At 40.1% G+C, this 144179-nt stretch overlaps 1 gene segment (V, D, J or C); it reads right to left on the bottom strand.

Moving 5' to 3' along the window:
* Nucleotides 1-44733: 44733 nt before the first annotated feature.
* LOC308684653 (immunoglobulin lambda constant 7-like) lies at nt 44734-46661 on the bottom strand. The segment is given in 2 exons: nt 46616-46661; nt 44734-45050 (listed from the first exon to the last, which is right to left on the bottom strand).
* Between the last annotated feature and the right edge of the window lie 97518 nt (nt 46662-144179).

Raw genomic sequence — 144179 nt, 5'->3', positions numbered from 1 at the left:
AATGAAACATTTTAATTGTTTATTAATAAACGTTGACGATAGGCTAGCCTACTAACTCGCGATCTTCGCAGTGAATGCGCCGGAGAAAAATGCACATTTCGGATTACATAGTTTTATTTTGTTTTGAATGGTTCTGTTTAAAAGTAGAGATTTCTGTAGATAATATATATATATATATTTCTATTTTTTTTTTAGGTGTGTGAGGCGAGTAGGCTACCTTACACACTGAGTTTCGGTTCATGGATGATAGCTTAAGCTCCAGGCAGGCGCTTGCGCCTCCGTATAGCATATCTCTGTTATATTTTTATTTATTACTGTAAATCCAGGAAATTGGATAATGAAACACTGATTAAAATTAAGATACAATTAATACAAAACGAAATTCGTTTTAAAGAAAGGCTTTGTGCTTTCTGTTTGAGGTCTCTGTTAAAGTTTTAAAGCAGTCTTTTAGTGCCGCTTTCAGTGCGGTCGCGTGCGTAATGGAGAACTGTCATGTAACATTGTTGTTTCCTCATAAATGCATAACACTTCCCTACTATTCGACTATGAGGTTCATAGTCGAATCAGACCTCTCCGAATCGAATCCTCGAATCCTCGACTATTAGAAGTCAGCCCTAAAGAGGAGTATGGCTTTGTTGTAGTTGATAGGTTTTATTTTGGACTTTATGCATTGGTGGATGAACATATGAGCTTGGAGATGGTTGTATGGGAGTAGACATAGGAGGAACAAGGGATTTTAACTTGTTGTCAAGTTGTATATCTCGTCTCTTTAAACAGTCCACCATTGACTTCCCCAAATCTCTGATGCCAAGTTTAAGTCTTTGTTGAATCCTTTCACACTATCTTTCAATGTGGTAAGTCAACTTTTCTTCCACTTTCCGACATTTATTTTCTATTTCAGACTGGGAAAAACTGTCACTCACTTTTTTAACACAGTCTTCCAATCGTATCTCGAGGGTTGTAACTTGTTCTATCAATTGTCTCACTTGTTCTGCACTGGAAGCATCTGGTTAGAGCTCGGGTCTTTCTTCCATTTCAGGCGGTGGTGTTGGAAAAGGATCACCATCATCAGCATCCTCAACTGCTGCATTTTCCTCTTCAGAATCAATGTATAATTCACTAAATGTATTAATGAGTTCTCTGATCGGCTCTCTTCTGGTTACAAAGGCTTCACTGTTAAAGTCCTCACTGGGCTCATACTCATCCCCTGAATCAGTGTGTTGGCTTGCCATATCCTCACCTACTTAAGCAGACAATAAAGGCAAAACATGTTCCCCGTACGGGCCACCAAACTATAACCGTCTCGTATTTTTAAATGCAAAACAAAGTTATATAACGCATTAATGGGGGATTCAGTTTGCCTAATAGCTGCTCAAGAAAGAAAGATGTTCCTCAAATGACAAAACAATATATTCCTTTTTTTATCTTTTTTATATCCTTATGCAAATAAAAATAATTGTCAATGACAAAAAAAAAAAAACAAATACAAGAAAAAGCAGTTACACAAGAAATGATTAATAGGTTGCACAATTCCAATAAAGTGAAAATCAATCTGTGTAAGCCTTGTATCAGACAAGGCATAGTTAATCAAACAATGTCCAAAGTTGAAGCAGTCCTTAGAAATAGTAGATGAATAATCCAACCAGCTGCAATGAATTTACTCCAAAAGACAACAGTTCTCATGCATCAGACTCTTCCAAATCAGGAGCAGTCATGAGTAAGCCAAACTCTCAAGCCTACATTCCTCTGGACTTCAAATCCACATTCAAAGTGCATCATGGAGGGTTAAAGTCACTGATAAAGAGTCCCTCTAAAATACATACAAGATAAACTGTATCAAACTTCTTAGCAATAAACATCAACAATATCATCATCATCATCAAGGAATACTTTTTAAATAACAGGAAAGAAAACAAATCCTTACTTTAAGTTGAGCTTAAAATGTAACATTTCCCAACCAGGACATATCACAAATGCAGTTAAGCCATGCTTTCTTCTGTTGCTTTTCTACTCTCTTCCTCTACAAACCCACCTTTACTTAAGAGAACATTCAGGCACAATAGCAAACCTAGTGGTGTGGAAGAAAGACTACAGTAAAAGACTTGTCTGTTACAATGCAATGCAATAAATACAAAAGGGTGAAAAAAACAAAAACATTTATGATTTATCAGTCAAATTTGTAACTGAGACCAGATGATTTCCTTTAATGAAAAAAAAGGGATTTCCAGAAAATATTCATCCCAGAATGACCTTAAGTTATTTTTTTCTACATTAGCCCATCTCGTAGGCCTATCTAACCATCCAAGAGCACATGCAGCGTTAAGAGCTGGCTTCTCTGGAGAGACTGGATATTTAGGCTACATGCACAACTTTTGTTTCAGTCGGACTGAATTCATTCCGATTGATGAATCTGAATGTATTGTAGTTTACATGAACGCTAAACATCGTGATGTGATACATGATCGGGTTGATGTGCGTGTTTATAAGTCAATAGATTCAAATCGGAATATGAACATATGAACCGTTGTGCCGTGCTGTTTGTATTTATCACGCAGTAAAAATGCCCTAAACCAGTCGTCTGTATGATAATCTGAAACAAGGACTGGTGAGCCGTTGTCCTGCTTCACTTCACAGATGCTGAGTGAAAGGAGAATTATAGAATGGGAGGATACTCATTTATATGGCACTTTTATCAGGAGAACAGCGCGTTCAGCGCGTCATACGTCGTCCTTTCGGTTTTCAATCGATCAAGTTTTTTCACGTTCTCTCAATAAACCAACCCTTTCAATCCGATCGAAATTATTTGTAATAGAGCTGACACTTTTAGTTTTTAACGGGTTATGTTAAAGCCCTACTTGTTATTAAAGTTTTTATGAAATGTCTCTAGTGAATGCATTAACATATACATAGTTCCCACATGACGTCACAACATACGGGCATTTGCCGAACCGGCGCCATTTCTGAGGGCAGAACACAACAATCTTACAATGCAGAACATGAGAAGAAGAAGCTGAAACGGAAATTTTGTGATTAAAAAGTGAAAATGGTCATCTCCTGCTGGGTCAATGGATGTTCCAATCGTGCCGGAGGTTCAGTTAAATTTAGTTTTTTAGCATTGCCGACCCGGCGCCATTTCTGTGGGCAGAACAATAGTAGAAGAAGCTGAAGCGAGTTAATTTCGTGATAAAAAGTGAAAATGGTGATCTCCTGCTGGGTCAATGGATGTTTAAATCGTGTCGGAGGTTCAGTTAAATTTGGATTTTACAGTATACCCGTCATTAGACTTCATGAATGTGAGAAGACTAAGCTTTTGTCAGAACAACGACGGAGGTTATGGCTGGCGAGGATAAACAGGAAAGAAACTCCCTCAAAACACGCAAGAATTTGTTGTTTTTTATTGCGAGTGTACACAAATATAAGTTAACACTTTGCAGTTTGAATTATGTCCTGTATGAAAAAAATTACGAGATATTAAAAACATACAAAAACAACATTGTTTCCACTGTTCGATCGCGCCCGCGACTCTCTCACTCTCACTGTCACACACACACATTCCAGCACGGCAATTTCAGATAATGTCCCTAAAGAACCCGCGTATAAAGTAGTTCCGCATTACATTAATTAATTTGCACACGAGTTTTATTTATTTTCATACCGTGTATATTCATATTCATGCACATATTTCCAGGCTCGGAATTGCTCACATGTATTAAAACTCCTAGCCAATACCAGATTATGATACACATGATAATACTGTATCTGAGGCAAAGCTGCATAATCAGTGCTCAGTGCTTCCTTTGTTAGCGCATATGGATCCACAACATTTATGACTGAAATTTTCGCATTGTACCTCTCTCTGTCTTGTGTTAATAGAGTCTCTTTATAATCTCTGTCACTTTGTCTCTTCATGATTTTCGTAACATTATAAATGGAAAGAAATATTCGAAATTTGCTTGTAAAACTCATAGACAGTATGGTAAAACATTGTAAACACAGCAGCTTTTGCCCTCAAAGATGGCGTCTCCGGGGAGGTCACGTGACATTAATTGGCCTGTGGGAACTATGTATTATATTTACCGCCATGCGAGCCACAAATTAAAGCTTGGCGAGCCGCATGAGGCTCGCGAGCCGCGCAATGAGTAACACTGATCTAGGATATAATGGATTTTTAATCATTGAACTAACATACTACAGTTATACACGGAATATACGTATATCCAGAAACATTAAGACAAAACTAGACAAAACACATTACAAGAAGATGAATAACGCATTACGATATAGGATGAGAGAGTGAGGATGAGCGAGGGAAAGTGAAAGCAAAATGAACGATTAGAGTGAGAGAGAGAGATCGGAGAGAGAGAGAGAGAGAGAGAGAGAGAGAGAGAGAGAGAGAGAGAGAGAGAGAGAGAGAGAGAGAGAATTGAAGAAGAGCCTGGCAACTTATTACAAACAAATAACCCTTTTGATAGACACCTAGATTCAGCTTTAAAATATGTCAGATACTTGCAGTTTGAGGCACTCTTTTGTGGAGCTGAGAAAAAGGGATCAGTGGGCTTTTTAGAGCTGAACTGCGTGTCCTTCCGGAGTTCTGTAGCGCGAAGATTTGAAGGTTCACTTGAACGTAACGTTACCGAGAATGATTCAGGCTAAGTTCATTCAGCTTGTGAATGAACAGAGGCGAATAGGAAAACGAAACTAGACTATAGAAAACATACAAAGAAATAAAAGAGAAGCAGGCCGAAGCCGGTCCGGACTTGGGTTTCCAAAGTTTTCATAGGAGTCGAGGGAGGGAGAAGAGAGAGAGCATAAAACTTAGTAAAGAAAATAAAAGAAAACGGAGAAAACTCCCTATTAAGGAGTTCTGGAGCCGGGAAGCTCTCACATGACGAAGTGCACCATGTGTCTTCATGGATCGATCTTTTATGGAAAGATGGGTTAACGCCTCTGGTTGCGCGGACAACCAATGAACGTCCAACGGTCTGAAGCGGAAAGGTTCCTTTGTCTCTGGGGAGACGCCCACTCGAATAAGTCATGAGTGAGATCGAATTTGAGCCTTTATACTCTAGTAAGACGATTCAAATAGTTATAATCATATCATTGCAATCTAAAATGATATAAAACATGTCATATGAAAGATTAAGGAATACAGAGTTACAATCAAATGCACGATTATATGCATTTAAAGTTCAAATGACACATGATAAAATCATAGCTACTCAATATGACATGGTCATATAAAATGCAACACAGAAATATATCGTAAACATTTGGAAAATGTCTTTATATGAGGAAGTCCATAGAAAGTCCATGTGTGTGTGTGTATGAAATGCTCTGTGTGTCTATGTGTGATTGTGTGTGTGTGTCTGTTGCATCCCGTGGTGCGCATACCACGTGAAGGGTTGGGGGTTTGATTTGAAAATGGCACTCAGCAAAGACAAAGGTAGTTCTGTGGGCAACTTCACTTAAAGGAGAACTCCGGTCAATTTTAACATTGAGCTCATTTGTTTGTAAATTTGGAGTGCTGTCAATACAGAGAAAAACGACAAAAATCGGTGTTGCCTACACCGTGTTATCCTCTTTTTAAAATTTGCACCCTGTTGACTTCAATAGGGCAAGTTTTAAACCTGCTTTTAGCCTCTTAAACACACATTTAGGAAACGTCTCTGTTGCATTTGGTTATGAGTGAATCTGCACTTTTTTTAAAACAAACGTTTATCAGATGTTTGTACACAGTTAAAGCAATGTTGTCAAGAAAACAATGTTTAACAAATCAAAAAGAAGTGTGTGTGCTTAATGAAGCATGACTGGTAGCTATATTAAAATTCAACATTTTACACCTTAATATAATTAATATATCAATATTTAATATTAATGTCTTCAAATCAATAGTTTCCTCGTCGGTTAAATAAGTGCAATTTAAAAATTAATAATGACTAAATCAATATGTATGATTCTGTCAATAGACTCTTCAGAAATGTGTGTATAATAGCTTAGGGACCGTTCGGTATTTATGGAAGGGGCCACCGGAGGAAAATAGGGGAGGGTCATGTCTTTTTATTCTTTGTTGAGGGGAGGGTCATCCAACTTTTTTTAGTCTAGGGGGAGGGTCATCCAACTTTTTTTAGTCTAGGGGGAGGGTCATCCAACTTTTTTTAGTCTAGGGGGAGGGTCACCCAACTTTTATATTCATGAAAAAAGCAACATTTCAAAGTGGCTTGTTTGGTGCTATTTTTTTCCATTTAGCTCCATGTTGATCTCGCGTTATCAGCCCCCCTTCGATATCAGATGGGTCTGACCCAACAAAAATCCAGTTTGGCGCTGTTTGACAGTGCGCGCTCAGAAGAAGTGCATCATGTCAGAACAGAATGCCAAAGAAATGTTTACCCGCGGCAAAGCTTTAAAGCTTTAAAGCACGAGCAAATAATGCATTTTTGTGATTGGAATAAGTGCACAGTGTCCTGTGAGTGTAACTCTACCGCTGCATTAACATGTGATGTGAACGTACGTCGAGTTTTACAGTATTGGGACTGAGGCGCCAGAACTGCAGCTGATAGAATGTGCGCTAGCGCGATACTACCAGTTTCCATTCTTATTTTGTTTCCACGATGTGTAAGATGTAGGGCCACATCTTTAAATTACTATTAGTATTATTTAAGTTAAAATAATAAAATACGTAGACCTACACCACAAAAACTAGTTGAGGATAAATTCGTTAAAATTGGGCGATTCCAGTGTTATGGACGTGACATTAGCAGTCAAAACTTGAAATATAAATTCTCAGAAAATGCATTTAATACCAATATTTTGAAACGTCTGAAAGGAGTCAAGACATTAGAAAAATATCAGTCTACACATGCGTTTTATATTTAATATGAGGGAAATACACATGTGACGTGACACAAAAAATCTTTAACTTTTAGGTGGCAAAATATTTTTTAGTAGCCTAATTCTATGAATTACACTGTGCAAACCAAAAGATATATACCCACCGAATAAATAAAGATCGGCCTCCACAGAACATAAAATATTATTTTTATTTTATTTTTCGCGTTCGCATTTATGTGAAAGAAAAAAAAAATGTTACGGGCGTGACAGTTCTCCATTACGACTGCTCTGAAAGCGACTTTAAAAATTTCACAGAGACCTCAAACAGAAAGCACAAAGCCTTTCTTTAAAGTGAATTTCGTTTTTTATTAATTGTATCTTAATTTTAATCAATGTTTCATCTGGATTTAATAAATAAAAAGTAAATATAATAGAAAACAGATAATCATGACACGGAGGCGCGGGCGAGTGAACTGGACCCTTGTCTCAAATGAACCGAAACTCAGCGTAAGGTAGGCTATGCTACTTGCCTCACAGACCTGAGAAATATATAGAAAGCTTGAAATGTCTACTTTTAAACAGAACAATTCAAAACGAAGGAAAACAGACTGCTCTCTGCTTATGAAATGTGGATTTCTCTCTGGCTCGTTCTGAGAAGATCGCGACGCATGGTCAACTTCATCTTTGCAGTCGACACAGAAAACAATTGTTTATTAATAAACAATTAAAATGTCTCCTTGCTATATTTGACATATTAATAATCATTACTTTTGCCGGTTCTTTGTGACAGCTTTTAGATGCTTTATTCGCAAATCGCAACGCCACCCACATGTTGAACGAGTCACACCGCATCAGCACCGAAAACATGATTTTTTTCAAATCTAAAATCAAAAATCGTGATACGAACCGAATCGTAGGTTTGGTCTATCGTTACAGCCTTAGTAAGACGAGAAAGCAAGAGTTTATGGTTTAAAAAAACAAAAACAATGGCTATCTGAACATCTTTGCCAAGCGCAAACCAGTACAGAAGTAGGCTAATCAATAAATTATCGGGGAGGGTCATGCCTTTTTTCACAATCATTTTGAAGGGTCATGGAAAAATTTATTGCTGGCGAAGGGAGGGTCATGTCTTTTTTGACAACAGATCTCAAAACTCCTCCGGTGACCCCTTAAATAAAAAACGAACAGTCCCTTAGCATTTCCCAACATGAGGAAGTTGTTTGATAATGTGTTTGTGACCGATCTACAGTCTTCAGGATAATGATTTAAATAGAGTCACTTTGCATTGTCAGCACATGCTTCAGTGCTCTGAGAGTGTTTATAGTGCTGTGAGTTTAACACTTCATGACTGAGAGCAGAACAGAACACACTCTTCATCATCACACAAGACTAAACTACAGCAATGAACAAAATCAACATCTTTGTCTGGACCATTTCACTGTTTATTCAAGGTAAGATGTAAAAACTGAGTCTGGTTTTGGTGTTTTTGTAAAAGTATATGATGATAATAGTTTAAAACACTAATAATTTTTCTTTTCTCTTCTTCAGAATCCAGAGGAGTGACTCTGACTCAACCTGAAGTTAAAACTGTCCAACAGAGTCAAAGAGCAACAATAGAGTGTAATATAGATGTAGGAATAGACAGAATCTACTTACACTGGTATCAGCAGAAACCTGGAGAAGCTCCTAAACTCCTGATTTATGACATAAACAGCCGTAATACTGGAACTCCATCTAGATTCAGTGGCAGTGGAACAGCAAACACTGGACGAGATTTTACTCTGACCATCAGTGGAGTCCAGACTGAAGATACAGGAGATTATTACTGTCAGAGTTATCACTGGATCAACAGTAAAAATGTGTTCACACAGTGATAAAGAGTCGTACAAAAACCTCTGTCAGTCAGACGTCACAGTGACTGCACTGATACAGCTGAGAGAAACTGCAGCTGCTGATGGAGGATCACAAACTACACAATATCAAACCTTTCACAGACTTTATTCATTTATTATGATGCAAGTAAACATGTAACACAATCTTATATCACTTACTAAACCTGTACAAAAGGCCCGGATGCCCTTAAATGGCTTGGATGATTCTGACCAATCACAGCGTACGAGGTTACTATAGCGTCACCTGGGCTGAAGCGGAAACGGCGTTAGAGAGAAGATGCAACGCATGTGAGAGTGTTAAGTTCGAGCAGCTTCATTGTAGTTCATCTATGATAGTTCATTACGATTCAATGAAGTTTATATGGAGTTGCTGTGTGCGTGCATGTCAAGTAAGTTTATATTTCCAAATATTTCCTGTTGATACCAAGAAACTAGTAGTTTATATTCAATAGTCTAAACAGTAGTTGATAAGTATCATTCTGACAGAATTATTCTTTCTATTTAGTATGTTTATAGTTTCTATGTGTTATTTGAGGTAAACGTTTATGTATTGGACATTATTTTATTGTTGGATACTTTAATTTGGAAATGATTATTATCACATGGTGATCAGCTGTTTATCACATGCATATGTCATGCCCAGTCGCAGTATTTACACGCTTCTAGCGCCGCCTTGTGGCGATATTCAGAAAAAGTATTTAACATTGTCCAATAGTACTTTATTAATGTGAATGTTGTATGCAGCATGCATACTGTTAATTATTTTAAATTTATGTTGTAGAATATATATATGTGTATATTAATGTTTATTTTTCTTGTATAATTTGATATAGAACCACACATGTAAACTCAACCAGCTCTTCAGTAAACAAGTTAAAGTTGGACCCTGTTTGGTGTGTCTCTTCAATTAATTCGACTTACACAGTTCTGACCGACTGCCTGCTGTGTTTCACATCCATCTAAATTAATCTACATTCGAACCTCTCTTCATTTTAAATGGTCCTTTGAGCCGGATAGTGAATTACAGCAGAGAGATGACATCCCATTCTGAACCAGATCCTCCTGTTGTCCGACCTAGACGACAAATAAGACTACCTGCACATCTAGCAGATTACCAAGTTTCTGATTCAGCACATATGAAGAGAGCACTACCTTTGTTTCTGCCCACGGCTGAGAGCGTCTCACGATCATCTTCTCCAGAGAGTCAGTCACCGTACGCAGATGATCTACTACTACGAGATGAATGGCCAGATCCAACTGGATATGCGTCGCGAGAGTATGATCAGCTCCGCCTCCAAGACCAGCAGCTGTTTGATATTAATTCTATGTGGACTGAGATGAAAAGAGACAGCAATGAGCTACGCAATCACATTTTACCTGAGATTCTGTCCACGATGCGAGGGCTTCAGGCAGAGAATGCTACGCTAAAGCGGGAGATTCAGCAGATAGCCACAGGAAGAGAGACTCCTCGTCGACCAGTAACCCCAGTTCCAGCCCCTCGCACTCATGTGCCACCGCCCGTCCATAGAAAGAGAGATTATGCAGTGTATGCTGGTGAGCTTCCTCTAGACCGATTGATCCAGTGTGAGCAGCTGACAAATGAGATGGAAGACTTAATGTTTTCATCCAGGCCAGAGCACCCATATGCTGAAGAGAGTCGTCGTGCCCCCCCACAGATGTCCTACACCAACACAGCCCAGCCGGTAACAGCTGTAAAATATGAGGATGAGACGCTTAGTCTCAGACACGGTCGTCGCCAGAGTGGTAGAGACTTCTGTCTGGACTCTTCACGGACTCTTCACGGTCCTACGCATGAGATTCGCCACGAGATTAACACGCACCAGTGTTTCTTCACCTCTGTCCTCCCCAACGCAGACCTGTTTGCTCACGTTGAGAGATTATGGCAGATGGATGTGATTCCCTACCGCAGCGAAAAGGTAGTGATGAGATCCAATCTAGACCAAGAAGCCATCAGACTCTTGCAGGAGAAGACGGTCCGAGTGGAGGTAGAAGGAACGATGCGGTATGCTACACCACTGCTTCGGAGGCAGAGCATGCCACAGCTGACCATGACCAAAGAAGCTGTTCTCCCTCAGCTCAGGAGTGTTGAAAGGAGACTGTTTAAGAACCCAGACCAGGCTTTGGCCTACCAGGCAGAGATAACTAGGCTGAAGGAGGCAGGTTACATAGCCAAGCTGGAACCGAGAGAAGTCGTGAGCTCTACAGAGTCATGATACATCCCCCACCATATGGTGCAGCATAATAACAAGAACCGGGTCGTCTATAACTGCTCCTTCCAATATGAAGGTCACAGCCTAAATGAGTTTCTTCTTCCAGGTCCTACGCTAAGCTCATCACTGTTAGCAGTTCTACTCCGCTTCCGAGAGCATCAGGTAGCCATAAGCAGTGATATTCGAGGTATGTTTCACCAGGTGAGGCTGCTCCCTGATGACATGCCCTTACTCAGATTCCTGTGGCGTGACCTGAAGCCGGAGCAACCCCCTGATGTGTACCAGTGGCAAGTTCTCCCCTTTGGTACCACATGCAGTCCCTGCTGTGCCACTTATGCCCTTCAGAGGCACGTCATAGACCACAGCCAGTCTGGAGAACCAGTCAGAGAGGTAATTAAAAAATCATTCTATGTTGATAATTGTTTACATAGTCTTCACTCCCCTCGAGAGGCCCGAGACCTAGTTGATCTACTATGTTCTCTCTTAACCGCCGGAGGCTTTGAGCTTTGACAATGGGCCAGCAATTGCCCGTCAGTGGTTACTCACCTCCCTTCTGAGTCGAGATCCGATACCTGTGACCTCTGGCTTAGTCAAGGCCAGCAAGACGTCCAGGAGTCTACGTTCGGATTACATTGGCACTGTCAGTCCGACACCCTACATTACAAGCACAGAGCTAGCCACTGCTCCACTGTGACAATGCGCAACATCTACCATGTACTGGCCAGCCAATATGACCCCCTCGGTTTTATTATCCCTTACACCACCCGTGCGAAGATATTGGTACAGCGATTATGGGATAAAAGGTGCGACTGGGATGATCCGCAATTACCTGAGGAACTCCTTACTTCATGATCTGAGTGGGAGAAGGAGTTGAGTGGATTAGAGAAGATATCTCTACCCCGCTGCTATGCCAGCTCACAGATGGATCACTCGTTATGTAGATACGACGTCCATGTTTTCTGTGACGCATCGGAGCAGGTATACGGTTCAGTGGCTTATCTACGTATAGAAGACAAAAAAGGTCAGGTAGAAGTCATCTTTATAGCCGCCAGATCCCGCGTTGCGCCCCGCAAGCAACAATCTATACCCCGCTTAGAGCTGTGTGCCGCGCTTACTGGAGCGCAACTCTCCCAACTCCTAGTCTCAGCCTCAGACGTCACGCCCACGGAACGTTGGCTAAACGTCTGATGCATATGGCACACTTTTCTGGAAACATTTCAGGAGTTTTGAAGTCGCGATCTGATTGGTTGAATTCTACAGGATGTCCGGGAGACGTGTGTGTCACGTGCTTTAACGGCCCTCCAGGAAACAAATGACGTGATGCCAAAACCCCTCCTGGAAGAAGAAAGCCATTGTGTTTACAACTGTGACAATGAGCGCTTACCAGGCTCAACTAAATGCTGGATTTTCAAAAGTTTGTGAAGTTCGCGGCTCCATTGTTGCAGTAAACTTGCATAACATTCTTGAATGAATCACTTATTAGATGCACACCGGTCTGTTATTTTAGGGACATCGACATTATATTGTCACACCCCTAAACATGACGCGGAACAAAACGAACTGTGATTGGTTGCGTTACATGTCAGTCAAACGTCCTCTTGGGGGGTCCTTGGCCAAGAAAAGCTGCGATAGAGTCCAGACCTTCAGCCGTCAGTCTGAAGGTCTGGCTACGCGAGACTACCCAACTTCTGACTACAGAGCTTACAATTCCTGTTCACTTCACCACGCTCTGGTCAGACTCTACCACCGTGCTCGCATGGCTAACATCCAGCTCCTGTCGTTACAAGGTGTTCGTAGGAACACGGGTGGCAGAGATACAAGAGATAACAGCTTCGGCCACCTGGTGCTATGTCAGATCCGCAGACAATCCAGCGGATGACATCACCCGAGGCAAGCCTCTTTGTGACCTTGCTACAGGGAGCCGGTGGAGCTAGGGACCAGCCTTCCTCAAGCTGCCACCAGATAGTTGGCCTAGACAGCCCCCTCTATCGTTTGAAGAGCCAAACAGTGAATTAAGACAGTAAGCCTTCTCCGGGTTAGTGACCACAACTGCACCCCCACTTCAGCCACCGCACTACAACACACTGTCAGAGTACCTGAAAGCCTATGGGCAGAAGCTTCATGGGGCGGCCTACACCTCCAGTTCTGACCTCCAAAGAGACATTCAACAAGCGGTCCTTCGCCAATCTCAATCAGAGTCCTTCCCCGATGAGCTGAAGCTTCTGAAGTCAGGCAAACCAGTGTTAGCCACAAGCAGATTGGTCTCACTCTCCCCTGAGCTCGACGCTGCTGCTGGACTGATTCGTGTAGGAGGCCGTCTTCGTCACTGTCTGGTACTAGAAGCGGAGGCTGTTCATCTAGTTGTCCTCGACCCTAGACATCCGACCACAGAGCTAATCATCAAGGATTATGATGAGAGGCTGCATCACCCCGGTGCAGAGAGACTGTTCGCCGAGATCAGAAGGACATACTGGATTATTAGAGGCCGTGAAGCTGTCCGCCGACACCAGCGCCAGTGTGTAGAGTGTAGAAAATGGAGAGGCCACCCAGAAGTCCCCTTCATGGCCGACCTACCCCTTACCAGGCAGAGATCCTTTCGTCCAGCCTTCTACTCAACCGGCATGGACTGTTTCGGCCCCTTCTTAATTAAAATCGGCCGCCGTAATGAGAAGAGGTGGGGCATAGTCTTTAAGTGTATGACCACCAGGGCAGTCCATCTCGACCTTCTAACCAGTATTGATTCTGATTCGTTCCTGATGTCCCTACGACGGTTCATTGCACGACGAGGGAAACCGTATGAGTTATTGAGCGACCAAGGCACCAACTTTAAAGGAGGAGAACGTGAATTAAATGAGTCTTTCGCCAACCTCCAAGAGGAGCTACAGAGTCACCTCACCAGCCAGCAGATAAAGTTTGTTTACAACCCGCCAGGCGCCCCTCACTTCGGCGGTTGCTGGGAGAGGGAGATCCGCTCGATTAAGACAGCCTTCAGAGTGACCATCGGGGCTCAGACTGTCACTGAAGAAGTTTTAAGAACAGTTCTGGTTGAGGTTGAAGGTATTCTCAACTCAAAGCCCCTTGGGTATACCTCATCTGACATAGCTGACCCTGATCCAGTCACCCCGTACTGCTTTCTGATTGACCGTAGAGACGCATCCTTACCTCAAGTAGTCTACCAAGAGTCCGAGATTCTGAGTCGCAGACGCTGGCGCAGACGCAGACGCTGGGTGGGTCCGGACAGCCAATGTAGATGTCAAGGGTAGGACCTACACGCGAGTCGTGGCTCGCCTCATCCAGCTTCCGGCCCTACCTGAGGATGACTAGGCCCAAATATAGACCTTTGTAAGAAGATCGAATTCAGTTTTTGAATTCGGGGGCGGCTGTACAAAAGGCCCGGATGCCCTTAAATGGCTTGGATGATTCTGACCAATCACAGCGTACGAGGTTACTATAGCGTCACCTGGGCTGAAGCGGAAACGGCGTTAGAGAGAAGATGCAACGCATGTGAGAGTGTTAAGTTCGAGCAGCTTCATTGTAGTTCATCTATGATAGTTCATTACGATTCAGTGAAGTTTATATGGAGTTGCTGTGTGCGTGCATGTCAAGTAAGTTTATATTTACAAATATTTCCTGTTGATACAAAGAAACTAGTAGTTTATATTCAATAGTCTAAACAGTAGTTGATAAGTATCATTCTGACAGAATTATTCTTTCTATTTAGTATGTTTAGAGTTTCTATGTGTTATCTGAGGTAAATGTTTATGTATTGGACGTTATTTTATTGTTGGATGCTTTAATTTGGAAATGATTATTATCACATGGTGATCAACTGTTTATCACATGCATATGTCATGCCCAGTCGCAGTATTTACGCGCTTCTAGTGCCGCCTTGTGGCGATATTCAGAATAAGTATTTAACATTGTCCAATAGTACTTTATTAATGTGAATGTTGTATGCAGCATGCATACTGTTAATTATTTAAATGTTTATGTTGTAGAATATATATATGTGTATATTAATGTTTATTTTTCTTGTATAATTTGATATAGAACCACACATGTAAACTCAACCAGCTCTTCAGTAAACAAGTTAAACTTGGACCCTGTTTGGTGTGTCTCTTCAATTAATTCGACTTACGCAGTTCTGACCGACTGCCTGCTGTGTTTCACATCCATCTAAATTAATCTACCGGTACATTCGAACCTCTCTTCATTTTAAAGCCGGACTATAATGTGGAGAAAATGTGAGTGGTGCTTGTTCCTGTAAAACTTGCCACTACAATGTAATTGAACTGTAGGAAAGTCAATCTCTTTAACTGCACTTCCATCCTTCACCACTAGAGGACAGATCTTTAATATTACTGAGTTCTAAATAAAAGAGAACATTTCCTCTAAAAGACGCTTGTTTCTTCCGGTTAAGTTTGCAGATGAGTTAGGCGGTTCCCCTGCGGGTGAACTTCATTTCTAGAAATTAACAGACTTTAAAAGCCACACACACATTAAAAGACGAAAATGTGCCATTCGTGTTCAGAAAAATAACTACAATAATAATAATGAGCTTAGCTTTGTGTTGCGCTTTAACTTTAAACAGAACAAGTACATCTTTCTTGAAGTGCACATTGTAGATCATAACAGAAATTAGCACAGCCAAAACTGATGAATGATTGAAGCCTCTTCCAGCAGCGGTCGGGACGAGTAGAGCGCAGTCTGGATGGTTTAGAAGTTGCAGATGTCCTGATCAGGCCAGTGTGAACATGATGATGGACAGGAGTCATAGTCCCATACTCCATTTCAATGAAGTCATTCAACTGTGCTCTCAGAGTTACAGTTATATTCATAAAGAGCCTTCGAGTCCCACCAGGTGTAATCCATGTTTAGAGAGTTGGGTCACTCTCCTTTCGGAGCCCATAAAGGGACGTGGTGGTGGAAAAAAATGTAGGTTGGGAGAATTTTTTTTTTTTTCAAATCTTTTGCATTCCCTGAGAAACTTTGCGTTCCCTTGCAAACCTTTTGCTTTCCCTCGCAAAGATATTTGCGTTCCCACGCAAAACCTGTTTTGAGCTCGGACAGACACTTCCAGTTTAATGTCCCGCTGGCAGTGTTTCAGAGATGGATCATTTCATGGATCGTTTCATAGTGTTTGAACTTGGACTCAAATATAAAGAAATGCGGTCAGTGCTTAACTCAAGGAGTTCAGTGAAGTTGGCAATATATTCACATAGGCTATTCGAACTTCTCTATTCCTGAGCTAAACGTTGTTAAAACACAAACGACACCTATTTACAATCACAGTAACCTAGACAACGAGCTACAACCCAATTCTCATCAAAACGAGCTTTATAATATTTATTTGTCTCTAAAGACGAATGAGAGACACGTCCAAATGGGGCCGTCTGCAAAGTGCAAATCCCAAAACCCATCTGCACATTTTATATTATTAAACATATTCAATAGTTTCACTGTGACGCACTGTACTGTCACCAAATTCAGTTCACACATCACTGCTCTCCTGCTGCTTATACTACATTACTTAGTTTGATAAAAAATGCATAATTTTTTTATGATTATTATTAAATAAAATCAATAACTTCACCCTTTTTAGAAAAAATATTAAATAACTTCACACTGTTATACAGTGTAATGCCATCAAATTCAGTAAGCAAATATAATGCAAAAGCTGCGTACAGTACCAATATAATTTGTGTAAAGAATAGGCCTACTTATTTTTTATGTGCAATTACTTCCCAAACTAAGTGTTTTAGGCCTATAACCAACATTAAAGCAGTGATGTGTGAACTAAATTTGGTGTGTTACAGTGAATTTATTGAATATTTTTCATAATATAAAATGTGAAAAAAGAAGTGTAGTATGACCAGTGGGTCACCACTGATGTGTAAACTGAACTGGGTAGCACTACAGTTTGTAACATTGAAGTTAATGACTATGTTTGTATTTTTGACTATGAGTTGAGGTATAGTCGTTTTTTGGGTTATATTGCACTTTGCAGACGGTCCCTTTGAGCTTGTCTCTCAGCGCCTGCTCATAGAGATCCATTTAGCCTATAGCCTATTATAAAAACTCGTTTTGATGAGAATTGGGTTGTAGCTCGTTGTCTAGGCTGTGATTGTAAATAGGTGTCGTTTGTGTTTTATTATATTAATGATTCATATAATTCAGACCAAATGGATAAGCTGTAGGCTATCTGTACTTCCATGATAACGGCTAAATGGCTAACGTTAGCTACGTTGTTAGCCAAACCAACCAACCAGCCTCGACAATATAAAGATACTACTTTAATAGGTAACGCAACACAGACAGTGTGAATTAGACATGTAGTGTACACAAACCTTTTATTATTTATTTGCCTCGCTGGATGACCAGTCAGGTTCTCTGCTGTGACGAGCGCTCGGTATGTGGACTCTGGTGATGTGATGACGTTCGAAGCACAAACAAAACACACATGCTGGGTCAACCAATGTATGTTGGGTTGATGGATTTTGACTCAATGCATGAGTTGCACAAAATAACCCAAATCCAATATAAATAACCCATAATAACCCAGCGGTTGGGTAGATGAAATAACCCAGCTGTTTTTAGTGTGCTCTCCATAAAACAAACAAAACAAGTCCTTCAATTTAATAAACAAACACATATTATAAAGACATTTCATATTTACTGGTATTAGATGATTTGGTAATTGCATTGAATAGATTAGACTTTAAATAAAAACATTTGCATTTGGTGTGTAAAAGGTGTTTTTATGCTGAGTTTCTGCTGTTCTGACCAGCGTGTGGCGTTTCCAGAGCTTCAATACAGTGAATCATTATGCAAATCAATCGGTTCAATGGTTTCTAAAAGCTTTGTTTCTCCATCACTAGAGCAACATGATTTTGGTTCACTCTTGAGTTGATAACAGCAGGCCAGAGAGCAAACTTTGCCTGGCCCACCTCCACTTCTGGGGCCGGTTTCACAAAGCTATTTTAGACTGGTCTATAGTGTTAGACTAGTCTAAAATTTGCTCATAGACTAGTCTAATGCAAGTTAGACTGTTTCACAAAAATAAAGACTGACATAATTTAGACCAAAAAAATTAGACACCTTACCCCCAGGCTAACTTAGGTTTAAGACTCTATGTTACCTTGGCAACCAGCAGTAACAATCAGTTACATTACAAACAGCCAAAAGAAAAGGGAAAATGGCTCATAATTTAAACATTTCTTCTTGTTACTACATTCCCAAGTAAAATGTCCTTGTAACTGTAGGGCCGTTACATAGTCAACGCGAGCAACGATCGACGCGCTCCCTTTCATAGTCAAACAGTAACGTTAGACGCAAGCGCAACAGGGGGTAACTTAGTAGAGTCATAGTGGAGTCATAGCTCTGAACGCCCGTCTATTTCGCTTCAAACGCTCGCTTTATACGCGCGTCCTATTCTCCTTGGACGCGCGAATGGATTCAAAATGTTCAAGCGTCGAACTAGACGCGATAGACGCGAATTTGACGCTCTATTCGCGTTTGGTGTGAATGCTGCATAATAACAGGCTGCGATGTCAAGATTGCAATGCTGATGTGTGTGTGTGTGTGTGTGTGTGTGTGTCAGAGAGAGAGAGGCACGGGCGCGATCTAACAGTGGAAACATAAAAACATACTCCGTCATTTATACTCCTCCAACAAACACATATTTTCCGCTGGGGTAAACTGCACTGAGCGGTTGAATGCGCTTACTCGATCCGCCATGTTTTTTGTTTTGAAAAGTGTCTTATTTTACCCAGAATGCATTGCAATGTAGTCCTACTTAAGATAGTCAGAGTCTTAAGTGCTTTGTGCAACGGTCTGATTTAGATGTCTATCTGAAGTCTGACTATCTACTATATCTAAGCCATAGTCAAAGTCTATCTTTGTGAAACTGGCCCCTGGCTGGGTCCCCGGCCCAAAACTGGCCCAACACACTGAACATGGACACACAGAGCTTCCTCTGGCCCAGATGTGGCCCACACCCTGTAAAGCGACTCTTATTGACTGATATGGCCCAGGTCTGGCCCAGGCACTGTAAGACAGATCTGGCTGAGAGTCGGCTGGGCAGAAACTGGCAGTGAAACACACATTCAACCAAGGGTTTTTATTATAAAATTAACAAATACACTTTAATATAAACATGTATGAACAATGAACAAATACACTATGATATTAACATTTATTAACAACAAAAACAAAATCTCTGCAACAAGTGATCCGAAATCAAGAATCAAAAACTGTTGTAATAACTCTGGTTAAAATGACAACATTATGACAACAAATCTATGTTTTTTTACTTGTTTTTTTTTACTTAAAACCTTTGACTGCGCGCGTGTTCATCGGTCACTGTAACAACCAAACAAGATTTAATGTTAGATCTGTCATTTATGTGATCAAAAGGCTGCTAAATCATAGACAAATAAAATCTATCTAAGATGTATTTTTAAGAGTTTCATCTGCCATACTGTACATCTGTCAAATGTCCCCTGTCAAATATTAAACACACATTTAGGATACGTCTATGTTGCATTTGGTTAAGAATGAATCTGCACGTTTATCAGATGTTTGTACACAGTTAAAGCAATGCTGTCAAGAAAACGATGTTTAACCCTTGTGCATCTTATGGACATTTTTGTCTTTTTCAGTTTTTTTTTTTTTTTTTTATAATTTTGTTAATGCATACATGTTGGCACAGGTGTGTATTTGTATTGGAATTTTACTATTTCACCCCCATTTCCTTTAAACAAATCTATTTTGCACTACTGTTAAAACTATTACTTGAATAACTCAATAAAATTAAGACAACATTTTCCAACTACTTTTTGCAAGTTTAGTGAACTAACTGATATTTTGAGTAAGGACAACTTAATAATATGCATTTCAATGTATGCAAAAAGATTAAGTAGCATTTTCAGAAAAAGCCAATAAAATAAGTACAATCAATGTCAAAAATATCAGCATATTATACACAGACTTAATTAAAATAGGTAACATTTAAATGAAAAAATAGTTAATGTCCTATAATTTATTAATTTTGACCAATTTGCCCTTTCTTTGTTTTGGTAGTGTAAACGGCTTCAAATAATTAGTTGCTATTATGTCAATTTCCAACATTTATTAAATCATTGCCATATCCAAACAGTAGCAATGAGCTGGACAGTATAAACAATCAATAACAACTGTATTCATGCATTAAAGAAAGCATGCCCTCAGCTAGTAAAGTGCAGGTTAGTGGAACACCTTCACAGTACAGTTTTTCACTGTGTACATACATAATCTTACAACATTTTAAAATGAAGTTGTGATAACCCGAGTATTTAAAGATGCACGCAGACATTGCTGTTTATCGTCTTTACTAAACTCAGCAGCAAGTACAGAAAGCGGCTTGCAAAACGGCAACAACACATTCAAAACATCCGGTGCGCAACAGCTTAACTAGGACCGGGGGAAGCAAAATAACAAACAAAGGTTCCGGGTTCCACCCCGGTCTACACAGCAAATAGTCCCTCTGCAACAGAAGTCAACAGGCACTTTTGTAAAGATTCACAAGCCATATTCAAAATGAGCTGTTCACAAGTGCAGAGTGACAGTCATGTCTGAGTGCCTTGGCAAGGAGCTTGTGTTTCAGAGTCATGAACTTGGGCTTGGTTTTGGGCGCAGTGTGTCAAGTCCCACGAAAAGTCTTTGAAACACCTCAAATGTTTTGGAAAGCTTGGATGGACACTCAAGATTAAGTGCATATGTCAAACCCAAGCAGTAACAGCATGCTTTGGCCAGATTTCCAAGATTGGTAAGGACTGGTATTCCCTCAATGATGATTCCTACTGCATCTGGCTCACGGCAGACATAGATGCTCATATTCTTCATTTTCAGGTCCTCATGAACAGTGGTCTCTGCAGCCCCCTTTGAGATAAAGATAAAGTATTTAAGACAAACAATCTCATTTGTTGATGAAAACCACTTTAGCCCAATCTGTATCAGCTCCATCAACAAGTTATTGATGCGTTGACCAGTGTCTCCTCTTGGCACTCGAGAGCTCGAGGAGCTTTGGGCTGTGCTTGACCAGCTGTGACAGAAACGTCCAGGGGAACCGCAGTACATCTCCAGAACTCCTCGTTCACCTGTAGAACAGCGAATGTTTGACTGTTATTTAAGGGGGTTTAAAGATTAGCAACATTTGAACTTTATGCAAAGCAACAAAAGTGAATCTACTATCTCATGTCCAAGTCACAATTTCCATAAAGTTCTCAGAAGTGAGTAGTGTCAGGAAAAACTGAATGATGAGTCTCTTAACTGGAATGGTTGGAAGAGGGCAGGCCATCTTTCCTTAAATTCTGCCACACCAGGAGACTTGGAAACACTTCCTTCAGTGGCACATTAATCTCCAACCGGCGATAATCACTCAGCTAGCTGTGGCTTCGTGTGTGTCCGTGCGTCTGTGTGTCCGTGAGTCCACTGCCAAACTATGTCGAAGCCGAGACAATGCTTTTGAAGAAGTTACAAACACCTCTGAAACACTGAACTATCACACAAAGACAGCATTACTGACAGCACACATGCGTAGATTTATACAGTGTGTGGCTCAAGTTAACAAACTGTTTGAGATAGAGCACATTCGAAGCTGGCGGTCGCAAAAGTTTGTAGGAAACAGAGCGATACTTTTGCAGATTGCGCAACACAAACACGTTAATTAGGGTAAAATCCAACTTTTAACAATACAAAGAGTTACTTACATGAGGTACGTGAAGTATAAATTATCCGGCTCCGTGGAAAACCCTGTTGGAATAAACTTCTGGAAGCTGGAAGAGACGAGAGTGAAGGATTTGCCCGGGCTTGTTCTTCCGTTGCTGCAGGCGTGGGCCGGTCACGTCTTTTACATCAGATATAAACTTTTTAAATGAGCTTTGAAAAATCAAATTATGGTGAAGTCCAATGAAATTAATTTTATTATAGGAAATATTAAGTCACGAATATATTCACACTTTTTACTTATTGATAACTAAAAAAAAAAGAAAAAAATAATAATTTATTGGAATAAATATAGTTTTTAAAATTAAGTCATATGGACAATAGCACTGAACGACTTGGACAAAAATGTCCGGATTGCAAAGATTTTTATCCCAGGGCCATTTAACTACAAACTTATGCAATCTTTGTTAACAGGCTTTCATTCTGTTGGCGAGGCTTCAAACCAAAGGCTTTTTTACCAGATGGTGCCATTTTTTCAGGTTTGGCCTATAAAGCAAATACTCACTTTATTTCTGTTTTCTACTTCGGCATATTATTGAGCCAGTTGGATAAATTATGCAGCGATAATTGTGTGGGTGTGTTGGTATGGATGTCAGAGTGAGGTTTGTATGTGCGTAATATAAAATGTGTGTGTGTGTGTGTGTGTGTGTGTGTGTGTGTGTGTGTGTGTGTGCTTGTAATATTTGAGAGAGAAAAACTCTACTGCAAATCACAGATCCAGGACTGCGCCCGAACTAACTCTCACTGAAAGCAGATTTTTGAGATATCAACCGTAAATTTGGAAAACAACTTGTTTAGATTTATGGCTTTGAATTTCTACCAATTTTAGAGTTCAACATGTTTCATAAAATATATATTTTATATAAAGTTTTCTTAAGCCCTCAGTACATCATGTTCAGTACATGTTTCTGTAAATGATTGCACCAGTTAGAAGGGTTAAAAGAGTATCAAAGAACAGGCCAATAAGGTTTGGGAGTCGCTATCAAGCACAGTCCTTTTCTGACACATGGTCACAGGAGCACATGGTGTGAGAAGAAGGCAAGATTATTTGCTTTAATAGTCTTATATAAAATGACATGAACTGTACATAACAAATATGTGTGTGTATGAAGGTGTAGACAAGCCTTTTGGCAGGATTTATGAAGTTTTTCTTTTTGTTGTATCAGGGCAACGTTGTGCGATAAGGAGTACTTTTCAAGGATGTCTTGGACAATACCTCACAATGGCAAATAATGTGTGACAAGAAGGGAAGATTCAGGGTTCTGGGTGCACAGGAACACCCAAAGTGATGTGCAAAAAGTGTAACGTACACCTCTGTTTCACAGCAGAGAAGAAAATGATCAATAAATCAATAAAATGTTCCCAAATGAGCCAAGAAATGATGTGGAATAATTTTTATCATGTACCATCAAAATGTTTGCAGAGGGTTAATATATATGAATGTCTTCAAATCAATAGTTTCCTCGTCAGTTGTTAAATAAGTGCAATGTAAATATTAATAATGACTGAATAAATAATTCACACAAATGTGTGTATAATAGCTCAGCATTTCTCAACATGAGGAAGTTGTTTGATAATGTGTTTGTGACTGATCTACAGTCTTCAGGATAATGATTTAAATAGAGAGAGTCACTTTGCATTGTCAGCACATGCTTCAGTGCTCTGAGAGTGTTTATAGTGCTGTGAGTTTAACACTTCATGACTGAGAGCAGAACAGAACACACTCTTCATCATCACACAAGACTAAACTACAGCAATGAACACAATCAACATCTTCATCTGGACCATTGCACTGTTTATTCAAGGTTTGTGTAATACAGTTTTTATAATTATTATTAATTATCTTAAAATGTGAAATGTATATATTTATCATATACTGTATATCATCATATATATAATTTTAATTTTTGTTTGTGTTTTCTTTCAGAGTGTAGAGGACAGATCACTGTAACTCAGAGTCCATCAATAACAGCAGTTCAACCAGGAGAAGAAGTCAGAATAAACTGTAAAACCAGCAGTAATGTGTATGTGTCTAGTGGTAATCATCGTTTACACTGGTACTCACAGAAACCTGGAGAAGCTCCTAAACTCCTCATATATTATGCTACAACCCGTAATACTGGAACTCCATCTAGATTCAGTGGCAGTGGATCTGGCAGTGATTTTACTCTGACCATCAGTGGAGTCCAGACTGAAGATACAGGAGATTATTACTGTCAGAGTTTTCACTATCCAAACAGTGAGCGTGTGTACACACAGTGATAAAGAGTCGTACAAAAACCTCTGTCAGTCAGACGTCACAGTGACTGCACTGATACAGCTGAGAGAAACTGCAGCTGCTGATGGAGGATCACAAAGTCAAGTCACCTTTATTTATATAGCGCTTTTTACAATAAAGATTGTTTCAAAGCAGCTTTATAGTGATAACAGGAAAATGATGTAACAAAGTTTGTTTCTGCCGCAGTAATGCGGGAAGGGGGGTTCTGCGGGGGCTGCAGCCCCCTCGTCATAGCATCAGCACCCTCAAGTGGGGGGCTGTGGACTAACATAATATTGTACTTTAAAAACGTGAAATGAAAATAAATAAATGGACAGCGTTAACTAACTCTCTTATGCCTAATGTAGTGAGTGTTCAAGCTACAGAGAAAATGAAATAAAGTTTGAATTTGTCACGCTTTGTTCCGATCAGAGCTCGTGAGCGGAGAGCGCATTTCTGAATATTCTGCTCCGCTCGCTCATTCCACTCATGGTCGCTCCTCAACTCAGAATGGCCTGCTGCCTGGCTTGACAATATGTGGAATAAGGGCTGCCTCCGACTAAAGTTTTTTTCTAGTCGACTAGTAGTTGTTAATTTAAGCCATTAGTGGACAAATCACCCCTTTATATTAATTTTATTACTTTAATAGGCTATATACAGGATAATGAGCGTGTACATAATATAGGCGCACTCAAGCGCGCGGCCCCACGCATAAAGACTGCCACAAAGAACCGGCAAAAGTATGAATGTGTCAAAAATAGCAAGGAGACATTTAATTGTTTAATAATAAACTGGTGTTTTCTGTGTCGCTGCAAAGAAGAAGTTGGCGATGACTCGCCATGAACGCCAGAGAGAAATGCATGTGAAATGCACATTTCATATGGATTACATAATCAGAGAGTAGCCTATTTCTTTTCGTTTTGAATAGTTTCGTTTGAAAGTAGACATTTCAAGCTTTCTATAATAGATAGCCTATATTTCTCAAATCTGTGAGGCACAAGCTGAGTTTCGGCGCCCTCCAGTTCACGTGCAATGCAAGTGATCGTGCCGGCACCTTATTACATTTTCTGCTATATATTTGCTTCTTATTTATTAAATACAGGCAATTGGTTGATAAAACATTGATCAAAATTAAGATATAATTTGTACAAAACGAAAATCTTTTAAAATAGTCTTTCTACAAAACAAAACTCAATGAAGTGGTCAAAATCATGTCTTACCCACTCCATGTCTTCATTGCGCATCTCATGATGTATCTTTATCTTTCTCGTGCTGCATATGCTCACTTTCATAATCAACATTGATTAAATTAAAAAATAACATTAGCCTATAATATTTAAACATAAATATGAAACTAAATGTTTTCTTTAATGGCTACAACACATATACAGTACAGAGAAAGTTCATGTCTTGTCGTCAGCCACAACATAATGACGTCACATATTTTCCAACCCAGCCCTCAGCCCCCCTCGCATGAAACAGCTTCCAACGCGCCTGTTCTGCCGTACAGCAGATCTAGAAAAAAATATCGTCCTAGTCCAGCTGAAGTAAGTTCAGTGGTGGTTAACTTTTGTTGTAAAAACATTATTAATGTTGTTCATTTATATACAGTGCTTAGCATAAGTAAACACACCCAAGCTAAAGGTGACTAAAAAGAGGACTCAAAAATCATCTTTTGGAAATTGATCTTATTGCCTTAATAAGAAAAAAATGAGGAAAACTCCAACCTTTAAAGACAGCAGTTTTCTCTGTGAATGAATAATGTATCGTAAATAAATAAATGTTCTTTCTTAAAATACAGGGTGCATAAGTCAGGACACCCCTATGTTAAATTCTCACAGAAACAGGCAGATTTTTATTTTTAAAGGCCAGTTACTTCATGGATCCAGGATAATATGCATCCTGATAGAGTTCCCTTGGCCTTTGGAATTAAAATAGCCATTTTATCATTTTATAGCCAATTAATCACATACCCTTCACCATACCTAGAGATTGGCATGGCTTTATTTCAGTTAGTCTAATAACTGGGTTGATTTGCACTGAGAGATGATCTTATGGAAACTAAGAAAGATGAAAAAAAAAAAAAAAAAAAAAAACAGCACAACACCTTCAAACATTTAAAGACAACTTCAGCAAGGACTTCAAAACTCTTCATACAGTCTGCATTACCAACATGAATCTTGGCCAAAGTGTTAATCTCACTCAGACCAACAAAACACTTCATATATGTCTCAAAATAAGATCATTCTTCCAAAACACTGGCAACAATTCACATTCAGAAAACATACATGTCATTCATAACACACTGAACTAAAAAACCCTAACAACAGGAGCATTACACAAATGATTAACTTTTATCTTCAAAGTTTGAATGATTATTTTTTTTCACATTAATATTCATTATATGATAAGAATATGATCTTTTCATTTTATTACAGTATAAAGAATGAATGAGAAATGCAGCAATTAGTTTTTTTTCTATATCTTTACAACCCGAGCCCAGTCTCATATAAAAACGTACCCTCACTACGTTGGTCCAAAGTGCAAAACATAGAGGGGTTACAATAATGGCCCTTGAATTGCATGACTGTTAAATTTATTTTTTTTCCTATTCTTTTCCTATTGTTTTGCGTCCAAGTCACGTGACTTTCATGATTCCGGCCGTGAGAACAAAAAACATGGCGGACATTTCTCAAATTTTTTGTGAAAAAATCAATATCTATAGTTAGTTTCTGCATAAAAATAAGTTTTGATTACATTTCTAGTGAGAAAAATATATTTTATTTTCATAATATTCACTCAGTGAATGTACATAATCACTCGCTTGCTCGTTGTTGCGAAGATTTTTCAGGTCTCTCCAGAATAATGTTAAACTGAAACGTGTTGGTTGCTATGGACGCTGCTATTGCCTAGCATAGCTGTGGCCCCAGATTCCACATAAGACTCTCCCTTGCGATTTCACTCCGTCTGATGGATCAAACCCCCGCCCACTACATGCGTTGCATCTGAGATTGATTTGCTCATCAACACATTATTCCGTGGCAGCGGGAGAAACTAATGTTGACAAAGTGACGAGTTACGATCGGTCCGCTGTTTAATTTTGAAATCTACCGGATCCTCTGTGCATTTAACTTCTTGTGTGGTGCGATCTCATTGATGGGTTTTGACACGTCATGGCACCACGAAGAAGAAGAAGAAGAAGTCCTTTTAGCTTGCTTGTTGGAATCATTGTTAGTCCAAGAATATGGACTGGCATGTTATTTGTACATTTATTTACGTGTTATATAGATGGCTATCCCAAATACAACCCGTTCAGTTAAGTAGCTGAAGCAATTATGGATGTTAAATGGACTTGCACTTATATAGCGCTTTTATACTTTCTGGGACCACTCAAAGCACTTTTACAATGTTCATCACTACCACCCTTTTACACACACATTCATACAGCACTGTTTGCAGACAGGCTTTGGAGATTGGATTCCCACGTATTCACACACCCAATGACACACTGGGGGGAAAGTGTGGGTTCAGTGTCTTGCCCAAGGACACTTTGACACACTGAGCCACAGCCGCCCACAAATACAAGCCAAGGCTATTACTTTAAGTTTTGAAGTGCTAAGAATTAGGCTATTCCAATCAAAACTCTGATAAATTGTACATACCAGAGTGAACAGGGCTCCCATTCCACCAACTTCATTTGGATCCCCTGAAAAAACATCAAAGTTGGGGGGTTAAGGGGTTTCCAGTTGGGGTGCTGCAATTCCACCGAGTACATCTAAGACTTTTAATTATTGTAAAGCTAACCTTCTGCATTTTGCAGCCGATCACCCTCTTCACTGGGTAGTAAGGTTCCCCTTCTAGGATCCCATGGTTACATTCTGAAAGAGCAAAAAACGTACATGAGTTTGACCTCATACATCTTCATCAATGTATTAAAAAATGATTTTGACAGGTAACACATTATATATTTATGACTTAAGTATATCTGGCTAAGGCAAAAGAATCACTGTATTTGCAGGGCACTCATTGAAATACATGGAAATTGTTTAACCACATGCTGTATGGTCACTTCTTCGCTCTACCAAGGGTTATAGACTACAAGATGTACAAACAGGTGACCAATTGAAGGAAAAGCCTGGAAGATGAGGGGAAAACAATGAATGTAGTTCCTCCTACACATATTACCTTTATCCTATAATCTCAATATTGATGGGAGATGTGTCTTCCAGACTGATAATGCTTCAATTCACAGGGCACAGGGTCTCACAGAATGATTTACTAAGTATGAAGATTCTGTCAATCTGATTCAATGGGTTTTACAAACCCCAATTCCAATGAAGCTGGGTCAACTGTAAAACGAAAATAAAAACATAATACAACGATTTGCAAATCATTTTCAACCTATATTAAATTGAATACTATACAAAGACAAGACATTTACTCTTCAAACTGAAAAACTTTATTGTTTTTTTAGCTAATATTTACTCATTTTGAATTTGAAGCCTGCAACATACTCCTTAAAAACCTGGGACAGGAACAAGACTGGGAATGTCTGGAACATCCACACGCCACACCATGTTCTCACACACTTAACACACATCGCGGAGCAGAGAGGACATTGTTAACACACTGAGACAGGACAGACCAGGTTACTTTTGATATGAAACAAAGTCTCACCTTTCAAATTTAGTAATTTTGTAAAGAAATTTAAACAATAAATACCGTATTGTGTCTCTTTAATGTGTCTGACAGATCTCTGTAGAGCCTCAGTTAAAGCTGCTCATGAACCGATCATCTCTTCCTTCTAGTTCATTTATAGCATCAAATAAACATCAATGAACATCAGAAGGAATGTTGTTTTAACTGTGGAAAGACGTCGGTACACTTCGTTTTTCAAGTTTAAATCCTCCAATGTTAATCTACTAACTCTCCTGACTGCTTTGTCAGACAAAATGCGGATTATGATTGGTCAGATCGCCTGTCAATCAAACTCCCTGCGAAGGGCTGATGACGCGAAAAATAATAACGGTAACTCCACTGAAATTATTTGAAACTAAAGTAACAAGCCAATTTTGTAAAATGTAAGGAGTAGAAAGTACAAAAATAAATAGTAAAATAAAAATCTCTGAAAAATCTACTTGAGTACAGTAACAAAGTTTTTGTGCTTCGTTACTTCCCATCTCTCTATAAAAGAGAACATTTCCTCTAAAAGATGCTTGTTTCTTCCGGTCGAGTTTACAGATGAGTTAGGCGGTTCCCCTGCGGGTGAACTTCATTTCTAGAAATTAACAGACTTTAAAAGCCACACACACATTAAAAGCCGAAAATGTGTCATTCGTGTTCAGAAAAATAACTACAATAATAATAATGCGGTTACCTTTGTGTTGCGCTTTAACTTTAAACAGAACGAGTACTTCATTCTTGAAGTGCACATTGTAGATCATAACAGAAATTAGCACAGCCAAAACTGATGAATGATTGAAGCCTCTTCCAGCAGCGGTCGGGACGAGTAGAGCGCAGTCTGGATGGTTTAGAAGTTGCAGATGTCCTGATCAGGCCAGTGTGCACATGATGATGGACAGGAGTCATAGTCCCATACTCCATTTCAATGAAGTCATTCAACTGTGCTCTCAGAGTTACAGTTATATTCATAAAGAGCCTTCGAGTCCCACCAGGTGTAATCCACGTTTAGAGAGTTGGGTCACTCTCCCACTCTTTACTGTAGATACAACTGTATATTTATGCCACTTTGACACACTGATCACTCGAATATACAGCTACAAATGATCTCACTAAAAACCTGTCAGTCATGAATGATCACGTCTGATTGCTGATCTCTGATTGGCTGAATCAGATCTGCAGTGGGCCGGTGTATTTACACATCATGATGACTGATTTTATGGACTACATGCACACTTGAGTTTTGTTTATTAACCAATTAGTCTATAAAATGTAGGTGTTTGAAAACCGCCAAACCAATTTTTACCAGAACAATCAAACTCAAAACTGCCCAGATCTGGCAGCACTGGCTTCATGTCATCACTGTTTCCAAATGTCACTGGTTCGTCACTAGGGGGCGATGATCTCTGTGAACCCATGAACCACTGTCTATTTCATTTGACCTGATCTCAGATCAGTTTTTAAATATTAATGTTTATTGACACATTTTTATAATAAAAAAGGAGTTGTAGTTAAAAGTGTCTAATTGGTCTGATTACCAAGCTCTCCATAAAACAAACAAAACAAGCCCTTCAATTTAATAAACTAACTCATATTATAAAGACATTTCATATTTACTGGTATTAGATGATTTGGTAATTGCATTGAATAGATTAGACTTTAAATAAAAACATTTGCATTTGGTGTGTAAAAGGTGTTTTTATGCTGAGTTTCCGCTGTTCTGACCAGCGTGTGGCGTTTCCAGAGCTTCAATACAGTGAATCATTATGCAAATCAATCGGTTCAATGGTTTCTAAAAGCTTTGTTTCTCCATCACTAGAGCAACATGATTCTGGTTCACTCTTGAGTTGATAACAGCAGGCCAGAGAGCAAACTTTGCCTGGCCCACCTCCACTTCTGGCTGGGTCCCCGGCCCAAAACTGGCCCAACACACTGAACATGGACACACAGAGCTTCCTCTGGCCCAGATGTGGCCCACACCCTGTAAAGCGACTCTTATTGACTGATATGGCCCAGGTCTGGCCCAGGCACTGTAAGACAGATCTGGCTGAGAGTCGGCTGGGCAGAAACTGGCAGTGAAACACACATTCAACCAAGGGTTTTTATTATAAAATTAACAAATACACTTTAATATAAACATGTATGAACAATGAACAAATACACTATGATATTAACATTTATTAACAACACACTGATTCTTCATTTGTGATCATGTATTAGTTATGATTTTAATAACATTTTCATATATATTTGCATCATTGTCTATAAATGTCATGATTATGTAACAATTAGTATCAGAACGGCTGATTCTTGATTTATTTTAATTTTTTTTATATTCTAAACTTTTTAATCTCCTATAAATGATCAGTTTGTCTGCGCTGCTTCACTAAAGCAGAAGTGAAAGTGTTCCAGTCCAGATCATGTAACCAATCAAAGAGTGAGACTGAAAAGCCCATTTGCATTGTCAGGGTGGAGTGATTGTGATCCTCTCAGAATAGAGCAGCTCTGTCTCCAGAGACCATGTTCAAACCCCAAGAGCTTTATTTGACATTTACTGCTACATCAACCTTCTGAAAAGCACCTGCATCTTCATCTGTTAGTTGAATGATGTTGTCAGACACAAAGTGAACTTGTTGAGAAGCTTTATTGAATGTTGCAGCAAACACAGCAGATTGAAAGATCACACACACACACACACACACTCAGTTTCAGTATTGAGTTGTAAATCACTACAGCTGCAGCACTAGACTCATGTGAATCCTGCCTGACACAGGACACTCAGATACGGCTCATCTTCAGGAGAGAAACATCAGCACTCAGAGCTCTTGTGGAACGAGACCTCATGAGGAGCTCCATCATGTGTTACTCTGCAGACGTACAGCTCTCCCTCTTCCCAGCGTGCTTTGCTGAGGGTCAGGACGCTACTGCGGCTGTAGCGGCCGTCCTGCTGGCTCTCTGCGCTGGTCAGAACCCCCTCGGTGACCTCTGACCCGTCCAGTGTCCAGCTCACCAGCGCCCCCTGTGGAGAGTAAGAGCTGAGCAGGCAGAGCAGTGCGGCTGAGTCTCCAGAGATCTGCAGAGAAGAGGGCGGCAGCAGAGACACTGAGGGCTTCACTGTGGGACCAGCTGCAGGAGACAAACACAACACAATCACACACACACTTAACACTACAACGTAACACTTCATTTAAAGCTTTCATACATATTGTATTATAAAAGTATGTTTAATGCATTAATTATGCACTGCTATAAACATTAAAATGCATGTATGATCTCATCAATAAGTGTAACAGCAGTTATAACACATATTATCTATTATCAGGCCGATCTGACTGCTTTAATTCCAGCAATTATTCACTCTGAACATAAATATCTTACATTTTGAGATATTCACCTGAACTGAAAATGTAACTCAATTTCAAACAGAGTTAAAACACAATTGAATCACACAGAATGAACAAAACACTGAATTATAAGCACAACATGAGCAAAAGAGATTCAGTATCATTGACTGAACTACAGAAAGGAGCAACATTTACATTCTGATGTCAAATCTCTTTTTTCCATGTATGATTTCTACAATAAAAGATGAACTAAATATGAACTCAGTGTAGAAATAAATGAAGGAAAAACAAACCTGTTATAAACTGATTAAACTCATAGTGAGACACAGTGTGGAAATATAGAATTTTATTTCATTTATATATATTTTGTTTTTGTTGTTGTTGTTGAAAGGAATAATGCTATTCTTATAATAATATCATTGTTTTAGATTAAATAATTATATAAAAATATCAGTAACATTTTAATTAAAGACTTTATACATATTGCATTATAAAAGTATTTTTAATGCATTAATTATATATTGTTTTACACATTATGATGCATGTATGATCTCATCAGTAATTGTAACCAAGGTTTTAACACATTATAATATTATCTATTCATTGTTACACCTCCAAAAAATTATAATACACCAAAACTCATGACAAACAACCGATTTTAGACGTAACAAGGAATTTGCAAATATTATAAAACATTTTAACTTTGGTTACAGTTATTTATGAAAACATATATGACATTATAACATACGTTATTGATACCTTTATAATGCATTATACATAAAGGCTTTAAGTAAAGTTTTGCCACAATATCTAATAATCATTATTATTAATACATGTTGTTCTTTTTTCAACTGTAAAACACTTTCTGAAATTAAAATTGTATTTTTTTTAAATATGTAATTAAATAGACTTACATTTGATCACCAGTTTAGTTCCTCCACCGAAAGTCCACCACAGTGATACAATCTAATGAAACGCTCGTACAAAAACCTCTATTCCACTCGAGTGAACACACACTCCAGCAGAGAGAGAGAAACAACACTTCAACACACTGATATTAGAAGATCCTCAGCTCTTCTCAACACTCACTCATTCAGATTTGACTAAATGCTTTCTGATATAACACTGTTTAAAGAAATATATTTGATGAGCTGTGACCTCTGAGGTGACCTTTGACCTCTTTGATCATGGATGATGTTGTGGAGTTTCTCATAATGATGCTTCTGTTCTTCATATGCAGATCAATCATCATGATTCACAGAAAAACCTGCAGCTTCAAATAAATGAATCAATAATTCTGAACATTTCAGATGCACATTGTTTAATATATAATGACCTGATTATGAGTCCTGATGAACTTCATGCATGTGAAAAATGTGGGAAAAATAGACATCATGATAATATTTCCCAGAGAGCAACATGTCAACATTGATTCCAAAGACCATAATGGACTTTTTTTTTATTATGACTCTAAATATAGTAAAACTGATTAATTTAGTTCTTGATTTCTCATTGTTAACATGCTTGTAAAGGTGTAGCACAGAACTGAACTCAGAGAAACTGCTGCGTATGACATATGTTTAAAATGATCTACATTCATGATTCTCCAGACAAAACCTAGTGTCTTATCAGCCTGACAAACATAAACACAAATATTTCACAATTAATAAATATGTGCAATTAATCACTACATGGTTCAATAACATTATTCTGACAGTAAAATCTTCTATGTAGAGTTTATGAGTTTGTTATCAGCACAAGCTGTAGTAAATCCTGCCCACTTCTTTGCATTGTCAGCACATGCTTCAGTGCTCTGAGAGTGTTTATAGTGCTGTGAGTTTAACACTTCATGACTGAGAGCAGAACAGAACACACTCTTCATCATCACACAAGACTAAACTACAGCAATGAACACAATCAACATCTTCATCTGGACCATTGCACTGTTTATTCAAGGTTTGTGTAATACAGTTTTTATAATGATTATTAATTCTCTTAAAATGTGAAATATATATGTTTATCATTTACTGTATATCATTATATATAATTTTTGTCTTTCAGAGTGTAGAGGACAGATCACTGTAACTCAGAGTCCATCAATACCAGCAGTTCAACCAGGAGAAGAAGTCAGAATAAACTGTAAAACCAGCAGTAATGTGTATTATCATAGTTCATATGGTCATTACTTACACTGGTATCAGCAGAAATCTGGAGAAGCCCCTAAACTCCTCATATATTATGCAACAACCCGTAATACTGGAACTCCATCTAGATTCAGTGGCAGTGGATCTGGCAGTGATTTTACTCTGACCATCAGTGGAGTCCAGACTGAAGATACAGGAGATTATTACTGTCAGAGTGATCACTATATCAGTGGTAACTGGGTGTTCACACAGTGATAAAGAGTCGTACAAAAACCTCTGTCAGTCAGACGTCACAGTGACTGTACTGATACAGCTGAGAGAAACTGCAGCTGCTGATGGAGGATCACAAACTACACAATATCAATGTTTAGTTCAAAGTTTCTAAAGACTTTAAAAATATAGATATTCCTAAACCACAAAACCATTCTGCTGCTCTTTCCTAAACATCCGTGTTTCACGATGCAGGTGAAAATGTCATATTTTGAGTCAAAGGCTTGTTCATATTTTGTTAAAGGTAATTAAAAATTAATTTCCATTTGTTGGCATGACTAGATTCAGATGTTTAATATAATTGAAGTTGGGTGTCCATCATAAAGATAATTACCATATTTATAATGAAACCATCATATTTAAACACATGATATTAATGATGAAATATTAGGGGTTTGACGGGACAGCTTTTCACCTGAACTAGAAATATCACGTTTTAATGTCATGTTTTAATATCGCGAGATCTCGTCACACCCCTAATATTTATTGTTACTGCATTAATGGGATCTCCTTAATCAAAGCTTTCACAATCTTTAATTTTTACCTTTTTTTTTCTGTTATTAAACAAAAATACATTTCTTAGTAATTCCTTCTAAACAATTTGGTAATACTTGAGTCATTACTGTATTACCATGATCTTGACTTGAGAATTAATTATGCATCATGCATTATCTCACACCTTGGCAATAGCATCGCCATTGGCTAGTAAATGTTCTAGTTTACTAATATAGATATAATATAGCTATTTAGATAGATAGAGTGTTAAAGTGCAACAGTGTTTTTTCTATATTCCAGCAGGAGCATCAGCAACAGCACCAACTCAGCAGGATTCCCTACAAAAAATGAAGGAAGAAAATGCTTTTTTAAAAGCTAAAATGAAGTTCCTTGAGGATAAATGCAAGGACATGGAAAGTGAGAGAGATTTCCTACGTCGCAGTCTGACCAATACCTTACAACCCGTTATAAGTTATACTTAGTAATGTGTACTACAAATACTGTTGGCTCTTATGAGAAAGTGTTTGATGTTCCTCATTTTTAATCTGCTTTGAATAAATGCTTCTGCTCATAATTGCTACTGTACAGTAAATGGTCATCGCACTTTCACCTCTTGCACATTAAGAATAGCTTTTGACATGTCAAGCCACTGACATGATAGGAGTCTTCATCTCATACAAGTGTTAAACAAGTGATATTAATGAACTTTTTACTGTGGAAAATGTACAGAGTCTACATTATAACATATCCTGGCATAACAGGGCACAGTGTACTGTAGTCTGAGGCCTATCTGTTCTTGCTGTTTTAAAGTTAGATCTTGTGGTGTTCGTTAACAAAGGTAACAGAATATTTACATTTAACAATGACATCAAAGCTGGTAAATGTGGAAGAAATTAAATGTAATCTTAATATGATTTGGTTTGTATTCCTTATCAGCCTTGTCAGCAAAGGAAGACATGATGGGAGCTTCCTGCAAATCCAAATTTGATGATGCTGTATCACAGTCTGGGGTTCGGGCATACCTGTCAACACTCCCGTTTTCCCCGGGAGTCTCCCGTATTTCACACCCATCTCCCGCCCCCCTCCCGTTTTGTTATAACTCCCGTGAAATAATTTGTATGGCCCAAACGTCGTTATATGAATAATCACATCAATATATTATTCCAAGGTTGTCCAGTTGCCAGATCTTGTATGAAACCCATCCTACTCGCGCAATCAACACATCATACACATTTCAACCCATCTGTGAGCTCAACCTGGCAACCTACAACCCAGTTGTGCCGTCGATAACTGCGCAGGTAGTAGATGCGGGAAGTTGAATAAGCGTTACTGGTAGAAATGGGAAAAGACTCAGTGGTAAATAAGTAAATATTTAACGCAATTAACGCAGCATCTGTTTTTTCTGTCATCCTTTGGCTGCATGGCGTTACATTATATGATGCGCTTTTATTCTTGCTAATGCTTTTAAACCATTCAAGCCATATCTTACTTATTTTATAAAACTTTAAAAGCGGAAAGCGCATCACTCATTCCTGGGAATACATTTGACATCGCAGCCTGACCTTGACGGAAATAAATATCTTATGCCAAAAGTACCAGAGAAAAAGTCTCAGCTGTGCTCAGATTTGTAAACCGTACAGTGGCTTTGGTTTTTCAATCCGTACCCGTTTCGCCCCGTGGCTCAAAAGGGACGCAACAAAAATAGGGACACACGAGAAAGCCAAAATAGAATGCAAAATTTATTAACAAAATAGAACTATACAGAAAAAAAGAAAACTACGTACATCAGTAACAGTGAACAAATTCATAATCCGTGTGCGCTTTTGCAATCGTTGTTTTGTAAATCGTTCTTTCGCAGTAGTTGTTTGTAATATTCAGTTCCTGTGAAAAATTGTGAAATACTGTTCCAACAGGTGAAGGTACACAACAATATGCTGATCAATTCCATAACAATATTTGGATGTAATATTCAGTTCCAGTGAAAATCTGTTCCAGTTAATGGAGTATACACAGGTGATGTGTAATATTCAGTGCCAGTAAACTCCACCCGCTGGAACAGTTTCTTACAGTAAATGAATATCACACAACATCACCTGTTCAGTTTTGAAAACTGTACTCAGAGATTTGTTGCCTATACCTTATTTTAGACATCTAATTTTCTGATTTATTGTGTATTGTTAAGATGAATACAACTGTCTTAACTGAATTTTTCGATGATTTGGCGATGGGCTGTGTAATGTATAGATGACATGAAACCGCATGTGGTTGAGCTGAAACCCCCCCAGGTCTCCCGTATTTTGGTACCCAAATGTTGACGGGTATGGGTTAGGGTTAGGGTTAGGGTTAGGGTTAGGGTCACGGAAAATGACCTTCTCACAGAAAGGGAAAAAAGGCAAAGAGAAGAGGAAAAAAAAACTTTGCAAAGTTGACTCCTCGTCCTCCTGTGTCTCATCATCCTCATCCTCATCTCAGTCCTCTTCATCCCCTGCACCCCGTAAATCCAGCAAACACAAGGATAAAACCAAGAGAAGGAATGCAAACAAAAAGCAGAAATTCACAAGAGGAATGTATTTTAGATGTGCTTACAGTAATCGTTGTGTACAGTAGGGGTGTAATGGCTCAGATTACTCACAGTTCTGGTTTTTATCACGGTTTTAGGGTCACAGTCTCGGTACAGTTCGCTATGTGCTAAGTTCAGTAAAACACAGGACAATTGAGGCTTTTTATTCGTTTGAATAACTAAATTAATGCTAGGCCTGACTATATAAGTGACTATATTCTGATTATAAACTAAGTATTACACTATTGATGCTGTTAAAGCTTCCTCAGAACATTGAAGATACCGACCCATCAACAAGTGACATTTCACCGAAAGTTTTACGACTGGCTTATATTATGCGGATGTTCTTACGAACGTTACGTGCATATGGTCAGTTGTCAAATAAAAACAAAGAAAATAAGAACAAATAATCAAATGACAAACAAGAGCACAAATGAATACAGTAGAACAAAGATACAAATAAAATAAGCAATGCTTTTCGGGTTGATCAGGTGTCTAACTGTAGTGTTCAGGTACAGAAATTTAATGAAGTAATCAAATCTAAAAAATAACACTGCATATTAGAGGTCTACACGGGTCCAAAAATTCGTGCCCGAACCCGAAGAGACCCGTAATGTGCTGCACCAAACCGACCCGGACCCGTCTATTATTTCAAAAGCTGGACCGGACCCGTGTAGATCCGAGAAATGCCATAAATGTACTACCCGGACCCGACCTGGACCCGTCTATTATTTGAAAGCTGGACCCGAACCCGGCGGGAAGACACAGACCCGACTGGACCCAATTGTCACATATTCCACACAAGTTGTGAAAAATGAAACTTTTTGTCTTACCTAATTTTAGTAGTCGTCGTCTCCCTTCCTTGCACCTGCCTGACTGTGATGCATTACAGTTCTCCGACAAGAAAGTTGTATCCATGTTATTCCTCTCGTTATTCCAAGCTTAATCCACTTATTATTTCAGCTTCAAAAGTGCACTTGATGTCACGGTGACAGATGACAAATGCAACTTTGCAGATTTGCATTTCGACCCGAGTTAACTTTGACTGTTTGCCCTTTTGAACTATAATAGCAATTGCTCGTTTAGTGCCATGGCCGCTGACGTTAGCATTATTTATTTGCTATCATCTCTGTGCTCTCTGCGCTGAGTCTGACCACCAAAACTTTAAGATTAAAGAAGACATATACTGGGAACATATACTGGGATTAAACATATACATACTGGAAACTATATTCTCAGAAGGCGAAGCACTGCTACTTCTGCGGAGTGATTTACTCCAACTCTGAGCGAACACTCTGCTCTTCACCACGGGGCTTCTCAGGCGCGGCGAATAAATCACTCCGCAGAAGTAGCAGTGCTTCACCTTCTGAGAATATAGTTACCAGTATGTATACGGTTAGAAGATGGCTGTGTCTCATGTGACCTTGTTATTTGGACACGCTGTGACTATACACATCACAACATGTGAACAGGGAAATGTTGGCGTTATTTTGTCACTTATTGGGAGCAGTATGCTAGCTGGAGCCGTTTACCTCCAGTGTTTGTGCTAAGCTAGGCTAGCGGTGGGTGCGTCAGACAGAGTTACGGTACGCACGGAGATGAGAAGGTTATGTATGGACTTAACTAACTTTGGGGGATACAGGGAATAAACTAAAGTCCCAAAAAGTCGGCGTGTTCCTTTAAACAGACCCGGGACCCGAAGTAATAGATTGGTATCCGATCCGGACCCAGCTGACCATTTAAAATATAGACAGGTCTCGGGTGCTCTGTGTAGACCTCTACTGCATATAAACTTCATTGTATAAATTAAATAAAGATTAAAAGATCATTAAGATCATTATTGAAGTGAAGGGGTGGATTTTGGAATAAACTGCTGCTTCAGTGTATATGTAATGAGTGATTATAATCAAGGTATTAATCAATATTTTTCCTTCTAAATATCATGAGTTGAATTACTCTAGGCTTATGAGATTGTACTTTGTTTTATAAGTTCCCAGTGTGATTCCTGAAATGTTCTTCTCCTGTATTCTCTAATGTCTGTATTTGATATGAATGCAGTAAGAGTGCTTGCTCATTTAGCCCGGCTTCCAGAAATGAAATATGAAAAGATGTTTTGTTTGAGAAAGGTCTTCAACGTGTCAATACATACATCTGTTTTTCTGGAGTACCCTGACAACAGGGGTCACAGGGGTCATTGAAGTATATAGTTTTAAAGGGTAACTAAACCCTAAACCAACTTTTTTTAGTTAATGATCTGTAATAATGGGGCTTTATTAGTGCTGTTCATTGATTCAAGTAATTTTTTTGACATTTGTGTTTAAAGTGTTTTAATTTGACAAAATATGGTGTAAAAACGTCTGAGTGCTGCCCACAAAATAATCCTAAAATATAAAAAGAGTAGTTGTCAGCACAGGATTTTAGCCACTATTAAAGCTTTTCATTCTTTACACAGCCCACAAGTTAAGTTATCATCTATCCACCGAGGAGCTCTATGAAGATGTGAAAAGCTTACGACTCTAACAAAAAAACAAAATGTGATCACATAAATGTAACCATTTAGTAGTTTTTATTAGTCTTTTGTTTTTGTTACAGTTTAAAAATGCATACCTGGTGGCATTGACCCCCTACTGTGTGTGTGACAAAATTGCCAAATATAATATTTTTAATATTGTTATTTTCTTTCTTCAGGGCATTCATGCGAAACAAGGGATGCAATGTCTCAAGGTGGACATGTGACACTGTCCCACATCCCAAACAATCGGACAGTACCTCGTGTGGAGTCTTTGCCCTGAAAGTATAATTACTATTTATAATTACCTTAAATTATGAAGTTATTCACTGACAGCAGATGTATGTCTCTGTAATTTTTTTATGTAATCATAAAATGTCTTTTTCAGTTTGCAGAAGAACTTTTGAAAAATTATACCGTAGATTTTCCTGCTACAAAAGAGGCTGTCACTCTTCTCCTAGAGACTGGTAAGTAATAAGCCTTTAGGGGATGTTTTGGCAATCCAAATAATTGTCCTTATAATTGCTGTAAAGCATCTTATGCAGCTATCAGAATTATTCCATACTTACCTAAAAAGTATTAGTGTGAAAAATGAAGAATTATAGATGCATGCTCAGCGTTTTTTGTTTTGTTTCGAAGATGACCTGACTGACATATGTCACTTCTGTGGGTCAGAAGGGCCTGAGACAGACCTGAGTTGGGTAAATCAAACTTCAGAAATTAAATATGTTTTGTCATAAACAAACATTTTATTATTATTTTATCTCCACGTGAATTACTGTATGCTAAAAAATATGTCAATTACACAAGAATGAAAATTTGCAGCCTCTTACCCAAAAATCCAAATAATTTGTTTTCCAGATTCAGTGTGACATTTGTCTGCGGTGGTTCCACCATATGTGTGTTCAAGGCCCACCAACAGAGGAGGCCTTCCTGTTCCTGCTTGTACTCCTTAGCTTTCTGTTCTGGAGGACCAGTAAAATACAGTAAAATATTGTCTTACTGTATATTTTGTACATTCAAGCGATGAAGAAATTGGATACAGGATCTACTCTGTGTATCCTATTATACATTAAAACTGAAAGTGTACTGGAGACTCACTTCAAGTTAAGGCCACAAGTTAAGTGTTCTGGTGTGTGGAAGTGTTTGATGTTCATTTTGCAGGAGCTTTTCCTTGCTTTCTTCTTCAGGCGCCACAGGAAGTCGAGACATTGATAGGCCATCATCTGTGCATTATGGAGAGGGGATACTTGTTATAACATGTTTAAAAAATCTGTATCCCACTATAACATTTGTCAGGAAACAAGAAACGTGTCCATATTCACTGCTGTTATTAGACATGATGTGAATTATTCACAAAATAAAACACTTGATGATAGACCATCGATCTGTAGCTACACTCGCTTTTTGTGTAGGCTATGACCCATTTATTTAAGTGCGCGGGCATTATTAAATGGTTTTGATAATAATTCACCGTGGAAGGGGGAGGGGGGATTCAGAACAATTTAATATCCAAAGGCTGTTTGCTTTATGAGTGAAACGGTATGGTCGTCTTTGCTTTTCAGTAACTTATGACATTGTCAATTCAGTGCAATATGAAGTTCGATCGTTAGCCTATAGAATAAAAGCATTTATTTAGATAGATGTGCCACGTGATAGCTGTCTTTGCTAAACCTTGTCGAAAAAACAACAATAGTAAAACGATAACTTAAATAATTTACGTGTTATAGTTTAATTTACTTTGGTCAAACAATCCACGGCCACCTTCATTGCTGAATGCATGCGCGCTCCCGCGACCGGGGATACACTTCCTTTCAGGGGTAAGTACCTTGGCACGACACCGGTTTGTTTTCCCCTAAAAGTGGGCGTGAACCTTTTCAGAGACGTTCTATGACGCTATGCCGGTTGTGCGTATACGGCCTTCCAAGGATGCAGAATTGAATTGGGACAGCCTTCATCGCGCCGCGTGACGCAATCGGCCTTCAAATACGGCCAATCCGCCTTCAAATATGGCCTTCAGTGGATGCAGCCTTCACATTGGGACACAGCTTCTGTAGCAGGATGCAGCTGTCTGGCTCATGCCTCCCTAAATGACACTTAATTTGCTGTGCTGTGAGTGGTTCTGGGCTGTAACTCTGAGCCAATCGTGAGGGCTAAACCCCTTTATAAATCGGGACTTTTCTTTTGACAGGTGATGTCACCGGTACGCGACTTGTTGTGTGTCTGTTCCGCTGCTGGCTCCCAAAACAGCGGAGCCGGCGGTACCCACACTTCAAAGAAGAGCAGTTTCCTCTGTTCCTGGGTACTAAGAGGGCCAGACTGGCGGCGTGCGACCCTGTAAAGCCTTGCACCCCTCAGCTACCTCTTGTGTCACCAGCTGGCAGTTGGGTGCGCTTCGAGGACCCGGTCACGCCTTCTCATGCACTCTCTGCTGCCATCTATAGACAGGTAAGTGTTACACTACACACTCAGACCCCGCTTCGGGCCGCCTTCGGGCCTTCCGAGATGGGTTCCTGTTCTCTACCTCGCTGCCTCACTCTGAGTACGTCTGTGGTACCCTTGGTCCCCCTGCGTCGGCCCGTTGAAGCACTAGATGGTGCTCCAGACTGATCCAGCTGGTTCCTCTGTGCCAGCAGGCTCGGCTAGACGATTCAGTTCGCCCAGCACCCGCCCATGTTCAGTGCTGTTCTGATGTGTCGAGCCGGTTGCTTCGTGGGTTCCCTTCACACGAAGCCAGCTTCACTTTAGCCCGGTTTGTAGTGACGGCTTGCTGCGCCATTCCCCTCCTATGGACTGGATAAGTGTGCCTTTTTGCTCCAGTTGAGTTCCCTCTTCCGAACCCTGTTGAGTTCCTCCTCAACCCCTTGGTGTTGGACGTGGCGGAGCGTCCGATACTAAACCTATCACTTGTATGCTTGTGTAACTTGTGTTAGGTGGGGTCCATATGTTGTGATCCCTGCGGTGATCCCATATGTGTATTCTTCCACAGTTTGACTCCCTGCGGCAAGCCCGTGTCTTCCCTTGGCAGAGCCTGCTCTGCCATCACTGACTGGTTGTGTCTGCCCCCTGTTATTGGCTGGAGCCACCTCAGTGACATGCCATATGTTGTACTGCCCGCTAAGTTTGCTCAGTCCATATGTATTCTCCACATGTTACCTCCTTCGGGCAGGATGTGGCTTCCGCAGCGTAGACCTTCCAACGAAAGGTACGCTTTCCCAGTGGTCCTGTGGAACAGCAGTGACTTTCCTTGCCTAAGCCCTGTCATTTTCGCAAGTGCGGAAGATCTGGAGGCTTTTGTCTAGGCACTGGAAGGTGGCAACACTAGTGGCATCTTAGTAGGGTTCCCAATCAGTCGACACGTCGACTACGCCCTAGCCACTATTGCTGTACCACCGCTGACCGGGGTCCGCTCGGCTCCTCAGCGAAAAACAACTGGTGCGTGCATCCACTTCCGTTGCGGGGTGGGGTGTGTGATGCGAATCATGCACACCAATGCCCATTGGCTCGTTTTTACAATACTTGAAGATGACAGGCTCCCTGGCGTGATCCCAATCAGTCGACACGTCGACTACGTCTCTGTTCCCTCCTTCAGGGAACGAGGTTTACATACGTTACTGAGAAGTTACTGTGCTTCCGCCATTTAAAGCCGTTCTTTAACCCTGTCAGTAAAGCTGTTTGACTCTGATGAGTCTGAGGTGAGTCTGTATCTCGTCCTGATGTCTCTTCGGTCTCGTCGTGAGCTCACAGTCTACAGCAGCTTTTGCATTCAGAGGGTGTTTTATATGATCAGCACATGCTTCACTCTGCATGTGTTTATAGCTCTATGAACTGAACATGACATGATCAAGAGCTCTTCTTCATCAACCAACAAACATGACTTTCAGCATCATCTTCCTCTTGACTCTGCCAGTGTTTAGTTCAGGTTTGAATAATGATTTATGTTTGTATTTTCACAATCAACATCAATCTTGTGTTTATGAAGAGAATGAGTCAGTGTTTCAATATGATCATCATGTTTTAGGTGTAATATATGATCCTGTCAATCAAACTGAACAGACTGCATTCAGTCACTTCTGCTGTCTGGACGTGATGCTTTCCATTTGAGACACACAAACTTTTACATTCTTACACAATTACTGTCACAACGGATGATTCTTGAGTTGTGATCATGTAGTATATTTTAAATAACATTTTCATATACAGTATATTTACACCATTGCCTATAAATGTAATGATTATGTAACAATTAGTGTCAGAACGGCTGATTCTTGATCTTGATCTTTTTTATGATATTTTTATATAATAAAGTTTTTAATCTCCTATAAATGATCAGTTTGCCTGCGCTGCTTCACTAAAGCAGAAGTGAAAGTGTTCCAGTCCAGATCATGTAACCAATCAAAGAGTGAGACTGAAAAGCCCATTTGCATTGTCAGGGTGGAGTGATTGTGATCCTCTCAGAATAGAGCAGCTCTGTCTCCAGAGACCATGTTCAAACCCCAAGAGCTTTATTTGACATTTACTGCTACATCAACCTTCTGAAAAGCACCTGCATCTTCATCTGTTAGTTGAATGATGTTGTCAGACACAAAGTGAACTTGTTGAGAAGCTTTATTGAATGTTGCAGCAAACACAGCAGATTGAAAGATCACACACACACACACACTCAGTTTCAGTATTGAGTTGTAAATCACTACAGCTGCAGCACTAGACTCATGTGAATCCTGACACTCAGATACGGCTCATCTTCAGGAGAGAAACATCAGCACTCAGAGCTCTTGTGGAACGAGACCTCATGAGGAGCTCCATCATGTGTTACTCTGCAGACGTACAGCTCTCCCTCTTCCCAGCGTGCTTTGCTGAGGGTCAGGACGCTACTGCGGCTGTAGCGGCCGTCCTGCTGGCTCTCTGCGCTGGTCAGAACCCCCTCGGTGACCTCTGACCCGTCCAGTGTCCAGCTCACCAGCGCCCCCTGTGGAGAGTAAGAGCTGAGCAGGCAGAGCAGTGCGGCTGAGTCTCCAGAGATCTGCAGAGAAGAGGGCGGCAGCAGAGACACTGAGGGCTTCACTGTGGGACCAGCTGCAGGAGACAAACACAACACATTCACACACACACACACACACAACACACTGCACTGCACATTCACAGCATAGGAATAATGCTGCTCTAGTTTTAGATTCAATCATTATAAAACAATATCAGTAACACTTTATTTAAACATTTTATAAAATTTGCATTATAAAAGTATTTTTAATGCATTAATTATGCATTGTTATATACATTAAAATGCATGTATGGTCTCATCAATAAGTGTAACAGTTATAACACAATATCTATTCATTGATATGATTATTACTTTATGAAAAACAACCATTTTGAGAACAATGAAATAAATATAAATAGCAAATATTATAATGCATTTTAGATTTGGTTACAGTTATTTATGATAAGATATAAGACATTGTAACACATTATGAAACACTTTATAATGCATTAAAGGTTTTAGGTAAAGTTTCAACACAATATATAATAATAATTATCATTAATAAATGTTGTTCTTGTTTCAACTTGTTTTAAATTGTATGTTTAGGAATATTATAAGAATTAAATAGACAGACTTACTGAACACTAATTATAACTGCAGTTATAACACATTATAATATTATCTATTCATTGTTACAGCTTCAAAAATTATAATACACCAAAACTCATGACAAACAACCAATTTTAGACGTAACAAGGAATTAGCAAATATTATAAAACATTTTAGCTTTGGTTACAGTTATAAGTAAAGTGTCGCCACAATATCTAATAATCATTATTATTAATAAATGTTGTTCTTGTTTCCACTGTAAAACACTTTCTGAAAAATAAATTGTATTTTTTTTTTAATATGTAATTAAATAGACTTACTGTAATGTTTCCTGTCCTGTGTTTCCCTTGTCTTGTGTGCACTTTTGTTATTTCCTGTTCTGTGTCATGTTTTGTAGTCCTTTGTAGTTTTTCTTGCTTATTAGTTCTCCCAGGTGTTTCTAATTAGCCACACCCCCTTGTTATCTTGTTTAGCTTGTTTGTCTGTGTATTTAAACCTCTGTGCTTCAGTTGTTGGTTGTCGGTCGTTGTTTAATGTACTGTTACCTGTTCTTGTCCTGAGTTCCGTGTTCCGCCTGGATTACCTGTTTGTTTAATTAAATGTATGCTTGCACTTGGATTCTCTCTCTGCTTCATCCTTGCCGCAGCGTGACAGAACGACCGACCAAACGATGAATCCAGCAGCATTAAATGAGTCTCATCGTGTCATGCCTGCAAAGCCTGAGTCTCTTCGCGTCATGCCTGCAAAGCCTGAGTCTCTTCACGTCATGCCTGCAAAGCCTGAGTCTCTTCGCGTCATGCCTGATTTTCACAGCCTGACCCAGGAGTTTGCTGGACAGATCGCGGCCTTGGCCCTGGATAGCCTCGATCTCTTCCAGTATACCTGGGGATTTGTTCCTCTAGCTGCCTCTTGCTCTCTGGGTGATGAGGCAATTAAGGTGTGTTACCGGCTGGGGGCTAGGGAGGTTGACCCGAGGGAGCTCCCCGATCTCTCCGGTCTGGATTGGAGAGAGGCACTCTCTAGATGTCTGGAGAGCTTCCTCCCGTGGCACCCAAGGTCAACACCTGGTCTTCACGTCCCGTCCAGTTCAGCCGCATCTTCGCCGCCGCTGGTCCCGTCAAGCTCAGAGCGCACTTCTGCTGATCCAGAGACTGTTCACGTCACTTCTGCTGATCCAGAGACTGTTCATGTCGCTTCTGCTGATCCAGAGACTGTTAACGTCGCTTCAGAGACTGCTCACGTCGCTTCTGCCGATCCAGAGACTGTTCACATCGCTTCTGCTGATCCAGAGACTGTTCACGTCGCTTCTACTGATCCAGAGACTGTTCACGTCACTTCTGCTGATCCAGAGACTGCTCACGTCACTTCTGCTGATCCAGAGACTGTTCACGTCGCTTCTGCTGATCCAGAGACTGTTCACGTCGCTTCTGCTGATCCAGAGACTGTTCACGTCGCTTCTGCTGATCCAGAGACTGTTCACGTCGCTTCTGCTGATCCAGAGACTGCTCACGTCACTTCTGCTGATCCAGAGACTGTTCACGTCGCTTCTGCTGATCCAGAGACTGTTCACGTCACTTCTGCCGATCCAGAGACTGTTCACGTCGCTTCTGCTGATCCAGAGACTGTTCACGTCACTTCTGCCGATCCAGAGCTTCAAGCCAGTCCAGCCGAGCCTGCAATTCACGCCAGCTCTGAGTCCTCTTCACCGCTGGTCCCGCCCAGCTCAGAGTCTCCTTCACCGCTGGTCCCGCCCAGCTCAGAGTCTCCTTCACCGCTGGTCCCGCCCAGCTCAGAGTCTCCTTCACCGCTGGTCCCGCCCAGCTCAGAGTCTCCTTCACCGCTGGTCCCGCCCAGCTCAGAGTCCTCTTCACCGCTGGTCCCGCCCAGCTCAGAGTCTCCTTCACCGCTGGTCCCGCCCAGCTCAGAGTCCTCTTCACCGCTGGTCCCGCCCTGCTTAAGAGTCTCCTTCGCCGCTGGTCCCATCCAGCTCAGAGTCCTCTTCACCGCTGGTCCCGCCCAGCTCAGAGTCTCCTTCGCCGCTGGTTCTGTCCAGCTCAGAGCCCTCTTCGCCGCTGGTCCTGCCCAGCTCAGAGCCCTCTTCGCCGCTGGTCCTGCCCAGCTCAGAGCCCTCTTCGCCGCTGGTCCTGCCCAGTTCAGAGCCCTCTTCGCCGCTGGTCCGGCCCAGCTCAGAGTCTCCTTCGCCGCTGGTCCTGCCCAGCTCAGAGCCCTCTTCGCCGCTGGTCCTGCCCAGCTCAAAGCCCTCTTCGCCGCTGGTCCGGCCCAGCTCAGAGCCCTCTTCGCCGCTGGTCCGGCCCAGCTCAGAGCCCTCTTTTTTTTCAGAGCCCTGTATTTAAACCTCTGTGCTTCAGTTGTTGGTTGTCGGTCGTTGTTTAATGTACTGTTACCTGTTCTTGTCCTGAGTTCCGTGTTCCGCCTGGATTACCTGTTTGTTTAATTAAATGTATGCTTGCACTTGGATTCTCTCTCTGCTTCATCCTTGCCGCAGCGTGACAGAACGACCGACCAAACGATGAATCCAGCAGCATTAAATGAGTCTCATCGTGTCATGCCTGCAAAGCCTGAGTCTCTTCGCGTCATGCCTGCAAAGCCTGAGTCTCTTCACGTCATGCCTGCAAAGCCTGAGTCTCTTCGCGTCATGCCTGATTTTCACAGCCTGACCCAGGAGTTTGCTGGACAGATCGCGGCCTTGGCCCTGGATAGCCTCGATCTCTTCCAGTATACCTGGGGATTTGTTCCTCTAGCTGCCTCTTGCTCTCTGGGTGATGAGGCAATTAAGGTGTGTTACCGGCTGGGGGCTAGGGAGGTTGACCCGAGGGAGCTCCCCGATCTCTCCGGTCTGGATTGGAGAGAGGCACTCTCTAGATGTCTAGAGAGCTTCCTCCCGTGGCACCCAAGGTCAACACCTGGTCTTCACGTCCCGTCCAGTTCAGCCGCATCTTCGCCGCCGCTGGTCCCGTCAAGCTCAGAGTGCACTTCTGCTGATCCAGAGACTGTTCACGTCACTTCTGCTGATCCAGAGACTGTTCATGTCGCTTCTGCTGATCCAGAGACTGTTAACGTCGCATCTGCTGATCCAGAGACTGTTCACGTCGCTTCTGCTGATCCAGAGACTGTTCACGTCGCTTCTGCTGATCCAGAGACTGTTCACGTCGCTTCTGCTGATCCAGAGACTGTTCACGTCACTTCTGCCGATCCAGAGACTGTTCACGTCGCTTCTGCCGATCCAGAGACTGCTCACGTCGCTTCTGCCGATCCAGAGACTGTTCACGTCGCTTCTGCCGATCCAGAGACTGTTCACATCGCTTCTGCCGATCCAGAGACTGTTCACGTCGCTTCTACTGATCCAGAGACTGTTCACGTCACTTCTGCTGATCCAGAGACTGCTCACGTCACTTCTGCTGATCCAGAGACTGTTCACGTCGCTTCTGCTGATCCAGAGACTGTTCACGTCGCTTCTGCTGATCCAGAGACTGTTCACGTCGCTTCTGCTGATCCAGAGACTGTTCACGTCGCTTCTGCTGATCCAGAGACTGCTCACGTCACTTCTGCTGATCCAGAGACTGTTCACGTCGCTTCTGCTGATCCAGAGACTGTTCACGTCACTTCTGCCGATCCAGAGACTGTTCACGTCGCTTCTGCTGATCCAGAGACTGTTCACGTCACTTCTGCCGATCCAGAGCTTCAAGCCAGTCCAGCCGAGCCTGCAATTCACGCCAGCTCTGAGTCTCCTTCACCGCTGGTCCCGCCCAGCTCAGAGTCTCCTTCACCGCTGGTCCCGCCCAGCTCAGAGTCTCCTTCACCGCTGGTCCCGCCCAGCTCAGAGTCTCCTTCACCGCTGGTCCCGCCCAGCTCAGAGTCTCCTTCACCGCTGGTCCCGCCCAGCTCAGAGTCCTCTTCACCGCTGGTCCCGCCCAGCTCAGAGTCTCCTTCACCGCTGGTCCCGCCCAGCTCAGAGTCCTCTTCACCGCTGGTCCCGCCCTGCTTAAGAGTCTCCTTCGCCGCTGGTCCCATCCAGCTCAGAGTCCTCTTCACCGCTGGTCCCGCCCAGCTCAGAGTCTCCTTCGCCGCTGGTTCTGTCCAGCTCAGAGCCCTCTTCGCCGCTGGTCCTGCCCAGCTCAGAGCCCTCTTCGCCGCTGGTCCTGCCCAGTTCAGAGCCCTCTTCGCCGCTGGTCCGGCCCAGCTCAGAGTCTCCTTCGCCGCTGGTCCTGCCCAGCTCAGAGCCCTCTTCGCCGCTGGTCCTGCCCAGCTCAAAGCCCTCTTCGCCGCTGGTCCGGCCCAGCTCAGAGCCCTCTTCGCCGCTGGTCCGGCCCAGCTCAGAGCCCTCTTCGCCGCTGGTCTTGCCCAGCTCAGAGCCCTCTTCGCCGCTGGTCCTGCCCAGTTCAGAGCCCTCTTCGCCGCTGGTCCTGCCCAGCTCAGAGCCCTCTTCGCCGCTGGTCCTGCCCAGCTCAGAGCCCTCTTCGCCGCTGGTCCTGCCCAGCTCAAAGCCCTCTTCATCGCTGGTCCAGGACTCTTTACCGGGGAGCCTCCCCAAGAAAATTTTGGGGGGGGGCAATACACCTCCGGACCAGCCCGATCCACCAGGACCGCAAGAGGGGTGGTCTCCTGTTCCGCCCTGGCCGCCCGAAGGGTCGTCTCCGCCCTGGCCGCCCAAAGGGTCGTCTCCGCCCTGGCCGCCCAAAGGGTCGTCTCAGCCCTGGCCGCCCGAGGGGTTGTCTCTGCCGTGGCCGCCCGAAGGGTCTTCTCCACCGTGGCCGCCCAAGGGGTCTTCACCGCCGTGGCCGCCCGAAGGGTCTTCACCGCCGTGGCCGCCCGAGGGGTCTTCGGACAAGATGGCTGACTCCACGCCGGTGTCTTCGGACAAGATGGTCTCCTCTGAGCCGGTGTCTGTTCCTGTGCCATGGTCGCCTGAAGGGTCGTCTCCTCCCTGGCCGCCTGAAGGGTCGCCTCCACCCTGTTCGCCTGCACCGCCTGCTCCGCCCTGGCCGCCTGCACAGCCTGCTCCGCCCTGGCCGCCTGCACAGCCTGCTCCGCCCTGGCCTTCTGCCCTGCCGGAGTCTTCAGGCCCTCTTCCGCTCCACGTCCCCCGTCCCGCCCCCGGATCAGACCCACCACCCTCCTGGACTTTTTTTTTTTTTTTTTTCTCTTCGGAGTGTCTGGAATCCACTCCTTAGGTGGGGGGCTATGTAATGTTTCCTGTCCTGTGTTTCCCTTGTCTTGTGTGCACTTTTGTTATTTCCTGTTCTGTGTCATGTTTTGTAGTCCTTTGTAGTTTTTCTTGCTTATTAGTTCTCCCAGGTGTTTCTAATTAGCCACACCCCCTTGTTATCTTGTTTAGCTTGTTTGTCTGTGTATTTAAACCTCTGTGCTTCAGTTGTTGGTTGTCGGTCGTTGTTTAATGTACTGTTACCTGTTCTTGTCCTGAGTTCCGTGTTCCGCCTGGATTACCTGTTTGTTTAATTAAATGTATGCTTGCACTTGGATTCTCTCTCTGCTTCATCCTTGCCGCAGCGTGACACTTACATTTGATCACCAGTTTAGTTCCTCCACCGAATGTGTACCACAGTGATACAATCTAATGAAACGCTCGTACAAAAACCTCTATTCCACTCGAGTGAACACACACTCCAGCAGAGAGAGAGAAACAACACTTCAACACACTGATATTAGAAGATCCTCAGCTCTTCTCAACACTCACTCATTCAGATTTGACTAAATGCTTTCTGATATAACACTGTTTAAAGAAATATATTTGATGAGCTGTGACCTCTGAGGTGACCTTTGACCTCTTTGATCATGGATGATGTTGTGGAGTTTCTCATAATGATGCTTCTGTTCTTCATATGCAGATCAATCATCATGATTCACAGAAAAACCTGCAGCTTCAGACTTCAATCTTCAGTGAAAATCTCTTCAAATAATGAGTTTATTGAATATTAGAGCCAAAGTCAATAGAAAGTGTCAACAATGAAAATATAAAAGGTATTTTGCATGTTCTACACAGTCAAGCATGTTTTCATATTCAAGGTCTGTTCTAAAAGTATCTGGACTGGTTATGAATCTCCACACAAGATCATGAAATGTGAACAAGCTCTAATATGTCTCCATCTTTAACAGCCTGTTTCTTCTCCATTTGATGATTTCAGACACACATGAGGCTTCATGATAGATGGAGTGACACCATGAACTCTGATTAGAGATTCACAATCAGTCCTGATACTTTCTGAACAGACTCATGATTCATGATCTTACTTTAGTGATGGCGCTTCATCTAGTGGAAGTGTAGCAGTGATGATGGTCACATGACTGAATATGGACACAGAGATGGACGTTCATCTGCACATCCTCAGTGTCTCAGGAGTCACAATAAAAATACTAAATAAAGTCATGATTCTGTAACTCTAGTGTATATTAGTTTGTTATCAGCACAAGCTGTTGTAAATCCTGCCCACTTCTTTGCATTGTCAGCACATGCTTCAGTGCTCTGAGAGTGTTTATAGTGCTGTGAGTTTAACACTTCATGACTGAGAGCAGAACACAATCTTCATCATCACACAAGACTAAACTACAGCAATGAACACAATCAACATCTTCATCTGGACCATTGCACTGTTTGTTCAAGGTTTGTGTAATAGTTTTTATAATGATTATTAGTTCTTTTAAAATTTTAAATATTTAAATATTTTTTTTCCTTTTTTCTCTCAGAGTGTAGAGGACAGATCACTGTAACTCAGAGTCCATCAATACCAGCAGTTCAACCAGGAGGAGAAGTCAGAATAAACTGTAAAACCAGCAGTGATGTGCATTATCATAGTTCATATGGTCATTACTTACACTGGTACTCACAGAAACCTGGAGAAGCTCCTAAACTCCTCATATATCTGACATCAACCCGTAATACTGGAACTCCATCTAGATTCAGTGGCAGTGGATCTGGCAGAGATTTTACTCTGACCATCAGTGGAGTCCAGACTGAAGATACAGGAGATTATTACTGTCAGAGTTATCACAGTGGTTATGTGTTCACACAGTGATAAAGAGTCGTACAAAAACCTCTGTCAGTCAGACGTCACAGTGACTGCACTGATACAGCTGAGAGAAACTGCAGCTGCTGATGGAGGATCACAAACTACACAATATCAATGTTTAGTTCAAAGTTTCTAAAGACCTTAAAGGTAAATATGATATAAACTACACAATGGTGTAAACACAAACGTTTGGTCACTGCTGCAAGAACGTCCAGATGATGTTCTCTTTGAGGTTCCCCAGACACTCAGACGCTGCATGCTGTGCTCAGGTATTATTACATGAATTTTATGTAGTATTGGACAGGATTACATTAAAATATTTTGGTTTGAATCTATAATTTGCTATTCTTCTTTTAATCTTATTTAAATAAAGACTATCCTGCATAATATCATATGGCCTGCTGAGGAGGAGGATGATGACGATGAGGATACACACTCACTTCACATTAAATGTCGCATTGCAGAGTACCTCCGTCGTTTCATTGAACGTGGTATGATAGTTATTCTGTGTCTGAGTTGAATCAAGACTTATTTCAAAATGTAACAAATGTATTTACTAATATATATTATTAATACTATTGCTTCTTAGCAAGTGCTGGTACACTTCAACAACTTGTGGAGTTCTGGGTCGGATGGGAGCTTCCCTCATGTGGCATGAAGGTTGAAGTGGTCCATGCTAATCATCCAAGATCATCAACATGTTTTCAAATCCTACATTTACCTGGTCACTACAGTACATTTAATGAGTTTTCTGTGGATCTGGAGCCTGTATTGCAACATGTGACACTGGATTTGGGTTGGTGTAAAGGTGTGGTTGAATTGACATAAATTTGCTTCTTAGCCAAACATTCATAATCTATCAGATTGAATTAAAATATAGAGTAGTTCTACAGAGAACACATCACCACCTGATAATCGACAGTTCAGAAACAATTACTATTGTTGAATGGCATACGTTGTAAAATACATTTCCCTAATCCAGCTGCTTTCCGAGTTCAACGTTCTTATCAGTGTTATGATGTCATTGAAGTGATTCACATCTCATGAGTTGGCATAAGTTACATCTATAATGAACCAAAATGTTATTCAAAAACAAATTGTTCAGTTCAAAGACTGATCTACAGAGAACCTCGCCTGAAAACAGATCATTCCAAGAAAATCAATTATCACGAATGGCATAAAAATAAAATCTGTGATTCTATGTCAATGTTAGGATGTATGAGTGTTCAATTCATCATGTAGAAAAATTACAACTGAAAATAAATTAAAAACATTCAAACACTTTTCAAAGACCAATTTGTTTTAATTAACAGTGTATTCAGACATTACACAGATGTCAAATACTTACAACTTTGCTGACTACCAGAGTTTGTCTGGAACTGTAATTCTTTACATATACACATTGAAATGTTGTTGCACATACTGTACAACTGAAATATAAATATCACGGCCAAAACACTCTGATGGCCCCATTGGGTCCATTGCAACCCTGAGTCCCCCATACGCCTCTGCAGTGAGCGGGCCCTCTCTATTCCTGTAACCTGGATCCCAGATTCAGGCTCTTCAGGGAGGACACTGCTTTCCCAGTCACTCAAGGGGATGTTGATGTCCTAAATGAATGAGACAAAAATATATTTAATTTTGCTGTACATTTAGAAAATAATGCCTTCCCTTAAAGCTTAATATTACTGTGAGAATAAGAAACAATGACAAATGCTTCCTGGAAGGTCAATGACTACATCTCTTGTGATAGTTCTGTGTGAGTCCCTGCTCTGTCCTGAGCTGTGAAACTGTTCAAGGTTTTTTAAGAATGTCTTCACACCACACACACTGAAAAGTCATTTATGTAAGGCCCGAGCCCGCCTTCAATGTGCCACAGAACATCGTGCCTGATCAAATGACCTAAAGGTACGCCATGAACAACTAAGAGAAGGCCAGGTTGTGTATCAGAGAGCCCATAACATAAAAGGCAGGAAGATCCAGGATGCCTGGGATCCAACCCCCATAACGTGGTCCCGGTGCCCAGATGGACATGGAGTTGTGTGTGCTATTGCCCCTGCAGATGGAGGTGGTAATATTAGACATATTCTCTGTTGTGAGTTGCGACCAGCTTATACTCCCCCGAATTATCCTGGACTTCTAGATCTATTTGACCATCAGGAAACTTTAAGAGACCAAGATGAAGACATGGTAGCGGTGTCCCTAACCCCTGAATATGCATCTGCCCAAGACCAAGTTATTAGGCCTCAACTTTTACAGGAAGATAATACCAACTTCTGTACTTCAGTAGTGGATTATGCAGAGGACCATCAGCCTCAACAACAGGAAGCATAAACAAAAAGCATTTTATTCACTTCAATACAGTTATATATAACAAAAACACTTAGACGCTTGATTATTTTCAGGTGGTTCCCACCTTCTCATCCACTTCCATAATGGGAAGTGTTACAGTGGTGACACCTCACAGCCCAGCCACACAATCTTTTTAGATTCTCAGTTCTCTAATACTCTATCCCTAAATGCCACCTCCATGCCCACATCTCACCTATTAACATCTTGTGTGTTTTAGAGAAGTTATATGACAAGAATAATATAAATTAAAAGGGTTAGAGCAAGAACAGAAAACAAGTCAATAAAACAAAACAAAAAAAAAACTAGGCACAAAAATAAAAGTTTCATTTTTCAAGTTTCAAGTTTCATGTTTCATGAATACAAAAAAATCCTAATAAAGAAACTGACTTGCCTGTAAGAAATTCCTTTCTAATGGCACCTGAATCAACACCTGCTTCCCCCAAAAACGTTACACGCAAAATGTTGCTCGGGGTCCCTTTCTTTCGCCGCTGCCACTGAACCATAGCTCTTTGAAAGAAGTCTGTGCGAGACACGCAGATGTTGAAATCCTTGCTGTCATCTACCCTACATCTACCCAACAACCTCAGTACATCATCTGGACTGTGCAATGAAAAACAGGTGAGTCAAATTGTATATTCTTAAGTTTGTTTACCTGTATTGATTAGAAGTACTCTACCATTTGATGTCTGGGCTTTGGTTGTGGTGTTCAGGTGTGCCACATATAGGACTGTTCGCATCAAACGTCTGTGATACACTAAGAATTTAACCAAAGGTTATATTTATCACTCACTACACTTTGAGTTCTCACTACACTACACTACACTCATAAAAATGGTGTACAATGAAATACTTTTAGAAATCATAAAATATTACCTATCGCCACATATACTAGCATGAATGGGCAACTGTCTGTGCGTAAATATCTCTACACAGGTGAGACACTGTCCCTCATCATACAACATCAAGAAAAGACAAATGATGAAATATGACACGGCAAGCAAAAACTGATACTTAAGCACATCTCTTATAATTTACAGCACATACAGAATACATATATTTACAAATATTTGATAACTTTTAACAATACAGATTCATGTCACCTCATAACTTGTGGTGGGTGTAGGAGAACAGGACAACTTGTGGTAGGTGTATGGCTAGAAGTTAGGGCTGGGGTGGCAGTGGTCACAGTACTGGCTGTCACAGCAACTATTTTTAGTTCATCGTCATCATCAGTAATCTGAAATAAAACTGGGTATATATGCTGCCTAATACCAAAGTAAATTGAAATGTAGACAGTTGCAATTGTGTGCTATTGCATAAATAACATACCTCATCATCAGCTGATTGTGTGTCACCACAGGACTGGACATGCATGTATAAAACTTGCAAAGGCATTGCTGTTTTACATGTCCGACACTCCACCTTTGGCATCTTCTCAAACTCCTCTGCTGAGAATGGAAGAGGATCAAGACATAACTCATCTTGAAGAGGGACTAGGGCTGTGCGATATGGACAAAAAAAAAAAAAAAACTATCACGATTTCTTGATTTTTTTTTCCGATTTCGATTTTAATCACGATTTTGACACAAACAGACATGCTTTACAGTTTTAATGCATTCTGTGTGAATTTGAAACATATTTCCAAAGGAAACCAATTAGAGCTTTATCGAAAAGTTAACACGTCTCTAGAACAGACATATGGCCTAAATAAATAAATAAATAAATATATATATACGTTTGCAAGCATCGGCTTTTCATTTCGAAATCGTCATTAATAAAGTGCACTGTTAAACTTAAGCAAGGATCCAATGTTCTGCTTGACCACATATCTGAAGTAGTTGCGTAGTATTTCACTTGTTTTAACTCCGATTCAACACTGGCCTTGCATTTGGAGTACATCTCAGGGATGGCAACTCTTGAAAAATAACTTTGCGATGGCAGTTGATATCTCTTATCAAGGGTCTGTATCATTTTTTGGAAGCCGGCTTTACTGACGATATTTGCGGGCACCATATCTTTGCATAAATGATACGTGACAGCTTCGGTTATTTCTTTATGCCTTTTTGAACTTCTGTCGTATGGTGTGCAGCTCGCAAAAGCCTGTATTTTTTTTCCGAATGAGTTTGGGATGTACTTTGGTTCGTGTCCAGGGATTTTTTTGCCATGCATTGGTCATAAAGCTCTGTGTGGCGCTGCCTCAGGTGTTGAAAAAGATTTGTTGTGTTACCCTGTTTTGCCACAATGACAGATTGACAGGTCTTGCAAATTACCTGACTCTGTGATGAATCCTATATCCAAAGTAAACCAAAGTAAACCAAAGTAAACTCCTGTATCCAAAGTAATCCCACACCACGCACAGATGTTGTTTTGGGCACCAAGTCCTTATCCTGTCCTGAACTCATCTTCCCTGTTTCTGTAGAATATCTGTCGTTATGCCTGGTCTGTTCTCGCGCTCAATTTAGGCGCGCTGCATTCAGATTGGTGTGGATAGCATACTGGGAGGTTGGTGCTATGAAGCAATTTAGAAATCGTGCATGCTCAAATCGCGATTTTATTACGGTTTCGATTAATCGCACAGAGTCATGTAGAGTGCTGTTCTTCCAGTGGTTGTTGCCATTTTTATAAGGCTGCCAGTATAGCCCTCTGAGTCTGGAAGGACAGCAATAAGCCTCCTTCTTCCACTGCCACCTGCCAATTCAAATACACATTACAAGTATTAGTGGTCCTTTACCGTATAATTAGGGGTAACACTTTATTTTACGGTGCCCTTGATACAGAGTAATTACTTAATTAATTACTTAGTAATAGACTTTGTAATAACATGTAACAAAATGTACTTAACATGTAACTAAGTTATGGAACAGCCTGTACTTACAGATTGTAATTACGCACATGTAATAGGCAGCTACTGTTACACATGTGTAACAAGCCGAGTCTGTTACATACGTGTTACGGACTTGGTACACTGTAATTATGTAAGAAAGTACTTAGTATAACACAATGTAACAACAAGTACTTAAATATGTTAGGCTACTGAGGTCTGCAGTTACACATGGTAAATGTGTATGTTCTGTAGCATTACTTGTATGTAACATAAAATAAAGTGTATCAAGATTGTACTTAAGTGCACTTCCTGTGTATCTACATATGCAGCCTGATCTCACGGCAGCTAAATCATTTTTGCTAAATCGTACATATTTTACGAATTGCCCAATTCGTATGAATTCATACGAATGACCTACCCCTGACCCCACCCCTAAACCTACCCATCACGTGGGTTTAGACAAATCTTACAAATTTGTTCGAGTGAGGTCGTACAAATTCGTACGAATTAGCCAACTTTTTATCACTCGTTCGAATTCGTACGAATTGGTCGTGAGATAGCGTTGACATATGTTATCCATCTGAATTAACCCACTAGTTCATAGCTTAAATACATGCATTAGCTTCCTAATTACATTAAAATTACAGAAAATTACACAGGTATAAGCTACGTAAAATAAAGTGTATTAAGAATGTACTTAAGTGTACTTTGTCTATACATACCTTATCCATCTCTGCCTTACTTTGATTTAACTCACTAGTTCACAGCTTAAATGCATGCAGTAGTTTCCTAATTACATTGTAATTACATAATATTACACAGGGATGAGCTACGTAAAATAAAGTGTATCAAGAATGTACTTAAGTGTACTTTGTGTATACATACCTTATCCATCTCTGCCTTACTTTGATTTAACTCACTAGTTCACAGCTTAAATGCATGCATTAGTTTCCTAATTACATTGTAATTACATAATATTACACAGGGATGAGCTACGTAAAATAAAGTGTATCAAGAATGTACTTAAGTGTACTTTGTGTATACATACCTTATCCATCTCTGCCTTTGTTTGATTTAACTCACTAGTTCACAGCTTAAATGCATGCAGTAGTTTCCTAATTACATTGTAATTACATAATATTACACAGGTATAAGCTACGTAAAATAAAGTGTATCAAGAATGTACTTAAGTGTACTTCATGTGTATCTATAAACCTTATCCAACTCGGCTTGTTACACATGTGTAACAGTAGCTGCCTATTACATGTGTGTAATTACAATCTGTAAGTACAGGCTGTTCCATAACTTAGTTACATGTTAAGTACATTTTGTTACATGTTATTACATCGTCTATTACTAAGTAATTAATTAAGTAATTACGCTGTATCAAGGGCACCGTAAAATAAAGTGTTACCTAATTAGGCTTATATCTGTAAAGTGGAAGCAAAAAAAAAATATATATATATATACAAGTAATGACCAGAGCCCGAGATGTACCTATAATCGATCACATCCCTGTGCAATATTTCAAAAGAATAATTTTTTCTAACATAGTATGTATACATTTGAAAGCTTTGGGATGCAAAGAGAAAATGTGTAATTGTAACCCTGTGTCTACAAATATCAGTTGTACAGTTTGGATTGAAACAGTTGTGTTTGTCTCTTCACATGCTTGTGTCTGCTCTGATGTTTAATATAGTGCACCTGGTGCCTTATAAAGCAGCCACCCTCCAGCGAGTGATCTCATTTTTGGAAATTCAGCTTCAAGTAGCTTGCACAACTACAGAAAACAAAACAGAACAAGGGTTCGCAAACAAGAGCAAAAAATTAGTACACACAGAAATGGTAATGTAAATACATATGAAATATTAAATTAGGATTGTTTCAGAATCATAAAAAAATTAAAGCAACATTACAAATCCTAATATAAGACTATGGGCCCTATCTTGCACCCAGTGCAATTGACTTTGTACACCGACGCATGTATCATTCCTATTTTGCACCCGCGCAAAGCGCGCTTTTCCCTCCACAGACGCACGTCGGTAAGTTAGGAAATGAACTAGCGCTCCCGGGGGCGGTTCAGCGCGAAGAGGAGGCGTGTTCTGGCGCAAACGTTCCCTGGTGTTATTTTGCAGTTTCAGAAAACAATTCCGCCACAGACCAGGAAAAACCTAGTCTAAAGTCAGTGGCGCGTTGCGCATGTTATTCAGATGCTATTTTAAGGGCGCATGCTTGGCCATAATCAATGTAGCGTGTGCACAACGCACATACACTTTGCTTAGATTTGCGTCGGGCGCAAGAGTCATTTATCCCGCTTGTATAATAGCAACAGCGCCTAAGACCCACCCACAAAGTTACTTGCGTTACGTGCTTGATGCTTGCGTTTCAGATCTTTAAAATAGGGCCCTTAATCCCAGTCATTTTTGGGCTGGGTGAAGCTACTGTTTTACAATACTACCGTGAAATTATACTTACTTCATAATGGCCCATGTTGGAAGAAATCGTAAAAATACGTTTGCCCAGTCCTGCCTGGAGTAGTTCTTACTATTCGGAAGGTGAGGGTGAATAATCAGTAATTTTACTTAAAAAGTATATCTGAAATGTAAATGGATTCCAAACTGTTGCTTTTAGTTGTATTTGAGGCTTTGCGGTTTTCTTTTTCTTTTTGAACATCCCAGGAAATGCTCTATAAAAATAAAAAATAGTTACTTATAATACTGAACTTGCAGAAGATAAACAAATGGAACAGTTTAATCGTTAGGAGAAGGTGATGATAACCTGGTCATATCCTGCTCTACTCTTGAGGAAACACCAGGAGAAGGCTACTGTTATGGGGTGTTGTGCAGGTGGAAGGAAACTCAAAGTCCAAAGGCTTAAATGCGAACAATTTACTTCAAAAGAAACTCAGCAATACAAACAGGCAGGAAAACACTCCAAAATAAACGTAGAACCGACACTGAAGACTGAAACACTCAGGGCTTAAATACACAGGAGAACAGATAAGGGAAACAAGACACAGCTGACGAGACTAACGAAGAAACAGGTGATACGGATGAAATCATTAAACAGACCGGGGAAAACAGGACTAGACCAAAATACAACAGAAGACAGGGGAGAACGGAATCACAGAAAACTGAAAACACTGAAACAGACTCAAAACCAGAACTCAGAAACACAAAACTGTAACAGCTACTGCTGCTGCTGACCCTGACCCGGCTGATAAGCACTGCTATATACACTGTAAAAAATATCCGTATATTTAACAGCGATGAACAGTAAAATTGTGACAGGAAAAATCCGTAAACTATAAAATATTCTAAAACTGTAGATTTAATGTGAATTTCCCGTAAATAAATGAATCTGTGAAAACCAGTAATTTGTATATTGTTTCTCAGAAAAAAATACTTAACAATACCGTAATCCACTATTGCTGTGTTTTTTTAAATAGAAAAAATTAAACTGGTAATACACTATGATTTTTACATTTATATTAAAATACAGGTTTTATTTGTTGAATGCAAGTATGATTGTGAATGTATGCTATAATATGACATTGTGTTTTTTTTTTATATTTTCAAAATAATAATGTATTAAATAGCACTGTTAAGACATCAAAATCACTTTCCAATGAATTCATTCTTGATTCACTTCACCTTCACACATTGGTCGTGTTGACTGTAAGAATAAGCAGTGTACAATGTATTAACATCTTTTTTTCTCAAGTGTCATATTTGAGAAAAATTAAATCTTTACATGTCTTTAATAGCCTTAAAATAGTAAATTAAGTATAATAAATTTATACTTAAAATAGTCTTTTTTATGATCCCAAAAACATTAAAATAATAATATCTTGCTTGTTCTGTTTATTTATTTATACTTAAATAATTTTATATCTCTATTTTTTATGGAAAATCGAACTGTATAGTTTTGAAAGTATCTCATCCAAAATCGTTTCCTCCTGAAGTCTGGAGGAGCGTCCTTTCACATCAAGGCGCCTGAATTCAAACGGGCCAATCAGCGCACTGCAGCAATTAACGTCTGTGCACTGTGTGCAGCTCTGATCACTTTGGGCTTTGGCATCACGGCATCATCGTTTTCAACAAGTTTTTCCTGGATTTAACCTCAACCACAGGTCGTCTTCAGTTACGTCGGTAAGAAAATGATCTAAATTGGTTTATTTAAGAACAGTGTTGTGTTGCAGACAGCGAAGGCGCAAAGTTATGTTAGCTTTAGGTCTAATGTTAGCACTAACTTTAGCCACCTCACAAAAAACAGCTTTCTAACGCCAGTAGTGGATGTTTCAGACACGTGCGGATTATTGTAGGCCGTCTTATAAGTGTAACTCCATTTTAATGCTTTAGGTAAAGGCAGCCTGGTTTTTTTTTCAGCTTTTTATGATACCAGGCTAGAGCTGTAAGTTAGCTAATCTCACGGCAGTGTTCTATGGAATATGTATACGTGCTGCATATGTGGAGAATCGGTTCAGTCTGTGAAAGCTTATGTTTTTCACTGTAGACTGCATCGTAATGAACCCCGGTGTATTTTTAAATGTGTAGAAGTAAGCTGTAAGCAGGTGTTTTCTGGATATGCCGCTTTAAAGTCTCACTTCTACCGCCACCACACTAGTACAGCAGCCGTCTCTCACGATACTTCCCTTACGGTATTGAATTGTACTGTTTCACTATGTGAACGCCAGTGTGAGGGAACTAAAGCTTTGATTGCTCACTTAAAGGAACACATAGATGAGGGACGACATGTGACTTGTCCAGTGACAGGATGTAACAGTGTGTTCTCTGTAAAATCTACATTTACGTCCCATATGTCTAGAAAACACAAATGTTTAAAAAATCTGATTTGGGGTTCAAACCAAGATACTCGGTCAGAGAGTCCAACTACAAGTGCCACCATTCAGGAAGCTGCCAGTCCAATTACAAGTGACACCATTCAGGAAGCTGCCAGTGTGTCAGATACAGAAAATCCTTGTATGTATGGGCCTAATTTCAGTGACCTGTATCTCAGAAATGTATGCATGTTTTACATTAAACTACAGGGACAGCATCTTCTGCCAGCATCAACCATTCAAACAATTGTTGAAGAAATACAAAATATACATGAATTGGGACAAATGTATACACTGAATAGACTAAGCTCACTTCTAAAAGATATGTCAGTTTCAGATGAGGATGTTATAAAAATCTGTGACACTGTAAAACAATCTGACTTGTTCTCTGCTTGTCACACAGGACCTATGAGAACTGCTTACTCAAGAGTTCAGTGCTTTAAAGATGTGTTTAAGTATGTTGAACCAAAAAAAGTATTCTTGGGCAGAGACGAGAACAGAACTGAGAGATTTGCTTATTATGTTCCTGTGCTAAATACTTTGAAGAATATACTGGAATCTAGTTTTTGGCAAGGTCTCATGTCAGTGGATCCTTATTTTTCAAGATCAGATGTTCTCAGTGACTGTTGTGATGGAGACGTGTTTGTGTCAAACACATTTTTTAAAGAAAATCAAAATTGTCTCAAGCTGGTTCTATACCAGGATGCGTTTGAAGTAGTGAACCCACTTGGTTCTGCTAAAAAGAAGCACAAGGTTTTGGCTGTGTACTTCTCTCTACTCAACATTCCTCCCCATGCCCGGTCAAATGCTGATCACATGCAGCTAGTTTTACTGTGTAGGGAGAAGGATTTTAAGGAATTTGGCCATGACAAAGTTTTTTCAGAACTCCTGAATGATTTGAAAGTACTAGAGGAGAATGGCATAACGATGGCAGACAAAACTGTTGTGAAGGGAGCTCTCTACTGCATTGCTGGAGACAACTTGGGCTCTCATTGTATTGGGGGTTTTACAGAAAATTTCAGTACATCAGTGTACTTATGCAGATATTGTATGTTAACTCGAACTGAATTTCAGGGTGCTGATCCAACAGTCTGTGGACCCCAGAGGACTCCAGAAACCTATAGATCTGCCACAGAACAGCTGGAAAGAGAAGACGTGTCAGAAGTACAAGGGATAAAGTTCAGGTCTGTGTTTAATTCTTTACAAAACTTTGATGTTTGCACACCTGGCATGCCCCCATGTCTCGGTCATGACATTTTTGAGGGTGTCCTCTCATATGATCTTGCTCTTTACCTCAAATATTTCATCTGCAGAAATAAATGGTTCACTTACACAATTCTGAACAGGCGCATAAAGCAATTTAAATACAAAGGAACAGACACTTTATCCAAGCCTTGTGAGGTCAGTCCAAAAACATTGAAACTGAGTGGACAAGCTGTTCAAAATTGGAACTTCTTGAGACTTTTACCTCTCATAATTGGAGACAAAGTGCAGAACCCTCAAGATGATGTCTGGCAGTTAACGTTGCAGCTCAAGGACATCGTTGACTTAATTTGTGCTCAGCAAATTTCCAAGGCCCAGGTTACTTATCTGGATGCTCTCATCCAAGAATATTTGGAAACCAGAAAGGAATTGTTTCCTAATACCAACTTAAAACCTAAACACCATTACTTACGACATTATCCAGGGCTAATCCTAAAATTTGGCCCTCTCATCAGGCTTTGGACGATGCGCTTTGAGAGCAAGCACAGTTACTTCAAAAGATGCACAAGGCATCTGAAAAATTTCAAAAATCTGTGCTTGACTCTTTCAGAGAGACATCAAATGTTCCAGGCCTTCCTTTCTGCTGGGTCAGTCAGTCCTCCAGCATTGCAAATGAAAGATGGCTCACCATTTTACTTGGAGCTTTACAGTGAGCAAGTTAAAGACGCAGTCCTACATTTTGGTTTTACTGAAAGGAATACAAAGATTCCAGTTGATGTTCAGTACAATGGCCTTGCTTACAGGAAGGGCCAGTTTGTTGTCATGAAGTATGATGAGTCAGTGGAGTTTGGTGAACTTTTGCTGATCTTTGTTAAGGATGATTCAGCTCTTCATTTTCTCATGAGAGTTTATGATGCTGAATTTATTTCTTACTACCACATGTACTCAGTAAAAAAAGACACCGGCAGATTAGAGTGCAGACTCATCAGTGAACTGATTGACTTGTGGCCATTGTCATCTTATGTGAAAAATGGTTACCAGATTATTCCACTGAAGCACAGCATCTTGTCAGACTGAATGCATTAATTTTATTTGAACCAGAGACCAAACTCTTTGTTTGTGTGTCTTAACAGATATGGCTGAATCACAGCTGAAGAACATAGGGGATGCGATAACAAGAGTGCTTCCGGACCTTCCTGATCAACTTGTTAAGTCCGTTGAAGATACTTTGAAAACACTTGGTGCGGCAACCACAGATGATTTAAAGTACATCACAGAAAACGATTTGCTGCCAGTGTTAAAGCCCATACAAGCCCGAAGACTGGTTGCTGCCTGGACCCAAAATAGTCAGTATAGAACAATACCACACCACCCAATGGCACACTTGTTAACATGGTGTTAAGGTTAGAATATGAATTTTTATGAGTCTAATGATGATGTCATCATCATTATTTCCTTAATAAATAAATGTTGTTATTATGCAATAGGGGGTTTCAAAAATGTTAATTTTTAAAATGCAGTCTTGTTAGACAAATTGCATTTAGTTTTTACTATTTTGTGTAACCTTAATGTCTCCAAATGCATCTATACAGTGTGTAATTTAGCAAAACAGAAAAAGCATTGCTCAATGTTTAAAGCTTTCATATCTTCTTTTTAGTCTCCGGAACTTCAACACCAAAATCTGTGCATTCATCTCCAGTGGTTGTCTTTCCCTCTGCACCCTCAATTTCTTCTTCACCAGCGTCATCCACCTCTACATCATCTTCAGGAATCTGTACACCATTAACACTAAACTGCTTAGATCAATTTGAAATACCATGGCAGAGGCTCCCTGAGGAGTTAATACAGAACTTGGAAAGACAGAAAAGACCTAGTGCAAGACAACGAAGAGAAATGGTAAGGATTGTGGTCTCTGAAATGATGAAGACTTGCAAGAATCCTACCAAACACAACATAAGAGAGATAGCAAAAAGGATGGTGGCAAGGTATCCAAAGTCTCTGCAAGATGTGATTAATGGCGACGTTATTGGACCAGAATATCATTCTCTGTCGAAGCAACTTCAGGCAAGAGTTGAAAATGTCAAGCGACCTGACACACCAAAGGTTATAAAGCGCAAAGCAGCATCACATGATGACGACACAGACGAAATACCTGCCGAACAAAGAGCAAGTGTTCAAGACACCTATGGATGTATTAGCTGGGAGCCAAAGCATTTGCCACTCTCGGAGACTGTGGAGAGTCAGCTTGAAAAAAAAGAAGAAATGAAGATGTTAAAAAATAACTACAGTACAGATGTCGTGAAAGAACTAGTCAAGTGCACCTATTACACGCAGCGTAAAGACATCAACAAAGGGGAAAGCATCCAGAAACTATGCCAGGAATGGCCTTTTCTCTTTAATGAAGTCGGAATGCCAGCACATTTCCAAGAGCTGACTGGTGTAAATCTGATGGGAAACTTCCTTGATAATGTCGACAAAAAAGGGGCACGTCTGTTAAAGTTCCTGAGATATGTTGATGCACAAAAAAGCAAACGAGTCCTGAACGCTCTTCTCAAGCTTCAGACTGAAAGAGGTCAGTCCAGTGGTTGCTCCCATGAAGTCATTGAGATGCTGCTTCTTTTACTGGCTCATTTTGATGAGAAGGAAGACCTTCTGTTCCACTGTGTTGAGACGACAAGCCTTGCAGAGGATGTTCAGATGGAGAAAGTGCCACCAACACCCTTCATTATTGTTTGTGGTAAGTAAATAGAGCAAAATTCAACAGTTTTTTTTCTGATGTAACTGCAAAGTCATTGTACAACTATTTTAAACTGAAAGCCTTCAAGCTTTTAGCTTTTAAAATTGTCTGGCTAGGCTTTTTCAAGCCAACTTAAAGTTTGGCTACAAACTTTTCAGTCTAGTTTAGTTTTGTTATATCATTTCCCACAATTTGTATAACGTTTTATGTAGTCCAGAGGACTCCACTACATTCAATCATTTATTCATTCTCGCACACATTCGCTAGCTTACATACTGAGACACTGGCTAACACAACCTCAGAAGCTCAGCCAGTAAGATAATTCATCCTATGATGTATGTAACTATTGAAGATGGATCCTGCCTTAATTGGTAATAAAAAGAACTAAATACATGGCTTGATTAATTATTGTGCCAAATATAGCACCCAAAAAAGAAACTTTACCAACTTATTTTATTATACATTGACAGATCAATATTTATCATTTTCAGTTTTAATTTAAAATTAGCACTATTATTTAATTTTCCCTTTTATTTCCAATCTTATTGTTTAATAATTACTTTTTATGTAATATTTTTTATTTGGCACATTAATTACTTTATCAAGCCATTTCTTTATTTGTTTACTACCAATATTGGCAGGGTCCATCCTCCAATTTGTTTCAAGTATCTGCATTATATATATATATATTTAAAACTGACATTGATTCCCAGGTTCCTCCTGCTTTGCTGCTGAGACATTCATGTTGAGCATCGACAAGAAGATTGTCAACGACCACATCACAACCTTCACCTCCGCCATCTGCCTGATGTTTGGCAGTTATTACTGCTTTAACATACACTACCCAGTGGAACTACGATCAACACTGGAGTTCCTCCAACGGTAAAATTTCTGTTTTTATGGACACTTTTTTGGGATTTATCAAACGTATCAATTTGATATCCCTTCTCAGGTTGTTAATTTTCTCAATCGTTCTCTCACTTTTTTTTTCCATAAAGGTGTTTCTTTTCCATAAATCCTGAGAGAGGCACCAAGGTTGAATCCAAGAAGAAAAAAATGTTCTCAGTCAATCCTAGAGTCCTCACTCTCATCTCAGACATTGCTGACCATGAGTGGATCTAGTACAACCCCTCTTGTTTTGGACAGTGTGATAAAGGTGTGTTACAGACTCTGTTACAGATGTTTTTGTTGTTTAAACAATTGTTATACTTCTGAATGTAAGTGAAATGTTTTTAACAATTTGGGGTTTTACTAAACAAGATTTGTTCAAGTACCAGTTTTTGCTTGTTAGTTCCAGGAGTTTCTTAGATTAAAATTTTACTACAGTAATTGTGCATTCTAATGATGTAAAAAGGTGGCTGCATGTACATCGCTAGCTAGAATTTTGTAAATCAAAAACTATTGTAAAGTTCTCAAAAGAAATTTTTTTTTTTTCCTTTTTTTTTTTTTTACATGTTGCACTTTAAAGATGTACAGTTTCAGCTTTTTCTGAACAGTTCTGTGTGTAAAATAAGTCAAAGTAAATTTTTTTCCCGGAATTTCTTGAAATCAACTTTTATTAAAATAGAAAAATAGTGTTTTCCTATAACTGCATTTGCATATTTTAAAACAAGGAACATTTAACTTGTTTTAACATTTTTGTAGTTCAAACTGCACCAATAACACTTAAAGTTCTCAAAGTTATGTTAAAGGTGTTTGCAAATTGTCTGCCACAGTTGATGTAAAATATAATATATGCTCAACTTCTAACACTGGTTTTGCAGTGAAGAAAACTGATTGGGACGGTCTTTGGTGATTTGAGTGAAATGTTTAATGATGTTCACAACTTCAAAGATGGTAAATAAAATACTTTATTTGAAATACAAGGTATACAAGACATTTGTGTTGCATTTATAAGTTTTAATAAATTAATGCATTGTATATTAGGCTTACAGGATAGACAGATTATAAGAACTCCTTCTAAAAAAGGTTACTACTAAGCAGGCTTAATACTTTACCTAAAAATTATTTGTATGCATGAAATGTAGTAGTTTGCTCATTCATTGTGAAATAACCAGCAAAAGGGGATCACATTTCATATATTCCATCAGGTAAACCCTTTGATAGCTCATAAAAGTTTTCCATGTCATCTCTAAATTATTATTAATCATAATTATTAAAAAGGGGAAACTGCAAAGCATTTTTTCATAAATTCTGGGAATTTTTACAGAATAAAATATTGTATTTTATCATTTTTGATAGTTTATTTTACAGGGAAAAGATGTTATTTTTTGTGGCACAAACTTAATTTTATAGGTTGTTTTCTTGTTAATTTTAAGGAAAAACATTGTTTTTTCCTAAAGTTAATACTTTTTATTTTACAGTAAATCATTGACTCAAGCACCAGATTTAACCGTAGAAACAACAATGACAATGGCTGCCAACCGTAAAAGAAAAAAATGTTTTACCCGTAACTTTACGGTGGAATTCTGGCAACCCCAGCTGCCAGCGTTTTACCGTAGAATCTACGTTTTTTTTTTTACAGTGTAAATTAAAAATCAATAAGTGTAACAGCAGTTATAACACATATTCAGTATCATTGACTGAACTACAGAAAGTAGCAACATTTACATTCTGATGTCAAATCTCTTTTTTCCATGTATGATTTCTAAAATAAAAGATTAACTAAATATGAACTCAGTGTAGAAATAAATGAAGGAAAAACAAACCTGTAATAAACTGATTAAACTCATAGTGAGACACAGTGTGGAAATATGTTTAGAATTTTTATTTCATTTTATTATATATATATATTTTTTTTTGTTGTTGTTGAAAGGAATAATGTTATTCTTATATTAACAACATTGTTTTAGATTAAATAATTATACAACAATATCAGTAACACTTTATTAAAAGCCTTCATACATATTGCATTATAAAAGTATATGCATGTGTGATCTAAGGAATACATTGTAATATCATCTATTCATTGTTACACCTTTAGAAATTATAATACATTAAAACTCATGACAAACAACCAATTTCAGATGTAACAAGGAATTTGTAAATATTATAATACATTTTAACTTTATTACAATAAACTTTGGTTATGGTTATTTACTAAAAGATAAAAGGCATTATGATCTACATTTGTGATGCCTTTATAATGCATTATACATAAAGACTTTAAGTAAAGTGTCACCACAATATCTAATAATCATTATTATTAATAAATGTTGTTCTGGTTTCAACTGTAAAACACTTTCTGAAATTAAAATTATATTTTTATTTAATATATAATTAAATAGACTTACATTTGATCACCAGTTTAGTTCCTCCACCGAAAGTCCACCACAGTGATACAATCTAATGAAACGCTCGTACAAAAACCTCTATTCCACTCGAGTGAACACACACTCCAGCAGAGAGAGAGAAACAACACTTCAACACACTGATATTAGAAGATCCTCAGCTCTTCTCAACACTCACTCATTCAGATTTGACTAAATGCTTTCTGATATAACACTGTTTAAAGAAATATATTTGATGAGCTGTGACCTCTGAGGTGACCTTTGACCTCTTTGATCATGGATGATGTTGTGGAGTTTCTCATAATGATGCTTCTGTTCTTCATATGCAGATCAATCATCATGATTCACAGAAAAACCTGCAGCTTCAGACTTCAATCTTCAGTGAAAATCTCTTCAAATAATGAGTTTATTGAATATTAGAGCCAAAGTCAATAGAAAGTGTCAACAATGAAAATATAAAAGGTATTTTGCATGTTCTCCACAGTCAAGCATGTTTTCATATTCAAGGTCTGTTCTAAAAGTATCTGGACTGGTTATGAATCTCCACACAAGATCATGAAACGTGAACAAGCTCTAATATGTCTCCATCTTTAACAGCCTGTTTCTTCTCCATTTGATGATTTCAGACACACATGAGGCTTCATGATAGATGGAGTGACACCATGAACTCTGATTAGAGATTCACAATCAGTCCTGATACTTTCTGAACAGACTCATGATTCATGATCTTACTTTAGTGATGGCGCTTCATCTAGTGGAAGTGTAGCAGTGATGATGGTCACATGACTGAATATGGACACAGAGATGGACGTTCATCTGCACATCCTCAGTGTCTCAGGAGTCACAATAAAAATACAAAATAAAGTCATGATTCTGTAACTCTAGTGTATATTAGTTTGTTATCAGCACAAGCTGTTGTAAATCCTGCCCACTTCTTTGCATTGTCAGCACATGCTTCAGTGCTCTGAGAGTGTTTATAGTGCTGTGAGTTTAACACTTCATGACTGAGAGCAGAACACAATCTTCATCATCACACAAGACTAAACTACAGCAATGAACACAATCAACATCTTCATCTGGACCATTGCACTGTTTATTCAAGGTTTGTGTAATACAGTTTTTACAACAATTATTAGTTCTCTTAAAATGTGAAATATATATTAATCATTTTTGTTTGTGTTTTCTTTCAGAGTGTAGAGGACAGTATACTGTAACTCAGAGTCCATCAATACCAGCAGTTCAACCAGGAGAAGAAGTCAGAATAAACTGTAAAACCAGCAGTAGCAGTCACTTACACTGGTACTCACAGAAACCTGGAGAAGCTCCTAAACTCCTCATATATGATGCAACAACCCGTAATACTGGAACTCCATCTAGATTCAGTGGCAGTGGATCTGGTTCTAGACAAGATTTTACTCTGACCATCAGTGGAGTCCAGACTGAAGATACAGGATATTATTACTGTCATGGTGATTATCACAGCAGTGGTCCTGCATTCACACAGTGATAAAGAGTCGTACAAAAACCTCTGTCAGTCAGACGTCACAGTGACTGCACTGATACAGCTGAGAGAAACTGCAGCTGCTGATAGAGGATCACAAACTACACAATATCAATGTTTAGCTAAGTTTCTAAAGAATTAAAAATGAATTAATTCATTGAGTAAATATACATTTATCGGTAGTAATGTATTTGATATGAAATAAGAGTTAGTGCTGATATTGATTATGGCACTGGGATGTTTTATTGTCAGTGTTTCAGATCACAGTATGAGAGCGATGCGGAGTGAAGCAGAAACACCAGCTGTTTTTAATGTGTTTTCTCTCACTCCAGGATTGATCTCAGTGGTTTCTTTCATCAGTGGTCGTGGAAATAATATACATACTAACTAATCAGATTTTGTCTGAAAGGAAAGTTAGAAAGTTGTTGCTTATAGCACTGTTATATAAAGTAATATCACCTTCACAGTCGTGCTGCTCTTCATGTCTATGGTAGAATCACAGGCGTGCTGATATTCAGTATAACTGCACTCTTGATCATGTGACACTGCTTAAATGTGGCAGGAGGAAAGAAAAAACAGCACAACACCTTCACACATTTAAAGACAACTTCAGCAAGGGCATTTAACCCTAATAAAAACATGGTAGTGTTTATTTGATTACAGTTTTTTTAATTGCTAACAAGCATTGTTTAATACTGAAGCCACATTTTCAAAACTCTTCATTCAGTCTGCATTACCAACATGAATCTTGGCCAAAGAGTTAATCTCACTCAGACCAACAAAACACTTCATATACGTCTCAAAATAAGCTCATTCCTCCATAACACTGGCAACAATTCACATTCAGAAAACATACATGTCATTCATAACACACTGAACTAAAAACACTAACAACAGGAGCATTACACAAATGATGAACCTTTATCTTTAAAGTTTGAATGATTTTTTTCACATTACAATTAATTATATGATAAGAATAGGATTTTTTTTTTAAAAAAATATCTTTACATATAGTAATTTACATGCAAAAAATACTAAGTTGAAACAACAACAAAATCCTGAAGCAAACAATACAAAATAATAATAATAATAATAATAATAATAATAATAATAATAATCCACCAAACACGTCTAGTATATGGAAGCCATACATTTTTTTTTAAATCTCATACAAAAAAATCTGGAAAATTGTAATTATGACATTACTGTTAAGGATTTTAACAGTGTTGGGCAAGCTGGAAAATGTAGAGAGCTAAGCTAGCAGTTACTGTACATTAAATTAAGCTTCACTACACTGAAGCTTCACCCTGGGAAATGTAATATGGCAAAAGTAGTTTACTACATCTAAGCTATTTTTTTTTTTATTAAATCTTTATATTGAACCAACTTCACTCCAAGTCAATGCTATCTCAGTGATCAATAAAACTGTAAGTTAAACAGATAGACAGGCATAATTCGTCAGTTCAATTGTTTATTCAAAAACTGTTCCAAACCAATTTGTTCCTGCCAAAAATAAATAAATATATATATATATATATATATATATATATATATATATATATATATATATATATATATATATAAACCATATAACTAAATAAAACCATAACTATAATAACTATAACAAAAAGCAGGTGTCGGGAGTGTGTGCATCTTTCCATCAAGTAAATTTGGAGCAGAAAGTGGCGGTAATGCACCAAAAAGCTGCTTATAGGTGTCGCGGTTGGTAGATCCACTGTCTCATTCTAGTCTTGTGTGTTTGTGTGTGTGAGTTGTCTCTTCTTCTTCTTTTGTTTTTTATGGCGGTTGGCAAACCAACTTAACGGTGCATTACCGCCACCGACTGGACTGGAGTGTGAATCAGGAGATATTGGAACTTAAAGGGATAGTTCACTTTGAAATTAATTTTTGATATGTTTTAGCTTACCTCAAGGGCATCCAAGATGTAGGTGTCTTTGTTTCCGCAGTAGTTTCAATTTTGATATTTTTAGGTCAAACCGTTCTTGTCTGTCAGTCATATAATGCAGGTCGATGGTCACTGTCTCAAAACACAAGCACAGAGTCCAAATTAAAACAATTCCCCATCGTCCAAATGAAACAATTCCCCATCATAAGTACACATTGATGGCCTAAGACACGAAACGAGCGGTTTGTGTGAGAAAACGAACAGTATTTATATCGTTTCTACCTCTTGTAACCACAGCCACGTCCAAATGATCTGAGGGCGCGGGCGCTTCGGTCTGCGCAAGCGCCGGAAAGCGCCGGAAGTGATCTCTCGCACCTGTACGTCACTCATTGTTTACACAGAACAGAGATTGTAGGTAAGACGGCCAATAGAAATGGTAGTAATTTGCGCTTATCCGGGATGTTTCAACCGTCGTAAAAGAAAACAATTACGTATGCTCACGCAAACTCATCCGGGAGTGGTGAGTTTTCACGAATTCCCAATTTATGAGCCTTCTCTCTTGAAGTTATGGTTGATCGCTCTTCGGCTGGATATCAACACACCCATAAACTTACTAAAGTTGAGGAGGGTCTGCAGCGATCATTTTTGTGTTCTGTGTAAACAATGAGTGACGTACAGGCGCGAGAGATCACTTCCGGCGCTTTCCGGCGCTTGCGCAGACCGAAGCGCCCGCGCCCTCAGATCACTTGGACGTGGCTGTGGTTACAAGAGGTAAAAACGATATAAATACTGTTCGTTTTCTCACACAAACCGCTCGTTTCGTGTCTTAGGCCATCAATGTGTACTTATGATGGGGAATTGTTTCATTTGGACGATGGGGAATTGTTTCATTTGGACTCTGTGCTTGTGTTTTGAGACAGTGACCATCGACCTGCATTATATGACTGACAGACAAGAACGGTTTGACCAAAAAATATCAAAATTGAAACTACTGCGGAAACAAAGACACCTACATCTTGGATGCCCTTGAGGTAAGCTAAAACATATCAAAAATTAATTTCAAAGTGAACTATCCCTTTAACTAAAAAATAATAATAATAATTAGGGGTGTGACGAGATCTCAACGAGACGAGATTAAAACGCGACGAGATTTCTCGTCGAGGTGAAACTTTGTCTCGTGAGTTGTTGTGATGTCAGCGTGATGGAGTGTGACGGTGAAATATTGAAATATTGAAGTATTGAAGATGCCCCTGCCACTTTTAAATCATTTGTGTGCCGGGCCAATCACACACACACTCCGCGCACACACACACACTCACTGTTCCTCACTCACTCGCGCGCAGACACACACACGCACACTCACTGTTGCTTGCACTCTCACTCACTCACACACACTCACTCTCGCACACACTCAACCCGTCATGGAGGACCATTAAAATTAAACATGCTAGTCTTTCTTCTGTCGTGATGTCCTGAAGCATCGCAGACGCGTAGGTTGTCGCCCACTATGACACACTATACGAAATGAAACGATCGAATCTTGCGTCCCGACGCCCGTTGTACTTTACGAATCTCCACGAAAAGGATCGTGCCAAAATCGCGCTAAAATAGTGTAATCTGAACCAGGCAGGTAATAAACATTTGACCTATCACGCAAAGAACCTATTAAAGCACTAAGACATGGGAACAGTAGGCTATAGCTACATTCACATATCACAAGTCATATCGACATCGCAATATTAAACAATGTTATTGCACATCGCAGCTTTTCCTCATATCGTGCAGCCCTATAGTTACTACCCAAAGGTCTCAACTGCTGCCAGAAATCGTCGACATGCTTATATTCTTGAAAAAGGCAACACGGTCTCACCCCTATTCGTCACATACTGCCGTTTGGTCATTTCCCCCTCACGTCCAAAAGCCGACGTTGAGGGTACCCCCTATTCGTCGCTTGACAACGGAGAGGGTCGTCCGATAGATTTGAGTGCAAATCCCTCATCTTTGAATTCTGACGAAATGGGGTTACACATCCAGTGGTTTGCCTGCGCTGGAAAGTATAGTTTTAGGCGACTGATTTTATGCTGCAAATGTGTATTTTGCAGTAGCGTGCAGCGCATATTGTTACAATCATTCTTTGGTGCGATGAGCATACATTTTCGTGAGGCAGAAACCCTTGTCTGAATGGGTATCACGACCTTTTCCTTTCTCTTTTTTATATCATTTTGGGCTACTTTAAAATTACATATTTACAGGACTTTATATTTGCTGTATGCTTAACACATGCCTTAATTTAGATGGGATATTTTATAATTTTAGATCACATAGTTTGATCATTTCCCCCTCACGTCCATATGCCGACGTTGAGGGTACCCCCTATTCGTCGCTTGACAACGGAGAGGGTCGTCCGATATTTGAATGCAAATCCCTCATCTTTGGATTTTGACGAAATGGGGGTTATCCATCCAGCTGGAAAGTATGGTTTCAGGTGATTAATTATGCTGCAAATGTGTATTTCACAGTAGCGTGCGGCGCATAGGCTACTGTACAATAATTGGCGCGGTGACCATACATTTTCGTGGGGCAGAAATCCTTGACTAAATCGGTATCACGACTTTTTCTATCTCTCTCTCCTTTTTATTTATTTTTTTATTTTTTTAAATATAATTTTAGGCTACATTAAAACGACATAATTGCAGGACTGCATATTTGCTGTAGGCTTAAAACATGCCTTAATTTAGGTGGGATTTTGCCGATGGTATTTCAATTTGCAATTGCTTATACTATAGTGATCCTATAGTAGCCTACAACTTTGCTTTTTATGCGAAAAAAAAAAAGAAAAAAAAAAAAAAAAGAATAGCCTACTTTTATAGAACTTTCTTCTCAATACTGATTATGATGTTGTAATAAATGAAATAGCCTACTGCAGAAATGTTTTTATTGCTTAATATGGACATATCCTTTGGCAAAGTGATGGATGCATTCTGGGAAGTTGTGTGTTTAAATGTAATATACCCGTGTTTCCTTCACTTAGACATTTATGCTGACCCCTTTAAAATTATATTAAAAAATATTATAAAAAAATATTAAGACTGTGCTTTTTAATTATGATTGATATTTTGGCGCAATTTTGTGCAACACGTCACTGTGTGCGACCATCGCAGAAACCATTGCCCAGCGCGATTCCACCACGGTAAGTCGCTTACAATACGCTGATTTCACGCAGCCGTTATTTTGAAATCGAAAGCGAGGCTCCGGTGGGAAGAAAACCGGAAGTGTCGCCTTTAATCACAGGAGAGTCGTGAATGCGATGGCGTATTGTTGTGTTTAATGATGTTGTGTCAATTCTAAAACTGTACATACATTTCTTTCATACTTTAGACTATATACAGTGAAATTCATTTATAAATAAAATATTTTTTTTATATAATTCAGAAAGTAAAAAAAGAAGCAGGAATGAACTATACACATATCCTATATTGGATATTAACATCCAAAAGTGTAAATCGCGGCAGCAGCTTCAGGTTGGTAGTCCAAAGGCATTGTTGTTTATCTTTACTTCCGGGGTTTTTCCCACCAGAGCCTCACTTTCGATTTCAAAATGGCGGCTGCGTGAAATCAGCGTATAGTCTCATAAGAAAGAGAAATAAATACAACAGTCTCATAAGAAAGAGAAATAAATACAACAGTCTCATAAGAAAGAGAAATACAACAGTCTCATAAGAAAGAGAAATACAACAGTCTCATAAGAAAGAGAAATGAATAAGCATTTACACGCCCAAAATTAATAAAATTACGAGTTTATATAAAAAAAAACATGTTGGAGGCCTATAGCCTATATATATGCCTACAACATGTTTTATTTTTTATAAACTCGTAATTGTATTAATATTACATATAATATATAATATGACGAGTTCAGATGCAAAAGCCTTTAAGTGCCATCTGAAATTTTCTTCTAGAATGGTCATTTTATCAAGCTTGTATATTTAAGTTTAATAATTTCACTTAAATGCAATGCAAATTACCTATTAATTGTCAATTAAGTGAAATTACTGAACTTAAATATATACAAGCTTTATATACTGTAAATGATCATTCTAGAAGAAAATTTCAGATGGCACTTAGAGGCTTTTGCATCTGAACTCTTCATATATACAGTGTGTGTGTATATATATATATATATATATATATATATATATATATATATATATATATATATATATATATATATATATATATATATATATATATATATATATATAATATATATACACCCCCCCCCCCCCCCCGTCTCTCTTTTTGTTGTTTGTTTGGTTTTTTTGTTTTTGTCCCTGTGTGTTTATATTTTGTGCCATGTCTGATAATGAGATGGACCGTCTCCTGAATGAGATGAGTGACCTTGTTGATCAGGCTGAACATCAAGATCACCTCCAACATCTCATTGGCATGCACCAGGAAGCAGAACCATCCACCAGTCAGCCTTGCACCAGTAATCCGTCCACCAGCCGACCATCAAACAGCAAGCAAGATGTTAGGTGGATTAAGAGGGACAGTGATGGAAACATTATTTACGGCAGGCCCAGATCATCCCGGAAACAAGCAGGTACGATTTTTTTTACATTAATGTTTATTAAAATGTAGACTCCAGATCTAGTTTTGTATCTTGGAAAGGTATACAGCATAATCACAAGTCATGGGTCTGAATTAGAATATATCTGAGGTTATTATTACGTACCTGTGCCTAGCATCAGGTAAAGTTTGTGTCATTGAGTGTAAAAAGCAACATCTTTGTTTTTTGTTTTTTGCTACAGCAGGTCCCAGTCACAGCCAGAGTCGAAAGACTGGTGTCTCTCATGTCAGGGCTCAGGAAACCAGTGCGGAAATGACCAGTGACTTTCCTTCCATTACTGCAGGTGTGTTATTTATTTTGACTTCACTGGTTCAAAACAGTATGTTCATTTATTATAAAATTGTTCAATGCTATTCTCTTTTGTTATAATAAGCTACTGTTTTTAAATATTGTGCATTGTTTTAACAGAGTCCTTCCTTCAAGAGCTTAAACGCTCACTGGGTGAGGAGGACATATATGAAGATGAAACGGCACTTCAAGCCTCAGCAGACTGGTCGACTCGAAAGAGCCTCATATCAGGGTGGTGGGAGAAACAGAGACCCCGACTGGTCAACACCATGGTGGCTCGACAATATGCAGCAACTCGGATCTGCCAACATTGTGGAAATGGTCCAGCCGTTATCCATTGTTGTGACTGCCGACCACACCCATTCCTCTGTGGCCAGTGTGATGTCAGGGTCCACCAAGGTCAAGTGTTCCACAACAGGGATTCAATGACACGTGCATTTTTTCAGGACAGTCCATAGTTGTGGTTACAATGAATGGTAAGAAGAACTTTATGGGTTTGGGTGGGGGTCACTTCTGTAGAATTTTATTTTTGATTTTTCTCTGATTTTCTTTATCATGGATGGAAATCCAGAGGTGTCAATAGGTTGTGTGTTGATTAGATTGGCTGGGCCCATCTATGTGGAGGAAAACAATTAACCTTTGTTTGAATAAGGATAGTTTATTTTCCTGACAAAAGTGTGACTTCCAATAGAGTGCCTTACAAAATTTTGGTCTGTCATAATTAACTTTGTGTATATATTTTCTTCTTTTTCCAGGGCGATATGATCTCAGATTGCCTCAGATTATATGCAAAGCATGTGAAGCCACTTGGAGTCCTGGAGTGGATGACCTGATCCGTAATGACTACTGGCCTGCCACTTCTCACTTTTCAACTGTGTACGCAACAGATGTCCTTTTTTCTTTTGAAGAGCTGAAGATGGCTGCACCAGGGATGTCTAGCCAAGCATTTCTTAGAATGCTGGATCAACGCACTGTTCGCTTTGGCCGTGTAAGTATTTGTGGTAATAATTTCGTAACTCCATATATAATACTATGAGGGCATGATGATGATGATAGCACACATGAAAAGAGCCATTAGACCCTTTATAGACAACCATAAACTCATGTTCTCTCATCAGCAGTTTGCACTGAGACATTTATGAAAAAACAGGTCATTCTGAAGATCTCAAATTCAACTCCAATGGCTACTGACTTTGACATCTTCTCCCCAATATCATTTCCTGATCCCAGAAGTGTTCCCTTGGATTAATGGGCTAAACATTGCACAGGCTTACTTCTAAACAGTATGGAAGCCGTTGTAGCTCTCTTTGCGTATAGATTTAGACTGAATGTCAAACTATCCTGTATGTTTAATGGCCAGGTCCCCCAAATACACCAGTGTATAGTGTATGAGTGAAGTTTACACACTGTTTATTTCCTTCGATATGTATTCTAAGGAGTGGTAACAAAGTTTGTACAAACATCCCAAAATGCATCCATTTAGAACATTTTACTTCAGTGAGTATATTGTTTAATTTGATCCGTTTTACTGTTGTCTTTTGTTCTCTTTTACTAAACTCTTCTTTGAAACAGAGCGGAAACATCACAGCAGACAGCTTCCGGAAAAGCTTCTTGCAGTGGGAAGCTGTCCGATTCGAAGTGGACAAATTATGCCAGGAGGACCACTTTGACTGCCCAGCTTGCAGCCCAGACATGCTTGCAGTATCCGTTGATGGAAACCGTAAGCACTACAGATTCAAGAGTGCAGCAAGGTACTGTGTGTGCATTGACGGTCCATTACTTTGAAAGTAACTGCTGTGAATTCAAAATCATATGAATATTTAAAGTTAATTTGTATCTCTTTTATTTAGATCGGAGGAAAAAGCCATCTTTGATGGCGTGTTCATCGCGAATGATGATGACGTTGCAAAATTCGTGGACTATGTCCATACCTCAACCAGTCATGTAAACTTGCACAACTTCACTATATTTACCTATAAAACACCATGTCCTACAGAGGACTTTGTTTGAACAAGTTTGGACTGTTAACCATCTTCCATGTTTTAGGTCTCTGGAAGAGGTGTCTGTGGAGGGCAATGGTCAGCGGCGTGTGAAACGTCTCAGAAGTCCTCAGGAAAAACAGACGAGGAGGGCCTGGAACTCGCTGTATGTCGCCATGGGGTTCTGCTTCGTGCCCTCAATATGTTCAGGGGGGAGATTTTTGCCTACCCCCTGTACCTCCAAAAGCAAATGGCCTGTAAACCAGTTACATTTTTTGCAATGGATGTGGCATGCAAATACTGGCCTTACCTCCAGAGAGTGACAGAGAAATGAGCTTCAGAGCTTGAGGATCTCCTGACCATGAGGCCATTTCTTTCTGTTTTTCATGCCAAAGCTCATGATTTCAAATGTGAGGTAAGAAAAAATGATTGTCCATGACATTTTCTTTCCCTGAATTCCTGCATAATATTGTTGCCACTTAGGTTTTCTTTTTTTTTGTTTTCTTTTTTAAAGGTAAAATGGAGTGGAGCATATCAGGAGGGGACTGGTTCGACTCTTGGGGAAGAGGTGGAGCAGTGCAACGCCTTCCTCTCAAGGATTGCTGTTACGACAAAGCACATGTCAAAAGCAGGTAAGGTAACCAGTAAATTTTGATCCTGATGACAATGGTGAGCCACTTTGAGCTCATGCATATATGCTGACTCTGAAAATATAAAGCTCAGAATATTCAACATAAATGGATGGATCGATTACAATACCATCATCCTATTTTATTTGACGTGAGGATAATAAGGAAGGGCAGTGCGATATAAAAAATACACATCAGAGTACCATTCACCTACTGTCCTGCCATAGTGCTCTAAGCCATTTGACTACTGTCCTGCGCCACTGTTTCATGCTATTTCTTCACTATCCTGTGCAACCCTTTCATGGGACAGTAATCAACTGGCACAAGACAGCAGATTAATAGTTCCAAAGTACTGTAAGTTATTATTGTCTGCACAGTTTCTTCTCCTACTGCTACTGGAAAGAAAGGTGATAATCTCATATTTTTTATTTTTGCAGGACGCATAGACATGCTGACGATCATGGCCATGCGCTGGAACCAACAAAAGTTTGACAACTTGGCTTCTACCCTTGCCCGCCGATATCGGAAGGTAAAGACACCAGTTTTCCCTTATGCAAAATGCATAGCGATATTGTAAAATAAAATATTAAATGTTCATACCATATATATTGATAGTCCACATATATACGAATATACTGTATATTTAATTAGTGTTGTATGTGGTTTTCTAATAGTGAAGGTACTTCACAATCCTTATCAACAATTGTCAAAGTTGTAGGCGTTTCCCTCATTGTCATTTATGTTTGAAGGCCAAAATAGCCCTGCAATGCCAGTTGCATAACCTGGAGGCCATGAAAACGGTAATGGACATCTCAGACAGTCAACTGGAGAGGTGGATCTTTGATGTCAATGAGTGGGCAGAAGGTAGGATATACTGTTTTATACTGTTTGATATGGTGCTTGATGTATCACTTCTGACTAAGCTTGGCTGCAATTCCAAAGAGGCTCATTGTAATCGTAGTCAAAGAGCACATACTCTGATTGCTGATGATGTGTGGACAATATTATCCCCATGGGGACAATAAAGAACCTAGCTAACCTAACTATACTCAAACTTAGCTACAAGTGTAGCCTCTCAGTTACAGAGAAATCTGAAAAGATTGTTGAGGCTTTATTTTGCTCATACACCAAAAATATTTTTTCATGGAATCAAGAAGCATATTTCTTATCTCTTAATTTCTTCCTCTCAGCAACAAAATCCCCAAATGATGCTGATGTTGCCGCTGTTGCCAACCGCATAGAGGAGCTGGTGGCAAGTGTTAAGAGGAGGTCCCAGCGTCTTTATAAGGATAGTGATGGATGCAAAGGACGTGCCCGAATCTGCCGAAAGATCAGGGAGGAAAAAAAAATCTCAACTTCTGTAGTGGAAAAGTACAAAACCTTGGTTCCTAATGCAGAACAACTGACATTGGACACCATTCTTTCTGACGAGATTGTTTGGCCATGGCAGCTTACACACGGTGGTATGTACACAATTCCATTGACTTTGTGAAATAGTCACATAGTAGGACAAAATCTGTCATGGCTCGATTGTAACCCCAGAAAATATTGAAATGCTAATCTTAATTACAACTGACTTATGTTTCATCTATGTATTTCAGACTCTGTAGATCTAAGGACAAAGAGGAAAGCGTTCGACATTGTGATGGCAGTAAGGAGACTTGAGGAGGAGAAGAGGATTCTTATTGCTGAGATGAACAAACATTGGAAGTCTCTTTGCACCTGTGCAGACACCCTGAAGCAGATGTCATCCCAGCTTTCTAATGTGACATCAGGTATGTATTTGTTATACTTGGCATACATTACAATGTTTCTGAATGTTTCTGATTAATAAAGGCTCAGTGTGTTTTAACGTAAGGTAAGACGTGGGGTCTGCTTCAAGATGGTATCCGAGGTCTACAGAGCTTGACAATGAAGAACAAGGAAGCAAGCAACAGCTTGGCAAAGCATGCGAAGAAATGTTATGTTGAAGTTCTGACTGAAACCGAAATTAACTTTGATAGTGATTCTGAGGAGTACCATACCAGTAGTGACTCTGAGCAAGACTAAACATGGCCAGAGTCCTTTTTTATGCTGATGTGTGCTGGGGAGGCAGCATTAAGAAGAGGGCCGCTGGGACAGGTTGGTAAGGAAAGCTGGCTCTGTGTTTGGCATGGAGCTGAGGTTAATCATTTAAACTTTTAAGGTATAGTGGAGGATTTTTTACTTCCGGGTGGATCACCTATACTATTGGTCCTCCTAATTGTCAATCATTCTGGTAAATCAATCAAACTTATTCAAAAAGTGGAGAGGGCGGGTCTTATCTAAAATTCGAAAAGATCCTCCACTATACCTTTAACAAAACTATTAGTCCTTAAAGTTTGTTTTATGTTTTACCGCTATGTTTTATGTCAATACCTGGTAGATCTTCTGCAAGCATCTCTTCTCTTGCTTCTTTGTAGATTTTGGCTAATAGAGAATTTCTTTGATCAAGCTCAAGCACCTTTGGCACAATACTGGTCAAGCTGTCCTTGAAGCACTGGCTTAAGCTGACAATTGATGAATGCATTCGGTCAACTTCATCACACAACTGAAAATAAACAGAAAGAGAAAGTTAATCATTCACAGATTGAATGCACATATATTTGTTCACCTGAGGGTTTAGAAAATTAAATGTTTTTACAAAAAGAGTTATAACTGTAAATTATAATTTTAGTATACTTTTAGCTTACATCAACATTCAACATTTATTTTAAGCTGAGAACTGATATAAAATCAGTGATATCACTGACCCCTGAGGGTGTTTTTAAGAAAGGGTATTTCTTAAGTATATCCTCCACAGTCATCCCATCTCTCATCTCCCTCCTTCACCATGCAGAAGTTCGCTGTGTTCAGTCTTTGACCACCAAGGTGTCTGGTCGCATCTTGCAGTGGATATGCAGGACATTTACATGACCCTCAAAAGAGAATGAATTCTCACCAATGACAGCAATCTCCTATTGGATCAAATTTAAAAGTACAGAACATTAATAATTAAAATTATAATAATAAAAGTTAAACCTCAAAACCACATGTCATTCACTATTTCCTTACCTTAATTTTGTATGATCACAAAGAGAGATATTAAATTTAAAACTGCAACATTTTGCACAATGAATTCCTTAGAAAAGTATTATGCAATTGAGTCAATCCATGTCAATTTGACCAAATTTCAGAAACTTCCCTTGCTCCAATTTGTGATTTTGTTAATATTTTTTTCATAAAAAAATATTAACTTTAAAAAATAAACTTTAATATTGATGAAAACCAAAATATTAAATGTAATGAATATTGACTGAGTAATCCACTATTTTGTAGAGGAGGTCAAAATGACCATTTTCACCCAAGACCAATAAACATAGGACAAATATAATAATAAATGTTATACTTGCATTTCTGTAGTCGAAGTCTGTTGGTGGGATTCTGCTGGCACTGGGTCTAGTGTTTAGTGTTATCACCTCCTTCATCTCATGTGCAAATTTGTTGAACTTGGACTGTTTTTTAAAGGAGCCTTGAAATAAATATGAGATAATGTTCTCTGTGAGGCCACAATCTATTGTTTTCCCGTCCACCTAATTTTCTGAAAAAAAGAAAAGAAAGAATGATCAATGTGAGCTTGAGGTTTAAACAGCAACAATAAAATAAATGTCTTTTTTAAAATAATTGTTAAACTTTCAATGGAAATTCATCAGTATAAAATATCACTTTAATTTAACACTATAATAACTGTAACGTTATGGACACTCACAGAAAAAAGGTACAAAGCCGTCACTAGTGCAGTACCCTAAGGTACAAAGGCTAAAAGGTACCAATATGTACACTTGAAGTACCAGATGCCTAATATACAGAGTAACGGTTACCTTTTTTTTCCTGAGTGTATGATCAACTGTTAGAAGCAAACTTATTTAAATTAGCAGCTCAAAGATTATAAACGTATTTTACAAGTTTACCAGTTTTCATAAATGGTTAACAAACTTTCTTTTTTTGGAGGGGCTGACGGACACCTGCACGCCTCGATCTCCGAGCCCTCGCTTCGCCTCGCCTCAATTGACTGCTGCTAACATAGTTCGCTCGTGATGGCTGACAGGACTAAATTATTACTCTCAGCATGCACTAACGTTTAGTCCGGGATGAACACGGGTAACGTTAAGGAGTTGTAAGAAAATTGTGGGAAACTGAATTTATAAATCTGTTGGCTTAACTTATATTGAGTTTTTACACAAAACGCGATGGGTTTGAACGGTTTGAACTGTTTCTATGGCCGCGGTCTTGCGGTAGAGTAACGTTAACCATATGAGTTATGCTAAAAGATATATCTTAATTTATGGCTAAAAATTCAAATAACTGTAATAACTATAAGTTTAAAACGTAATAGCAGTAACTTTACGTTGGTTCGAAGAAGGGTTTTCCCTCACGCATCAGTAAGTTAGGCCTGTTACAGACACTATGTCAAGTGCACATAACTCGAAAGGGAACCAACGGATTTTCACAATACTTAAAACTAAACATACCTCTGAATTTCTGTGCTTCGTCTTCGGTGATATTTATTCCGGCTTCTTTCAATTCCAGAAGAAGATCCTCTGTCGACAGCGTCAGGAGTGAGACAGCCATAATAACCGTCGTTATTTTGTGCAGTCCAGTCCCTCCCAACTTCTTCTCGCGCATAAAGTGCACTGCGCGGGCTACAATCCCATTGGCTGGTCAAATGCGTGGACTTGAACTTTGAGGCAAAGTAAAAGTACCCCATATAATTTTCGTCTACATTGCTTTTAAAGATGGCTTTTGCTAAAAAAAAGATTAGTACATATGTATTTATTTTAAGTCTAAATTGAAACTTCAAACTTATTTTACAAGTTAAAACACTATTATACACAGTTTAAAATTACAATTAAAAATACAGGACTACTTTATTACATTTGCTTTATGTTTAAAACTTATCATCTTGATGCTCTGCATAATCAGTAAAAGGTCATGGACTTGTGTACTGTTCAGAACCAGTGACAGTCAGAAAATAAATGGGCTATTAAATATATTTGGTTATTTTGTGCATCTCTTCTAAATAACCAACAACTCATGAACATCTTGCTCTATGTTTAATCTATGTTGGGTGATTGACAATTATGTGTTCACTGAATTGTTGAGATCACTGTGCAGAGCCTAATAAGCTTTTGTCAAAGATTGTACCTTTGTTTGGGGAATAAATGGTCCAAACATGGACCCTCTGACAGCTGGAAACATATTTGTACCTTTTTTACAACTAAATGATACATATTAGTACCCTAAGGTATAACTATGACCCATTGAGGGTACAACTTCACCGTTTGTACCCTAAGTGTTCACAAATGTACCCCAACCGTACCCTTTTTTCTGACAGTGTACTGTTTTTCAGAGAGTAATAGAGGTGGAAGCACTGGAAACACCACATTCATTTGTATTTATCGATGAAGCTGGATTTAACCTTGCCAAAACACGGCGCAGAGGAAGGAATGTTATAGGTCAAAGGGCCACTGTGGAGGTTCCAGGCCAAAGGGGGGGAAATATCACCATGTGTGCTGCAATGGCCAATGATGGTTTGCGTCTCAACACACCACTCATTGGCTCATACAACACAGAAAGGCTTATAGCTTTCCTAGAACAGCTCTATGCTCAGCTAGTGCCAGCAGAACAGGGGGAGCCAGTAAGAAACCCCCAAGTCTTTGTCATAGTTTGTTTGCTATTCTTATAATAATATCATTGTTTTTAGATTAAATAATTATACAAAAATATCAGTGACACTTTAATTAAAGCCTTTATACATATTGCATTATAAAAAGTATTTTAATGCATTAATTATATATTGTTTTACACATTATAATGCATGTATAATCTCATCAATAATTGTAACCAAGGTTATAACACATTATAATATTATCTATTCATTGTTACACCTCCAAAACATTATAATACACTAAAACTCATGATAAACAACCAATTCTAGACGTAACAAGGAATTTGCAAATATTATAAAACATTTTAACTTTGGTTACAGTTATTTATGAAAACATACATGACATTATAACATATGTTATTGATACCTTTATAATGCATTATACATAAAGGCTTCAAGTAAAGTTTTACCACAATATCTAATAATCATTATTATTAATAAATGTTTTTCTTGTTTCCACTGTAAAACACTTTCTGAAATCTAAATTGTATTTTTTTATTAGGTGATTAAATAGACAGACTTACCGATCACCAGTTTAGTTCCTCCACCGAAAGTCCACCACAGTGATACAATCTAATGAAACGCTCGTACAAAAACCTCTATTCCACTCGAGTGAACACACACTCCAGCAGAGAGAGAGAAACAACACTTCAACACACTGATATTAGAAGATCCTCAGCTCTTCTCAACACTCACTCATTCAGATTTGACTAAATGCTTTCTGATATAACACTGTTTAAAGAAATATATTTGATGAGCTGTGACCTCTGAGGTGACCTTTGACCTCTTTGATCATGGATGATGTTGTGGAGTTTCTCATAATGATGCTTCTGTTCTTCATATGCAGATCAATCATCATGATTCACAGAAAAACCTGCAGCTTCAAATAAATGAATCAATAATTCTGAACATTTCAGATGCACATTGTTTAATATATAATGACCTGATTATGAGTCCTGATGAACTTCATGCATGTGGAAAATGTGGGAAAAAAGTCATGAAAATATTTCCCAGAGAGCAACATGTCAACATTGATTCCAAAGACCATAATGGACTTTTTTTTATTATGACTCTAAATAGTCAAACTGATTTATTTAGTTCTTGATTTCTCATTGTTAACATGCTTTTAAAGGTGTAGCACAGAACTGAACTCAGAGAAACTGCTGCGTATGACATATGTTTAAAATGATCTACATTCATGATTCTCCAGACAAAACCCAGTGTCTTATCAGCCTGACAAACATAAACACAAATATTTCACAATTAATAAATATGTCAATTAATCACTAAATGGCTCAATAACATTATTCTGACAGTAAAATCTTCTATGTAGAGTTTATGAGTTTGTTATCAGCACAAGCTGTAGTAAATCCTGCCCACTTCTTTGCATTGTCAGCACATGCTTCAGTGCTCTGAGAGTGTTTATAGTGCTGTGAGTTTAACACTTCATGACTGAGAGCAGAACAGAACACACTCTTCATCATCACACAAGACTAAACTACAGCAATGAACACAATCAACATCTTCATCTGGACCATTGCACTGTTTATTCAAGGTAAGATGTAAAAACTAAGTCTGGTTGTGGTGTTTTTGTAAAAGTATATGATGATAATAGTTTTAAACACCAATAGTTTTTCTTTTCTCTTCTTCAGAATCCAGAGGAGTGACTCTGACTCAACCTGAAGTTAAAACTGTCCAACAGAGTCAAACAGCAACAATAGAGTGTAATATAGATGTAGGAATATACAGAATCTACTTAGCCTGGTATCAGCAGAAACCTGGAGAAGCTCCTAAACTCCTGATTTATGGCATAAACACCCGTAATACTGGAACTCCATCTAGATTCAGTGGCAGTGGAACAGCAAATACTGGACGAGATTTTACTCTGACCATCAGTGGAGTCCAGACTGAAGATACAGGAGATTATTACTGTCAGAGTTATCACTATATCAACAGTAAAGGAGTGTTCACACAGTGATAAAGAGTCGTACAAAAACCTCTGTCAGTCAGACGTCACAGTGACTGCACTGATACAGCTGAGAGAAACTGCAGCTGCTGATGGAGGATCACAAACTACACAATATCAAACCTTTCACAGACTTTATTCATTTATTATGATGTAAGTAAACATATAATCTTATATCCCTTACTCAACTGGACTAAAATGTGTAGAACATGTGAGTGGTGCTTGTAAAACTTGTTCTTGTAAAGCCACTCAATTGTATAAAATGCACTTCCATCCTTCACATCTTTATATTACTGAGTTCCCTATCTGTCAGCGAGAGAGTTTTCCTGCACTTTAACGAGCATCTAGAAAGAGACATTTCTCACTTCACATCAGAAGGTCTACTCTCTCATCCCTGCATAGAAAGACACACGTACGAATGAGACGCTAAAATTAAAATGATTAAAAGCACCATTTTTAAGGAAAATCACACTGATGCACATTTATGACAGAAACCCTTAACAATGTTCTAAAACCATAAATATGTGAATATGATACAAATTAAGAAAAATATAATGAGTGTTAATATAATGTAAAAACGTTATTGTAATAATGATAAACTTTCTCATAATAATCACTTAACATATCATAATATGATGGACAGGAGTCATAGTCCCATACTCCATTTCAATGAAGTCATTCAACTGTGCTCTCAGAGTTACAGTTATATTCATAAAGAGCCTTCGAGTCCCACCAGGTGTAATCCACGTTTAGAGAGTTGGGTCACTCTCCCACTCTTTACTGTAGATACAACTGTATATTTATGCCACTTTGACACACTGATCACTCGAATATACAGCTACAAACGATCTCACTAAAAACCCGTCAGTCATGAATGATCACGTCTGATTGCTGATCTCTGATTGGATAAAAGTGCTGCTCATCTGTGACATCATCACCAACACCAGTCGACTCTGCGATTATTTATTTTGACACACTACATGATATTTGTGGAAGTGCCAGTGAATTTCACATGATCGTTGATTGTTTATTATTCCTTTATGTTTAGGATGGGAAATGTTTAATATCGGTAACAATTTAAAGGTGAGCTATAATGCCCATTTTCACATGATGTAATATAAATCTCTGATGTCCTCAGAATGTGTCTGTGAAGTTTCAGCTCAAAATACCATCCAGATCATTTATTAAAGCTTGTCAAAGTTGCCCCTTTTAGGGTGTGAGGGAAAACGCTCTGTTTGTGTGTGTCCCTTTAAATGCAAATGAGCTTCTGCTCCGCCTCCGTTCAGAAGAGGCCGATCCTTTTCTAGGGGTAGGGTGTACCAATTCTTGTTGTGATAGAGGGGTAGGGCGAAGGGGTAGGAGACCTTCGGCTACAAACGTAGTCTAATATGGTGATTTTCTTCAAAACAATCATAAAAAAAGAGATCGTTAATTTAGCCGCTTGCATGTTGTCTCGGTAGCCAGCGCTACTAATGTTAGTTACCTGGTAACGTTAATGAAGCTATGTTTTTAATTTTTAATTGGTGAGTTGTTAAATAATTTGATGTGTGATATAAGTTTAATGTAAATGCAAAGCCCTAGGTTCACGCCACTGGTATTAGCAGGAAAAATTGTTCTCACTCGTCACAGAAGTCAGTCAAAAATCCGTAAACAAGTGCGAGTTTAATCAAAACATAAAATTACAAAAATATACAAAATCCTGTTGGCTCCTGTAGCCTATCCTATGATTTCATTTGTTCAACCTTTAACTTGTGTTACCTTAAACGTTTAAACACAAGTTTTATCCTTAAATGACAGACCAAATGGTAAGAAAACTGTTTCTCCTTTTTTCTGTGCACAAACTTTTTCAAGTTCAGTATTCCGCCCCCCAGTGGGTGTAACCATTAAAGAAACAGTGTAGCGATATGGAAGAAATCCATATCAGCTTTTCATTTTTTCTAATGGGTGGAAACCAATGAGGAAGTTTAATATAAAAGAGAGCTAGAAACGGAAGAGGAGGCGCGAGTAAAAACAAAACAAACGTGTAGGTTGGTATCGGAGTGGGACACACGCTACCTGAAGCTGAAGGTCGTTGGTATTCTTTGCTGGAATCTCTTGTGTATGTGCTGACTGGGTGCGATCGCCAAAGTGACGGAGAAAGTGCTCTACTGCATGGTTCGTTTGCCTGCCTGGTGCAACACAGTCCAGCCTGGTTCGTTCGCCTGCCTCAGGTACTAGTGGTGATGTCCATCATCTTTTAACCTCACGCCAAGAGTTTCCAAACTCACACCGAGTTTCCAAACTCACGCCAAACTCACGCCAAGTCTCCAAACTCTTTCCCCGGCCCAGGATTTGCGGCCGCTACACAGACTGCTTCACGCAGCCACCACCACACACACACACACACACACTGACATACACGCTCATTGTACACGCACACACCCATACACAAACACTTGTTTGAAGTATTTATTTTCCTTTGTGTTTTTTTTCTTTCATTTCTTTATTTTGGTTGAAAATTGAACACAAACTGAGTTTTAAAAAAAAAAGAACGAACTTTAAGGCATGATGGTGAATCAAGGACTATCGTGATTTTGTTGTTGTTTGTGAAATCTTGAACTGAACTTGAACAGCAACCTACTTACTGTCTGTTTGCCTTAGATCTTAAATCTTGTGTTATTTGTCATGTGAGGTAAAGAAAAAATACAAACTCTGTGAAAATGTAACTTTGTGTAGTTGTTTTTTTTGTTTTTTTTTTTGCAAAATGTTTTCTTAAAATATATATTTTTGACCAAACCCTTCAATTTCTGACTGTGTGTCATTTAAGCCCTATTCTACATTATTGTGGGTATTTGAAGGAATTTATTTTTCTTTTTTTGTGTAACAGTGGTTTGAGTTATCTTCGGGGAAATTGAACTTCATTATTATTTTTTTTTACTTGTCAAGTTATACTTGTCTGGCGCCCGAACAATTTAAATTTAAATTTGAGTCAAATTTGATTTGGGGGCTGCCACCGTTACAACAGAACATATATTATACATCAGAAAACACAGGAAATATCAGAATTCAAAGAAAGATACAAATATGATACCTCTAGTTAGTGCTTAAAATCAGTTAAAATCAACACTCCAAACAAACAATACTAAAATACAAATGATTGAAATATTAATTTGGCTCTTACAGTAACCATTATTGTCACAGTATGGAGAAAAGGCTAGCACTGGTAACCATTATTCTCAGTAATGTCTACTTCACATCATTCCAGGGACTCCACAGGAAACCAGACAGATCATCCGTTTCTGAGCACAAAATGAGAATTTCTGAAGTCCAAAAGTTCTGCCAAAACAACTTTGGGAGTACAGTAAGTCATTTGATTAGTATGCTTGACTGTATAAAAAAATATATATATATTATTGTTTTTATTCCTGTTAAAATTACTCATTCATATCATGCTACAATATTAAACACACCAGGTCCCACCATCTGTACATTGACCTGGTGTTTGTGTGTTGCAGTGTGTTTTTAATATTTATTCATTTCCCTTTTGTCTAATGATTCCAGGGAAGCGCTATTTCATTTTACCTGTACTACTGTGGTATGTGTGGTAAATGACAATAATATCTTATTTGTTATGATACAGGACATTGATCAAAGAACTTGGCCTGCAGGGACATGTCACTTCTCAACAGGTCTCCAAGAAGTGGGGAAATCTGAAATAAATAAAAAAATAAGGTAAGCAGAGACCAGTGTGGTTCTAGCTTGGTTTATATGGAGGGATTCCAAACGGTCAAGGAAATCCATAAACGTCCAATGTAATCTTGTAAATATAATGTAGACATTGTTTGTTTATATTCACTTAAGGACCAGAAATCCCCCAAAACAGGATCTGGAACGGATGCTGGCGAGGTAACCGCTGCCACGTGGCAGTTTTTTGAGGACATGCACGAGGTGTTGGGTGCCAGGCCTTCAATGGACCCTCCTGTTGTGGTTGCATCTTTTGGTCCTGATGCTGATCCGATAACAATTCTCATGGTAAGGTTTAAAGGTTAGCTGAAATTGCATTTGTAATTATTTTAACAACGCTATGTGGCCTGAAGTGTTGTTGATTATTGATCACTTGATATGAGAATTGTAATGTACATAGTAATGTGATATTGTTATTAATGATACACCATTACCTTATTTCTTTGGTAGCACTCTATAATAAGGGTAATGCTGAACTAATGTTATTCCTTGCAGGAATTATTATAAAGTGTTTCCTAGAATTATTATTTTTTTGGTTCTCTTAGGATATTGTCGAGCCCAGCAGTCCAGACACCGCCTCAGACACAGCCAATACCTCTGTAGCCTCTCCTGTTGCAACCCCAAACCCCTCACCTAAAAAGAAGAGGAGGAAGTCTATTGTGGAGTTTCTAATAGAGGAAAGTGCTAAGGAGCAAAAGCGGCATGAGGACAGTGAGGCAAAAATGGATAGGTTATTAGGCCTGTTTGAAAAACTCATAGATAAAATATAATTAGAATATAATATAAATTAAAATGTAATATAATTCTGCGCTGGTTTTGAAATAGATTTCCCCTTTCATCACTCAAGTTCCTGTTAGTGTGATGATAATGTTTACAATGTGATTGCACTATCATCAATTGTTGTTTTGAAATGTTTTCCCCCATCCTGTGTTGTATAGTTCTTTTCTGTTAGTTAACAATAGACACATTGAAATGAAATGACTTTTATATATATACATTGTCAAAGTATACAAAGTATTTATTTTATATATACCTGTATATATATATATATATTGCAAGAAAATGCAATATTGTCAATAAAAAGATTGTGTGAACAAATAACATGCAAACTATCTGTTCTATTAGTATAAAATAAAATCACATATTCACATCCATGAGATGCTATAAACAGCATCAGCAACAAAAAATACAATGGCAAATAGCCATTTTTCACATAGCTAACAAACTATATACACAGTACAGACATCCTTAAGGGTCTTGCACATGGCCTGAGACCAGGGCAGCCAGTCTGTCCCTTATAGCATTCCCAGAGCTCTCGTTAACCGCTAGGGGCTCACGGGGTGGTTGGGGTTCAAGGATGTCCAAATCTGCATCTTCATCTGGCTCCAGCAAGTCCTCATTATCTAGACACACATTGTGTAGAAATGCACTGGACGCAATAACCAGAGGTGCAAATGAGGGTTTAACCTCTAAGGCTCTGAAAAGGGTAGACCTCCATCTGGTTTTCATCATCCCAAAAGCTCTTTCGATTATGCTGCGGGCCCTGGCATGGTAATAGTTGAAGCGCCCTTGTATTTGCCCATTAACTGGCTCCTTGTAAGGTGTGATTAGGCAGACAGGTGTGTCCAAACAGGGATAGCCACCATCACCCAGAAGGATGTAACCTGTGGGAGGATACTGTCTTGCCCTTTAAAAGCTGCTGTTCTTCATGATGTGTGTGTCATGAACTGATCCTTGGTAACCAACAAAGATATCTAGAAACCTGCCATTAGAATCACATTGCTTGTATGTTAAGTGAATAGAATCCTTTGTAATTCAGGTAGTCTAATCTGTACTGTTGAGGAGGTTTAATTCTGACATGGCTGCCATCTATTGCTCCCACAACACTGCTGAATGCAGGGCTTCCTGATAGCTGGACAAATCCTTGACCAACTGCATGAAGCTCTCCTGCCAGTGGGAAAGAAATGGCTCGCTTCAGGTTGGTCATTATATTTCGTGCAACTCTGTGGATGATGCGATGGACTGTAGACTTGGGCACATTGAAAACCCGGGATACAACTGAGTAGGACAGTCCATGAGCCAGCCAGTAAACGTAGATCAGGACTTCTAGTTGGTTACCAAGTTGGTTATAAGTATATAAATGGCTGCTATTTTGCACAAGTTTATTTGTAATGGCCAGCAATAGGCCTATGTAGTTTCTTCATTCACTGTGACCTGCACTGGATGGCTAATTTCACATGTATTTAGTGTATTTTCAAAATACAAAATACTGTATTTGTATTTAAATACATTTTTTCACACAGTATTTTGTATTTGTATGTAAATAAATTTTTCCACACAGTATTTAAAATAAATTTATTTGTATTTTATGTCCATGTATTTATGCCTATCTCTGTTCATGGTATTCCATCTTATCAGTCCAGCACACATATCACACAATCTAGCTAGGCTAACTGCAGCAAAATATGTTAATATGTTTGCTGTCCATCCTACATACCACAGACGTATCCATCAGCATTCGCAGGCGTTGAAGACATCTCCGTTTTCTTGACCAAGTTGCGGCAGACAAGTGCAGAAAGATGCATACTGCCCATACGACAGAGACTGTCACAACGGAGGACGGCATATTGGTGTCGTTGTCAGTCGTTGTCATGGAGAAATCCTGTAAAAACTCATCGCTTCCGTAACGTCAGAGCCATCGTCGATGACTGATGACGTATCGGGTTAATGAAGGGTTGTTCCATTTCGTAGGGGAATATTTCAACCCCTTGGCCATTGTAACTCTGTTTTAAGGGCCAAGGGGTACACTCGAAAACAAGGGGTAGGGGCAAGGGGTGAATTGGGATTGAGCCTTAGACTGTACATGGACGTTTCTGAAAGGTTAGTGGATGCATTTATGTAACTTGTTGTGGAGTTACGTTTATTCATCTCATTGACTAGCCTGTGCCGTCATGTTAATCTATAGACTGCTGTATAGGTGCTTGTGTGTGAACTGAATTAGGATGCCCACAGAGCCAGAACATGGAGATAGAGCAGGAATGGTTTAGTTTTGTGGATTGAACTCTTCGAGCTCTTACTCTCTAACCGAGTCAAAGACGATCTCAGCAGTCCAGAGGCTTCAGACCCTGACAGTGTTTCATTATAAACTGATGAATATGAACAAACCTCATCTCTCCTTTAGTCCAACTCTTCTGACTCATTTCAGAGAATAAAGTGTCAGACAGTGAAACTCATATCTGCATCATCAGGGTGATTGTGTTCCTCTCAGAATAGAGCAGCTCCATCAGCAGATGTTCAGCGTCCTCACAGGAGCTTCATGTTACTGGAATACACTACTTCTCTAGTTTCTGGAGATATACTGGGGTTACAAACCATCAAATAAAGTCTAATGTTTCTGTAGAAGACTACAGAATTACTGACATTCATCTCCTTTTCATAGAACATTAACAATAATGTAATTTTGCTGATGAAGCAAATCAGTGTCATCACCACAGTGTCATTTCCATCAAATCTCAAATGTTTTGTTGTGTTTAATAGCATTCTGTCATAAATATTCTGATATTTTCTTCACTCATCAGATGCCTCATATTTCATCTCGAGCCTCTTCACTGACACTGTTGTCTTGTAATTGTTCAGTTTGATGGAAATATTATATACTTTAATATTCTTAAGTCTCTTTATGGGAAAAGGGCAAAATAATTTAATCTGCATAAAAATAATTTAAAAAGAAAAAAACCCATTGCTAAAGTTAAACTCACGTCTTTCTCACACACACCCTTTTTTAGGTTTTTCATGACTTCTTTTTTAATGAAAGTGACACTGAGAGTAAAAAACAGGATAATCATTGTATTTATAAAGTGCCGGTGTTAAGCAAATGTTTGGTGGGTCTACAGCTTAGCTCACTCCTGTCTGCGGACACTTCAGACCCTACAGAAATGTTCAAACAGAATACATCACTCATTTTAATTACACCATTTACATAGTCATTAACTATTTATTGTCATAGTCATTACTAATTGCATCAGTAGTAACAAAATCATTATACTTTATATTTCTATTTAAGGTTGTTGTTATTTTGAGGCTCTGCTCCACTACAAAAGCTCTGCAACAAGTGATCAGAAATCAAGAATCAAAAACAGCTGTAATAACTCTGGTTAAAATGACATAATTATGACAACAAATATATGTTTTTTATTTATTTTTATAATTACTTTCTGTAGTATACTTACTCAAAACCTTTGATTGCTGCATCTAAGGCTGTGTGTGTTCATCGGTCCCTGTAACATCCAAACAAGATTTAATGTTAGATCTGTCATTTATGTGATCAAAAGGCTACTAAATCATAGACAAATAAAATCTAAAAATTATCTTCAGTTTGTAAATCTTTATGTAAATCAGTAAAATAAGCATTTATGTGTGTAATGTAAAGTGTTGACAAAAGCTTAGGCCAAATGGATGACATTATAGCACACATTCAACACACACACGGCTATCTGATGTGTTTTCATCTGGAAGATGTATTTTTAAGAGTTTAATCTGCCATACTGTACGTCTGTCAAATGTCCCCTGTCAAATATTAAACACACATTTAGGAAACGTCTATGTTGCATTTGATTATAAGTGAATCCACACTTTTTTAAAACAAACGTTTATCAGAAGTTTGTACACAGTTAAAGCAATGCTGTCAAGAAAACAATGTTTAAGAAATCTTGAGAAGTGTGTGTGCTTAATGAAGCACGACTAGTAGCTATATTAAAATTCAACATTTTACAGCTTAATATACTTACTTAATATAATTAATATATCAATATTTAATATTAATGTCTTTAAATCAATAGTTTCCTCGTCAGTTGTTAAATAAGTGCAATTTAAATATTAATAATGACTGAATCAATAATATGTATGATTCTGTCAATAGACTCTTCAGAAATGTGTGTATAATAGCTTAGCATTTCTCAACATGAGGAAGTTGTTTGATAATGTGTTTGTGACTGATCTACAGTCTTCAGGATAATGATTTAAATAGAGAGAGTCACTTTGCATTGTCAGCACATGCTTCAGTGCTCTGAGAGTGTTTATAGTGCTGTGAGTTTAACACTTCATGACTGAGAGCAGAACAGAACACACTCTTCATCATCACACAAGACTAAACTACAGCAATGAACACAATCAGCATCTTCATCTGGACCATTGCACTGTTTATTCAAGGTCTGTGTAATACAGTTTTTACAATAATTATTATATTTTTTATTAATTTTATTATTTTATAATGATTATTAATTATCATAACATATATATATATATATATATATATATATATATATATATATATATATATATATATATATATATATATATATATATATATATATATATACTGTATATCATCATATATATCATTATCGTTTGTGTTTTCTTTCAGAGTGTAGAGGACAGATCACTGTAACTCAGAGTCCATCAATACCAGCAGTTCAACCAGGAGAAGAAGTCAGAATAAACTGTAAAACCAGCAGTAATGTGCACGTGTCCACTGTGAATACTGGTAAACATTGTTTAGCCTGGTACTCACAGAAACCTGGAGAAGCTCCTAAACTCCTCATATATGCAGCATCAACCCGTAATACTGGAACTCCATCTAGATTCAGTGGCAGTGGATCTGGCAGTGATTTTACTCTGACCATCAGTGGAGTCCAGACTGAAGATACAGGAGATTATTACTGTCAGAGTTATCACTATATCAACAGTAAAGATGTGTTCACACAGTGATAAAGAGTCGTACAAAAACCTCTGTCAGTCAGACGTCACAGTGACTGCACTGATACAGCTGAGAGAAACTGCAGCTGCTGATGGAGGATCACAAACTACACAATATCAATGATTAGCAAAGTTTCTAAAGAATTAAAAAATATACATTTATCGGTAGTAATATATTTGATATGAAATAAGAGTTAGAGCTGATATTGATTATGGCACTGGGATGTTTTATTGTCAGTGTTTCAGATCACAGTATGAGGGCGATGCGGAGTGAAGCAGAAACACCAGCTGTTTTTAATGTGTAAGTGTTTAATAAAGTCAGTGGTCTTCACTATTGTTTTCATGACAGCCACACTGATGGGACGAAGTCAACAGGAGAGACACTTTTACTGCAAAGTATCAAAAGTTACATCCAGTCATAAATTACCATGTATAAATATCATTCTTTATCATTTACATTCAAATTTGTATCTGAGACAAGATGATTTCCCTTAATGACAAAAAAGCAGGATTAGAATATATTCATCCCAGAATATATTTTTAATGACCTTAAGTCATTTATTTTCTACATTAGTCCATCATGTATCTAACCATCCAAGAGCACATTCAGCGTTAAGAGCTGGACAGAAACTCTGCAGATACGCTTACATGAACAACTTGTGTTTAGATTGGACTGAATTCATTCCCATTGATGAATCTGAATGTAGTGTTTACATGAACGCTAAACGAGTGATCGGGTTAATGTGCGCGTTTATTGTGCATATACTTAAAATTAATATGATGTTCACTTTTACTAGTTTGTGCTTGTAAAAGGCTTTCTAAAAGGCTGTTGTCCATTATACGCTTGTTCTACTGAAATTCCCACAAGGATTTCAACATCATATTATTTGAAATGCATCATTAATACATTCTCCAAAGATGCTTAAAAAAGTTTTTATTTGTTTAAATTCAAACAACACGTGTAACACACGACTAAAGCTGATTGGTTCCAGAGCCGTTGAACGGCTGTGATTGGTTGTTATGATAATGAGCTCGCACCTCAGAGCTTCTGTTGATCAGATGTGCTGTGTGTGCGTCATCTCTGCGTATGTTACTTGAGTGTGATTAGATTTAGAAGTAAACATTTAAACCATTAGATTATATAGGGATCTCCCAGTCACGTGACCCCTAGCTGCGTGTCAGCCATTTTGACGGAATACAGCCGTCAGCTACTCAGCGGCAATGGATCTATTAGGCTAATTATAAAATTCTCTGTTTTACTTTCGGGTTATAGGGCTGTGACAGTTTTTTACCACTGCGGTGGTAATGGACCAACTACCTGCGGTGGTAATGGACCAACTACCTGCGGTGGTAATGGACCAACTACCTGCGGTGGTTGGGGGGTTGTTTTGAAAATTAAAAAAAAAAGTACTGTTTATTTGATTCCGCCAAAGAAGCAACACACTAAAGCCTGTAAATCATTGAAATAAATATCAGTAAATATTGGAAACTTAAATAATATAATAAAGTTAAATCTATAAAAAAAAAAAAGTTTGTTTAATAAATTCCACACAAAGATTTTTCATGCGTATTCCACATGAAGCCATACCACACTGCGCTTTGAGAGGGATGTGGGACACGAGGAGGAAAGAGACCATCGATCTATTTTCTGATATCTTCATGTTTTCTACTTGTTGTAAAAGGTATGAAGAGCGAATTTAATCTTCCACAGGGGCAAGACATTTAAGCTATGTTTGATATTGCGCTGCCAGAGAAAGCGAAAATAAAAATCACCCGCATGCGTGAAACGCGCTTTACAAATGAACTTGACGTGCCTTACATAATAACAAGCACAAACTGTGTTAAAATGAATCTGACGTGCAAGTAAAAATGTAGGCGATCTGTCCTACAACGTTTTTCTACTTTACCACAATAAAGAATATGAATAGGCCTAATTAAAAGCGAACCTAGGAAGAAACGTTTATAATTATAATCCCCTTAGAAAATCGAGACGTGAGTGAAGATTTGGGGGGAAAAACAAGAGATTACATGAGTCACAATTTTTGAATATTCGATTAGTTTAATTATAGAAAAAATAAAAATGTTTTTGGTGCTAATGTGGTGGTGACGCGTTCATATAATTATGCCCTACGTTCTGTAATAAGGTCCTGTGTCATGAAAGATATTCCTTTTGTATGATCACGTATCTGATCGCATCCAACTGCACAGCATCGCTCGGGCATGATAGGAATATTTCGCGACGAGCTGTAGTATCACCACGGCGGTTTAGCATTTCTATTCCGTCAAGATGGCTGCTCCAAGTGGCGTGACGTCACGCGGGACGTCCCTATAGAGGATTGTGTCTCTTTAGAGGACTTGGAGGAAACCACACGACTCGGTATGGATTACGCCTGTTTCACACATAGGCTTCTCCATTTGCAGTGCGTATGCGTCGCAGGAGCAGCATTATTGTGTGTTCACGGATGCTGCGTTTGCAGTGCGCAACTGATCCACGGCTTTACCACAAACACAAGATTTATAAGCTATTTTTATTATCAGCATTTTTATAAAATAATATAAAAAAGTTTTATCAGCATTGCAATTCTATTTGTACACAGTAGCCTATATATATCTACACTATTTCACAGTAGAGCCTATTCATGTGTAAACGAATACATTTAAAAAAAAAAGTATTATTTAATGCATTAGCCTACTTCTATATAGATTTATATATTAAGTTGCTCAAGCAAGTGGCAAAACATTTAAACATGAACTTATGTTGATGTTGCAAACATTTTAAATTAAAACATACAAATGACAAAAACAGCCATCTCTCATACCTTTTCTTTTGCATTTAAATCTTTATACAAAAAATATTGTGGGTCACAAATAACTTTTTTCCTCCTCCACGAAGTGCCGTCCATTATGTCGTGTTGTTGAGGATCTACTGTGTAGTTTTCTATTGATTATTTCCCCAAAAAACCCTTCAATAGATCCAGACTATAACTAAAAGCGGTTTGAGTTTTTCTTTGTTCAGTTTGCACACTAAATACGAGTTTGAGCTCTTCATTTTGAACTCTCAAAGTGCATCAGATTTATGAATTTAACATTAAAATGCACAACATTTTCTTCCGGAGGAGGGCATGCCCCCGAACCCCCTGAGGACCCGAGGTCACCCACCACAGTTTTACTAGAAATCCCAGTCCAGCCCTGCGAGTGTCCTGGCATACTATATTATGCACAACTTCTAATTTCCTTAAATCTTTTTATCAGAGATGAATATGTTACCGTGAACACAATAGACACGTTCATAGGAAATACCCTAGGTTTAACCCTCAGGGGACCACAGTGTTTTGGGGGCCTTTGAGATGTTCTGACATGCCTTGACATTTGTGCTTTTTTCAGTTATTTATAAACATGTTAATGGCAAAGGTGTAAATTCACTCTATATAGCACAAACAGGGCTACCATAATATGCGAGCAACGTGTATGTAGATGTTTGTATTTTTAAGAGAATAATGTTTATGCGTGGTTATTGGAAAAAATTAAAATGAAAGTTGCTGAATTAAGACCACAAAACACATATTAAATATGTGTCCACAAGACTTTTGACTAATGGATGTTGTCCCTTTGTGTTCTAGCTTCAAAATTATGTGAAAATAGTTTTGCTTTATCGTTCACAAAAAAAAAATACATTGATTTAAATGGTGTAAAACAGGTTTTGCTTGGAAAGCCAATATGCAAGGGGGAGGAGTAGTTTACACCTTAGATTGCATAATCTCTGCATAATCTCCCCACCCATTCTGCATAATGACTGCCTAATGAGCCATTCATTCAGGTGTGACACTGACTGAGCCACAATGCAACGACAAAAGATGTATTTAGAAGAAGACTTATATTGACCATTTAAGATTTCGCTTACATTTCTCTTGTAAATATGTTTTGCTATTGTATTAAAAATGTTACAATTACAACAATAATTACAATTTCAACAATATTTCAAGTGTACTCTTTCTTTGTAAAAAAAAAAAAAGAAAAAAGATTATAGGCCTAAATTTTATCATATGTATTCATTAGTTTGAATATAGCCAACATTGGAACATCTAACATCTTAGTCTATGACTTTATTTTTGACAAAAATAGTATTTTTTTTTTTTTTTTGCAGTTTAATACGTTGCTTATACAAATACATTTTTTTCAACATATTCCAGTGGATTTTTACTCATCTCAGTAGGCTATAGCAAAGCAGTTTATTCTTTCACACACAGACACGCGATTCATATTCAGGCTAAACAGTCTTTACAAATATGTACCCTTCATTCATCTCACAGAAAGGCGAGTCATATTATAGAAATGCGATTCATCTTTTTGCGGTTTGCATAGGCCTACACTAACGTTATTCCATAACGTTATTCCACACGTGAGAAAAGAAAACAGCCTACCTCACTCCTCAGCGCAGCGGGATCTGCTCCTCATATCAGGAGATATTGCTCCTCATCAGCACTGTTCTGAGGAATCGTTTCTCCATAAGGTAGGCTATATTATGCCTCACTCGATCGCGACGCGCTGTGTTTACAGCTGATGGGCGTTTCACACCCCTCAGAATTTGCGTTTGAATAGCACGCGCTCTCCGGGGAGTGGTCACATTACTGTGAATGAACTCCTAATGAGCTCGACAGGAGTCGCTCTCTTTTTATACAGATTACAGAAACTGAGAATATTTGTTTTTTATATAAGTTACTTCTTTTAACAGATGCGATCTCAAGCTTTATGCCCGTGGGTCTGTTTGCCTGTTTGACTAAATTTTCGCGGAGTTATTGATCATTTTCGAACGCGTTTCAAATGGGAGTTCACGGACAGAGGGAAGGCAGAAATCGCATCATGTTAATTTTTCTTTATTTGTCAAAAAGCAAAACACTTTATTTTTATTGTGAGTATACAGAAAAAAAATAGAAACTGAACAGGATCGATTGATATATTACACGAAAATGAAAGATTAAAATTAACAGAGCATTTGGTGTTTATTTTCATTGCTAAAAAAAAAAAACGAGCAAAACGCGCGGGCGCGTTTGTGGTCCCCTGAGGGTTAAGAAGAGGTATTCACAAACTTCAAGGAAGTTTATGTCCTGGCCACAGACATCAAACTTTCTGAGTTTATTAATTAAAACTACTCAAGTAGTCTATATATATCGAGCTTTGTAGCTAATAATTGGATCTTTTCAAGTTTCATTGACTTATAAGGTGGATTTTCAAATACAGAGACAGTTAAAAGGATATATGGATTTTAATACATGTAAAACTAAAGATTATATGAGCTACAAATACAAACGTACGAAAAAATACAAACAATAAAACAAACACACATTTAACCAAACAAGAAAATACGTGATCAGGATAACATGAAATGAAAGAAAGAAAGAAAGAAAGAAAGGAAGAAAGAAAGAAAGAAAAGCTAGTAATTATTACATACAGAAACCTAGATTCACGAGACACTGGGAAAACAGCTTTTATCAACTCAATATACTTGCAGAATTCTGTGCTCTTTCTGGTGAGGCTGAGGCAGGAAGCGGGAAGCGGACAGCGCGGACGTGTCCTGTTTCTGCTGGGTCTTCCAGTGCCGTGAAGTTTAAAAGGCTTACTGACTGTAATGTTACCGAGAAAGTTCATCTCCTGGGACGGGAGAGGTTGCAATTCTTGGTTGCAAAGACGGCAGGCTTTTACATGACGCGGGCCATGTGTCCCAGAGGCCAAGGCGAGGCCTGTCCAACCGGAGCAGCGCTGCACGTGGAGAAGGAGGAGGAGACCGGAGAAGCGAGGAAGTGGGATCGATGAGAGAGGAGAGAGAGCAGGGATCAGAGGGGGTTTCTGCCTTTTAACAGACCTCTGTTTACGCCTTCTCTCCGAGGCCCAGCAAATCAGATTGCCTTTCCTGAAGCGGGAAAAATTCTCTTTGTGTGAAGAAAAACACGCCCCCTTTGACCATGTGTTTTATGAGGGAAAGGATCATATTTAGAAGTATGATATTTCCTGGAACAAATGCATATTATTGTACTTTGCAGTCAAGATTCGACTCCGTTAGATGGAGAGGATTACAGAGATATCAATTATGACAGGGAAAGATTGGGGAAAAATAACGTTACATTTATATGCATAATTACACACAAATAAAGTTTGATTAAACACACAATAAAGTTGTCAGTGTTTCCGTTATGGCAAGTGACGACACTTTGAGAAACATAGGAATACATATCAACATTTTAGGGGTACTTTTCTCTGAAAAGCTCCATGAATGGTGTGTGTGTGTGTGTGTGTGTGTGTGTGTGTGTGTGTGTGTGTGTGTGTGTGTGTGTGTGTGTGTGTGTGTGTCATGAGGTTGTAAAGTCACAGGGAGTCCATGCTGAAATACAGGGTTGCAGAACAGGGTTCCTTTTGTGACTCAAATGTCCCTCTGGGGAGCAACAGATTGCAATTTTGACTGTTCATGGTAGACTTAGCGGCACCATGCACAGACCCGTTGTCTGAAAAGACAACGACGGATGTGTTTGGAGATAAGGATTTACTAATTGGAACAGCGTGTGACCGCATGTCAGGCATTGTCGCTACATTCCCCCTTTGTGTTGGATGAAGGCTTGGGGATGGACTTCATCGAACAACAAATAGGCACAATGGATGGCAGGTGGATCATGATGGTCCAATAGCAGGTGGCTGCTAGGCTGATGACTCAGCTCAAATGAAGTTGAGGGGGTCGATGGTGTGGGACCCCCTTTTCCAGGGTTCGTAGGAAACCGCCAGACACGGCTTTGTGAGCTTGGGTGTGGATGCTCACGTCTCGTCGAGTCTGGTACAGGATGAAAGCCAAGACGAGTGTCGGGGCGTGGTCGGTGACCGTGGAGATGTACATCACAGTGTTAGACTTTCTGAGTGTGAGTCCTGCCTTGGTAATCAGGAGTCGGGGGTGTTTTCTCTTAATGCGATGCCGGATGCCGGACCTGGAGATGTCCGATTGTGGCTGCTTTCTCGCGAACCACCACAGCATCCTGTTAGAGGCAAAAGGAGAGAGAGAGAGAGAAAGGGAGGAAAAATTTCAGCGATGGATGTCCTTGACAGTCTTGTTGCTTCGCTGAGGTTGGTATGCCACATGCTTTGATGTCCCGTGCGTGGCTTTGGTGCTGCGGTGTTCAGCACATGGGCGTCCTTGGTGGCAGAGGACAGGTCTGTTCATCAGAGGCCCACATGACCTTGTTGTACACAGCGGAGGTAGTATAAGCGGCTCTGAGGTGTGCAGTGTAGTTGGTAAAGTTTGTTTGTGCTGTGTAGTCACTGCAATCGTGAGGGTAGTTGGTCTGGTTACTTCAACTGCGGGTCAGTCCTGACCTGGAGCAGTAGGTGTCAGTGTTCGTTTTCCGTGTCGGTGTCAGACGCGGCTGCACTGTCTTCATCTGTTGTGTAAGAAGACTCGAACTCACCAGTGTTCTGGGGAGAGTGGTTCCAGGTTCGACGGTCTGGGCTTGGAGTTCTGGACAGCGGATGATGCTGGTTCCAGAATCTTTCTTGACGCCTCGTTCCGACGCTTTGGGTGAGCACCGTCACAGTCGTGCTGCAATCTGCTGTCTGGCTCTGAGCAGTGCTCGGTCCTCCAGGGCCTCTGTGGCCTGGAGCTGTAGTGCGGCTGCCTTCTGCTCTAGATCGAGGTTGGTCCTTTCGCTGGCCCAGGCCTTGGTGACGAGGTTGAGTGTGAGTTTTCCGAAGATTTTGGCTAGCTGCTCGTAGTCGTACTTCTGGGTTGGATCGTAGGTCTCAAACTGGTCCAGGTACTGGGGGTCAGCGGCCTCCTGGGGTACAACGGTTGCTGTCATTTCTCGCAGCCATGTCTGTATATATATATATATATATATATATATATATATATATATATATATATATATATATATATATATATATATATATATATTATAATTTCAGTGGACAGGCACACATACAATAAGTATAAACACATACACATTTAATGACACATAAGTATCAAATGTTGTATGTGTTATATGTTAATGTGGTCTATTAAGGAATACAAATAAGGGCCCACCTCTGAATTGTGCTATTCATTCTCTCTACTAGTCCATTTGTTTGTGGATGATATGGCGAGCATAGGCTTCTTTTAATGTTGAGAATTTTGCACACACTTTTGTTAATCTGCAATCATAAGGGAACATTGTTTTAAAAAATATATATTTATAAAAGTAATATATAATCTCTCAACAACATAGTGAATTTCTGCATAGGACTGAATGAAGTACTTACAGCATTGACAAATTCTTTCCCCTGGTCAGTAAGAATCCTTTTGTGGGCTTCAAACTGATGGACAAATTTAATGATGCATTTTGTCACTTCCTTGGCTGCCTTTGATGTCAAAGGGTAAGCCTGGGGCCATTTGGTAAAGTAATCGATCATCACGCATATGTATTGATGTCCATGCTTGGTTTCTGTCAATTTCCCAATTAGGTCCATCCCCACCAACTCAAATGGCTGAGAAACCTTGCAGCAAAAGATTTTAACATTAAAATAGTTTTCATCCAGACACTTAACTTATACTGCCTGGTGAAGGATCTAAGGGTTTTCAATAACAACCTGTTTTACTTTAAGAGAGCTTACTTACTTTAAAACCATACATTGATTTTATTTTCTTTATTTCAAAGATTATTTTCTTTGTTTTTCTTTGTTTTTATATTTAACTTCATATTCATTTATAATCATTAGTAATTTATATAGTTGATTTATCTTTTATTCATATTATTGTTATTTGACATATCATTTACATAATTTATAATTTAATCATTAGTAATTTATATAGTTGATTTATCTTTTATTCATATTATTGTTATTTGACATATCATTTACATAATTTATCATTTAAAGCTACAATGTGTAGGATATCTTTTGACGGGATCCGGCATCCGGGGCTGGATTTAAGTTTCTGACATGGAGAGATTTCATCCGATCTAACAAATGGCAGGATAATTTATATTTTGTGATAAATGCACTCAGCATCTTTTCTATACCTTTTTTTTTTTTTAATAAAGCACACATTTTATTTTAAGTAATAGCTTTTACACTGGAACCTTATCAGTATTTGGATGAACTAGCCTTTATGGGAGTGTACTGTGTTGGTTGCTTAATCGATGCACCACTGGCCTGGCAAGCTGAGCATTGGGAAACCTGATGATAAAATGTTATGAAAAAATGGCAATTCATTAATAAAGATGTGTACTGTAAATACCAGGGTAACATTTTTATTAATCATTTTGAACAATATAGAAAAAAAGTTATATAAAACTGACTATGAAATAACAAATCTTATCATTAAATAATTGTAGTGCTGACTTACCCACTTGTTGATGTCTAGTAATATCCACAGTAATACCCACAGTAATATCTCTTCGATATTGCTTCCCTAGTTTTAGTCTGGCCACAATGTGCCCCAGTAGGGCTGGCATGAAAATCTTCAAAAATACTGTTAGCCTCATCAGCCCCACAGACCACTTTAGTTTTAATGCTTTTGGAAAGCCCTTTATAGCGCCAGTAATATAGCTCTTCTCCTAAAAAAAAAAAAAGAAGTTAAAATAGGCTCACATAAACTCTAAGTCTTTACCTGGATATCATAAAGATAATAGCACATCTTTACAATGTAATGTAATATATGTGATAGTGTTTTACAGTTGTAGATTACTGAAAGAAAAAAATGTTGGGATCAATATATTTTAATCGATTAATTATAAATTGCAAAACCTAATGCAAAGTAATGGGGTGTTATTCCTCACATTCATTAATAGACTTGTCTTTGTATACAAGGTAATATATTTTCCATATAATAAACCTAAATGCTATTGCAATTTTATAGATTTAGAGACATCTAATAAGCCAGATCACCTGGACAACCTATACTTTATTACAATGTAATAATGTCTTAAATGTAGAATGTAGAAATGTCATGTGTATTGTACTGCACAGCTGTGCCATGATGTTGGATAGTGTCAATGACTCTTAAAGGGTAACTAAACCCCTGGTCAGAGCCTGACTCCACCCACTGCCAATATTTGAAAAATGCGGGAAAAGTGTGTGTGTGGGTGTGGGGGTGAACCTGGAGACCGCGTCTCTCTGTAGGCAAGGCCGTGGTGAGCTGGTGCCTGCTTACTTCACAGAGCACCCTCACTTCCAATAGGAAAATTAAACTGCAGTAGCCACAGTTCAACCAGAATAGAGCAGCACTCAAACGTTTTCACACCATATATTGTAGAATTATATTATATAATAAAAATATAATTATATTTTATACCCAAATGTCAAAAAATGTACTTGAATCAATGAGCAGCATTAATAAAGCCCCAATCTTACAGATCATTAACTAAAAAAAGGTGTTTAAGGGGTGTATGTAGGCTACCCTACTTATTTGACCGGTGTATATAAAGGTCATAAAAGCATGCATGCTCAATATAGAGAGTGCTGAGATTTTTCGATTAATTGATGACATATAGTAAAGGGTTATGATTTTTCTTATCTTACCTTGAGCTTCGTAGACAGCAGCTTTTCTTCGAAGAAGAAGTTTGTCCCGTTTAGTGAAAAGTGCTGGATATTCCCCTTTCAATTTGTACCGAACTATCTGCTCATAATTCTTCCGATCCATTGCAGCGTTTGAGTTCAGAAAAAATGACAAGCGTAATTGACTTGCAACCATAGGCCAACCCGATCTTACGCGATCTTACCTGATTTGCATTATTGATGAGGTACGTAAAATGTTATAAAAATGTATGGTTTGTTGGCGCAGGACACTTATAGGCCTGCAAACCACTAACTTCTGCTATATAAACTCCTCCAAACTTGTGTAATATAGCCTATGTATACCCAGGTGAAAAATGTGTATTAAATGTATTAAAAATATACCTGAAATTAAAATACACTGCTCAAAAAAATTAAAGGAACACTTTGAAAACACATCAGATCTCAATGGGGAAAAATATCATGCTGGATATCTATACTAATATGGACTGGGTAATGTGTTATGAACGAAAGGATGCCACATCGTTTGATGGAAATGAAAATAATCAACCTACAGAGGATTGAATTCAAAGACACCCCGGAAACATTTACATTCTGATGTCAAATCTCTTTTTTCCATGTATGATTTTTACAATAAAAGATGAACTAAATATGAACTCAGTGTAGAAATAAATGAAGGAAAAACAAACCTGTAATAAACTGATTAAACTCATAGTGAGACACAGTGTGGAAATATGTTTAGAATCTTATTTCATTATTTATTTATTTATTTTTTAAGGAATAATGCTATTCTTATAATAATATCATTGTTTTAGATTAAATAATTATACAAAAATATCAGTAACACTTTAATTAAAGCCTTTATACATATTGCATTATATAAAAAAACATTTTTAATGTATTAATTATATATTGTTTTTACAAATATATAATATGATCTCATCAATAATTGTAACCAAGGTTTTAACACATTATAATATTATCTATTCATTGTTACACCTCCAAAAAATTATAATACACTAAAACTCATGACAAACAACCAATTTTAGACGTAACAAGGAATTTTCAAATAATATAAAACATTTTAACTTTGGTTACAAATATTTATGAAAAAATATAAGGCATTATTTCAGTTATTTATGAAAATATATAAGGCATGATCTACATTATTAATACTGTTTAAATATGTAATTAAATAGACTTACATTTGATCACCAGTTTAGTTCCTCCACCGAATGTGACCCACAGTGATACAATCTAATGAAACGCTCGTACAAAAACCTCTATTCCACTCGAGTGAACACACACTCCAGCAGAGAGAGAGAAACAACACTTCAACACACTGATATTAGAAGATCCTCAGCTCTTCTCAACACTCACTCATTCAGATTTGACTAAATGCTTTCTGATATAACACTGTTTAAAGAAATATATTTGATGAGCTGTGACCTCTGAGGTGACCTTTGACCTCTTTGATCATGGATGATGTTGTGGAGTTTCTCATAATGATGCTTCTGTTCTTCATATGCAGATCAATCATCATGATTCACAGGAAAACCTGCAGCTTCAGACTTCAATCTTCAGTGAAAATCTCTTCAAATAATGAGTTTATTGAATATTAGAGCCAAAGTCAATAGAAAGTGTCAACAATGAAAATATAAAAGGTATTTTGCATGTTCTACACAGTCAAGCATGTTTTCATATTCAAGGTCTGTTCTAAAAGTATCTGGACTGGTTATGAATCTCCACACAAGATCATGAAACGTGAACAAGCTCTAATATGTCTCCATCTTTAACAGCCTGTTTCTTCTCCATTTGATGATTTCAGACACACATGAGGCTTCATGATAGATGGAGTGACACCATGAACTCTGATTAGAGATTCACAATCAGTCCTGATACTTTCTGAACAGACTCATGATTCATGATCTTACTTTAGTGATGGCGGTTCATCTAGTGGAAGTGTAGCAGTGATGATGGTCACATGACTGAATATGGACACAGAGATGGACGTTCATCTGCACATCCTCAGTGTCTCAGGAGTCACAATAAAAATACAAAATAAAGTCATGATTCTGTAACTCTAGTGTATATGAGTTTGTTATCAGCACAAGCTGTTGTAAATCCTGCCCACTTCTTTGCATTGTCAGCACATGCTTCAGTGCTCTGAGAGTGTTTATAGTGCTGTGAGTTTAACACTTCATGACTGAGAGCAGAACAGAACACACTCTTCATCATCACACAAGACTAAACTACAGCAATGAACACAATCAACATCTTCATCTGGACCATTGCACTGTTTATTCAAGGTAAGATGTAAAAACTGACTCTGGTTTTGGTGTTTTTGTAAAAGTATATGATGATAATAGTTTTAAACACTAATAGTTTTTCTTTTCTCTTCTTCAGAATCCAGAGGAGTGACTCTGACTCAACCTGAAGTTAAAACTGTCCAACTGAGTCAAACAGCAACAATAGAGTGTAATATAGATGTAGGAATATACTATAATGACTTAGCCTGGTATCAGCAGAAACCTGGAGAAGCTCCTAAACTCCTGATTTATTATATAAACAGCCTTTATACTGGAACTCCATCTAGATTCAGTGGCAGTGGATCTGGCAGTGATTTTACTCTGACCATCAGTGGAGTCCAGACTGAAGATACAGGAGATTATTACTGTCAGAGTTATCACAGTGGTGGTGTGTTCACACAGTGATAAAGAGTCGTACAAAAACCTCTGTCAGTCAGACGTCACAGTGACTGCACTGATACAGCTGAGAGAAACTGCAGCTGCTGATGGAGGATCACAAACTACACAATATCAAACCTTTCACACACTTTATTCATTTATTATTATGTAAGTAAACATATAATATAATCTTATATCACTTACTAAACTGGACACAAATGTGGAGAAAATGTGCTTGTTCCTATAAAACTTGCCACTACAATGTAATCGAACTGTAGGAAAGTCAATCACTTTAACTGCACTTCAATCCTTCACCACTGAGTTCACTTTCAAAAGCTACAGTCGATGCTGCGCTGCTTAGCGCTTTGGGAACGTCTTTAAATGTGACCAGCTGTAGTGTAAACAGGTCGATAGAATTGACTCGGAGGTAATATAGCCTCGGTCGATGACATCATCGGCGCGTCCCCGCGACACGAGGCTATAAATAGATGAGCCACAGGTCCATCGTCAGGTCTTTTGTTATCAGACCACTCTGTGTATGTGTGTCAAGCAATCTCTCTTTCTACAAAACTCACTTCAGATCTTTGTTAGGAGTCATCTGGCAGTGTGCAGATTTCTCTCTTTCTCATCTCAACATACAAGTGAAAAGAGTTCAAGTTAAAAGAAATCAGCTGGTTAAAAATGAGTAGACAGCAGAGTAAGCGATGTGTCCCTCCATGTTCTCGTCCTATGACAGAACTGGATACACACACTTACTGCTTTGTTTGTTTGGGAAAGAACATGCTGCCCTTGTGCTTCAGCATGGTGATTGCGAGCACAGTGGAATGTTCAAAGTTAAAGTGCTTCGCGTTCACTTTGCTTATTTCAAAGGGGTAGCGCCCATAATGATTGTGGGGCTCGCGTGTCGATCTGTCTGAGAAGCGAGAGACGGTGCGTCTCTATCGCTCGCTCTCTCTCCAGATCGCGATGTCCTTTTGCCTGACTACTGAAGCGTGCCTCGGCGCTTCTTCGGCTCGGGCAGAGGATATTGAATCCCGTGAGTTTGCCGCCTCCGAACGTTTCTCCCGTGATAATAAAAGGAGAACTGCTTGGGGCGATCGTGAGTGCAGTGGCTAGATTACTCTGATAACAACAAAAAGAGTCCCATAAAAACACTCACAGTCTATACATAAAGATTGTAAATATTTGTGTCTTGTGTCCTCAACATCGAGCCATTCTACTATCGCGGGTGCGAGGGCACACGATTATAAGATACTGCCTTAGTTTGGAGAGACGCTTGCGGGCTATCTCTCATCTATTTATATTTATGCGTCTCATGTATTTATAGTGTCGTGGGTGCGTGCCGTTGACGTCACCGACCGAGGCTATATTATATTGGTCAATTCTATTGACATGTTTCAGCACTATATTCACAGCTGGTCACACTTAAAGACGTTCCCAATTCGCTAAGCAGCGCAGCATCTCATTCCGCTTTTTCAGGGAACAGGGTTACAGTCAAGTAACCCGGAACGTTCCCTATCTGTCAGTGAGAGAGTTTTCCTGGACACTTCAACGAGCATCTAGAAAGAGAAATTTCTAACTTCACATCAGAAGGCCTACTCTCTCACCCCTGCATAGAAAGACACGTACGAATGAGACGCAAAAATTAAAATGATTAAAAGCACCATTTTTAAGGAAAATCACACTGACGCACATTGTGACAGAAACCCTTAACAATGTTCTAACACCATAAATGCAGTGAATATGATACAAATTGAGAAAAATATAATGAGTGTTAATATAAAAAAAAAAACGTCCTTGTAATAATGATAAACTTTCTCGTAATTATGACTTAACATCTAATAATAATGTTACGAGTTTCAAAGTGAGTAACTGGAGTAACAAAAAGATTTTGACTGGGGTTCACTACTCTCAACTCTCGATGTCAGCCTGGAAGACAAAATCATACACAGTCAGAGAAAGAGCGAACCGCCATCTTCATTTCCAAATCTCAATATCTTTATTACAAATGTATCAAATTATAGTATAAAACAATAACATTCCCTTTGTGTAAATTATGTTTCAGTTTCAGTGCAATTTCAATTTAAGCACCTCAATAAAGGTTTTCTCTTTACTCTTCACATATCAGCGGGCGACATTTCACACTCATATTCACAAAATAATTATGTCTCTGGAACAATAAACATCACTCTTTTTTCCTTTAAAGTGCAACAATATCCCAAGGATAGATAATATTTTAAGCTATACAGTTATTTATATATGTTTATATAACTAGTTTTCTTTTAAACTTACTAATGAAATAATATGAATCACAAACCCTCTTTTGCTGTATACAAACTTACAAATGACTTTAAAGTCACAGCATGAATATCACACACTGGGAAAACTGTTCAAATTATAATACACTGTCAGACACAGACAGCCAACTGCTTCTGTAACTTTAGTAATAACTCGCTTTTCTTAACATTTACAATATTTTATAACCTGTCAGGATACCTTAAAACACGAAATAAAAACATTTCTAGGGAGTGAGGACCTCTATGCACCGATTCACACATTCAGTTACAATACCCACGTGTTATACAGCCGCTAGCGCCATTGTTTACACATGGTTTCTCCCGCGATTATAAACGCGGCTCTCTAACTCGGTTTCACACATCAAACAGTCCATCACAGTTTCAATACACTTCAGGAAGAAACAGTTCATATGATTGTTTTTTACAGGGTACGAACCTGGAAGACAAAATCATACACAGTCAGAGAAAGAGCGAACCGCCATCTTCATTTCCAAATCTCAATAGCTGTGTCCCAATGTTGAAGACTGCATCCTTCGAAGGACGCAGACTTCAAGGATGCAGCCTATGCGTCCTCTGAAGGACACACCATGTAGCCTTCCTAGGATTTCCTAATTGTGCAACCAGGTGTTCCCGATCACGACACCCATTTTTTCCTGAATTGTTCTAAAAAAGCAGAAAAGGGTACTTAACACAGAGGAGCAATCTTAAGTGCATTAACACTGCAAAATATGACACATCAAGACATGCATACAAAATACTTAAAGGAGCATTGCGTAGGTTTTTACTTAAAAAAATCTTTAAGATAGAGTTTTCATTTGTACATGTTTGAGCCAACCATGATGTAATAAAAAGAATGACACCTCGACTGTCCACCACGGTTGCCTCTATCAGCCTGTAGGCTCAATCGTGTGTGGAGGAGTCGGGCCCGAATCGGCGCGAAAATTCACAAAATGTGACGTCATGCGCGTTCTCGTCTACTTGGGTTTACAACTGTACGGCACGGCAGCCATTATAGTAAGCAGCGGCAATCGGTGTTTTCAAATGGACTCTGCGGATGGAAAGAAGCGACCAGCCCCCAGCACAACTCAGACACCCACCGACACTCCTCGGAAGTGTAAAAAAAAAAAAAAAAACGTATCTAGTGTGGCAAAAAGAGAGAGCGACCGTCGTCGTGCAAAGACTAGAGTCAACATCGGAGCGGCATTTGATTCTTGGCGGGAGCTCCGGTCAGCGCTGGGTTTAAAAACAGATCCCGAGCTGGCTTTCTTTTTACTGCAAAGGTAAGACATAGTTACAGGCCATTTGCAATATATTATTATTTCATTGTTTTTGTGGTGTAATGCTAACGATAGTATGCTAGCCAAAATGTGGATGCTAGGTAGCCAGCCACGGGACCGTTTCAAAAAGTTACTGTCTTTTATGAATTATCTTTATTCAGAGCACGAATGCATTAAGATTGTTACTCCATAGAAGTATTAAAATGGCCAAAGAAGTACTGGTTGGGTTGTTATGTATGTTGGCTTTTTTGCTAAAAGTGTTTAGCTAAATTTATTGGCTAGTAGGGCAAGCCATGACAAACTTCGTAACTATAACGTTAACGTTAGCCCTTTACAAAGAGCGCCTCTGAACCATCTGATGTTCTCCTGTCCTGAGGTGCGCGTACATACAGGATTAAGTGTAGGATTGAGGATTAAGTAGTGTACACATGAGGGGAGACTAGATACACAGAAACACTAACAAAAGTAACACTTGTAAATGTACTCTGTACTCCCAGCTTTCTAACAATGGCTATTTGTTTACAGCTATGAGAAAACAACACTGTCAGGAGGAAAGGGTCCATCTACGTCGACACCTATGAAGGTGTTAGAATTGCCAGACCTTCCTAGTTCAGTAACTACAGGGGAATCAGACAGGGATGTTTTATTTTATCCTTGCTCTATTGAAAATGCACTTTAGAAATCAGAATTACTACTATGCATTATGGCGGTGTCACAATGTAATTTGACTGTTGATGGCATTCTGTTCAATTCTGTTGTGTGTGATTTGGCTATGGCACAATGTGTTAGTTTGTAATACCAAAATACTATTTAAACAGGTATGACTTCCAAATAGCAGGAGTACAACCGCTGACAGAAGATCAAGCATTGGGGCTATTGGAGGAAAGGTAAACATGTGTGTCATTATTATGAATAAAATGCAAATCTTTTCATTTTTCTATATTGTGACATTGTCAATTTTGTGCTTCACATATTCATGCTGTGTGTTTCTGTAGCATCAAATCACTGGAGTTGCGGGATCACTCAGTTCTTATAGATGAAAAGCAAGCCAACAGCCTTGAGAACAGTGTGTAAGTTACAAATGATCAACACCATACTTTGGCTTCTAGCATGTCAATATTACAGTTTGTGTGTACTAATGAATTATTTCTCCCTGTTTTTGCTATTACAGGATAGAATTGCTGGACGAACTGGCCTCAGACCCATCTGATGCAGACTATGTCCCACCTATCTATGTGCGGTATGTATTAGGGCTGGACAAAAAAATAGATTTTTCGATTAATCGTTTTTTAAAATGTGGTCGATTCAAAATCGATTCTCAAACGCCAAGAATCAATTTTTTTTTCCATCTTTATTTATCTATTACCCAAGAATTAGTTTTCCTCCACTGTTCATATAGGCTTGCAAACTCAATTTTATAGCTAATGCTATGAGATTGTATGTTAGTTTTTTATCTAAATCATAAAATAACCTCAATTAGTGCTGCACGTTTAATCATATCGCAATCGCGATGTCAAGCCTATACGCAATTAGGCTATATGACGCAAAATGCTACGATTTTGTATGAAATAAACAAATTTGGGCTTTTAACGCAATGCAGCATCTGTAAATTGTTTGTCATCCTTTGGCTAGTGTTACATGATCCCGCTCTTATTCATGCAAATGCTTTTAAACCATTCATACGCGACAAGACAAAATAGATCTCGCTGCCTGTGAATGTCAAGACTGTCACACAGAAAAACTTGCGATGATATCGTGCGTGCGCACAAGACAGCCCAGAATAGAGTTATATTTCGCGCTTGAACGAACAATAAAACACACAATAATGCCAAAATGTCTTTTTGTTGAGTATTTTCATAACATAAGAACAGTCTTATGATGAACGTGAAGAGTTATGACTCGTGAGAGAATGAGGCGCGTGTGAGATTCGTGTCTCTGACAGCAGCGGCTGGTCTTAAAGGGACAGTACACAGTAGCCACTAATTATCTCTGTCGTTAAAGTTAATCAAATAACAAAGGGAACAGAGAAAAACACTCACTGCTCTTGACTAAAGAACTTTTTTAACTTTGATTAGTCTATATATAATTTATAATTAATGCAGCACAGACTGTTTGATAACTTTATTCAATTTATGTATATGGCCTAGCTGTTAGACAGGAAGGGCACAGATACAAATTATATGCAATGTTTTTATATGGGTTTATGTGAGGATTGTTAACCTGTTTGATCAAGACTAGGCCTGTCGCGATAGTCGATAAGTCAATTAATCGCACGATAAAAAAAAAATGAGCTCGATAATTTTTCCGGCCGCGATAATTCCATTTGCATGCTTGTTTGTTTTCCTCGTCTCTCTCTCTCTACCAAAGAGACTGGATGACCACTCTCGGTTCTTTAGCGTATAGGAGGAGTGAACTCTCTTGTCAGTTGCATGGTCTTTGTGTGGGGAGGCGGCGCGCGGCGCTGGTCAGTCACATGGTCTTTGTATGGGAAAGCGCCGGCGGGACTGTTTGCGGCGCCTTCCGGGAGAGAGAGAAGACGCTAGTTGTGAGTTGCGACAGCGAGCCCGATCACATGAAAATGCGTATCTATACCACGAATGTTATTTCTCGTGCCATTTATACGCCAAAAATAGTTTTCGCGTGCATATGATACGCTCTTTATGGCGTGTAATACGCACGCACTCCTCACCCCTAATCCTAACCAAGTGTTTTCAGTGCGTAGCATACACGCAATAAAGTGCGTCTCCGTCTTCCCGACAGTACACAATCACTTGACAAAGTAACAGGAGTAACAGTGCAAAATTGTGCGATATGGCTTGTTGAGGCTTTTTTTTATTTGTTTACAAAGGTCCTAACTGGCAGTTGTGCCTGTTATGGAATGTATCACTATTTATGCCTAATGTCTAAAGCCTAATGTTTAATATTTTTTGAAGTGCAATTTTGTTTACATCCATTTTATTTATTAACAGACATTTATTTTGTTAACAGACACTAAGAGTCCATTGCTTTTATTGTTTTTGGTTGTTTTGTTCATTTTTTTTTGGATATTTAAAATGTTTTCCGTTTTCAATGTTTAATATTCTTTAGAAATAAAAGTTTATAGATCGTTGAAAAGGTGTACCTGCATTATTATGCCATTATAATTATATTAGATGAAAATGGTCTCAGAACGACAATATTATCGTTTATCGCGATAATTTCTTGGACAATTTATCGTCCAGCAAAATTTGTTATCGTGACAGGCCTAATCAAGACATGCGACTGTTCTGACTTGTCCAATTTTCAGCATCAATTTTTCATCTTGCATCAAAATCCTGTCTATTCATTGTATGCATTTGAAATATAGAGTTGGGTTCTGTTTTAATGTACCCAAGTGTACCTAAAATAAAAAGAGTTTAATATACAGGTTTGTGGCTCTTAATTTCTTTTTATTAATTAAACACTTGAAAACTTATGTTCACTTTTCTTTTCTTTTTCTTTTTTTAATAAATATAGGATTTGTATTAAATATTCATTGAGTCGAATCGAAATCTAATTCAGAATCGAAATCGAAAAATCGAATCGAAATCGAAAATCGAATCGAGAATCGAAATCGAATCGATTTGAGAGCTTGTGAATCGAAATCGAATCGAATTGTAACATCTGAATCGATACCCAGCCCTAGTATGTATTGTGGCAATGTTACAAGCTAGTGAGATATCAATCAATGTTAATAGTTTTTTTTTTTTTTTTTAGTTATCTGGAAAATAGTCTATATTCATATTTTTCACTTGGGTGTTTTTATGATGTTTTTTTTACACAGTGCTAGTGGGACATTACAGAAAAACATTGACAGCCTCCCCGTCATTGGGCTTGAAGAGGCTGTCCTGGACATTTATGACCGCGAGGAGACGGTTCAAGAGCCAGACCTTTCGGAAGATTTTCATCATCCAACAACAGACATTCCCACCTTCCCTACCTTTGCTTGAGTCGTTGCAGAAACTGACCTCATTAACCAGCCTGCAAGCATAGCTTTCCACAACAACCTTATCCAACTGGTCTCTTTTCTGAAACTGCCAATCAACAAATGTTTTTACATTGACCAGAGCACGGGAGTGGAATGTGATGGGCTCCCACCTTTCCAGGTCAACTTGCAACCACGAGGCACTGCAGCTGTTCTGGAATGGGTGAATTTACATTATCAGTTGTAACTAGCATATTATCAAATTATTTGTAATAGAGAACAGCTGTCAATAGAACCTAAGAAAAAAACTGGAGCATTTTTTATAAAATATTTCTGTTTTCTTCTCTACACAGTATTGCCCACATGGACATAAACTGTGGATGTGGAACAGCCAGCCATTACTAAAGCATAACATGCAAGGGGGAGACTTCATGTTATCCACAAACATTCTTCTGTCTGGCAACAATTATTCCAAGATCGCCCTCCTCTTCCAGTTTATGAACATGAAAATGGTGGCATCCACCACTTTCTACGCTATACAATCTGCCTACTGTGTAGATCCAATAAAGGAGTTTTGGGAGGAGAAGAGGAAGGCCATTATCGAAAAATTAGGCTCAAAAGACAGTGTTGTTGCCCTTGGTAAGTACTAAACTCTGTTGATTAACAAGGCCTCAGATGTTTGAAACGACGGTGTCAAGTAATTTACTACAATTTATAACTAATTAAACCTTGATAATACATGATCAGCTTCAGTTTAGACAATAAACTGAAAACAGTCAGAGTTTGGTGCAGGTTTACAAGGTTATTTATTTCTTTTCTAGCTGACCGAAGGATGGACTCTCCAGGTAAGTCACAAAGGTTTGTGACTTGTCAGTACTGTTGAATTTATTTGATTTACTGACTGTTTTCTTCCCATCAAAGGTCACTCTGCCCAGTACTGCACATATACTACTATGGAGCAGGACATAATGGACATCATCAGTATTGTCACTGTGGACAAGAGGCAGACTGACCGTAAGAGTGTGGCCATGGAGAAGTATGCTTTCATAAAGACCTTTCATAGACTCATGGGGGAGCTAAACATCAAAGAAATAGTAACCGATGCCCACGTGCAGATTGCTTCCCTAATGCGTAAGAATGAAATCATGATTTTGTTTTGATATTTGAGGGAGAATTTTTTTTTTTTTTTTTTTTTATGTGTGTTTGGTTGTTGCTCATCAGATCCAGAAAAAGGGAGATACAAGGACCAGGGTGTAGTCCATTCCTTGGACATCTGGCATGCAGCTAAGAATCTGACCAAGAGACTACATGTGGTAAGACAAAAATACAGTTGGTATTATTTGGTTTATTTCATTGAGTAGTACAGGGTGGGCCATTTATATTTATATATACATTAGTATATGTGACCCATCCCCACCCATCTTGAGGAGTTTGCCCCCTCACATATACTAATGTGCCACAAACAGGACTTTAATATCACCAACCATTCCCATGTTATTACGGTGTATCCATATAAATGGCCCACCCTGTACTTTACTGTTTAACAGTTTTTCCTAAAAACAATTTTTGACTTTTCTCCACAGGCTGGGATGATATCTGGTCAGTCACAAATACTTGTTTGGCTGAAGGATGTTGTCAACCACTTTTGGTTTTCTTGTCAGAAAGCAGGCAACCGGGAGGAGTTCATGGTTAATATGACAGATAAAAATACATACAATAATCAGATGAAACTTGATCATTTTAAATTTGACTCCTATAATTTGGGTGTCCTCAGTTCTGTATGCTATGTCCGGCCTATGATGTTGTATTTTAACTTGACATGCATTATGACTATGATTTACTCTACTTCATTATTCAGTGTATCTGGCGAGGTGTACTGCACCATGTTTGTGGAGAGCACGAGTGGGCCCTCGGCAGATGCCTCCATGCACCTCTGGATGAGGAAACCGCAAACAAAGTCGTCATACCACATACCACATAATTTATGGCTCTGCTGCACATGAGGCTTTGTCACAAATTGTGCTAAACAGGAGGTGGCTGAAGGATGTGGAGAAGTTTCTTACCTTTCGGTAAGAGTGCTAAAAGTTCTTATACTTGCTAAAATATGTTCTATCTTCAACAACAAACTTCACAAAATAACTAAAACCACAAAATAATTGCAATGTTTTATTATTTGTACATACAGCCATAGCTCTTGCACTTGATATTTTCTGAAGAAAGATGATCTTTGGAGAATATAATGCTTTCTCTTTGTCCTGTAGGTCAACTTCTGAGTTGGAATCCTTCCAGAATCATATCCTTATGTATGCAGGCAAACGGTTTTCCTTTTCGCCTCCTGTTTATGAGGCTAGGACTTTTCTAGCAGCCTTAGACTACAATCATCATAACCACCGACCAGTGCATGTAAACATGAAAGGCAATGTTTCGTAAGTCGCTATTGTAAATTAATGATATTTGTATTTCCTGTAAAATGTGCTTATGTTTTCTTCTTGTTTATTTGTTTATTTCTTGTTTGTTTTTAATATTGTTTTACAATATTTATTATTCTGTCAATTAATGTCATATGTTGTTTTGCAGACAAAAACGAGTCTATAGCAAGAAGTCACAGCGCTACCGTGTCTACACAGTGAAGGAGCAAAAAGACTACAGTTACATCCCTCAACTGCAGACTAAAATATTACAGAGTCGACTTAATTCAGCAGGGGGACTCCCAAGAAGGAGGAGTCTTAGGCCAGATGACCCTCGGGCCCTCGGCCTTCTCCCTGGAATTGTGCCCCCACCTACAACTGAGTTAGTCCAGATACAAGTCTGCAGAGGACAGGTAGATCAGCCGTATGACCACAGTTTTCCACGTAGAAACTATTATTACTAGTAACACAAATGGTTATTCTTGGTCTCTCTCTCTCTCGTTGTCTCTCCAGGACATGACATCAACAACATGAGCAAAGAGCAGCAGAAAGGCAACAGTGGGCTACAGTTAAAATTTGTTTATTATATAGTGTAAATATGTACATACATGTTACTTTACAATAAATTTCTTTGCAGAATGGCTTAGGAACATTTTTATTTTCAGATGTGGTAAACTACATTTTTAATTTACTCTAAACGGTGCTTCTTTGAAGCCAACATAGTTCCCAAATGGGTCAGGGAATGTGTCTCTTATTCGCCATACGCAGCAGCTTGGTATTACTATACGATTTCCTGGGCCCAGACGTCCATGCTGCCAAATCGTAGTTTGGCGATAAGCAGAATACCGATATTCTCGGTTATCTGCCCCAGGGTCTTGGCTGTCATGGAGTGCAAGGATGTCGTTCCATGTCTGCCGAGCTAAGCGGAGGATGCTGTCACGTTGTGGGATTTTCTCCTGTGTAGTTGGTCTTCGTTGGTGTTCCTGGTTCCCGGTGTGGTGTTTCCCTCGAGTTCGTTCTGCCTGTCGTTGGCCCTGCGGGTGGACGCTCGACTGCAGAGAGTGGATCAACATTTCCGCAGGACCTTGGTTCCAGAGACCTTTCCAGCACCTCGAGCCAGTGGCAGCGATACGGTCAGCCCCACCTTCGATCACGAGCCCATGCAGGTGGGTAGAGCTCGGCTCTCCCGGGAGGAGAGAGAACGACGGAGATCCCGGGGCTTGTGCCTTTACTGCGGTGGTACTGGTCATTTCATCAACACCTGCCCCGTAAAAGATCGAGCTCGGCAGTAAGCAGGAGGCTACTGTCGGGCGGGATCTCCACCAGCAAGACCTCCTCCACTCTCCTCCCGGTGAGACTGCAATGGGCAACCCGGCATTACAACGGTCATGCACTTCTGGACTCTGGGGCCGAGGGAAATTTCATGGACTTGTCACTAGCACGTAAGCTGCAGATTCCCATCATACCCCTCACCAACCCGATTTCTGTTAATGCACTCAACGGACAAGAACTACCTGACATTTCATTCACCACTGATGCTTTGACACTCATCACCTCAGGCAACCACACAGAGACACTGTCATTCCTACTCCTGGACTCTCCTCTTGCTCCGGTGGTCCTCGGTCATCCCTGGCTCACCGAGCACAATCCCAGGGTTGACTGGGGCCACAATTCTGTGTCTGCGTGGAGCACTAAGTGTTATGCGTCTTGTTTAATGTCTGCTTGTTCTTCGGTGTCTAGTTCTGTTTTGCAGGAGTCGTTGGTGAATTTGTCTAACGTGCCCGCGGAGTACCTCGACCTGAAGGAAGTGTTCAGTAAGTCTCGGGCTGCTTCTCTTCCTCCGCATCGTCCCTATGACTGTGCTATAGATCTTATACCAGGTACGTCTCCGCCTAAGGGCAAGTTATACTCTCTCTCGGTTCCAGAGAGGGAGGCCATGGAGAAATACATTTCTGATTCTTTAGCCTCTGAATTCATTCGCCCTTCCTCTTCTCCGGCGGGGGCGGGGTTCTTCTTTGTTGGAAAGAAGGATGGATCTCTGCGACCGTGTATTGATTACCGAGGGTTGAACAACATCACGGTAAAGAATACTTATCCTTTGCCGTTGATGTCTTCAGCCTTCGAGCGGTTGCAGGGAGCCTCTGTCTTCACAAAGTTGGACTTACGCAATGCATATCATTTGGTTCGCATCAGGAAGGGGGATGAATGGAAAACTGCTTTTAACACCCCCAGGGGCCATTTTGAATATTTGGTCATGCCCTTCGGGCTGTCCAACTCCCCAGCAGTTTTCCAGGCACTCGTCAATGACGTGCTGAGAGATATGGTTGACCAGTTCATATATGTTTACCTGGATGACATATTGATTTTTTCATCTTCTCTCCAGGAACACGTTCAGCACGTCAGACGAGTGCTTCAGAGGTTGCTAGAGAATGGGCTTTTTGTCAAGGCGGAGAAATGCGCTTTTCATGCACAGTCTGTTCCTTTCTTAGGCTACATCATCTCATCTGAGGGAATACGCATGGACCCTGACAAGGTTAAGGCTGTGATGGATTGGCCAAGTCCAGATTCCCGTAAGGCCCTACAGAGGTTTCTGGGGTTTGCCAATTTCTATCGGCGTTTTATTCGCAATTTCAGCCAACTAGCCGCACCTCTGACTGCCTTGACCTCCCCCAGAACGACGTTCAGGTGGTCCGATACAGCCGAGGCTGTATTCGCTAACCTCAAGAGCCGCTTCAGTTCTGCTCCCATCCTGATTGCCCCTGATCCTTCACGTCAGTTCGTGGTGGAGGTCGACGCGTCAGAGGTGGGGGTAGGTGCAGTTCTATCCCAACGTTCTTCCTCAGATGACAAGATGCACCCTTGCGCGTTTTTGTCCCATCGTTTATCTCCTGCCGAGCGTAACTATGACATTGGTAACAGAGAGTTGTTGGCAGTCAAGTTAGCACTGGAGGAGTGGCGCCATTGGTTAGAGGGGTCGGGGGTACCTTTTATCGTTTGGACCGATCATAAGAACCTGGAATATATTAGATCTGCCAAAAGACTCAACTCCAGGCAGGCTCGATGGGCACTTTTTTTCGGACGTTTTGACTTTGTTCTATCGTACCGCCCGGGTTCCAAAAACATCAAACCCGACTCTTTATCTCGTATTTTTGATCCATCCGAACGCCCGGTGACTCCCGAGTGTATTTTACCTGAGAAAGTAGTTATCTCCACACTCACATGGGAGGTCGAATCGAAGGTCAAGACGGCCTTAGAAGGGGTAATGCCTCCGCCCGGTTGCCCACCGAGTCGTTTATTTGTGCCAGAGGGGGTTCGGTCCGACGTCATTCGATGGGGTCACTGTTCCAGTGTAGCATGTCATCCAGGTGTTAATCGCACCAGCTTTTTGGTCAAGCAACGATTCTGGTGGCCGTTAATGGCTCGTGACATTCGGAGTTTTGTTTTGGCTTGCTCGGTTTGTGCCACTGGTAAGACTTCCAATCGACCCCCAGAGGGACTACTCCAACCGCTGTCTGTCCCTTCGAGACCCTGGTCCCATATTGCGCTAGATTTTATAACCGGAGTCAGCAATTGTCATTGGTGGAGTACGCCCATAACTCGTTACCAGTGTCATCCACGGGCCTATCTCCGTTTCAGTGTAGCTTAGGGTACCAGCCACCAGTTTTTTCTAGCCTGGAATCCGAAGTCGCGGTCCCCTCCGCTCACGCTTTCGTCCAGAGGTGCTGCCGCACATGGACCAGAGCCCGTGACACTCTGCTCCAGGTGAGGGCACGCACCAAGGCCAAAGCCGATCGCCACCGGTCTAGGCCTCCCGTATACGTCGTGGGTCAAAAAGTGTGGCTTTCTACTAGAAATATTCCGCTCCGCTCCGTCTCTAATAAACTTGCTCCTAAATTCATTGGCCCATTCACTGTCACCAAGATCATTAGTCCGGTGACAGTCCGCCTCAAACTTCCTCCAGCGTACAGGAGAATTCATCCCGCCTTTCATGTCTCCAAATTAAAGCCTGTTTTTCGTTCTCATCTTAATCCGCCAGTCCCGGTTCCCCCACCGCCGCGACTCGTAGATGGGGAACCTACATATTCGGTAAACCGTATTCTGGACTCGAGAAGGAGGGGACGCGGATTTCAGTATCTGGTGGACTGGGAAGGTTACGGTCCTGAGGAGAGAAGTTGGGTTCCTGCTAGAGACATTCTGGATCACTCCCTTATTGATGATTACAATCAACAGGTAGGTCCCCCTCCTGGCGCTCCTAGGGGAGGGGAGTAATGTCACGGTTCATGAATTCACTGACTCCTTCTCGTGTTTGTGTTGTGTGTGTGGGCGTGGTCGCTGATCAGCCGCTGATTGTCATCAGCGCCAGCTGATTCTGATCAGCGATCCTTATATAAGCTCATTGTTTCCGTCTTGTGTTTGTCAGATCGTTGTGGGATTTTCTCCTGTGTAGTTGGTCTTCGTTGGTGTTCCTGGTTCCCGGTGTGGTGTTTCCCTCGAGTTCGTTCTGCCTGTCGTCGTTTGAGGATCCTGTTTCGTCTCTTCACTTTGTGGACTCGTTTGGGTGTTTCCGTCAGCCTCATTCAAGGATTCTGCTCACCAGTTCACACCACGGGGATCCGGGTTGCCCATCTGCCATCCTGCGCTACCAGGGACCATCAACTGTGTGCTTCAGATCTCTGACTACGTGTCATTCAATAAACCTTTTTCTTGCACTTGCATCTTCTGTCCTTATTTCACGTGACAGATGCCTTCATCTAGACAGTACAGTTCCATGTGGGCGCTCCTGCTGAGGCAATCTGCTGGATTCTGTCGGCAGCATTTGTTCTCCAGATCAGTAGGCATTATTCTGCAGTTTAGGCAGGTGCACCACGCTGGCTGACCCCTGTTTGGTGTGGCTGGTCCTGGTGTGGCCTGTCTGTATTCCATTACATCTAGAAAAACACCTGGCAGACGACTGACCATCCTCTGAAGTACCTCATCCTTCTCCTCCAGGGATAGCTGCTGTAACTGTGCCTGAAAATGGAACAGCAGTCATTGTTTATTTTACATATGTCTATTTGGGTGTGTGCTGTTTTCTAGATGGTGTGACTGACCATTATGACAAACCTGTATCTCTGCTGTCCTGGCAGCAGTCAGCTCCTCCACTCTCAGTCTGTCCTCCTCACTGACAGCTCCTGCTCTTCTTCTGCCCCTCCCCCGTCCTCTTCCCCTACCTCTTTCTCTACTTGCACCTCTGCCCCGTCCCCTTCCTCTCGCTCTTGCTCTACCTCTGGCTCCCCCCCTCCCCCTTCCAGGGTCACTGCTCTCCTCAGTACTCTCTTCAGTACTCTCCTCCACCTCCACGGGGATTTGAAAATCTTCTGAGCTGTCCTAACAAAAAAAAACAAACAAAAAAACGAATTATTTACTATGACAAGTGTTTTTAGTGCAAAATTTCATGAGGTATTCTGAATGAAAATGACAAGCTCATACATCAAGGTTAGAGTTCCTTTACCTTTAATACCATAATGTTGTTGCTATTCTACAAAATAGTATAGTAGTACAACTATAATAGTAATTGTACTGTATTTAAAAATAAGCATAACGTCTTCAACTCAGTTATATAATTTAGCGTTACTCTAAAATAGTCAAAATAAGGGGTCTGTGAGTGCTGGGATCGTGTTACAGTGTTAAAATACTTTTAGAAGTAGACTTTAGTTGATAATATAAAGCAGCACTGCAACATTTTACTAAAATATGGTCTGTCAAACAATAACCTTACAGTACTGTAACTTTTCTTACCTCAAACATTATGCTGGTGAGTGGTGAATCTCGATGAGCCGTCAGTGGTTGCCGCGGCAACCCTGGTTGATGTGGTCCTGCTCGTACGAGCGTGCGCACCGAGAACGAGCATGAGACTGGCTGCAGTTCTTCTAACGGCCACTGGTGTCAGTAACGGTTAGAAATTTCAGAACTTACGGAATGCTCCTTTAAGAAATCATATTTCTGTATACTAAAATTTGGTTAAAACCACATAGCTTGCATGACAGCACTACAAAAACACATAAAAGTGAAACCCCATTGCCTTATCTACTGCTTTTCTTATTGTTTTGGGCTTTATTGGCCTTGGGTGAGTGATATTTCTTATAATACACAAGTGCAAATATTACAAATAGGTCGTTAAACTAATAACATTATTACCACAAGTTTTTGCCTAAAACTACCTGATAAATGTAGCCACGCAATGGTGAAGAAGGAGTTAAGAATAAGTTTATAACAAATTTTAACTCTGGTTTCGCTAGATATTTGAGTAAATGAAAACATAATACTTACATTTAAATGTGAATTTGCTGTCCACCACCGATCTCTAGTCTCGGCGACTTTAAAAATAAATAAATAAATGCTGTCGTCACCGGCGCGCAATGACTTATGGGGTAGAATAGGCCGCTAAGTGTCCATTTATGTATCCTTCTTTTCACGGGGAAACGAAGGGTGCATTTGGCGTCACTTTTGAATCAGGGAAGCCTTCGTCGCGGCGCGATGACGCAACCGGCCTTCGAATACGGCCTTCGAAGGATGGAGAATTGAATTGGGACAACCTTCATCGCGCCGCGGTGACGCAATCGGCCTTCAAATACGGCCATCCGGCCTTCAAATACGGCCTTCGAAGGATGCAGCCTTCACTTTGGAACACAGCTAATATGAGAGAAGAGGAAGACGTCCGTCACTTAGGCGGCGCGGTGCAACAACACCTGCACTTTGGTTCCGCTTTCTTTGGTTCCCCCCTAATTTATATTGTACAACACAATAACAGTCGCAATTGTAGTGAACGCTGCATGTTATTAGATAAACTCATATCCTTTAACCCTCTGGAGTCTGAGGGGTTCTCTTACGAGAGTTCTCTCGTACTGCGTTTGATAAAACGCTGCGGGAAAAGTCTCTTTTCACGAAACACTGAAGCAAAAATTATCCTTTAATTTTTCATATATGTAAAATGCGTTGCGGCAGCAGCAGACAGCTGAAGCAAGACGGCTTGTCTGCTCATTGGCTGCTCTGCGGCAACTGCATAAGCCTATCGAGCGCAGGCTGATGCAACATCAGACCAATGAGGGCGCTTCGCGCCCTCCTCGCCACTTCCCGCCGAGACGGGCGTGGCTTACCTCTATAAAAGGAGCTCGAGAAGGCTGACTCACTTGATTTTAATCTCTTCAGCGAAGCGCACGCATCGCTGGATCACGGAAGCAGCGTCGTCCGAAGCAAGCACTTCAGCGGGACGAGCCCTCGAAGCCGCTGGCCTACGCCGCCTTCTACAGCCGTACCTGCTGCGCTTTCCGACGCCCATATCCTTTATTGTGCTCTGTTTTGTGTGTGTGTGTGAGTGTTCTCGTAGCACTCACCCCCTAAAAGAGCGGCGTCTTTCTAAAGATGCCTAAATCCTGCGGCTCGTGCAGAGCCCCACTCGCCGGGGGAGACGACCACGTCATCTGTGTTTCCTGCCTCGGTGAGGACCATGCAGCGCTCGCGCTCGCTGACGGCGGCTGCCCTCACTGCGAGCTTTTGCCTATGGTGGCTCTGAGGACCCGCCTGGCATCCTTCTCGAAGCCTGCATTCTCCGCCGCGATGCCGCGCCGTAAGAAGCGCCGCTCGCAGCGGGTCCCGGAACCCTCTCCACCCCGACCAAGCTCGCCGGTTCGCCCGCCAGCTTCACCGACCTCCCCCGAATCACTTCCTGATGCTCAGCGCCCGCAGCCCGCCGCCGCGTCATCAGAGGAAGTTGTTTCGGAGGCCGCGTCGGGGGAAAAGGATTCCTGTTCTCTCCTCGCTTCAGGCAGCGAGGATTGGGCGAGCTCTGAGGACCTCGCGCCTCCTGCCCGAAAGCCCTCAGTGAGAGCCAGCATCGAGATGGAGCTCATGCGAGTGCTCGCGTTGGCCGCGGCGAACCTCGGCCTCGAGTGGTCTGCACCGGAGCCCCCCTCTCGCACCCGGCTCGATGGTAGCTTCCTCCCAGGTGAGCACAATTCTCCGGAATCTAAGCCCGCTCCTTTTCTTCCTGAGTTACATGAAGAAGTTGCGAAGGCCTGGAACGCGCCCTACTCTGCGCGTACACGCTCATCTGTGTCGCCTGCATTCTCCTCTTTGGACAAGGCGAATGAACGAGGCTACCTCTCTCTGCCGCCGGTGGAACAGGCTATAGCGACCCATCTGTGCCCGCCCTCTGCTGGACGGCGAACTAAACCGGTGTTGCCTTCAAAAGCCTGCCGCATGACGTCGACGCTGCTCGCGCGAATATTCTCCGCCGCTGGGCAAGCCGCGTCAGCGCTACACACCATGGCTACATTGCAGATTTTCCAGGGTGATCTCCTCCGTAAATGGGACGAGGCTGGACCTGATGCTGTCTGCATTGCGGATTTGAGGAGTGCTTCGGACCTCACGCTCCGAGCCACCAAAGCTGCCGCACAAGCCATGGGACGCTGTATGGCTTCCGCCACTGTCGCTGAGAGGCACTTATGGCTGACGCTCACGGAGATGGCCGATTTCGAGCGCATCGCATTTCTCGACGCCCCGCTGTCTTCCGCTGGCCTCTTTGGTTCTTCTCTCTCCGAGTTCGTAGAGAGATTTACCGAAGCCCAGAAAGCGTCTCAAGCCTTCAAGCACTTCCTTCCGAAGCGCTCTGGTTCCGCGGCGGGTCGAGACAAACGGACCCCGCGAACCGCACAGCCTCAGCCGCCGCCTTCGGCCCCCTCTTCGCAGCAGCCTCAACAGCGCAGCTCGAGACCCCGCTCTCGATCGAGCGCCCGGCGCCCCGCGCGCGCGCCGCGACCGAGGATTGTAGTGAAGCCAGAGGTCCCGAAGAAGTCCTAGCCCGCCTAGGAAAGCGCAGGTGTGTGAGTCCCGTTGCGGCCGGCCTCCTACCCAAGCGCCTCGCTGTCTCAGCCCCAAGCTTCGCGGCTGTCCCAGCGTTCTCTGCAAAGCGCAAGCCTGTACAAGTGCCCGCTTGCCTGCACTCAAAAGCCGTTTTTACGGCTACCCAGATATGTCTCGAAAAGAGTGTGTTTTCTGGTGTCCCGGCCACGGCCAATGGTGCTATAAGTGTAGTGTCGATGCCCACTCCTCTGTGCCCATCCATACACATAAGCACAGCCCTGCACCCAGGGCTCGCGCAAATAAAATCGACTCAGGTCGATTGCGCCCCCCACATAGTAAAAGTGCCCACTACTCAGTGCCCACGAACACTATGTCTATCAGATCACAGGCTCTCTGTAAAAACGAGACCTGTGAGCACGCGCGCTGCTTACACAAGCAGCGCGCCCCAAGCAGTAAATGTGCCCGCTCACAGCCCACATCTACTCGCACACATGAGTCCCACGGGGCTCGCGCAGCCCTCCCTCACTCAGTCAAATACTGTTGTAAGGTCGAGGGCGAGCGCTCCGCCCGCTGTATTAAGCGCGCCCCCCGCCTCAAATGCCGCAGGCATAACGCCTATGTTTGTGAGCCCCGTAGCACCTCTGTCGCACGGCGAACAGAGCGCGCTCTGTATCCGGCCCTTAGCCAACCATGCAGATGCATGGGCAGCGCTTCCAGGGGTTTCGGACTGGGTCTTAGGCATTATAAAGAGAGGCTTCTCGCTACAGTTTTATCGACGCCCTCCGCGCTTCACAGCGCGCGTCGAAACTTCGGTACCGCTGAATGTAGCACACCTACTTCGCGCCGAAATATCAAAACTGATAAGCAAAGGGGTGATAGAGCTTGTTCCCCGAGTTCAAAGCGAACAGGGGATATACAGCAGATATTTTCTAGTCCCCAAAAAGGACGGCGGTATCAGACCCATTCTGGATCTAAGACGACTGAACAGAGTATTAGTGAAACGCCGTTTCAAAATGCTCACAACCAGAAAAATTCTCGCGCATGTTCGCCGAGAAGATTGGTTCATGTCGATAGATCTGAAGGACGCGTATTTTCAAATACAGATAGCGTCACATCACAGGCGATTCTTGAGATTCGCCTTCGAGGGTCAGACATACCAGTATACAGTCCTGCCTTTCGGCTTGTCCCTGGCACCTCGTACTTTTACGAAATGCATGGACGCAGCGCTCGCTCCTCTCAGACTCAGAGGCATGCGAGTGCTGAACTATTTGGACGACTGGTTGATCCTAGCCCAATCACGATCTCAGCTCATAGAGCACAGAGCCATTTTACTCGATCACCTCGAGAATCTTGGTATCACGGTCAATTGGGCGAAGAGTTCACTGAACCCTAGCCAAACGATTCCGTTTCTGGGTATAGTTCTGGACTCACAGTCTATGACAGCGCGGCTGTCGCCACAGCGCGTGCTGAACATTCAGCGCGCGGCGATGTCTTTCCGCCGCGGCGCTTTCACCCCGCTCAGAAAATTTCAAAGGATGCTGGGTCTCATGGCCTCAGCATCGTCAGTTCTCCGGCTGGGCTTGCTCCGCATGCGCCCGCTGCAGTTCTGGTTGAAAGCGCGGGTTCCGCGCAGAGCGTGGGTGTCCGGTCATTTACGCCTCAAGGTCGATCAGGACTGCGTCACAGCCCTGGTACCTTGGATGGCGAACGACTGGTACCAATCAGGTGTAAGCCTGGGGACTTCCTCGAGGGTGAAGATGGTGTCTACGGACGCATCCACCTCGGGATGGGGAGCGCTGCTCGACGGCAGACCGTCCTTCGGCCTATGGTCGGAACGGGAAAAACTCCAACACATAAACTGCCTAGAAATGCTGGCAGTGCACAACGCGCTGACGCGTTTTTGTCCCCACATCAAGGACCAACACGTCTTAGTCCGTTCGGACAACATGGCAGTGGTGTCCTACATAAATCGCCAGGGCGGTCTGAATTCCAAACCCCTGTACAGGCTGGCGAAACGCCTCCTGCTATGGGCTCAGCACAACCTACGCTCGCTGAGAGCAGTACATGTGCCCGGGCTGCTAAATGTGGGCCCGGACAGACTGTCCAGGAACAACGTTCCTACGGGCGAATGGTCTCTACACCCACAAACAGTCCGGCTGTTGTGGGAGAGATTCGGCAAAGCGGAGGTGGACCTATTCGCGTCCCACGAAAACGCTCACTGCCCCGCATTCTTTTCAAAGACCGACAGCGCGCTGTCCCAAAGGTGGCCGCGCTGCCCACTATACGCTTTTCCCCCCGTCTCCCTCCTGCCTCAGGTGTTGGAACGGGTCAGGAAAACGAAATGCCCAGTGCTGCTTGTAGCACCGTTCTGGAAGAACCAGGCATGGTTCCCAGTTCTGATGCAGATAGCAGACATTGCTCCATGGCCAGTGCCGTTGAGGAGAGATCTCCTCTCGCAGGCCAGGGGCTCAATTTGGCACCCACACCCGGAGCTATGGTCCCTTCATGTGTGGGCGCTCAACGGATACCCGTTGGTCTCGCAGAGGGAGTCATGAATACCATCACGGAGGCTAGAGCGCCGTCGACCAGGCGACTCTACGCTTCAAAGTGGTCGGTTTTCTCCGGCTGGTGTACAGCTCGGAGCCTTTCACCCCTCGAATGTGAGGTAACGGAGGTTCTCTCCTTCCTACAAGAGCTGTTGGATAAGGGCAGATCCCCTTCCACGCTCAAAGTGTATGTGGCGGCTATTTCAGCGTTCTCAGGTTCAACGCTGGGTCAGTCACTAGGAAGGAATGATTTAGTCATCCGCTTCCTCAGGGGAGCTAGGAGACTGAATCCACCCAGGCCTCTGTCAGTCCCTATGTGGGACCTCTCTACGGTCCTGGCGGCCATGAAGGGTGCCCCTTTCGAGCCTATCCAGTCAATCAGCCTCAAACATTTGTCTTTCAAAACAATGTTTTTGATGGCTCTCGCTTCAGTGAAGCGCATAGGCGATCTGCACGCGCTCTCCGTGAGCCCGACGTGCTTGGAGTTTGGTCCTAATGACTCTAAAGTCATACTCAAACCTAAGCACGGCTATGTGCCGAAATCCCTCAACACGCCTTTCGGGCTCAGGTCATTTCCCTGGCTGCCCTGCCGGCGTCGAGTGAGGAAGGGGACTCGAGTTTTCTTTGCCCTGTTAGGGCTTTAAGAACTTATATGTCCCGCTCTGCTGCCTTTAGACAGACAGAGCAGCTCTTTGTCTCGTTCAGCGGACGTTCCAAAGGAACGGCTGTTTCGAAACAAAGCCTATCCAGATGGATAGTTGATGCAATAGCGCTGGCTTATACTGCCAAGGGCATTCAATGCCCGTTGGGAGTCAGAGCGCACTCTACGAGAGGCGTTGCCTCCTCGTGGGCTTGGTCCAGCGGGATTTCCTTACAGGATATATGTACGGCGGCAGGCTGGGCCTCTCCGTCTACATTTATCAGGTTTTATAACCTAGAGGTTCCCGCCTTACAGGCTAAGCTTTTGTCGGTGTAATACTATGCCGACTATGCTGGGCTAAACTGTGTAAGACCCACGTTTTCCCACATTAGTGCAGGCTCCCTACCCTGGCTATGTGATGTCATATTCGCGTCTGTGGACATGTCTATATAAGGACGGAGGAATCCCCTCCTGTCTTTAGACTCTCCCTGTGAGGTCATGTTAGGCCTGCAGACGCTACAGTATAGGGAATTAAGGCTTTCCCCCCCTTATTCCCCGACTCTGTGTGAGTCTATCTGGTGATTATGCACTGTATGCCTGAAATAGCTTCCGGTGATCAGTGTTTTTATCCCAGCACGCACAGCGTTTTGCAAGGGGTTCCCGCAGCGTTTTATCAAACGCAGTACGAGAGAACTCTCGTAAGAGAACGTACTCGGTTACTAACGTAACCTCGGTTCTCTCTAGAAGAGGGAACGAGTACTGCGTTCCCTTGCCGTGCGTTTGGTTCACTCTGGTTCGCTTCGGCGATCAAAATCAAGTGAGTCAGCCTTCTCGAGCTCCTTTTATAGAGGTAAGCCACGCCCGTCTCGGCGGGAAGTGGCGAGGAGGCCGCGAAGCGCCCTCATTGGTCTGATGTTGCATCAGCCTGCGCTCGATAGGCTTATGCAGTTGCCGCAGAGCAGCCAATGAGCAGACAAGCCGTCTTGCTTCAGCTGTCTGCTGCTGCCGCAACGCGTTTTACATATATGAAAAATTAAAGGATAATTTTTGCTTCAGTGTTTCGTGAAAAGAGACTTTTCCCGCAGCGTTTTATCAAACGCAGTACTCGTTCCCTCTTCTAGAGAGAACCGAGGTTACGTTAGTAACCGAGTACGTTTTTGGGGTCCTTGAGATGTTCTGACATGCCCTGACATTTGTGCTTTTTTCAGTTGCTTATAAACATATTAATGGCAAAGGTGTAAATTCACTCTATTTAGCACAAACAGGGCTACCATAATATGTGAACAACTTGCATGTACATGTTTGTATTTTTGATAGAATAATGTTTATGCATGGTTTTTTAAAAAACAAAAAACTAAAGTTTCTGAAATAAGGCCATAAAACACATTCTAAATATATGTAAATAAGACTTTTGTCTAAAAGATGTCATCGCCTAGTGTTTTTTCTTCAAAATGAAGTGAAAATCACCCTGCCTAATCATTCACATAACACAATACATTGATTTGAATTTTGCAAAGCACTTTCTGTTTGGAAAGCCAATATGCGGAGTGGGCGTCAACGGTCATGTATATGTAGTGGTTCACACCTTAGGAGACAGTGGGGCCCGCATACTTAATTAGCCATTCATTCAGGTGAGTCACTGAGCCACAAGAATGCAAGAGCAACAGTTGGAAGCATCTCAATTCTTTTTTATTTTTCCACATATTGTGCTTGCAATTTGGCCTATAATATCCAAGGAAAACATGTCTAGTAATTGTGCAGTCAATTCTCATACTGTATTTTCAGTTTTGGAATATTTATCCTCTCCCCAAATTTGTCAATAATAAAACACAATAAAAGTTATTTAAAGAAAAGGCTTATATTTACCTTTTAATAGTTTGTTTACATCTACCTTGTAAATATATTTTTTTTATTAAAAAGGTTACAATTACAACAACAATTCAAGTGTAATCTTTCTTTGTAGAAACTAAAGTATACATTTTATCATACATATTTCAAAGTTAAGGATTTGATTGATTATTTGATAACTTTATTTTTGACAAAACATTATATTTAACATAAGCAAATATTGGCAAACAAAAGCTTATTTGAGGTGGCAGATATTTTACATTAAAAATGTATAATCTATCCAAAACTAATCAACGAAATGTTGTCTTTCATATGTCTGTAACATAGGTCTTTCATTTTTATTATAAGAAATATAAATGTTAATTTGCAGTTTAAATCCAGGAAATTTGTTAATGAAAAAATTATTAAAAGTAAGATACAATTGATACAAAACGAAATTCGTTTTAAAGAAAGGATTTGTACTTTCAGTTTTGAGGTCTCTGTGAAAGTTTGAAAGTCTTTTAGTGCTTTTTTTATAGCGCTCGCGTCCATAATGGAGAACTGTCACGTAATATTGTGTTTTCCTCATAAATGCAAACACGAAAAATAAAAGACAAAAGACTTTTGAGTAAAACTTACTCCGAAATTGTGTTCTCGGCGGAATTCGCTCTTCAAAATGCTGCCGTTCGTCGTCTGAGTTACAATCTTCCTCTGAGGAAAAGGTGCATTCTTCCTCGCTGTCCAGAATCATCTGAAGGGCGTCTTTATTACCGGAGAAGCGTGTCATACTCAAAACGCGATGAACTATCAGTAAGTCTGATGAAGAAACTTTTTATGGCATTGATCAGGGGGTGTATGCGATGCATACTAGATCACCTAACTATTTACATGTGAATCGCGCCGGGGGCGGGGCGGCCGCAGCTGATTATAGAGATAATGAGGCAGAAGGAAAAACGGTACCTCTCCTTGCTTTCAAACGGATTACATGAGTTGAAAACATTTGTTTTTTATATAAATTACTTAAAAGAGGAGATTTCAAGCTTCATAAAGACATATCTCACGTGCCTGTGTGAGAAGTATTCGCTGAGTTATGATTCATTTTCGGACGCGTTTCAGAATGGACTAAACGGACAGAGAGAAGGCAGAACTCGCTTCGTGTTTATTTTTCTTTATTTGGCGAAAAGCACAACACTTTGTTTTTATTGTGAGTGTACACAAAAATAATACACACTAAACAGGATACATTGATGTATAACACAAGCATATAAGATAAAAATTAATATTTTTATTTTATTATTTTTTTGCACTCATACGGAAAAAAACGAGCCTATCGCGCCGGCGCGATAGCCGACCTCAGGGGGTTAATCACCCATGCTTTCTTTCTCATTCTGAGAAGTGTTCCTGCTACTGCTTCATGATTCACATTGTGAGCTTCTCGGGCCAATAACGTAGACACCCATGCACTGTCAGTTAACCCTCTGAGGTCTGAGCTGTTTTCTGGGCCCTGGAGGTGTTCTGACATGCTCTGACATTTCTGGTTATTTCTGTTTCTTGTGACATTTTCATGGTTAAAGTCTAATTACACTGTATTCAGCACAACCTCTGCTACAATAATATATCAACAGCATGAATGTAAAAGATTGTAGTTTTGAGATAATGACATTTATGCGTGGTTTGTGAAAATACAAAAAAAAATTCTCACTGAAATAAGGCCATGAAACCCATACTGATTATTTCTTCACAAGACTTTTGAAAATTGTATGACGTAGCCTAGAATATTTGCTGCAAAACTATGTGAAAATCACCCTGACTGCTCATTCAGATAAGACAATATATTGATTTAAACATTTTACGACGTGTTTTGTGTGAAAAAGCCTTATGCGAGAGCTCATTAATATGTAAGCTTTTCTCACCTGAGAAAGACAAAGAACCTCCCCTAACGGCCCTATTAGGAGCTATCCTGTCATTCTGGGCAACCTTGCACAATACTGTAAATGAGGAGATTTAAAAAATAATGGCTTTTAAATTGTTTGGATTTATTTACAACACAGCATCGTCCAAAGATACACAACACATGCCAAAAAAGCACTTATTGAAAACAATGATCCAAAGACAGAGACCTTTGTGCCATTCCTAAAAACATACATACCTTTAATTTCCAAGGTGTTTGATTTTCACTTTACCATGTACAGAGACTCATGTGAATTTTGAATTCAGCAGTCCTCAGTGTCATCTGGGCCCTGAAAAAAAAAGTGAACATACTGATATCAAGAGAAAGGCCTGCACGATTTTGGGAATACATTTTAGATTTTTCTGGTTAAAATTGTTTTTTAAAATTCACAGAATACACACAAACACACACACACACACACAAATGTTTCCAACAAGATATAATGAACAGTGAACACCAGGTTTGTTGTGCCTTGTAGGCATAAGCTAAGTATGCGCAGTGCTGGATAAAATAATAATAACCTATAACAGTATAAATCTTCCAAAAGATTTAAGTAACAACTAAGCTAGAGAAAAATATATTGATTATCATGTTACTTAAAATGTTTCCATTCGTGGTCCATATGAAATGAGATAATAGTAAAAACATGAAGCTGTTTGTTTTTCAAACGCGATCGCGATCCAAAATATGATACATTCAAATGCGATCACAATCCAAAATATGATACATTCAAATGCGATCACGATCCAAAATATGATACATTCAAATGCGATCACAATCCAAAATATGATACATTCAAATGCGATCACGATCCAAAATATGATACATTCAAACGTGATCACGATCCAAAATATGATACATTCAAATGCGATCACGATCCAAAATATGATACATTCAAACGTGATCACAATCCAAAATATGATACATTCAAATGCGATCACGATCCAAAATATGATACATTCAAACGTGATCACGATCCAAAATAAGATACATTCAAATGCATCACAATCCAAAATATGATACATTCAAATGCGATCACGATCCAAAATATGATACATTCAAATGCGATCACAATCCAAAATATGATGCATTCAAATGCGATCACGATCCAAAATATGATACATTCAAACGTGATCACGATCCAAAATAAGATACATTCAAACGCGATCACGCTCAAATATAAAACATTATGGTTACCAAATACATATCTACGTTTGAGCAGATATCCACAAACACAGTAACAGTAAACACGGGTCTAAATATTATAATATTCACCATCTAGCAACAGTTCAACTGCAATGTGAAATTTATGCAACAATAGCAAACTAATATGTAAGAATTTCTTACCTTATCTTTCTTGTCTTCAAATCGCGTTCTTCTTCTCCTGATGTAAATCCAATGTAAGCTCAGGCACGTCTTTCAAACTCGACGAAAAGTGAAGTGAAGTGTTTTGTTGTTGAGGTAATGAGCGCGTTCGCGTTCCATGTGGAGATTTGCATGTGAATCTCTTTTGCGCGAGTAGGCGTGGCCAAATTAACTGTAATGAGCAAGCGTTTGAGAATCTGGACATCTTGTTGGTTTTATACAAATTACTTAAACAGAGAATATTTGTTTTCGTTTTGAATCGGATAATTTAAAAGTACACACTTATATGTTTATAAAGGTTTATGGCTCATAAATGTGTGACAAGTATTTGCAGAGTTTTGTTTCAGTTTATAGACGTGCTCAAGAAAAAAAAGTTCACCGCGACAGAGAGGCAGAACGCACACCCTGTTTATTTTCTTTATTTTACAAAAGCACAATGTTTTGATTTGATTGTAAGTGGACACATACAAAAGTAGAAATATCACAGATTCTTTTTTTATATTTCTTTTTTCTGTATGACCATAAATGACGGAGAAATTTAAGTTTATAGTGCTACAATGTGGAGAAAATCCAGCAAAACGCACCGGCGCGTTTGTCGACCTCAGAGGGTTAATATTGTAACAGCAACCTTTTCCTCATTAAAGATTTGGATTCTGCCGCCACAGACTAAAAGTCCTGAATCTTCTCTGTATAGAGCCAGTCTATTAAGTGTAGTGTCAGGAAAAGTCGCACCCTCCTGGGCTGCCAGAAAGAGCCCTCTTAGGGCATCCTCTTGCTCTTTTACAGTAAGCACAGCCTTTCTGGTTTCATTCTTCATTGGTGCTTCCCGTTTTCCATCCTTTGGGGTCTGACTTCGAATTCCCAACCATTTCTTTATGCCGCGCCATACCCAGCAGATGACTCTGACTAGTTTGGTTAAGCTACTAAACCTTTCCACATCCACTATTTTTTTGACAACTAAGTCACCTGGTGTTCTTCTAGGTACGTTTTCCGCAGGTTTTGATTCTCCTGCTTTCTTGCGGGTGCTTGGGTCAGAAGTGATGTTGGTTGAATAGCTCCTTTCAAGGCTTGGAACTTTGAAACTTCCTTTTTCTGTTTCTCCCAGGTTCTTCTTTGTTTGAGCTCTTGTCAGAACTGCTGAGAATGTCTTCCTTTGAAGTTTATTAACTCTGTCCCTGGCATCAGCAGCAACCTCGGAAGCAGACTTCTTTGGCCACTGTTCTACTGGACGCCTAAGGAATTGTGTTCCCTTCTGCCATACAGAATCGTCATCAAGATCCTCAGGAGTGCCACCCCTTGTGATGATATCTGCAATATTGAAGTTGCCTGGAATCCACCACCAGTCACTGACAGGCCCAGCCTTTTGGATTTCTCCAACTCTATTTGCGAAAAACGTCTGGTACCCATAACTATCACGTTGAATGGCTCCCAGCACGGTCTGACTGTCTACTAGGTGGAACCAACGCTCAACTTCCATCCGTCCATGCTTCTCAAAGTACTTTCTGAGACGTACAGCGAAAACTGCACCACATATCTCGGCCTTTACAGCATCTCCCTTCTGATCCAGCGGAGCTAACTTGGCCTTGGATTCAACTAATCTGACATCTATCCCTTGGTTCGTTTCCCACCTTAGGTACAGCACAGCTCCATAGGTTTTGTCGCTACCGTCTGAAAATGTGATCCCCCATGGTTTTCCTTTCCAACCAACCGGTGTGAGACTTCTGTGAAACTGTACTTGACCAAGCTGCACATATTCCTCAAAAAGTTTAACAGCTTCATTCCTGAGATTTTCAGAAAGTGGTTGGTCCCATGTTTGTCGGGTTAAGCTCCCTCTTCCTGTCTCTTGGAACGCCTTCCTGACAAGAATTGCACCCTTTTGCTTGGCAGGTGTGACGAGACCAATTGGGTCATAAAGCCCAGCAACTTGGCTTAGCAGATGTCTCCTGGTCAAAGGGTTAGGCGTCTTCACTTTCACTTCTTCCTTAAGGAGGTTCTGGCCCATTCTCATCTTCTGCTTCCTTTTTGAGAAGTTAATGGAAGTCATTATGTAGAGTTTGTCCTCCTCTACCAAGTACCCTGTGCCTAAAGCCTTGCTGTCTTCCTCCTTCATCTGGTTCGGGAATATGATTACTTGACCTTGAGTTTGCGCACCAGTCACTTGCCTCCCACTTTGCCCTGACCGAACCCATGGCTTGAGTGCAAATCCGCCAGCTGTCAGAATCTCTTCAAGTCCATTTATTATCTCGTTCAGTCTCTCCTGGTCATTGTGGGATGTAAGGATATCATCCACATAACTGTCCTCCTCCAGGACTCTGCGCTCTTCTCTTAAATGAGCGAACTTTGCTAGTCTTGCCGTCTCATGCATAGCTAACTGTGCAATGCATCCAGCAGGGCGATCTCCGATGTTAACTCTTGTGATAGCGTCCTCGCCTATTTCTTCTTCTTGAGTATCTCTCCAAAGGAACCTGTGGAGGTGTATTTCACGCTCCTCCAGCCACACAGATTATGCATTTTCTTTATGTCCCCAAGAGCAGCAAAAACTCCCTTCCTGAATCTAAGCAAGACAGCTCTGATAGGGTTGAGTACATCTGGTCCTTTTAGCAGAAGATCATTCATGCTCAGTCCCTTGAATTTTTGGCTACTATTCCAGACGAGCCGCACTGGAGTAGTAGTTGAGTGGGGATTTGGTGCCACCAAGTGACTTACATACCAAATTGGACCATTCCAACTATCAGTCACTTCCCTGGTGAGTTTTGTTGCCGCCCTTCTTTCCACCATGTCATGGACTTGAGCTGCATAAATGCTCTGCCACTCTGGCACCCTCTTGAGTTGTTTCTCAGTTCTTAGGAAAACACTTTCCACTCCACTTCTGTTGTACGGAAGGATGGCTAAGTCCTGCATCCATGGATACCTTGTATCCCAGTGTGGGGACTTACTGTGGGAATCCTCTTCAACATAGGTGAGACCCTCTCTTATGATCTCAAGTTCTTTTTCTTCGACCAGGGTCATCTCCTTCCCTCCGGGTTGACATTTGCCACAGCGACAACCTCCACACTTTGGCTCGCAGGCTGCACCAATGCTGTCCCATCTCCACCACTCAAGAATCTCCTGCTTACTTGCCAGTGAGCTTTTTGTTTCAGCAACGTGATTTTTCCCCTCTTGGATCATCTTGGTGATACAAGGAGCTTCAGCCTTCTCAAAGATTTCCTCATACTTAACTGCAGCTGTCCTCATGGACTGCGCAAAATGCGTCTTAGACTCATACGCTGCCATATCCACCATCTCCAACAGCTCTGGGTGTGCTCCAGCCACTGTTTTTCCCAACGGGCTGTCCCACAGGACGAGATCTCCCACAATCTTCAATCTTTGTGGTGCGAGTCTCCCCTCTCGATGGCTGATAAGGAGTTCAATTTTCTCTGGTCTTTTCAATTCTTGAGAATCCACCTCTGGAAAGAATTTCCTAAGTTGCTCTGGAGTTACACTTCCGTGGACTTTGGCGATTTCCTCCAATCCATAGCAGATCAACTGGTGAGCCTTCTCCATCCCCCTGGAAGTTTTAACTCTAATCCTGAGGAGGTATCTTTTTGTGCTCACTCTAATGGCCATCTTGCCAACTCCATGAACCACCAGGGTAATTTTCTCACCTCTCAGCTTGAGTGTGTCAGCAGCTTCATGGGTAATGTAATTTGTATCGGAGGCCAGGTCTATCAAAGTGCCAATTTTCTGTCCAGCGTTTGTGATTACCTCCATCAGCATCATGATAACAGGAAGCTCTTTCAGCCCACTCTCATCCAACAATCCCATCTGGTCTGTCCCAGAGCAGTTTACCATCTTACCTTTGTTGGTGAATGCCTATTTGCACCTTTCCGCTAGTTCTGGAGAGAGCTCAGCCAAGAATTCCTCCTGCTCATCTGTCAGTCTGCTTCCTTTCTTACTATCTTTGAAGACAGTCTTTCCTTCACTCACGTTCTTGAGTTCTTTTGGACAAAGGAAGTAATGGTGGTCTGACGAGGCTCCTCTTTTACAATCTTTGTTCCTGCAAAGGTAGTTATCGCTGCACCTGTCATCTTCCTCATGACATCCCAAGCACTTTTTACATGCTCCCAGCTTTTTCATGATAGACCTCTTCTCTGCTAGTTTTAGTTCCTTGAACTTTTTGCAGAAGAAAATCTTGTCTCTATGTTTTTCCGCTCCACACACGATGCATCCACTTTCTGTAGAAACTTTCTTTGTCGGTCTGGTAAAAGCATAGTTCCTCTCAGATTTTCTTTCTGGTTTTTCTGCTCTCTCTGCGATCTTGAGCTGCTCAAGTCTTTCAAGAATTTCTTCTTCTTTCTTTAGGAACTTTAACCCTCTGAGGTCTGAGCTGTTTTCTGGGCCCTGGAGGTGTTCTGACATGCTCTGACATTTCTGGTTATTTCTGTTACTTGTGACATTTTCATGGCTAAAGTCTAATTACACTGTATTCAGCACAAACTCTGCTACAATAATATATCAACAGCATGTATGTAAAAGTTTGTAGTTTTGAGATAATGACATTTATGCGTGGTTTGTGAAAATACAAAAAAAAATTCTCACTGAAATAAGGCCATGAAACCCATACTGATTATTTCTTCACAAGACTTTTGAAATTTGTATCACGTAGCCTAGAATATTTGGTCTAAAACAATGTGAAAATCACCCTGACTGCTCATTCAGATAAGACAATATATTGATTTAAAAATTTTACGACGTGTTTTGTGTGAAAAAGCCTTATGCGAGAGCTCATTAATATGTAAGCTTTTCTCACCTGAGAAAGACAAAGACCCTCCCCTAACGGCCCTATTAGGAGCTATCAGGCCCTGTCATTCTGAGCAACCTTGCACAATACTGTAAATGAGGAGATTTAAAAAAGAATGGCTTTTAAATTGTTTGGATTTATTTACAACACAGCATCGTCCAAAGATACACAACAAGTGCCAAAAAAGCTCTTATTGAAAACAATGATCCAAAGACAGAGACCTTTGTGCCATTCCTAAAAACATTGTACATACCTTTCATTTCCAAGCTGTTTGATTTTCACTTTACCATGTACAGAGACTCATGTGAATGTTGAATTCAGCAGTCCTCAGTGTCATCTGGGCCCTGAAAAAAAAAAGTGAACATACTAATATCAAGAGAAAGGCCTGCACGATTTTGGGAATAAATTTTAGATTTTTCTGGTTAAAATTGCTTTTTAAAATTCACAGAATACACACACACACACACAAATGTTTCCAACAATATATAATGAACAGTGAACACCAGGTTTGTTGTGCCTTGTAGGCATAAGCTGTGCGCAGTGCTGGATAAAATAATAATAACCTATAACAGTATACATCTTCCAAAAGATTTCAGTAACAACTAAGCTAGAGAAAAATAAATTGATTATTATGTTAATCTGATATTGTTGAGGAGTTAGAGAGGATCCCTGCTGTGAGAGGAAATCAACCAAGAAGGGTTATAGAATTAATCCAAAGCTCTGGCGGATCTCACAGATCTCGGAAATATTGGCGCAATGAAGAACCCACTTGTAATAAAGTCCATTGAGAGCAAGTTGCCGGAGTTTGTGAAAAGAGACTGGCTGGTCCACATGACAGATCCTGCAAATGGCATCACACCAGAAAATCATTTTGATGCACTGTTAACCCTCTGAGGTCGGCAAACGCCCCGGCGCGTTTTGCTGGATTTTCTCCACATTGTAGAACTATAAACTTAAATTACTCTGTCATTTATGGTCATACAGAAAACAGAAATATAAAAAAAGAATCTGTGATATTTCTACTTTTGTATGTGTCCACTTACAATCAAATCAAAACATTGTGCTTTTGTAAAATAAAGAAAATAAACAGGGTGTGTGTTCTGCCTCTCCGTCGCGGTGAACTTTTTTTTCTT

This window comes from Scardinius erythrophthalmus (assembly GCF_964197995.2).
Source record: "Scardinius erythrophthalmus genome assembly, chromosome: 24".
Lineage (NCBI taxonomy): Eukaryota > Metazoa > Chordata > Actinopteri > Cypriniformes > Leuciscidae > Scardinius > Scardinius erythrophthalmus.
This window is presented reverse-complemented; position numbering and strand designations above follow the sequence as displayed.